The 108,536-nt window shown below is 41.4% G+C and overlaps 5 protein-coding genes across 7 annotated transcripts; 2 read left to right on the top strand and 3 right to left on the bottom strand.

Moving 5' to 3' along the window:
* Window positions 1-1,035: 1,035 nt before the first annotated feature.
* On the bottom strand, window positions 1,036-6,023 carry acot8 (acyl-CoA thioesterase 8; the record flags this gene model as incomplete). Its single annotated transcript, XM_083971465.1, has 6 exons — window positions 1,036-1,390; window positions 1,748-1,939; window positions 3,683-3,840; window positions 4,855-5,080; window positions 5,236-5,372; window positions 5,824-6,023. 6 exons carry the CDS (start codon window positions 6,021-6,023, stop codon window positions 1,272-1,274), a joined length of 1,032 nt encoding a protein of 343 aa, XP_083827591.1. The 3' UTR covers window positions 1,036-1,271.
* An 8,366-nt stretch (window positions 6,024-14,389) lies between these two features.
* phactr3b (phosphatase and actin regulator 3b) lies at window positions 14,390-63,119 on the top strand (the record flags this gene model as incomplete). Its single annotated transcript, XM_083971657.1, has 13 exons — window positions 14,390-14,498; window positions 33,002-33,160; window positions 33,300-33,374; window positions 33,518-33,658; window positions 35,088-35,324; window positions 35,410-35,617; window positions 36,758-36,948; window positions 38,900-39,053; window positions 59,367-59,422; window positions 60,847-60,908; window positions 61,112-61,252; window positions 62,464-62,540; window positions 62,978-63,119. The coding sequence occupies 13 exons, from the start codon at window positions 14,390-14,392 to the stop codon at window positions 62,991-62,993; spliced, it is 1,626 nt and encodes a 541-aa protein (XP_083827783.1). The 3' UTR covers window positions 62,994-63,119.
* Window positions 63,120-68,301: 5,182 nt separating this feature from the next.
* Window positions 68,302-70,738, bottom strand: ppp1r3db (protein phosphatase 1, regulatory subunit 3Db). Its single transcript, XM_083971481.1, has 2 exons — window positions 70,413-70,738; window positions 68,302-70,245 (listed from the first exon to the last, which is right to left on the bottom strand). The coding sequence occupies exon 2, from the start codon at window positions 70,239-70,241 to the stop codon at window positions 69,309-69,311; it is 933 nt and encodes a 310-aa protein (XP_083827607.1). The 5' UTR covers window positions 70,242-70,245; window positions 70,413-70,738; the 3' UTR covers window positions 68,302-69,308.
* A 2,373-nt stretch (window positions 70,739-73,111) lies between these two features.
* On the top strand, window positions 73,112-87,248 carry LOC310986402 (solute carrier family 41 member 1-like). Of its 3 annotated transcripts, XM_083972284.1 has the most exons (11): window positions 73,112-73,322; window positions 75,389-77,032; window positions 78,368-78,475; window positions 78,740-78,811; window positions 79,662-79,806; window positions 79,934-80,080; window positions 80,863-81,007; window positions 81,104-81,183; window positions 83,371-83,505; window positions 84,911-85,059; window positions 85,185-87,248. In XM_083972284.1, the coding sequence occupies exons 2-11, from the start codon at window positions 76,838-76,840 to the stop codon at window positions 85,362-85,364; spliced, it is 1,356 nt and encodes a 451-aa protein (XP_083828410.1). In that variant the 5' UTR covers window positions 73,112-73,322; window positions 75,389-76,837; the 3' UTR covers window positions 85,365-87,248. The 3 variants fall into 3 exon arrangements, with proteins under 3 accessions (XP_083828410.1, XP_083828409.1, XP_083828411.1); XM_083972283.1 differs by lacking the exon at window positions 75,389-77,032 and having other exon boundaries at window positions 73,113-73,322; XM_083972285.1 differs by lacking the exon at window positions 75,389-77,032 and having other exon boundaries at window positions 73,136-73,253.
* A 144-nt stretch (window positions 87,249-87,392) lies between these two features.
* On the bottom strand, window positions 87,393-107,483 carry LOC310986404 (carbohydrate sulfotransferase 11-like). The gene is made up of 3 exons (XM_083972287.1): window positions 107,172-107,483; window positions 95,751-95,833; window positions 87,393-88,916 (listed from the first exon to the last, which is right to left on the bottom strand). Exons 1-3 carry the CDS (start codon window positions 107,263-107,265, stop codon window positions 88,071-88,073), a joined length of 1,023 nt encoding a protein of 340 aa, XP_083828413.1. The 5' UTR covers window positions 107,266-107,483; the 3' UTR covers window positions 87,393-88,070.
* Window positions 107,484-108,536: the final 1,053 nt, after the last annotated feature.

Below are 108,536 nucleotides of genomic sequence, written 5' to 3' on the forward strand. Positions count from 1 at the left end.
TCTTACCCATTTTTCAGGTCGATCTCTAATAATTTACCATAACCGCTAAAAAATCTTTGAATGTCTTTCTCTCGTACATGATAGCTAAGCTTGCCGACATATACCCGCGGCATCGCCGATTTAATGTCACAGTTTAGCTCTACAAGTTACAATGCACTTGGTGATGGGACCATAGACTGTAAAAGGATGGGACAGACAGACAGGCCTGGGAGACGCTCAGGCTGCTCCGTTTCCGGCCCGGGAACCTTCAGAATAAAAGTGTCATGTCCAAAACAAAAAAATATAATTTTGAACACGGAAAATGCACAGTTGTATGTAAATGTAATCTTCTTTACCTATGTATTGTCCTCGCACAGTTATATAATCTTCAGATCAAGCCATTCAACCATAAAGTATGCATGATGTATTCAGCAAATCTGTCATGTTTTTTTTTTTTTTTTTAAACCCACAGACCATAGACATTAGTTGCAGGTGGAACTGTCTGTCTATCTTTGTCATGTCATGCTCCACAGTAATGTCACTTTGTATCTTCAGGATCAGGCTGTACATTTCCCTGATTCCCCTGCTCTTTAATGATTGCACTTCACAATTCCTTTCCTGCTTGTTCAGAATAACGCTACTTCTGTCACTCCCCAATGATAAAATCAGACCATCCCTTCTGTTCCTACTTTCCTGTTACCCCATTCAAAGGCTTTACACTTTTTAAGAAAATCCACATGGCAGCTGTTGGTAGATCATTGTGATAGAATAGCACACAAATAACATAAGGCTCTGTTTTCAGTGTAAGGCTGTTTTTCCTCAACTTACTACTGTGGCCTTAGTAGTGGTAGACTTTATTATTAGACTCCAGGTCCATTTTAAAATAAAGAAAGAAACAATCAAACACAAATAATATCGAATCGACTTGAACATTACAAGCTGATTACTGATATAATGTCAGTGTTGTTTGAGTGATGCCTGAAAAAACAACTCCCATGCTTTGTATTTCTTCTTTTTTTAATTTATAACTGGAGCATGAAAGATTATCCAACTTAGTAGAATCCATTTTCTTTTTTGCCTCATCTAACAAATGACACACATGCATCCATTACCATAGAATTCTTGATTATTGGAGATTAAATTAAATTTAGCATCTTCTTATAAATAAAAAGACAGAAAATAATAAAGTTATGTCTATATATACAAATGTATTATGAATTAATTTACACATAATTAAGACAGGTTAAAAAAATGTTATAGGGAATGTGGGGATAGGAATGTAAGGAAAGTGCTTATAGTTTGCTGGGCACAGCCACAGGTGACACTCGCAGGACTCCCTCCTGGGAGCATGAGGCAGCCAGCACCCCATCTCTCCTCCACAGGCGCCCTTGAACCAGTCCCCGACTGCTCCCTAAGGGACACAATACAAACCTTGTTAGACAAATGCAGGATGGACTGAATGAGCCACAACAGACCACAAATTCTATATATTGAAAAATATTCAGATTTTGGTCATTTTGAAGCAAGTCAAGCAGCCTTCAGTATTTTTTTTTCTTCTTAATTAACTGAATCAAACAATACTGGACCTTTCAGCATGATACATACTGAATATTTGAGAATACAAAAGCAATCTGATAACAGTATAACCAGTTAAATAGCAGATAGTAGTTATTTTAGAATATAACAATATTTACGACCCCCATTATTTTTATGATGTGCACACACAACAAATGAAATCCAGCAGACTGCAAATGAACCACATACTGACCTGCCCATGGGCTCTCGCACTCATACAACATCCACTCGTCAGTGCGGAAAGTGGAGTGAAACCACATGGCGTGGTCCAGAGAGGCGGAGAACTTGGCTTTGTAGTTGGGATAAGGCAACAGCGCAGTGCCCAGCAATGCAAAGTCTGAGACGTATGCAGCGACACAGCAATGCAGCTTCATGTTGCCTTCACCTGCACAGACACACAGACAATATGCATCAACAAACTTGGCTTAAAACGTATTATGTATCTCATGTTTTGCAAACAGTTTGGGTTGCTGATCTCCATATACACTGTGCCTCATCACAGACAACAAGACTCCTCGTTGCATGGTAAAAGTAGGGCAGTCATCCTTAACAAATACAGGGGGGAACAGCAGTGTATATAATTTATTTAGCTCTACTTCAAAAACTAATGGTTATCTCTGCTCTCTGAATACATTTACAGCACTCGCACAACTCATCACACATCATTTTGACTTAAGCTGTACCTCTTGTTCACAAATACCTTGGGAAAAATGGTTTCAAACACTACAGATGGAGTGAGCCCCAAAAGGTAAGTTACACTCTTATTTCATTCTAACTTTTAAAAGGTGGCATCTATGTATCTGTAACCACATTTGCATTTTTTAATTAGAAAATGTGTAATTTATCTTCTTTGTATCCATTTTAATTGCCTCTTGTGTGTCCCTGTCAATGCATAAATTATATGTGTGTGAATTGCATGTGCAGGTCTCTTGCAAAATGAGACAACCGGTTTAAAACAAGGATTTACTACTGATGAAAGATATTTTTGATGTGTCAATAAAACTGTTTTTAACCAAATGCTCACAACCTCTCAGTTTACACAGACCGAGAACTTATAATAATTAATAATTACACCCTTATGCAGTGTAGTCTCACCTGCCTCCGTATACTATAGTGTAGCCTTTCTCAAAGTGGGTGCCGCAGCACACTGGGGTGCCGTCTGACTGCGTCTGGGGTGCCGTGAAAAAAATACCTCTTCTGACATTTCATAGAATACATTCTTTTTACATATATGCAAAGGGGCCATGTCCACCGGACACCCTTTTAGCGCTCTGGGTGTCTACTTTCCATTCAGATCCTTTGGAGCTCGGCGCTCACACTTCTCAGCGCCCTCGCCGGAAAAAAAAGCTCTCTGCGCTTCCTTTTTTTTGTCGCAGCGCTCAGAGTTGAAATATGTTCACCTTTTGGAACAGTGCCGAGCTTGTCAAGCCGCTCGGAAGTGAGACGGCTAGTTTTGTAACCTGGTAACGGCAGCGTTCTGAGAGAGAGAGAGAGAGAGAGAGAGAGAGAGAGAGAGAGAGAGAGAGAGAGAGAGAGAGAGAGAGAGAGAGACAGAGAGACAGAGAGAGAGAGAGAGAGAGACCACTCCAAAAGCTCGTTTGGTGGACACGGCCGTTGGTCACGGGCGCTCAGAGCAGTCACACCCCCCCCTCTCTCCAGTGGATCTGTGTCCGCTCTGTTCCAACTGCGTTTGGTGCGTTTGATGTATAAAAACACTCTGCAGTGCACACGGTGGAAATTCTCTGATTGTTCACAACGGAGTCAGAACGGAGCGGAGACGCCGGTGGATATTCATTTGAGCGCGTGCCTGCGCGCTGCGCGCATGTAGACCTTTCTCTCTTCCTCTCACATTGTGGATTATTGTGCATGTGTGTGCATATGTAGGCTACAGAGGCACCTATGCACCCTGCATTTACAGTTTGTATTATGCTCTGTTAAATAATACTGTCCCATCTACATAAACAGGACTACATTTAGGCTATGCAGTGTCATTTTGAATTATATTTTACACAGGGGTGCCGTGAGATTTTATGCACTTTTGAAAGGTGCCGTGACTGAAAAAATATTGAGAAACGCTGCTATAGTGTATATGTGCAAAGCGTGGGGTGAATAAGTATGAGCATTTTACCAATATATCCTCGCGCTCGCACCCAGAACAGCTTCTTTGGCTCTGCACCAGCAAGTCTGTAGAAGTGTGGTGGGTGGACTGGCTTTATCTCAATGGGGACCTCATTAGCCAGCAGTTTATTAAGGCCTTGCTTTGACTTCTCTGCCAGGTCTGGTTTACTGTAAAAAAACAAAAGAGACATACGGATCATCTGCAGGGTAATTAATGAACTTGTATAGCAAATGCAGTTATATAATAGAGCATGACTCAGCATGTTTAGTAGGACTGCTCCAGATTGCCTGGTTTTAGATTCCAATGAGCGGCAAACAGAAGAGCATAGATTACAAAGTATGTATGTTATGTTTTTTTTGTCCTCTGTTTTTCCAAGCATTGCATTTGATTAGTGTTCATTTTCAAAACCATTGTAGGGCCCGGTCCACAGAAATCTGTGGATGTAGCCTACTCTGATTTCATATCTCGATTACAATTGGAGTCAGTTTTTACATCATCTATTAAAAATGCAACAGTCGCAGTCTCAGTACTGACTTGGAAAAAGATCCAGTCAAAATCATAATATTTCAATTATCATCCTCTAATGTACTTTGAGCTGCTTCCTGCACCAAATATTAAGTTCCCTATTGATGTTCCTCTGATAGTAATACAATACAATACAAGGGGTTTTAAAAAAATGCACTCAAATTAAAGTCATAAAATTGCACTAGGGCACAGAAAGGTTTTACAACACTCTTGTGATCTCATTCAAAGATTTCTGCTCTTTGAATGATTAATGAAGAAAATGATGCAGTTTTTATACTTCACCACACTTTCACATCTGCTTCTTTAAAGAGAACAAACAGAATGCTGGCACTCATGGATAAATAGTCTTCTCCATATTTAGCTCCACACCAGAAATATTAGCATCTTGGAGTTGTGCATGCTGCTACAGTCGACTGCATCTGCATATTTCCATTCATTTCACCGCTTATATGTACATCTCCTCAGGCCTGTGGATTATTCACAGTAAATGAGACTCAGATGTTGGAAGGAAACACTATGAGTTTATTATAATGTAATTGTCAAGCACCACTCATAAAATCCCCTTCACTTCTATTTAACAAAAGTCAGTTTAGATTGTGTGAGTGTATGTTTTTTGCCTATATTTTTCCACAGTTAACTTGCATTTGTTACTCTACCTGAGATAAAGATGAATAAGCTCCTCCGCAGTGAGGAGGTCTTCAGGCGGAGGGACCACCGGCATGGTGAACTGGTGCTGCAGGGGGCTCGGCTGCAGCATGTGGAAGGATGCTTGGCATATCAGTATAGGCTGTCCATGCTGGATGGCCCTCACAGAGCGCACTGTGAAACTGCGGCCATCTCTTATGCGGTCCACTTGGTAGAGCACTGGAACCTTAGGATCCCCTGAAAAACAACACAAAACACATGTGTGGAAAAACAGTACATGGGAGTTTCTGTGGGCTGATTCCTGCATTATCCACTTAATTATGATGTTGATCGCTTTGAAACAGTTGTGGTCCATTGTTCAGTTCATTCTGTAGAAAGGTGGTTCACCTTACCTGCTCTTACGAAGTAGCAATGAAGAGAATGGGCGTAGAGATTATCGCTGACAGATTTGGCTGCGGCCACAAGGGCCTGACCGACTATTTGGCCCCCAAACAACCGTTGAGTTCGAGGCACCCAGTGATGTGTTCCTCTGAGAAAAATAAAAATAAAACAGCTGAAATATACAGTTACCAGTTTATTATAACCATAGACTAAAACACACAGCAGAACTGAACACTCTTGCAATTAGCCTTCTTATGGAAATAAAATGTTAGGTTGTGTTGACACTGTGCTACAGAGGTTTATTGGACTGTGGTTTGTGATGCTGTAGTGTAGCCTATCACTGTGTTGCATCATACAGAGAGATGTTTTAACATCTCTTATTTTAATGCAACACTGCAGCAGGATGAAACATGGTGAACTGCATTGGGGAAATGAATACTCTCTATTTAGGAATAACCTCCGACAAGAGACATCCGCATTTATGTTTATCAGTCGTATATTACAACTTAATCAACGCCCTGACAGGGAGGCGACACTCCCAATGAATACAACATTTATTTATTTTGGCTCAAGTAAAGCGACAAAGTTCAGACAGCTACCTGTACAGGTCTACGTCGAGCTTCTCTAAGTTTAAAACACTAGTGGCGAGGATGCTTTTGAGGTCCTGGTTAAACTGAGCCTCCGGTTTCTCCGAGCTTTCACCGTCAGCTGATTTCGGTAGCTCTGAGCCTCCTGGCGGGTCACAGTTTTGGGTTGAGCCGGTGGCGCCACAGTCACCGTTCACTTGCTCGTCCGCCATGTTTGTTTGGCAACATCTTCTTCTCCTGGACGTCGCGGCGGCAGACTGGACGCAGCAGGAGCGTGTTGCCGCCCTCCACAGGTCAGATGTGGACCTTCACTTTAATGGAGACAGTCTGTGAAAACTGCTTTGCTAAGTATGGATTTCAGTGAATTAAATCGCGCCTCATCTCTGTCACTTGTGTTTGTAAGATGTTGATTTATTTATTTGTTATAGTGGCTGCAGTGGATCTGTGGTGACACAGTCTCTCGACGGCTGTGCCTTTTATCTTGCACCATATCTAAGGCAGATGATCATTCTGTGTTTAAACTATCATAATAGCTAAATGTCTCTCTCTCAGTTCCCCAGTCAGATCAGACTATATGAAATGACATAAGACATTGTCAGGAGCCTATAACCTGTAGCCTTTCAGGTGGCATTTCAGAATAGCTATAGGTTCGAACAATGCTTTTCCCGTGTCACTATTAGCCTATGCCTATGATTATGATCTGTATTTCAACTAGGCCTATTGATAGGGTGCCAACATCAGCAAACAGCCTAAAATAGCCTACCACTTTATTAAAAATATCATTTAACATCACATTAAATCAAGCAGGACTTATATATTTCCCAGAGGGGTGTCATTTCCTCTCCCACCTACTCATTTCTTAATCCAGTTCAATATCCTGCCTCACACCCTAGGGCCAGGCTCATACAGCTTTTTTAAACTAAGCTTTATGTCATGTCTTTCTCACATAGGCCTTACTCCCAAAACTGATTCTGTGTTTGCTAAAGCTTTCCAGTTCCACAACTAACATTGATACAGAGTAGCCTAAGTAGTGGATTGTGCAACAGTGTATGGGACATATAATAGCCTATACAGCTATTTCTCTGAGCATTTGCATTGGAATAACTATGTGTTATTATGATGGTAAATGTCCATGTCCCAGTTTTGTATTTATTATTAGTAGCCTAGGCTATCTCCTCTAATATCAGATCATAAATATGCTGAAATGCTGGACAATCTAAATGGCCCCTTGGACTTGCATCTCTTTCTTTTTGAATGTATTTATGTATTTACCTTTATCTAACCAGGATAATGACTCACTGAGATTAAAAACTCTTTGACAAGAGTGTCCTGAGCAAGAAAACAGCAGCACAATGACATGACGATTGCAGCCATTTACGTTCACACTAAAAACATAATAATAATATAATAAATAAATAATATAATAAAATAAAAAAATACAGAGAAACGCAATTAATGTAAAAACATCTACAAGCATCCACACAGCCATCTACATCCCCATTTACAATTCCACCATTGACCAGCTACATCAATTCCAGGTCCTTTTGCAAGTCATTCTAGGCAGTAGGAGCAGCATATTTTTTCCCCAGCTCAATCTGACCTTGGGAACCGATAACGTTTGACAAGTCTTGTGATCAGAGATTATACTTAGCCTACTGGAGTTTTTCCACAAGAAGTATATTTGTAAATATAAGGGACAGAAGAAGAAGAAGCAGGCCCAAGAAACATTTATAAATGAAAACATAGCCTACCATTGATTTAGTCTTGTTGTGAACAAATCAGGCCAACTAACACAAGCATGTAATTAACAATGGTGGGTAAATGCTTTGTAATTTGTAATAAACCACAAAGCACCATAGTAAACAGTATCAAGGGCATAAACTACATTCTCCATAATTGAGCACAGACATAACAGGTAGCAGCCACAATTTAATCCTGAAATACTGAAAACCCCAGTTTTAGTTGTATACCGGCTATTGACCTTGAGAAGTGGTGATTTCAGGGAGGTCCAGTGGTTTTGACTTTGTATTTGAACCATATCATCTGCATAAAAACGGAAATTGGCATTGGAAATGTTTTGGGTGATGTGATTTATATTGAATACTGTTAATGAATTGCTGAAGTTCCTACAAAAAAAATGGTATAACGTTCATTTTTCAAGGATAAATGGACGTTTTATATATGTATATTCAATGGTTTGACCAGTTTTCTGCCACTCTGTGTCGGTGTTAAAAAAAAATGTCAGTGGGGTTAGGCACAATCTCTAGACTATACCAAGTTAAGATGTTAAAATAGCTTTATAATTTTTTACAGATGGGATTCATCAGAGGTAAGTATGTTTTAGTCTTGTACAGAACTATTAAGCCTTTTGACTGAAGCAACTTCTGTAGAAAGTGGTTCCAGTTTTAGTTTCATGTAACTTAAGCTTTGCATAATTCAGTATACAAGTACGCTCACCCAGCCACGGATTTGATACAGAAAGAACAGTGGACAGCCATATGTAGCTTAATGTGGGACAACAGAGTTGTGCAGAGATTTTCTCTGATGTAACACACCAGGGGTAGTGTACAAAAGAAAGTAACAATCTATTGCCTGATATTTTTTTGGTAAAACTCTCAGTTTATTCACATACTCATATTTCAATAGTTACATTAAAACTATGAGAAGGTCAGTCGTCGAAATAAAACAAGAATAACACCTTAATTCCTTGTCGTCATTCAACTTGTTTTTTGCTTTCAAAGGGTTAAGAAAGCCTTCTTCTTGTCATTTCAGAGACACAATATAGTGAAGAAAAAACGTATAGGCATTGAATCCACATTAAAATAACCAGCAAACATGGCACAGTCACAGAAAATGTTTGGCTTTAAAATGAATCAAGCACTCCATTGATCTGTATAGGTCCAAAAAAACAGAAAAGAAAAAAAAAGTGTCCCAGGAGAAAGTCCCAGCCACAGATCAAGCTTTTAATCTATTTAGCATGGACTCACAGGATCCAATCTACCATTTACCCAGTCTTTCAAATCTAGAGCTTTATCTGTTTTCCAATACCGCAGAATAATTCTGGAGGCTGTAATAGGACCCACTATAATAATTGAAAATGCACATTTTGATACAGCACATTTGGAGTTATACATAATGGAATATTATTATATCTTTTTTTGATTTAGCTGATTTTCATTTGGCTTCAATGGGGACGATGACATCATCTCACTGTCCAATCTACCCTATCTTCCTGTTGCTTTCCATTATTAGGCCCATTTAGCATTTAAAATTACAGATAATATAGGTTCAGGTAGTAGCCTATTATAATTAATTCCTGCTCTTTAGGAAAACACAGTTTGCTTATTTAATCCTTGTTGTATCCAAAGCAGAGAGGGAAAAATCAAATACGTTTCCAGCTTATTCAGTATGCCCCAGCTCAATGAATGATAATGAAGGTAGACAACATTACGCCAGGCTTCAGACCTTGCTCCTCCACTGCATCACTGAATAGAATGCAAAAACCACCTGCATGTCTATAAATCATTAATGGCTTAGCCTCCAGATACATCTCCCACATTTTGTAAGATGTAAAACCTCTGCCTGCTAAGTCATGTGGAAGTAGTCTGCAGTTAGTTGCTGAGTCATTGCATGGAAACTGCTGAACTCGGGATGAATCAAACCTCACACAAACAGGAAAACATTTTTTGAATTGGGGCCCAATTCCTTATTACTACCTCTGTATTCAAAGACCAATAAATGTAACTATTTGAATGTGTGTCTATAAAATGTTGAAGTTAAAACTTACCTCACTCCACAGCAGCGCTTCAATTTCAATATCAACAAAACTTACTAACTTAAAAATCTAGTTTATGCTCACACTAACACAAATAGTACTTATAGCTTAACACGCAAACTCTTCCAAAAAATATGTCCAGTTAGTCCAATTTAAAATAGAAAAGATGAGTTTGCCTTAAACAAGTATGGTGATAAAATGGGTCTCTTTCCTTTTCAGTCCTAACAGTGAATCCTGTTGCTGCCAAGTGGGTTCACAGAGATACTAGCGTGCTGGTCTCACTGAATTTGTTAACAGCCGCCCCTCAAAGTGGAAATCTTCCACATAAGGTATAAGAGACCTGTGCGTGATGATGTCCGGGGGCTAAACAAAGGTATCTGGTGGCAGGGCTGTGTCAGCACCACAGAGGACACTGGTTGGACACTGTTCAGGAAATGAGTAATCGATAACAGACTGTCGAACATGGAGGATTCAGATGCCAGGACTGTGGTCACCCATAGGATGTCAGCGTCAACTGTGAAGGTAAATGTGCACATCTGCCTTTTGCTTTTCTTTGCATCTGGTTTAAACACATCCCCCTGGTCTGGTCACCTGGCAGCCACTGACCGTCCCTGCTACCCAGTGCATGATAGTGCTGTATTAAAGCTGGAATTTGTATTTTCTGTGCATTGTGTGTGATTGTTTATTGCTCTGTAGAGGTAACTAAAAGTGTGTGCACTTTAGTTTTTGTTCAACTCAGTGTCTGAATTCAGAAACTCCTCTTTCTGTCATTTCCCTCCGGTCTCTCTCCTTTTCTCGTCTCCGTATATTTATGAAAAGATTTTTTTTTTTTTTTTTTACAGTGAAAATTCTTTCTGCTGCTGCTACCCGGTGCAGATACACACCCTGTTGTGTTTTTGTATGTCTTTGGCTGAACTAACTCTAAAATTCACTTTATTCTGTCTGAACACACTGCAAGTGTCAAGATAGTTTCCTCTGTGTTGTTCCATATTTTTGTATACAATAACAGCATTATACGGTATTTACTTTTTATTACTGTTTTACTGTGGGCCTTCAGGGCAAAGCACACACAAGAGAGGAAACACAAACATTCAAGGAAATACCAAAAAAATAAAAAAAAAAATACAAAGACACTCAGATGTTTTGTACATTTTTGGATAGGGAGAACTCTTCAATGTTTGTGCTTTGTCCTGTGCTACTGTAGACCACAATTTTTAGTTTATGTGACAAATGTCAGCCATGTCTTTTCTTATCACAGACGTGGTTAGATGGTTTGAGAGAAAGGGCCTGAAGGTGTAGGCTACATTACTGGATAATATATTATAGGCTACATAGCAGGTATTGAATACCTGTCTTTATGTGTCATTCTCTCTTTAGCATGACGTCACAGGATCAGATGCCAAAACCACCATCACACACATTCTTCTGCACGACTCTCCTTCTGTGAGTGTGAGTGGTTTTAGAGGTCTGCTGCATCACTCACTCTCCATGCAATACCTTATTTATATGTCTCTCCTGATCGTGGTAGTCAGTCAAAGGCCTGTAGACGGTAAGCTTGTATAAACTGTGTAATTCCTAAAGACTCCATCTGACACGTTTGCCCAGTGTCCTTCTGACCCGATGTTTGTCAGTGGTTGAGAACGACCCTGTCTCTCCGTTCTCTCCGCTCCCCACAGTGTCAAAGCACACACCTTCTGGCAGACTAAGCCTGAGTGACAAGAGCTGCTACCAATGTGCTTCAGTGAGTCAGACACTAATACTCTGACTTAATGGACAGAATCAATCAAGGATCAATGCTTCGCAGACAAACACTGGACGAAGACCTCTAATCATGCTGCTTTCTCTGATCTCACAAGTTTGCAGGAGGAAGACACCTCGCTCTGTTTACTGGATAGATCCCCCCCAAATCACTACTATTTATAAAGTATGGAAACAACAACTATGTTTTCTTTTCCTTTAATCAAACTCTTCAGGGGAGAAGTAATCTGTCAATGGAGTGAGATGTTTAAACACATTTTATACAATACAATTTACTATAGGCTGCGCTCAGTGCTGGCTCTTTTTTAGCTTCTTGGTAGCAGCACTTTTGATCAGATTTTTGAGCTTTATTGAAATTAAACATTAGTTTACATATACATTAACAGATGAAATGTGTGTGAAATATGTCTCTGCTTGTCAGAAATGAAGTGATGGATAAACAGTGAATTGCTCAGCTACCCTTTTACTCTGTGTTGTGATGAGAATGACGCACATGGGGGCTAATTTAATTTATATAGCTGCCATTTTATCATCTTAACAGGACATGTGTTGGTCAGTCACACAGCTGATCACTCTCACACAGTAAAAAAGGAAGCTATTTAAAGCACAGAGGCTTGTGAGCTATAGCGCAATGTGCTGTTATTTGAACATTTCAACAACCCACTCATAACTCTTCTCATTAACATTCCCATAAATTACAGTGCACACGTGTTCATATGGTGGACATAGGGACATTAATGCACAACATCTGTCACTGCGCCGTGCTCCGCATTTCTCTCCCAGGGCAGCTCTTTAGTGTGTCTCAAAGCTGCCACTGGTATTTATCTACCATCTCTAAGAGAGAGCACTCCTGAGCCAATAATCCTGCACACACATGGATATCAAATTATGGCAATTATGTGGAATGACACCATAAACACTCAACATCAGTAAAGATGATTATATTTTGATCAAAAACTCTACTTTATCTAAATAGTTTAATAAATGTGTTATTCATCCATACATCCATCATGGCTCCATATAGCATCATGTAAGTTTTATGCTGACCGGGCCAACCCTCCATGTGGACTAACACGAATATTGCTTTTACCTGACATTAGGTTTGATACCCTCATTCTCTGTTTTTGTTTTTTTGTTTTTTAACCTCAGGGCCTCACCAACATACTGAATTCATTTCAATCTTTATACATTTGCAAATTAACAATTAGATCCAGTTACAGCTGTATCTTTGATGGGGATTTCCTACAATTAAATTTGTCTTGGAGGTGTTTCAACTCTCATTCACGTATTATCAATTTGTGCTTCCCTTGACTTTAACTTGAACACAACTATAAACCTGAACAATTGATCCTAAGACCTCATCCCATCACAGACACCATAGCACTACAGGAAATACTATGACAACACAGTGTCAATCACTGTTTCAAAGGGGAGAGCCCCAAACCCAAACCACTGACCAAACTCTTATTTTCTTAAACAACTGGCTTCATATAACACCATCAGACCTTCCGATGGTAAGGCTGCAGTTTTGAAGACTCCTTGTGCAGGCTGGTTGATTATTTCTGACTTTGTCAGATGAGCAGACAGATCAGTGAACAGATAGTAGCCACATCTACTTGTAGGCCTAAATCCTTTATTCAATAGATGTAGATGACTCAGCCCAGTGGGAAAATGCCATTACAGTAACAGTGAGTCCCCATTTTCTCAAAAGGAACATGAATCCAATGCTGCCTTCAGGGGCTGTAGGATATATCATACTAATAGTTGCAGTATACACCGAAACGGTTCAAACTGACTAAATAGGGTAGTGCTACAACTATGATTATCGTCATTATGGATTAATCTGCTGATTATTTATTTATCACTCTATTTGTGGATTGGTTTGTATTACTGTATGTGAGTTAACCCCATTCACAATTACCCAGAGCTCAAAACAAAACCTTCAACTGTATTTTGTCAGTCTGAACATCATGCAATTTTCCGTTTACTGCAATTTCATAAAAGGTTAAAGGTGTACAGAAATGGCCGTTTGTCCTGTTTGTCGCGCCGAGTTGTCACGAGCTGCAACACGAGTTTACCCGAGTAAGGAAAACGAATTTGATTGGTCGTTATCGAGCAGGCGGGATATTCAAAGCTTGGGGCGAGCCCGAGCTCCGTGTGTGTGTGCGTGTCTCAGACGTTTGAATGACGGATGATGGATCCAATATCAGTGGCTGGTGAATCGTGTACAGGCTGACGTATAATCCGTGCGCCTGCATTATCCAATGCGAAAAAAAAAACACACTTTACTCAAAAATAGAATTTTGTACAAAGTTTGGCCTACATCGTCTGATAGATGAGTTATTACACTAATTTTATGACCCAGAGTGGGCTTAAATTCAATTTTCTTTTCTGTACACCTTTAAGTATAGTTAGAAAACTGAAAATATGAAACACCCAGAGGGAATTTCTTTAGAATTGACACAAACATTCACCTGGCCTTAAAGATAAACTGATTTGAATTTGGTGGCCAGAGGTCAAAGATCACAGTCAGTGTCACCTCACGTTATGCCCAACCTGCCTCAAGATTTATTAAACAGGAATAAAAATTAATGTCAGAATGACATAGGCTAATATTATGCAGCATGACAAACAGATTTTAAGTAGCTACAGCGTGACTTGAAAGAGTGAGGAGGTAGGCTTAATTCTATAGGTTTAAAAAAAAAAAAAAAGGTATAACAGTGTAACATGAGGAAATCAAGTCAAAAGTAGCTCTGTATTACATGCGTTATGAATCTGAAGCACTTCTGCAGAATTTTGGTGTTTGAAAACCAGAGATGCCAAGTCGATTCTAGAGCTTTGAAATTGGGGTTTTACGAGCTGCACTTGAAGGCGGCATGATGCTGCGCGCGTAATGGATTTCCCCAGCACTGCTGCTTATCGGGGACCAGGAGCTGCAGCTGCAGCAGTCCAGCCACATTAACTCTGCTCCACCACTTGATGCTGGTGACCTTGTCTGACGGTGGTTACGCCTTTCAGTCCTGCATTTGTGCTTCTCTGTTCACCATGGCATCATCGGACGGGCTGGACGAGGACTGCGTGTTGCAGCGCGGAAGATCTCAGAGTGACCCGAGCAGCATCACCGAGGTCCGCCTGGGTGAAGCGCACAGAGCAGGTAAGAGGAGAAGAGAGGAGAGGAGAGGAGAGGTGGGGGCCTTAACGCATGTTGGACATCTGTCATCTGCTCAGTGTTGTGCTTTTGACAGGTGTCCGCGGGAGAGACACATCCCGGTTTGGGGGCTCGCCTGCAGCCCATCACGCCGATAACAGACGCGGTCATCCCATTGCATTTGTATGCAACAAACGTAGGTTGTGTTGTAAACGTGCGTCATTTACTACCTCCTATATATACCCACTTCTGTGCTGTGTGGTGCTGTGCAGTGCTTTAGGCCCGGCATGTTAAATTGGTCTAATGATAATGTAATTTACAATGACAAAAAATGAATCAGAGACATATAGGCAATAATCATGCAACATATGAGATGTTGTCCAACTGGTGTCATACCACTTTTACAACACATTCATTTGATCTCAAAAGCAACATACACTAATTTGCTTGTTTTTTTTACCCATATGCTCAAGAGCCCATCAACCTGTCCCCCAGCCCATTTTATTCCCCTTCTGTGATTGACACACAAACATGGTTGTTGCAGTTGATGCCATTAATATGCACAGCAAAATGAATGCGTAGCCTAAGTGTTTTTTTTATAGCCTAATGCATGTCTTTTTACATTTGTGATTTTTTTTTTTTTTTTGCAGTGTAGAACTTGCCATCACACATGAACTGCAGTATGTCGAGCTGGAGCTGATGAGAGTGCTGGTTGTGTATTTGGCTGTTTCCATGGTGATCCAAATGGCAGAAGGCAGCACTTGGCTCTCCAACTGTGAGCCGACATGGTGTTTGTCTGCTGCGCTCACTGGTTGTTTTCTGTTTTGTTTCTTATTCTTTTTCTTTTTTTTCCCCCTTACACTCGGTGATCTACAGCAGCCGGCCATTCAAAGTGAAATGTCACTTAGTCTGTGAATCGTGTTTATTTGCGAGATGGGACACGCATTTCCACTGGGAACTGCCGGGGGGCTGGCGTTCACTGCTGCTTGAGAGCTACCAGGTAGCAGCAGTCACACAGGATGGGCTTTTGAACAGCAGATCAATATGAAAACATGATACATCAGTCAGTTTAAGTTGCAGGTCCTTGACGTTGCTGTTTGACATCCATCATCACCCACATACTGTAGATTCAACTGGTTACACAGCAGTGGCAGCAGGGAAGTCATGAACTGAGCAGCTGTTGTATCTACACAAATAAGGGGTTCAGTTACTGAATCACAGTCTGATATGTTTGAGGGTTGCGGTATAATGTGAGACAGCACATACATACTGTAGCCTACACATTCGTTTTCACTTGTGTGTGTGTGTGTGTGTGTGTTACAGTCTGAACGTCAGACCTTTTCACAGGGCCGGCTATCTTTAGATACGAGGGGCCACAGCAACACTGCGAAGGATCTTCAAGTTCTCTTGCCAACGGCAGACTATATCGTTGCGTTACTGCCCTCAGTTTCTAGTTCTTGTCACGTTGTCCTGGTGGTTGTTATGGTTACGTAATAGCTTTTTGGTGTACGTGCAACTCTTGAGACCACGCTGGCAGGATGCAGTTCATTAGCATCTTGAACTTAATGTCGTATTCAACAAAATCTAAAAGTCTTGCAGCAGATTTCACCAAAGCTGACGTTTCCTGTGCAGCGTCATGCAGATAGATAGGGCCTGCATGGGCAATGCAGCAGTGAAAACCCGCCTGCTTTCCCCCACCTCTCCATCCTCTCTGCTCGGTGCTAACCCTTTCCTAGCCTTGGCACCCCTACTGCGGCTTTGATCCAGGCACTTGAGGAAACCATCTCCATTAAAGGGGAGAAAAGTAGGAGTGACAGATCTCTGATGGTAGCGTTATCATGGGACCCAGCTGGGCAGTGTCATACTGAATCAGCTGCACTGTACACTTGACCTGATAAACTGTACAAACGATTTCTTCTCCCATTCTGATGTTTTGATAATGATGCAGGGAGAAAAATTAAGGATTTTCTTTATGGAACGTGGTCACGGCCAAAACAGAAATCACTTGTCAAATCATCTGACAAGTGCCAAGATTTAGCTCTCACTTAATGCTTGCAAATCAGATTCTCATGCTGCTCATTTGGATGCCATAAAAAGCAACACAGGGCACAGAGGACTCTGATTTAACCTGAATACATGTTTCACAGAACTTATCGCACGACAGCCTAGTCATCAGTGCGGTGCTCTATACCGCCTGACAGAAGACGGGGAGAACAAAACGCTGTGCTGTGGATTAAAATCTCTCTACACTGGGGTTTTTTGCAGTTGGTTTTTCATTCTGAGCCGGTGATGAAGCCACCTTGTTGAGCAGCATATACAGATTACATCACCAGCTCTGATCAAGAAGATACAGAGCAAGAAGTGCAGCCAGAATATTGTTGCCTAAAGGTGGAATTCATGCTGCAGTGAAATTTTGGCATAAGCAGTAGCTGGAAAACCGGATATTTGTTACTTTCATGAGGAGAAATACTGAGTGTACAATGTGACAGTGAATGTCTGCGGACAGAACAGGAGCCTTAGTTTTTTCTGTTAAGCAGAAAGTACGAGCTGAAGTTTGAAAATTTGAGTAAAGTGGGTGCATCCATGTTACTTTACGCACCTACCAATTAATGGGCTCTGCTTCTCATCTACTCAGCTGTAATCATGGTAGTGTTTTGTAATCCGTCCAAGTAGGCTACAGTCTTGGATGTGCTCTAAAACGGCTGTAATCAATATTTTTTAGATCAACAATGAATTACAACTTGTAACATAAATGTCTCTTTCCGTCAGGTCTACAGAGCATTATAGAAGATTTAAACACTCACTCACTGTTATGAGTGAAATTGTCCACTAATGCAATTAGTAAACAGAGCTAGCCATTGAGCTGTTAGCATCTAAAAGTTATCAAAAGAGACTAAAGGATAATTTTATGACATTATAGTAGGGTTATATACTTTTATGATTGACATCTGTAGTATTTGAGCCCCTTAGACTTTAGACTTTTATTTATTGTTATAGTTGTTGTAGTTTGGCATGCAGAAATGAGACAGTGAACATGAAGACACCTGTATCTGCTTTAACAAGAATTATGAAATATGCATGATAAGTATAGTGACACCTCCAGGGCTGAAAACTGCAGTTTCTTGAATGGCCACGTGAGGCTGGCTGAGTCAGTCCTCATAGACTTCAATATTAAATGTCAAACTTTACAGCAGAACTACAGGGCAGCCGGGATAAAAAAATCTTTAGCTATAGCTCATTTCCAGGGCATTCATTTTCATTACCACCCATTTAGATTTATTAAGGATTAAAGTTATGACAGTCACTGCCAAGATGGTGACAGTGGAGCAGCCCACTCTGAGCTTCAAAACTTTTCTTCAGTATGGGTGATGTCACGGAGGCTGTTGTCATCTTTTTTTGTAGTCTGTGGTGCATGCCCATTTTGCAATCAATATGGTATCTTATATGTGCAGAGATTGTCGAGTTTTGAAATGAAGAAAGGTAGCCAGAAACATGAATGGATGCTATTCCTGTCTAAATAAGCAACTGCTTGTAAGTTAGCAAATCGATTAGTGGTGTGTTGTTTAACAACTCATTATTAGTGGCCAAATGGAACTAAATAATTCAACTAGGGCAATTTAAGTTTATTACAAGCAGTTTTGCATTATAACATTACGTACATTCAGCAGATTAACTGTGAGGATCTGGTAGTTACACAGGTTAGTCAAGCTTATGGAGGAGGGGGAGTAGTATCATTAATATCATGAAACATCCTGGTTCAACCTTGACCTACTGGAGTGATACTGTTGTGTGAATGAGAGAGTACAGCAGCATTACAAGTGCACTCAAATTCACTTGTCCTAATAAAGTGCTTCAGAGGGACTGGCTTGTTTACAAGCTGAATGGTCATCTCACTGCTCATGTTTTTGTCCATGATCAATAGAGGTGGTATCCATAACAATACAAGCAACACTTACGTGAAATGAAATATTCAAAAACGAATAGCGTGTTTTTATGTCCTTCACAATTAAACACACATACTAATAAGAGACAAGAAGTGAAGCTGACTGATTATGCAGTGTTATGGTCTCAGCATCAAACTGCAGCCGTCTTTTCGTAATGAACACTTACAGAAATGATGGAGGGGCCTTGTCAGTCCCTGGCGTTACAGGAGTCTCTTCTTTTGCTCCCCTCATCTCCCTATTTGAGCTGGTGCTGTTGTGCTAATCTGACATGCTGCTCTAACATCAAAGGCTTCTCCCTGGACTCCTCCAACTCCCCCCCTCCTCCCCTCCTCCCACGCCTCCCCGCCCCACCCCACCCACACTTCTCAGCTACTGACGAGCGCCTCAGTTTAGTCCTCACATTCAGTCAGAGGACGTGGGGTGGGGGGCGCTGATGAGGAGATTAGGATTTCTTTTATCTGAATCAGGGCATCTCATGTTTTATTAATCAAGAAGCCTATACATAAACCAGTGTGTCTCATTCCAAATTCAGAGCTGTTATTGAACGGAGAGAATAGCGAACCTGGCACCTGGCAGCTTCACTCCTACATGCACGTTCATGTAAGTGAGGAGGAACATGTGGTGAATCTCCTCACAGCCACGACTCGAGTCATTTCACAGCGACTGCAGTTAGAGGTGAGATGGGATAAAAGTGACAAAAACCTGCTAAGCGCTGTCACTATCATTGGTTTCTTGAGATTTACCCTGGGATATTACTCAAAAAATACAGAACATCTATGGCCCCCAGGTCTCTGAACTCATATTAAAAGAGAAAGGTGCTTAGGCATAAGTTTGTCACTTCCTTTACTGTCCCTGTGAGATGTATCACCTCCTTTTTCACAACAAGAGTATGAACAAATAGGTTAACTGAGCTCTTTTTCCCTAAACAATAAGGAAATAAGATGTAACCTCTGTAACAAGACTGTAACCAGAGTTTACTGTCTTGCTAGGAACTGTCTAATATCCTTTCTATGCCAAAATTAGCAGGTGTATTGGGGGTTTTAAATGTAGGTAAACCCACTAAAATAACCCCTTTTAACACTGCCAGGCCTAGTTTGCCTTTCTGTTCAGAGAGGACACACACACACACACACACACACACACACACACACAGCACCCAGAGCAATGTCACACGCACTTGCAGAGAACACAGAAAGATAGAGTGAACGGCTGGCTGCTGTGCAAATTAGTAACATGGATATGACATGTCTCATCTCAAGGTTGGTGCTCCAGTAAAGTGTCAGAGAAGCCTATATATGGGAGACAATTTGGTTGGTGATTGTGTGTTTTTGAAACTTACTTGGAGGCTGCAGCTCACTTTTTTTGCATAGGATTTGAGAACAATATGCATTAGGAACACAGAAATCCACGGATGTTGTTAATGAAAGTGATGCACCTCATGCCTGCTCCTTTCCTATATAGACTTGAAGGCCATGTATTCATAGACAGGAGGTTTGCAGTTGAACCATCTTAAAATACCAAGCAGGGATGACTCTAGAGAAATGCTGAAGGGCATCTTAGACACCTGCATCTAAATGCTACAAAGTGGGGTCAAGAGCAGTTGAACGGTGAAACAGTGGGTGAAATTGCCACAAGAGGGCTCTACTTGGCAGATGGCTATATTTTGCATAAATGAGGTAAGCAGTCACTGTCAGGACGAGTCCAAGCACTGCAGTCACCTGACATCTCCCAAAGAATAGGGACAAATGGTTTGTCCAAGGTCGTGCTGCATATAGAGTGGACAGACACTCACTCAGGATTACGCAGCACCATACTGCAAGGTTTAAGAGGACGAAGAGAATTAGACTTGAAGTAAGATGCACTAAGTATTCACTGCATCTTCACTCCTCCTATTGTGAGCTAGAGTGAAATCATTGAGGCAGTTTTTGAAGTCTTTTGAAATTCAATCAGAGATGGTTAGAACAAAAAAAAAACTCCACATCGACTAAACCGCCAAACTTCGTGTCCCACTGTGGTTTATTTTTAGAGCTGATGCAACTCCTTATCGTTTTTTTTCTTTCTCATGCCTGTTTCTGAAGTGGAACATCTGAAAGCAATGATGAAGGATTTAGTATGGACAGCGTTGGCATGATTAATGTGGAGCACTGCAGAAGTGTTTGGACTTTAATCTAGGACAATAAACGAAAATGTGATTTTGCTGAGACGCTTAATAGGTTGTTCCCTCCGTGAGTTTTATCCTACCCCTGAGTCTTTGGTGCAGCATTGATTCTTTTTTTTACGAGCCGGCCAAGACTCCATTGTACAGTGGCTAATTCAGAAGTACCTTTTGTGCCAACTCATCACTCATGCCCTTACAGTACGCACTATGCGGAGACGTCCCCGGGTCCCTCTGACTACAGGGCCCCGAGGAGCAGCACAGCAGGCACGACGAAGCATGACGTCATCCTCACTTGTGCTGGAAGGACATAAACACACCATGTAGACTCACAGTGTAGATACAAGGCCCCCCAACCAAACAAAACAGCATCACATGGCAATCACATCACATTTATTCATTTAAACAGGGAACAACATCAAGTTTGAATATCTACTTATCTTTTGTGATGTCACCTGAGTCATCAGTTAGGGCTGAAGGCTGCAAGTTGATTAGTGGGAAGGAGAGCTTTTATATTTGAACTTTACCTAAAACAGCAAAATTTAATGTTTGTGATGTTCAGCCTAAGGATTAGAGTCAGCATAAATAAACCATTAGCAGGGAATATGTGTGTATCTGTAAAAGATTACCTCATGACCTCTGTGTCTGAGTAACCCTGCCACTGTATCTATGCAAAGATGCTTTGATTATGAATGGTATTCTCAGAGCTGACCTTCATCCTTAAACCTGCATTATTTTGATGCTTTCTGACCAGTTTTGGGCTCTAACATCAGGCTTTTGTCAGAAATGGTAATGGGTGCTGTGATATGAATGTGTGCGTGTTGTTTTACTTTCATTTACAAGAGTGAACTGGTGTGAAGAAGCTAAAGAGGAAAACTTTCTGCAGAGACTGCAGCTCCCTTTGCCACAAACCTTTGTAAACTTATCACTACAGCCTGCGACAGCAGCCTCACCCACTCAGCATCGCTACTTGCAGCAGAGGGAGGACGGAGATGACCGTTCATGACCTTTATCTGTGTCCTTCACTCAAGAAAACTGTATACATCAATATTTGTTTATGTATCAACAACACCAATTTTCCATATATCTTGGAGGCCTAGTACCATGGTTTTCAGTGTTTTTTTTTTTCTTTTTAACTTTGATGCTTGAAAACCCTAACCCTGCTGAATGACCTTCTAATATAAACAATGGGATCGTACAGGAACACAACAGTATAGACAGTACACACAATTTTTGTTATTCACAGTGAGAGATCTCACTGTTTCTTTTCAAGATCAAAAATCTGAGAAACAGTAAAAATGTTCAGATGATGCCAGCCAGCTACTAGGCTGCTGCCAAAGCTTCTTCAAAATGATACCGTTTTTTATATATTTTTATTTATTTATTTTATTTAGCTTTTGAGTGATTTGTCCATCTGCCTGAAGCAAGAGCGCATTGTCTGGTATCACAGGATGTAATTACCATCAAAGCAGTAACATGCATTTATGTGCAAATTGTGTTTCAAGGCAGGTTTTCCCCTTTAAGAGTGCAGAGAAAATGTGAATACAGATATTTTTGTCTCAATGCACAGACTTGATTGAAAAGCAGCAGGATTGGTGAAGCTGTACTACCCCCACCCCTGATACACACAAACAAACACACACACGTACACTGTCTCCCCTCCCCCAATAACTCAACAATCTGGGAGCTCTTAACAACACAGAGAAGGACTTAAAAAATTGATGCTTCTCTGTGTTGAAGTTCTCATCAGTACAGATGAAATTAAAAAACAAAGAGGTGCCCAAAAAGATGAATAGCTTGTGTGTACTGATCTGCGTGCAACATACTGTTTTCCATCCCAACAGCTTTGCCTTTACGCTCCAGTGTGCTGTCTTTGTCCATCATATGTACTTGAGCAAGTACACAAATGGATGTAGTTCTGCATGTGCATGTGTACCTTTTTCTGTTTTGCATCCTCACAGGGTTTAATATACTGGGATTGTAGTCTCATATTTGAGTGCATGGTGCATGCATGCTCCTGAGGGTGGCTCTAATGTGCTTTATTCAAGAAAGGAAGAGCGTTTACTACGTGTGCAGCAGAGGCTGAGATCTACCCGGCGACTGGGTCAGGCGGTGTTGGGGCGGGGGAAGCGACTTGACTTAAGCTGTCAGCCATTTACACATAATGTATCTTTTATGAATGTTTCATGTGCTGACCTAATTCCTTTCAGAGCCAAGTAAAAGCAATATGTTGCACATGAGAACACAGCACAGCATCCAGCTGATCCTTTTGACATCCTCATCCCGCAACAAGGGGGACAGGAGGGGTCGGGCAAGTGGACACAGCTAGCTGTGATATGATCACTTGGATGCCCTGGAAAGGCAGGAACAGAGGCTCTAGACCACCCCAGCACAGTTATTTTTCAGCTGTTTGTTTTTTGCAAAATCTACTCTGCATCCCACAGAGATGGCAAGTGGAAGCAGCCCAGTGAGGGCTTTGTTACAAAAAAGAGATACTTTGCTCTCGGTGGCACATGTAATTAAAAACAACTGCTAAAGCCCAGAGTAGGAATGGAGAGACTAATCACTCCGACTGATGTGAATCTCTTAGCAGTGTATGGGAGGGGGCGGTTGGGGCGGTTGAGGGGGGGTGGCAAGCAGCTGCAAAAATCAGTCTGCTGAAACTGGGTGCTGGATTTGAATATGTGCATTTCAATCCAGAATTAAACCCTAACAAGTAAAAATTACAGCATCTAATCACCACCGAGCTGCTGTTCCGACGTGACCCCAGCTAAACCCTTGGTACATGAGGAATTTAAAAATAGGAAAGTTAGAGGGAACACAAGCCTGTGTTGTTATTAAGAGCTGGGGCATGCTGGAAAAATTATACCATTCATGTGCACATACAACCTATGTTTATCTGACTAAGACCTCCAGCTGCCGTGTGAATTATGAGTCTTATCGACCAGGGATAAAGGTGGAAGCTTCATGGGGAGGATATAGGGGTTGGCAATATTGATCTGTTGGATAATTGTTCCATCGCTTCGGTCCAGTCAAACCCAAACCTTTACTTGTTAAATCATAAAACTTTCTGTGAGGATGTCAAACTGACTGGAGGTCATCCATTCTGTAGGTGAGCTAGCATTACTAAGCGGTACTAGTTGACGACATGCCTAGAGTGTCAGATATTGTTGGGAGTCCCGGTGACTTTACGATAACGAGCTATGATGTTGTTAATCTGCAACCAATCAGTGCTCTTCTCGGGAGAACACAAGTTTTTTTCCCCCATCAAACCTTTTGTTCCCCAGCTCAGTGGAGGAGATTGTTGTAATTGCAATGGTGGGTTTCCGAGTGACGTTCCCTGTTTCATTTAACACTGTTAAAAAACAAAATAATGACTATGGCCGAAGATATTTGACATTGAAGATTTGTCGGGTGAGAAGGTGAAAGGTGGTTTGTAATATTTTGTAAAGATAGGAGGGAGTGACGCGTGGAAAAAAAAGCATAAACTTGTTGGCTGTCTTTTTCATGTACGTCAGAGCTCCAACTGCATCTTTGAACGGCACTTCAGAGTGTTTTTGTGTTGTTCCTTCCTTTCAGTCTGAATGTAAACTTAAAGATAACTCCATCAATCAAACAAAATCAATAAAGTATCCTCCTTCTCAGTCTGACCAAAGGAACCGAGCCTCCTCCCAACCTTGAAGCATCCTCTTCAGAGGAATCCCTGAGACTACTTTGTTTGCAGCTCACACACTCTAACGCAGGCAAGGCTGTGTCTTCCCCCACTGCTACAGTCCCCTATTTGTCACTGTGACACTGCATTGGCTCGCAGGCAGTGCAGGCTATGACTGTACCTGATGAATGATTCAGCAGATTTAAAGGGGAACAGTACAGGAGCGGAGCAGCGGCAGGATTTATGAACATAAAATATGTGTTTTATTTTCAATGTTCAACATGTTGATCCCACTGACACATGCTGTATTTGATGATGCATCATGTGCCAAATGTGACATAGTACAGAGTACTTGTTAAACTCATACATCACAATATGTCTCACAGTAAAAGAAAATGAATTAAATATTTATCATTAGTAATAGTGTTTTGTCAATCTTAACATTGCATCATTTCATTAATAACTGACCTCTGATTCAGTTACTATGTGACTAATCTGTGAAACACAGACCTTTTCCCATCGCTGGCAGTGCGATTGCTTTGCTGTTGGGGTTTGCAATCAATCGTAAAGTGCTTTGGTGCAAATTATCCCACAAATGGACACTCCATAACTGCAGGTTTGAGCAGTTATACTGCTGATGTACAGCATGTTTCTCCATTTCCTTGTTCTCCCCTGAGACTGCACAGCACTCACATACTCTCCCCCCACTTACAAACACACACTCACGCACATCATACACACATAGGCACATGCATGCGCATATTCGCTTCCACCACCCATTACGAACTGTGTTTCACCAGTATCAAACCTGCAATGACCTCGTATTTCAGAGATTTTATACATTTTGGGTTCTTCAAAGGCAGAGCTGTTCAGGAAGCAGTAATAATCTCAATAATTCACTTGAAGCCTGTGTGACTGATAAAATCTGAATTTATTAAAGCCAGACCTAGAAAATAATGAAATGGCTAGTTAGTTAGTTTTTAGTTTAGTTTAGTTTTTCCTATTTTGATAATTATTCATTCATTAATGGGTTTTTTTTTATGCCTTCAAACGGTGTGCATATCTCCTCATTCTTAAACTTTATTACTGTAATAATATCACTATAAATGAAAAGTCAGCTAACACCAAACTAACATTTGCCAGATGGGTTACATTTATGCAAAATCTCTTATTAGGCATGTTTCATGTTGATATATTAACAAACAGTCATTTTGATTGTTTTCTACCCTGCATGCATGCCCTCATGGATGATGTTGCTTGGAAACTCATCCAGCCTGGATTTTATTCAGCTTTAACTGCCACTGATGGTGTCCAGCTATGTTGACTCACCTGTTGTGTGTGTGTGTGTTTTGGTTGATACTGTAGCTGTCTGCAATTTCTCATGTGTCAGGCCCAGTGCTACAGACTGGGATAAAGGTTTTATAGTCACCCTGAGATGAGCCGTCAACACACACAACACAAACAGCAGGAGAAGCACAGGTGTAACATGAAGGACTCAGTCCCATGGAGTGCCTCAGTAATCATGCCTGTGAGCCAACATGCACAAAACCTCACTGAGGAACTCATACATTAATGTGAATTTAAAGAGACCCCGAGGAGTTTGCTTTTGGTTATAAAAGAGTCTCATATTAAAGCAGAAGTAAGCGATCCGGTCGTTTTGGCTAATGCTGCGTTCCAGGCAGGCTTTTGAAACCGTAAATTACAGCTTCAAGTCACAACTCACGACTTTGTAGCGTTCCAGGCAACCCACTCGTGTTTCTCCGACCTGTTTTACCTGTGAAAGTCACTATAACTGCCACTCGTAACTTCCGACCCGTGAACTCGTACCAGATCGAACTGGTACGACTTCACAGGTCGGAAAAACACGAGTTACGAGTTTCCTTGAACGCACCATAACAGTCCTCGTCCCTACGTCACCACATTCACGGCGTCCCTTGGCTGCACACACAGCCCTGCATGCCGTTCTCTCTCCTCATTGGATAAAAACTGTAGGATACGATAAATGTTTTCTCCTCGGCTCAGAGCAGAGCAGAGTGACTGACAGACCCGTGTTTCAGACCAAACACTCTATGTAAGTGATTGCTGTCGGAAGATATAACTATTTAAGACTTATATTAACACAAATATATCACTTACTTCTGCTTTAATGTGGATGAATCTACGTTACCCACACTTGTTAATGGGCCCATCGTCGGCTCGCCCAGCATTTCCTACTTTCAGTTTCCCAGACGCTGCCCGGTGGATCATGGATCATGGATCATGGATCACCGTTTATGGTCAGAACTACGACGGTATCTGATCGTCTTCGAACCTCCGACTTTAATTCTTGATTAATGAAAACATTATTGGCAAATGCTTTCGCTTTCGTCCGTCTTGCGCCGGTCCAAGAATTTCACCGTGCCTGTGGAGGCTCATGGGAAATGTAGTGTGAAAACACTTTGCTTCCAAAACTCCTCGTAGTCCCTTTAATTACATTATTTATTTATTTATTTTTCTGTAAATTTGCTGTTAACATTAAAAGTAAAAAACTATGGCAATCTGGCTTCAAAACTGCCCTTGATAAATACTTCCCATATGACCATTCAATAGGAATACAGTACAACAGTCGCTTGAGATTCCTTCATCTTCAAGGTTGGGGGCATGTTTCACTTTTTTATTAACTGGTCAAAATTTGTGTGCACTACCTTTTGGCACACCATCCATGCTCGGCCATATAAATGAAGACTTGTAAATATTGAATGAGATTCATGTTCTTTGAGTAGCCCACGCTACCAGTTATAGGCTATTCTTTGTTTACTGCTTATGTATCCCTGAGGAGAAATCTTGCCACTGACTTTTATCATCTCTGATGTAACTCAGCCCTTCTTGCTTTTAATGTATGAGCAGCCCTCTAGAAAATCGATCTGAAAGAAACCACAGAGTTTGTTTACACACCAAGTGATTTATTCATAATTAATTTCACCTAAGGACTGTATAAGTAGATACAAAGAAAACAGGTTTAGTAAGGGCAGCTAAAAAGCGTGTTTTTAATAAAAAAACATAAAACAGAAACAACAACGTTGTACCTGTAATGAAAAATGTAAGGCATATTTAAAGCAGTAGGCTATTTCTTTATTATTGCTTTGGGATTTGTGGTACAGTGTATGTGCTGGTATTTACTGAACAGGCACTTTACAGTAACAAGAGTGCATATATTTCTTCTTTTATCACCGGCTGTATTTTTCTGAGTAGCAGCCTGTTATTTTTTATTTTTATGCTTTCTGATGCTTTTAGCCTTGTTACAAGGATGACAATGTTGTCTGTTGTTCAGTTCACCACCTCCAGACTGAAACATCTCAACACTTTTGGATAATCATTTTACAACAATAATGTAAAGATTTTTGACTTTTAGTGAAATATGCGGTCAGCTATTGGATGGATTCCAATGACATTTTGTTCACACATTCATGTTTCCTTATAGCCTAGAGGTTTTACAGCTCCGGCGATCCTCTTACGTTTCACCCAGCAGGCCATCAGGGCAACATGTTAACAAATCTGATACTTTATTTTAGGATCCTTCACCTACTGATAGATATTCCCTCATCAGTGTCGTAGTTTGTGTTCTATGCTATTGAACAGATATTAGCATACTAACATCTGTTGAACTAGGATGCATGGTTACTGTGACAAACATTATCAATGTGAGCTTAGCATTTAGCACTAAGCCAGCGCCATAGAGTCCCACAGATCTGTTAGTGTAGCTGTGTCGTCTTATCTTGTTACACTGGGAAGCTACAAACTCATAAACCGAAGAAGTTACTCAAACATAACTCTAACCTGTACCTCATTGACGCAGCAGTGCAATGTCTGTACATCATGCAGTCTAATACAATAGCATTATAGCCTACTGCCATTATGACATGAAGGTTATGTTATGCTGTTGAGCTGAATTTATTAGGCTATTACTGTTGGCTACTGATAATCAAAATTATATTGATAAAACTGTTTGAGACCGGTTTCCTCAAATGTGAGGATTTGCATTGTCATCCTTGTCTCATCATGTGCTTTATGTTTGATGTGTTTTTACACTTATCTTTTCTCATGTGATATGTTTTTATGTGTTTTATGTTTTATATTTATCGTAGCCTACATTGTGTAGAATTATTTCAATGACAATAAAGGCAATTGCAATCTCAATCATGTGACAGTAAATTGAATAAGTTAGTTTTTGGACCATTGGTAAAAACAAACAAACAAACAAACAAAAAACAGTGACAGACATTTTCACATTTAGCCTAATTAGGCTACTCAAATTTAAAAGAATGATGGGCATAGTGCAAATTATTAGGCTATTTCTAACTGTTGATTGAATTACACTGAGATGTATTTTTAAATATTTTTTCTACCCTATAAATAAGGGCCAGCCCCTATTTCTTTATGGCTTTGTGACATAGCCTATTGCAGGGCTTTTAAGTCTAAATGCATGAGCAATTAAACAAAGTCAAATTGAATTTAGCAATCAGCATTGACCCAAATATAGAAACAATAAAGCAGTTCATTATTTTTGATTGACAGAAATGTTCGTGTGCGTGTGTGAAGGCTACTGTAGCTACTATGTTTTGCAGCAGAAGATGTGCCAGTGTATTTGCCCTCCTCCTCCTCCCATGCGGAGGGGCGGGGTTCACATGGCACATCAATATTAGCAGCTAGCTGCAGATGTAACCCGCTCCTTTACTGACACTTCAGTTCCTGCTCACTAAAGACTCTCTTCTGGCGCTGTTCAGCCACAGTTTCTGACCCCTGCTGCTTGGACGAGCTATCGTTACATAGCGGGGTTTCTTTTCCCCTAAACTCACCGCGGCTGCGAAGTCCTCTGGTTGTTGTGTTGTGAGAGCTGAGTCGGCTCAGTAGCAACATAATGATGTGAGTAACTTAGCTTACGGAGCTCTGGAGTCGGACTGGATATAGCTGTGTGTCCTATGACATGTAAGTACCTCCCGGAAACATCCGCTCGATGCTATCACGATATTATCCATGTAATGAGCTTGGACTTGTATTTAGCATCACATACGAAGTGGTAGCTACTATTTCCACCATAATAGTCCTACTGTATAGTGCCGTGGCGTTCAGGAGGGACTTAGTTGGGAAAGGAATTGAATAATATTTCTTTTTTTAAGGGTTAGGGTGTTGTTTTTACTGTATATTGTTAGATGAAATACTTTTGTGTTTTTTTTGTGCAGCGTTAAACACGTGGCAGTAAGTTATTAGTGAATCGAGTGAGGAGGATGCTGTGACATCTCCTGGTGGTTTGTGTCAATTCCTCTCAGCTGGCTCATTATTTGCAGCATCAGCCTTTTGCTTTTAAAGCCACACTCCTACTTCACTGTGTAGTATCTGACTTGGACTTTATTTATTTTTTCCTGCTTGAAAAAAAAGGAGAAGATGATTCTTCTCCTGTATTGGCAGAAAAGGAGATGTTAATGTTCACCCAATCCCCCTAACACTTAACCACTTTGATAAATATTTCAACATAACTTGCAAATTGCACCCTGACTCTTTTACATTATGCATCGTTAAACGCCGGGCCGTGATTGGCTGCTGCTCTCCGTCTCTCTGTGTGGCAACAGCCTTCCCCATCATCATCATCCACCCAGCAACTCCCTATTCCTCATGCCGTGGTGATTCTCTGCCTCCGAGGGGCCTTTTCCGCAGCATCCCAGCGCGGTAACCATGGCAACGGGAGCCTGACCCTGGGCGTGCTGTTACTGTTACTACGGGCTTGACCTGAATTCCTCGCCGCATCCCATGGCAGGCACACACACACACACACACACACACACACACACACACACACACACACACACACACACACACACACACACACACACACGACTTGGGCGACTGACCTGCTTCTCTTTGTTAGTGGTCAAGCAGCTGAGGGTGTCGGTTGAGGCTGTGGCACTGAAACGCTGGACGGATCAATAAACTCAGCTGTGGTTGGACTTGTGTTGTAAGAGGAGTCTGTCTGTACACTTGTAGTGTTATCAGTTTCATGTCTAGTGAGGACAAAGGGACATCCGAAGACACCACTTTAGGCTTTTGGGAAGGATGATGGGTATTTTTTCACTATTGTCAACAGACAGATGCCTTGTAGGCTATACCTACAGTATGCTGAACATGCACTTGAGCGATAAGATGACATCACTGGCTGGTCCCTGCACCATATTAATAATAAAGATGGAGAATGTTGTTATGACATCAGTTGGATTTGACCTTGTTTCTAATGTCACATTGTGAACACGTTGCACTTTTGCTTCGAGTTTCTGCCGTCAGAGTTGGCCTCCCCTCCACATCAAATCCATCCTCACCTGTGGAATATCTCAACATTAATCACACATCTCCCTTTGTCTTCCTACAATGTGACTGTGGCCAGTAATGCAAGTGTGTGTGTGTGTATGTGTGTGTGTGTGTAATTCATTTCTTTTGGGATAAATGAGCAGATGTTGTGGATTTAGATGCTGCTGGAATTGATTTAGGAGATAAAAGCGTTCGTGTAGCGATTCCTGCACAGCCCACAGCTCAGATGTAGGCTCCCTGAGGTGTCAGCTTGTTGGCGGAGCCAGACTGTGTAGGGGTGCCTATTTCTGTCCTTTCTCCAAGGGGCCTCTCCCTTTCCCTCCCTCTCCCTCTCTCTCTCTCTCTTCCTCTCTCTCTCTCTCTCTCTCTGCCACTCAATGCAGCATAACAGAAGTCAGCTCAGTCGGCCTCTGTAGATCTCTGCCTGTCTGTCTATCACTGGGATCTCTCCTCTACAGCTTAGCTTAGACTTAGGAGCTCCTCAAGCAGTCAGAGAAGCAGCAAAGAAGAATAGCCATTGATTTCAAGCCTTTATCTTTGGAGAGAAATCAAGATCTCCAACATTAAATTGTTTAGTTGATCAACATGATGTTATCCCTTTCAAGAAATGTCAATTATGTCATGCCTCCAGCTTTTTTAGTGTGTATTATTTTCTTTTTGCATTGCTTTGTCTTGCACATGAGTGCACTTTATACTTTTTTGGTTTGGTAACACAAGTAGTTTGATTAAAGCCAGAGTACAATAAATCCTAATTAACAAGAACATAAAGTAATGGGAAGCTGAAGATCGCTGCTTGAGCTATTTCATGTCCTGTGTTGCTGTTGTTGTGCAAATTTGTCCACCAGAGCACTCTTGTACCACTGCTGCCAACAGCCTGCTCCCCGTTAAGTCATTGAATGCATCACAGCTCAGCTGTCTTTTAAATGGCCTGTTCTGTCTCACTGACTATTTAACCCCAACAAATACAATGATTTTGAAAGAGAACAGGAGCAGACCTGTTGCAACCACAGAATCTATGACGTGTTTTCTTTTTAAAGCTGCTGTAACATTTTTTTTTTATGAAAATGTAGCCGATAATGTGAAAACAATGCAGTGATGTGAAAAGGGGTTTGTCTGCTGCTCTCTCTGGGTCCACTGAGCTTCATGCTGAGTTGCTGACCTCCAGCCTGTTCAGCTGTCCGGCCCACAGCTGTACTGCTCTGGTTTTCAGAGAAAAAGCTCCTATAAACCCAGCGTACACTACCTGCTGACCCCAGACAGACACAGTTAGCAGCTAGCTGGTGAACAGAGTGGAGCATTTTGCAGCCAAAGAGTCCAAGAGCTTGAGAAGACAGTGAGTACTTCACTTAGATTCAAGTAGAGATGAATCTAAATGAGTGACAGTGCTGCTCCGAATCTACCACAAATGTAAATAAGCAATATATTGACATATTCACACCTTTGAATGTTTATTGTTTATTGCTGCTTACATCGCTAAAGAATTAGTTATTGCAGGTTTAACATCATTTTTTATTTCAAATTTTTTTGTGGCAAATTATGGATCAAAAAAATGAATTAGTTATAATAAGATAATACTCAGATTGACTGTTATAAATCTTAATTGTTAATCGTAGATAGTGCAGATAGCCTAATAAGCATTATGTTATTTGTTTGTCTGAATCATGATAAAAACAAACACAAATATTTCATATATATTTTAAATCTATCATCAGTATTATTAGAGAACACAAAAAAATGGACTGCTTGTAAACAGGTCTATAAAAACCTTGGAATCAATCGAATGTCTATAAAAACAATGAGAGACCAGAAGGAACTCTTGACAAGCAGCCGTTTGTCAGTAGCAGTGTCCACGATTTGCAGGATGCTGTCGCTGCTGCGTGCAGTTAAACCGTGCAGTGCATTCCTGTGTACTTCACTGTCCGCAACTGTGCAGCTTAAAATATTATGAAGTCTGCAGGGAATACAGCCTGCAGATGTCTGCGCTGACCTCAGAACAGGCAGTTGTGCTCAGGCTGAATTTATTTATCCTCTGAGTGTCTTTCAAGGCATTTAAAAAAAAAAAAAAAAAGCATTCATTGTCTGCATGTTTTTTTGGGTCCGGGGAGGTTCTAGCCGCCCCGAAACCATGTGAGTCACTCGCAAACAATGTGATTCTCTGTCTTTTCCCCCCCACCACCACTCGCTGCTCCTCAGAATTAGACCGGAATCAATAAGGCATTTACAGCCAGTGACCCACATTTGGTAGCTACTCTCACATGATGATGGGATGTCAGTTAGTATTCGTGCAATTGCGTTAGAAGTAACGTGAAAGATGTCTCAAGTCCTCACTTCATTAAAGCGCTGATTGATGTCACTGCCGCCTGTTTCACGGTTGATTTGCAGTTTTAATGCAGCTGTGTTTGTTGTGTGTGTGTTGATGCAGATGGGATGGACCAGCAGAGGGTGCTGCACTCAGGTTGCTTGGTCTCAGGGGTTCGTACGCCTCCCGTCCGCCGCAACAGCAAGCTGGCGAGTCTGGGGCGCATCTTCAAGCCCTGGAAATGGAGGAAAAAGAAAAACGAGAAGCTGAAGCCCTCAGCGAGTGAGTATTACGTAAGACCCTTGGATCGGTCGGGGGGGGGGAAGTAGCAGCGTGGAGAGCGACGTATTCACAAAAAACCACATGTTTTCATTTCTAGTGCAGTCACTGAACTGGTTTCATAAATGTTTGTGTTGTTCAGCGGTGGAGAAGAAGGCAGCTGTACGACAGAAAAGAGATGACCTCGTCAAGAGGAACCCCGGGGAGACGGAGACAGGTGCAAAATGAGACATGAACACACACACACACACACACACAGACGTGCATATGACTCCAGGCTGATAACAGTTCATTTGTTTAGCCACATGATGCCCGACTCATCCCTGTGCTTTCGCTTTCTCTCTCTTTCTGCATTTGCAGAGTCAGATCTTGCCTGTGGGGGCAACAGTGAAGATCCAGAGACCCCCACTCAATCTGATGCTGAGGACAGAGACGAGGAGCCTGTGGCGCCTCTGGCCAGCACCAATGAAGACCTGGGAAGTGACTTAGAAGCATCAACAGGTAGAGTGCAAATACAGTGGCCTGTAATCATTCAAAAAGAAAAAAATCAATAAGTATGCATAGCACAGCACTTTGTGACAATATTTGGTTTGAAGAGTTAAAGCTGCATTAAGCAATCACACCTGCTGAGAGTACAGAAAAATAAAAGTAAAATTAATGGATCAAATGTGTAATGTGGAACATATTGTTCAAGTAGTTGCCTCAAGAGAAACGGCATGTGACTCTGCAGTTCCTGTTAAGCTTTACTGAGCATTTTAGCATCTTTCTGCTCTTTTGGTTTTATGGCCCTAACTTTATTGTTTTGATTTAATCTTCCCCCCTCTCGTTGTGTTATTCACAGCAGCAGAAGCAGCAGCTGCGTTTAGTCAAAAAAAAAAAAAACTCTTAAAATCCACTGTACAATGTCCAGCATGAAGACAGCAGACAGACACAGACTCATAACATTTAGCCGAGGAACATTGTGGAGCGTTTAACAGCAAAAAAAGAGCAGATATTTCTCTCAGGAGTGGATATTGGAGTTTTACATTCTACAGGTGGCCAGAGGCACAACTCCAAAGACTAGATTAGTATCTGCAGGACTATACATGGGCAAATGTTTGATAGATTTATGAGGCGATAATACTTGTATGTCAGTGTTTTGTTTACAGCTCGCTGCAGCGCCCTCAAGGGGCCAAACAATGAATGAATTATCTGAAAGTCATTGAGAGCCTGAACCAAATATATCTCACTGTTCACTATATGAGGGGTTTGCATTTTATATACTGAGCTAGGCAGTGGCGTGATATCAGCCTCTTACACAAATGATGATATCTGTGAATTTGTCTGCTGATACATTAGACAAAAGTTCATTTAGGTTTAGGTTTATTTAGAAGTAGTGTCACTGTTAGAGTCCCAATTTATCCAGCGGGGACTTTTTAGTGTCTTGTATGAGATGTAAAATGTCTTACAAATTTAAGTAATCAATTTCTAGAATATATTTTCTTTTTAAAGCAGTTGAACATGTTGCTTTTAATCATGCTTTACATTTTCAGGATCATGAACTGAATTTTAAATGGATCATTGTTGGGTGACTGCCTCCACATTTTGGGACATTTTTGTCAGGCAGAAAAAAAGACATATGAACTTATTGTCTGAGCTTATCTACAAAAAAAAAAATCTTTCTTGTGTATGTACTTTATGTATGTGTGTAAGGAGCAAATTGATCTAGAAAAAATAGATTTAAAAATGTGTAATTAGATAATAAAAACCAGCAAGTTATTACATCTACATTTACTAAATTTGATTGTTTTACATTTGAGTGAGACATGGAAATCTCTCCTGGTGCAGTTGTGTCACACTCCCCATGACTCTGATTGTCCACTAAGTGGAGACAGAGACTAGCTGAACAAACCAAACCTTTGCTGTTACCATCACTGATGCTTCATTTCAGTGCATGATGTGACTGAAGACACAAAGACGGTGGGAGACCCCGGTCACAGTGACGATGGAGAAGACGAGAGCACCTCACTGAGCAACCCCGGCGAGGAGCAGCCGATAGGGAAGGCGGAGGCCGCCGAAGGGAAACAACAGGAGGCCACGGCGGCTAACCCTCCTCAGAGACGAGCCAGCACCCCGCCCCCACCCAACCTGCCAGTCAAACTGCTCACCAGACTGGGCAGCCTCGACGGTGAGTTCACCAGGGAAAGAAGACTGGTGACGCAAAGCTCCCCGTCCGCACCCTAATGTCTCACACTGATGATTTCTCACCTCAGGTGCCCCCCCAGTACCGGTGAAGAAGTCCCCAGCCACCTTACCCAGAAATTTCACACTTCCCAAAGACCCTCACGGCTCCCTGTTGAGAGGCAGGATCTCCACACCTACTGGGTCCCCCCACCTTGGAGCGCTGCACCCACAGCTGCCCCCTAGCTGTATCATTGAGGAACTGCACCGTGCCCTGGCCACCAAACACAGACAGGACAGGTCAGTGTTTGGATGTTAGGCATTTCTAATGCAAATACTTTCCCTTATATACCTTAAATGCTATAACAATATTCTATTAATCTTTGCAAAATAAACAAAATTTAAAAAATCCAATGACACCTCAATCAATTAGCTGGTTGAGTTGGTGAAAGACCCATAAAAAACAGACTGCTAAAAAGAGCTGCTTATATCGATTATGTTCATTATACAGTACACTACCAGTCAAACGTTTGGACACATCTTCTCATTCAATATTTTTTCGTTTTTTTTTATTACTTTCTACATTGTAGCTTGATACTAAAGACATCAAAACTATGAAGGAACACATGGAATTATGTAGGAAACAAAAAAATGTTAAACAAAGCAGAAAATGTTGCACACTCACTCTTGACTTTCTCTCATCAGCTTCATAAGGTTGTCAGTGGAAAAGTTCCAGTAGTCTTTAAGGAATGGGTGACAGATAACACTTTTGTTTATATGAACACTTTTGTGTTTACTACATAATTCCATATCTGTGTTCCTTCATAGTTTTGACGTCTTCAGTATGAATAGAAAATAATGAAAATGTGTGGGGTGTGTCCAAACTTTTGACTGGTAGTGTAATTCAAGTAATTCTGCTAAGGTTTTAATTGGTTATTCTTTCTATGAAATAGTAAAATATAGAGAGATGCAACCGTTTTTGTTTTATTCATCTGTGAAATGTATTGAGTTGATCTAGTGCATTCAGGAAGTATTCAGTCACCTTCATTTGTTTCATATGACATTATGTTGCATCTACACTCAGTAAGCCATAATGACCAACTCTGTGAGATCTTTTTTCAGCCCAAACAGTCATGTGTATCGGATATGCAAGAATATGGTGGTTGTTATGAACTTTATTTAAGTTACAGGATAGATGCTGCTTGAATTAACATAACGATGTATCAAACAGAAAAATGTGTGGGTTGTGTTAAAAAAAAGACTCTTTTCATAAAGGATATTCTTCTTAACTGGATTGACATTAATCAGTGACTCAAGTCAGCAAACACATCCCTGGATTTAATTATCCATTGAGCTATTTAACCACTTTGTGGAAGTAATCCAGTCCTCACACAAGAAGGTGTCACTGACAGGTTTCTATGTTGTGATGTGTGATCTCAGTTTCCAGTCGAAAGAGACGCGCTCATCTCCAAAACGGCGTCTGGACGGCCGTCTGTCCCGCACGTCCAGCACGGAGAGGGAGCCCGCCGGGGAGTCTGAGAGCAAGAAGGAGTCTGATGAGAACAAGGAGAACTGGCGTCTGGACAAATACTTGAATGACCAGGACAGCTGGAACGAGTCTGTGATCTCTGGTAAGTCCCCCTCAGACGTGCCGAAAAATTTGCTTTTTTCCTATTATCCGCCTCTTAATGTACAAAGCCAACAAAATCAGGGCATCCTGTCAGTGGATAATGAAGCGGCATAATCTCTGCTGATATTTGTTTACAGTGAGAGCATGACAGGGAGATTTACAGCACTGACGAATAGCAGACTTACTGGTGTTAAATTTCAGTGGCTCGTCAACATCTGCTCTGGTGGCCTAATTCTCGGCCATTCATGTGGGTCATGGGTGCATGGCCACGTGCCCTCGACATGTCTGTGACTCCAGGGTCAAATAAAAAGGATAAAACGTGGGGCTAGATGGACGCGACAGATGAGCACGCCACCAGCACGAGGGTGACGTGATGCAAATGTGTGCTGACAACAGAAAAATGCCTGTGTGGAACACATTCTGGTATTAAGTATATCATATGACCAAAATATAAAACAACCACGTTAATTGGGCTAATTTACTAATGCGGTTTTAGTACCTTCTCACTCTAAATGCTCTAAATCTGGTGTGATTTGTGAGCTGAGCCCACAACACAAATCACCTGATACCTTGCGTGATGTGTAACTAGACCTTGTTTTTTACCCCCGGAGTCTGACTGTGCTCATTAAATCAATCAGGACCGTGTGATGTCACATTCCACATATTAAGAGTTGGTGTCCAGGAAATGCATTAGTGCACGAGTGAAGGAAGAGTGGGAAAGGCATATTGTTGGATAGTGTAATCAAGGTTTTAAAAGTATGTATGTGCTGTGGGGTTATGTCAGAACTATGAGAGACAAGTTAAATTGACATCTTTTTAATAAAACAATTTCATTTTTTTTGATTATCATTCTGGACAAAGTATTATGTCATACAGTATTTAGTATGTTATAATAAAGTCCTGTGACTTGGCCGTCCACGTTGTAGATGAACTGCAACTGTGAAGCATGTAAAGTTGTCCATGGGAGAAATGAATGTAACTTTAACCTGGGAGGCTACATGCATTTCATAACTCTATAAATGAGCTGCATGGTTTCACAGCAGTGGGGAAGACACAACTGTTGCTTCACTGTTGTTTTCTGATTGACACACAGGAAGCCACTGACACTGAAACACACGTGGAAGAGACTGCAGACTGTCGAGTCAGATAATATATCTTTTTGACTAATGAACTAAACTGCCTGTCACCATGAAGCATGGCGGTGACAGTAGCTATCAGCAGCTCTTGAACCCCTGTGAAGGTTGAGGGGAACTTTTTGCAGAAAAAAAAAAAAAAAAAAAAATCTGGATTAAACTTTGGTGCAGTGTGGGTGAAGATTTGCAATATTTCCAAGAACTGTAACCAAACACACAAAGCCAAAGCTACACAAGAATGGCTTGGAAACCAAAACAATGTTAATGCCCCACAGAAAGCAGGGAGTCACAGTCCAGACTTCAATCCAGCCCAGAATTTGTGGCTGGACTTGAACGTGGACTTGATCCACTGTTATTCAGGGTTGTGCAACAAATACAAAATACAGGGTCCAAGGAAGGTAACACTTCTATCTGTCTTTTTATCTGTCGATAATGATATATTTGAGTGTTATTTATGTAAGTATAGGTTACATCTAATAGCTCAATAGTGTGTGTGTGTGTGTGTGTGTGTGTGTGTGTGTGTTATTATGCTTTTCTTGCTTGTATTATCTGCTTTTGCTGCCTACTGTTTTAATACCTGGATTTCCCCCTGGGGATTAATAAAGTATTGTTATTGTTATTGGTATTATTGTTAATTAATAGGGTGTTAGTTTGTTTAATACAGCTGCTGCTCAGGTCTTATGAGAAAGCACAAAAGCACACTGTGTGGTGATTAGCACCAGTTCAGCGGCTTCAGCTGGAAAACTATGCGTGGCATCTCTGAAGCCACTGTGTCATTATTATTATTATTGACCTTAATTTTGTGCTCCACACCCACAGGGACTCTCCCACGCAGGATGAGGAAGGAGCTGCTGACCGTCAAGCTCCGGAACCGGCCCAGCAAACAGGAGCTGGAGGACCGCAACATCTTCCCCGTCCGCAGCGACCAGGAGCGGCAGGAAATCCGCCAGCAGATTGAGATGAAGCTGGCCAAGTGAGTGGCTCTGTGTGGACCCAGATCAGCCTGCCATCAGCTCCCACCCACATCCCCCCCATCAGACCCCCTCCCTCACCTCCTCATGTATGTCTGTTTCATCACTCACTGCTTCTCTGTTTTCATTCCGCCATCTTCTAACACTAACACTCTGTCCTTAAACACACCACAAGGCCAGACCAGCTATTCTAGACCAGCTATCCTGTACCTCATTACTACATTTTTGGCAGCAGTACAGGCTTTTTAGATATAGTCTAGGTCAGTGGCAACTAGTGGCCCGTAGGCAAAAACTGGCCAGCCAGCAATAATATCTGTCCCGCCAGATTATTTTGATAATCAGATTTTTTTTTTATCTCTCAACATTGGATTGACAATCCCACATTTAGCCATAATGTCCGAATAGAGATTGTAACCCCTTCCACATGAAGACGTTTATTACACTTTTATCCATGAATGACAGACACAAGCTGTCAAGCATCAGGCCGCCTGCTGCACTGTAGTCAGTGCACAGCGCCTGGAGCTAAAATAGACCTCCATCATGGCAGCAACAGTTGCCCACAGCAAGTTTGCCTCCAAAATAAAAGCATCAAGATCTTTCTTTCAAGTCAGAGACAGGTAAATTAAAATTGCATTTTTATCAATCAATTTCCTTAAATTATCCTTTGAATATGATCTGGCCTGCTACTTAATAGATTAGGGAAACATCTTTGCTTTGGCTCCTGGTCAAGTTTAGTTTTTTGTCACTACAGAAGCAAAACCTGGCTCATGTTAAGAATGAAATGACTTTTAGAAGTTGTGCACAGTCACTGCATCCAGCTGTTGTTTGAATGAAATAATATTTTTGAATATTTCATTCAGAATCAGAATCAGCTGATTCTGAATGAAATATTGCAGCTCTGGATTTGGTGTAGAGCAGTGTGGATCTTTTGTCTCACTGTGAGAGAGTATTTACATAAACACTGTCAAATACAAATTTCCGCTGCACCAAAATAATACTCCATTATTTTGTCAATATGATAGTTACATAGTCTATTCCAATAAATTTGCGAATACCGTCTCTCCACTCAGCGCTCCTCGATGAAAAAAAATCAGTGTTAATCCGTGTGTGGCCTCGCTGTCGATGGCTTTCTCGTTGAGCCTGTAATCCTTTCTCTGAAAGCCCAGTTCTGGAGCATCACAAACTTTTCTAGGACGATTCCTGTGTTCCTAGACTCTCTCAGGTGCTGGATTGAGCCTCCAGACATAATGACGCTTCACACGTGAAAAAAGCAGAAGGCCATTTTTGCTTACGGCAAACTCCCTGGTAGAGGTAGAACACGTGACTTGTGCTGCACAGCTGTCTCCTCAAACAGTAGATCTAAATTTCTGGTGAAATGCACAATACAGAGATCTACCTGGAGCTGACATGCTTTATAAGCATTGTGTGGACTCCTGTGGAAAACAGCTTGAATGTAATGCCCACGTGTAACCCACAGACATTGAAATGATCCAATTATGTGGCAAAAGGCAGTTGAGTATTGTCTATTTTGTTGGCATTATGTTGTTTTGTGTCCAGCGACTGTCAGGCTTTTATGTTTGTGATCTGTGTTGTTATTAACCATCATTAGCTACAGCTAAAGCCAGTTCTGTGTGATTAATCCGACTTTTATGAACTTGTTCACCCTTAGTTGAGGAGATAGTCAGTGCATTGCACACAGCCAGTGTGTTGTATGTGTGTGTCATTAACTGGTTTTTTATCTTTGGTGTGAATCGTCACAACAAATCACTCTTGAGTTGTCGTTCCTCTCCTTTTCCTGGATCCTCGGTTGTGGCTTTTCTGGGTCAAGCTAGCAGGTCTGATTTTTGGAGTGTGGAACATGATTTTTCCGAAAGGCAGTGGATGAATGCAACACAGAACATAATCGTATTTGTTGTGTTATGTAAAAAGCAATAGGCTGTTGTTATGGTAACTTTAATAGGATTAACAGTCAAATCATGTTGGGTTTTTTTTTAAGGAATAATAGTGTAGCAGGGTATGGTGCTGCTGGGCTTATGCAATGCTCAGTGGGAGAGGGAGGGTTCAGTCACTCACTCTCTGGAAATGTTGTAAGACCAAATGTATTGTGTGGATGTATAGGGACCTGACTGTGAGGCATGGTGGCAGCTTTAATCTCTAAAAGTGTTGCGCATCAGGTGTGTGTGCTGGACAGTACAACCTGCAGCTCTCTTGGCAGTGGGTGTCCGTTTGACTCACACAGACTTGAAGCTGCTTTTGTTACTGTTAGCACTTTTCCCTCCACGGACTATTAACACATTTTTTTTTTTTTATACCTTTGTTAAAACAAGCAGCAGTGATAACAGCCTGTTGGCGACAGATTCACACTTTGCTGTGTGCTGCTGAATGCCACCGACCGCCTTAATTTGAGGTTGACCCACTTTCGGCTGCCGATTTTTGGTTTGAAACAGATGCCGTTCTTCACTGCAGGAGATAAACAAACCGCAAACTTCTAATTAGCATTTTCAAACATGTACATGCTTAAACGATTTTACAGCTCCAAATAGCTGAAAGTGTCGTTTTAGCTTTTTAAAAAACACATTGGATGAACAGAAGTCGGCAACAGAAATCGCATGTGCATCTAAGCACCATCTGTTTATATGTCAGCTTGAATCATACAGACATTTTGAACACATTATTACTGTGTTATGAAGTATCATGCTGCTAGTTATACACGTGAGTGCAGGATAACATGTTCGGCAGATGAAATAAATAACAGATTGCGCCAACGTAAAGCCTCGGTCGAACACAGCACACAGTGTTCATGTCAGATTCATGACACATGACAACATGTTGGTGACATTTCCCACTGTGTGTTTGCTGTACATACTGCATGATGGCTGCTATTCATCTCACACAACTGATAAAATATTTGATCAGTTCTTTATTGCATTAACAGTGGGTCTAATTAGGCTGTGTAATGCAGTGGAAGTAAAATACTCTGTTTCTCTCAGTGTGATATATTGAATTATGAATTTCTGATACACTTCAGTCTTGGCAGCATTTGAAGTTTTTTAGCTGGTTGAGATGGACCCAGTGTTTTCACTTATGTCACCCTAATTAGTGTTAAGCCTATTGACCTCCTCTTCACCCACCTGCTGAGTTGGTTGCACTTGCACAGTGTAGGGCAACAAACCCTAATCAGCGCTCAGCTCACGTAATTCCTAATGGCAGGCAGCTGTTTCCAGTGAACCCGCAGTACACAACCTGTCCTACGGCAGATGGTGGACTGACAGTTAGCAGGTAGCTGCTGACTGATATCAAACATTTCTGACACACAGAGATATAAGGAGAGGGATGTCATATTAGTCAGATGGCAATGTAGTTGTTGTTGTTTAAGTTGGCTGAAAACAATCAGCAGCAGCTTTAGTATCACTTGTATCACTGTGCAGTGCAGTATATGGCCGAACAAAGTGCACAAAGAAAACAAAGCTGCACAACATGAGGATGCATGTGAGGATTTTCTGAGACAAAAGATGGATGAAATAACATAATATCCTCTTTTGTGCTCTTGTTCTATGGTTTTAATTGTTTTTGTCCAGCTTGAAGTATGTATTGTTTGTTGACTATTTACAAAAAAAGTTTTTAATATTCTTAAAGGAATAGTTCAACATTTTGGCAAATTGGCCCATTGCCATAATCCCTATAGTTTTAGGAGTAGGTTTGTTACCTTTAATTGTCGGTGTAAGCTATTTTTAGAACGGCGGAGCAGAGCCGCAAGCTGCTCAGAGCCATGGCGGCTCATGGGATTTCTTGGTTTCCCTCATCAAACTCATCAAATACACAATCCAACAACTCCAAAACGCTCTCCTGGACAAGTTGTGACCTGCACATTCACCACGCTATGAGATAATAACAGAACGTTACGAGACAGAGTTGTTTTAGAGGTAAATTCATGCAAAACAACTGATGCGCGTTCCCGTCAGGGGCAGTTTTTCGGCAAGCAGTCTCTGCATTTCCCTCGAAAACAGCTCCGTCTCGTAAAGTTCCATTATTTCTCATAGCGTGGTGAATGTGCAGGTCACAACTTGTCCACAAGAGCATTTTGGAGTTGTTGGATTGTGTATTTGATGAGATTAATGAGGGAAACCAAGAAACCCCATTAGCCTCCGTAGCGTAGCTCTGAGCAGCTTGCGGCTCTGCTCTGCCGTTCTAAAAATAGCTTGCACTGACAATTAAAGGTAACAAACCTACTGCTGTGACTATAGGGATTATGGCAATGGGCCAAATTGCCAAAATGTTGAACTATCCCTTTAATAATAAGACTCGGAGGAAGAATCATCCATAATAAAATTAGCTTACTCAGGAAATCAAATTCAGTCAAATTTATTATGTTTGACACAGTGTTGATCGTCTCAGGGGTCCAGTCTTCTCCGCTGAGAAGCAGATGAACTCACTACATGTCGTCACTAAGCAGAGTCGCAAAGAGCTGTTTACAGTAGAGTCTGCCTGTGAACCAAACGTGCCCACTGAAAACGAGCTTTGTAGTGGTTGTCCATGTGATTCCTCCACAGAGCGTGGCACAGCGAGTGCTGTGGAGCTGTCACATTTGTCTGTGAAGTCGGAGTCACTGAATTGTAAGAAGTCAAACAAGCTCAAGTCAGTCTGCCCCTCATCACCCTGGAGCAACCCAAGAAAATGACACAACATCACAAATGATTTCCTTCATTCAAACATTGTTTTTATTTCATGTATTTATTGACTATTATTTAGTACCATCAAGTGCCAGCGCCGCACTCTACTGAAAACTATTTTCACTCGTCTCGACAACTTCAATGAAATCTCAAACAGGGACTTCTGAGCTCTACGTCATGTGTTTTCAATGGTAACATGTTGTAAGTGGCTCAGTCACGGCTGCATGATGTGTAAAATGTCTGATAATTATAAGTTAAGTTATTACAATGTTCAGACAAAGGCTGTTTTATGGTTAATGCACAGCACTTAAATAACATTTTTCTATTGGCAACTCAAAGCACTTAACAATACATTCATACATCATATCCATACACAAATGGAAGAGGGGGGGTAGTTGACCATCTGACGAGCAGACGTTTAAAAATTGTTAAAATGTAATTTAGATGACATTTACAGTGAATCAAATGAAAATTAAATCCATTAAACTACAGTCTATCTATTGTTTTATTTATACCTACATAATTACATAATTTCTTTTGAAGCATAAAGGTCAGCAATGAACTCAGTGAACTCCAGGGAGCTTGGGATCCCTTTGTGTTCTGGGTGTGGTTTCATTACATACCCAGTGCTATCACAGGTCACAGCAGCAGCTAATTAGAAAGATGAACAATTGGAGCCGAGAGAGAGAGAGAGAGAGAGAGAGATGTTGTTTTGCTCCTGTCCGACCTCACAGAGAGGGAAACAGGGCAGCGAGTGCTTGATGAAGCCTAATTAATTGGCAGCTAAGCCTTTTGCCCCCTGCTTTGTAACTAAACTGTGAGGGATGAGTAAGGCAGGGTAATATCAGACAAACCAAGTAACACTGCCCATCAGCTTCTCTGAGCCTGGCATCACGCTCCTCCATGTGCCTCTGTCTTCCTGCACCCTCGCCCCAGGCATTTCACAGATGCGTGTCAATCTGGATAGTTGGAAGTGGCTTTTGCGTGTCTCTGACCTATGTGACGTTATTGTAAACCGCGTTTGTTCCAACCACACCTCGATGCATGTGAGCCTCTCCGTGCACACGTGGGGGAAATTCCAACAAGTGAGTGCAAAATAGCAATAATGCTTCACAGACTTAATCATGGAATACGCTGGGAGTGTGATGGTTGACGGTGTGCGGAGGGCATTGTGTTGAGGCGCACAGCTGCTGCACATCCACAACACTGCTTATGTAAAGCAGACTCCTGATTACTATTGCATAATAAAAACAGGAACTGATCAATTATGTATCAGAAGTGTGGCAGTGGGAGGCCGGGCTGTGGACCGTATGTACACTGTGTTGGTTGAGGACAGAGGTCAGAGCAGCAGGTCTGCTCCGAGCCAAGCTCCCTGCTGCTCATATAGTTCACTCAATGTGTTACATTACTGCAGTGATTAGGTTTCAAACTAGAGCATTCTGCATTATGGCCAACCTAATCAATCACCACCACTCAAAGAATGCTGTTATTTAACGAGAAACTATTTGATAATGTGACACATGATTGTCATTATATTTCTTATTGTCATCTAATCACAGGATAAGACCAAAACCAATAAGAATTGATTATACTAACAACTGTTTGTGGATAAACACATCAGTGGGCTAAATCATTGCACCGGGGACATGTGTTCATTCATTACCGCGAACATACCGGTAGACATTGTAGTTTTTTGAGTCAAACACTCACTGCAGTATCAAATGTACACAAAAATGCAATATACAATAATACAATAATATTTCCTTCTCCATTTGAAGATTTATGTCTTTTGTCATTTGGCACAATTAACCTTCAACAGACAGAAAAAGGAATCAGAGATTATTGAGAGATGGAGTAATGCACTCTCTTGTTTGGCCTTGTTTAATTTGTTAATGATAAATCACACTGAACAACACAAGTCTTGTCTTTTTATCTAATCATTTACAAATGAGTGGATATCTGACAGTTTGGGGAAGAAAAAGTGACAGAATATTATTTTGAAGTTGGAAGATTGAAATGAATTTGAACAAATTTCCCATCAGAGACAATATAAGTATATTGAATTGTATTGAACTGAATTGAATACAGACTTATGCATTTAAAGTAGTGGGTTTAAGAAGAGGACACTTTTTATTTTGGTGAGAAAATCTGTTTGAACCATCACAGTGTGGTACAATTCTATAAACAGGGTGACAGAAATGCAGCCGCATTTAACCACTGGGAAAGTTTTCTCTTTTTTTACACGAGAGGGAAGTTTTATATTTGTAGAGGAATTTTTATCACCCTTCGACGGAAACGTATAGCAGTAGTAAACCAGCCAGTTCAAGTGATACTCCCTGTCCCAGGGCTTGTCACAGCTAAATTCAAACAAGAGACGTGACACTGTGGTATGCCGTTTTTTTCTTGTGATCTGTTATTTAGATTTGGCTGTTTTATTTTTAACTCGCCTCTATTTTTTTGCTACTATAAGGAATGCAGCGCTACTAATCTAAGTTTTGTTGTATCCACATTTGCAATGTCAATATATTGTATTAAATCTATCACCTCTGGAAGTTTGGTAGCAGCAGCAACTGGTGCTGAAAATGGGGCTAACAAAATACTGCTTTAAAGCTGCATTAAAGATTGTGTTATTAAGACAGGCTCATCAGTATGAACTAGATATTATAAAGTGCAGTTCCACAGCAGGATAAGGATTAGCTTTTAGATGGACTCACGAGACAGAGTTGTTTTCGAGGCAAATGCAGAGACTGCTTGCTGAAAACTGCCCTCGACGGGAACACGCATCAGTTGTTTTGCATGAATTTGCCTAGAAAACAACTCTGTCTCGTAACGTTCCATTATTATCTCATAGCGTGGTGAATGTGCAGGTCACAACTTGTCCAGGAGAGCGTTTTGGAGTTGTTGGATTGTGTATTTGATGAGTTTGATGAGGGAATCTAAGAAATCCCATTAGCCTCCGTAGCGTAGCTCTGAGCAGCCCGTGGCTCTGCTCCGCCGTTCTAAAAATAGCTTGCACCGACAATTAAAGGTAACGAACCTGCTATTACTATAGGGATTATGGCAATGGGCCAATTTGTCAAAATGTTGAACTATCCCTTTAAGTTTTCAGACAGTCCCGGCAGTTTATGACTCTGGTTGAGCTTCTCTAGCCAGACGCTGCGTCTGTGAGCTGCCAGAGTTCTCACAGGTGCTGCAGCGGCCAGCTCCGACTGCAGGACTGGCCGCTCAACAAGAGCTGCCCACATCGACTGAGTCAGAGCTGTGGACAGCTGAGTATGCCATTGTTTTGGGTGACGCCACCATGTGCTCGTCTGCCAGCGTCTCCGTCCTGCTGAGCACACGGTCTGACCGAGGGCGTGATGTTCCCCTCCTGGCAGCTCGGGAGCCCCCGGCAGCAACAGAAGCCGAAGGGAAAGGACCCTCTCTCCCATATACCCGCCCTCTAAACATCCATCTCATCCCAGTGTTTGTGTACGAGCTGAGTGAATCATACTGAATCTGTCATATTGAATGAGTCGTGCTGCATCGGAACAGAGCGATGTTTGTGGAGGAGGCTAGCATGCTGTGTCCTGTCTGAAGCGCTCATACCAGTGTTGTGAGGGGCCTTGAGTAGCGCAGCTGTCCGTACAAAATCAGGAACAGAGCAGCCTTCATCACAGACACAGGACAATCAGTCTCTCTCACCTTGGACTCCCGGGGACAGCAGCAGCAGCGGTGCTGAGGCATTCATCTGAGTTTCCCTGTGCAGAGTCAACATTAGCTGAAAATCAATGGAAACATTATGCCAGTATTTTACAGTGAGCAGCTTTTAAAGCCACTCTGTGGTTTTAATGTGATTCGATGAATGTGATGGAAAAAATGTTGGTTGGCGCGACATGATGGGACACATTTGGTTTAGTCTGTGTTTTATTTTCAGTCTGATTCATTTAAGTAGTTGAAACTACCTCTGTCAGGATTCACTTAAACCTATGCACTGATTTTTGGGGTGTTTTAAAATAAAGTATTGGGACATTATTGGGACATTTCTACTGCGACCAACTTATTTTGTGCTTTCATGTGCGACTGCCATCCCAGCCGTGACTCAACATGTTTATGATAAAAGCTGAGAGCCCTCCACAATATAGACATCTCAGTCTGTGATTATAAATCCGCAAACTCTATTATGTCTTTCATCGTAATCAGAATATATGTATAATTTAATAAAAATCAGAAACTCACATCCAGGACTAAGGTCACATGGAGTGATATAAACAGACCTACCATTTATCCTTCTATTCAGTGTTGTCTTGGAATCTAGAAATAAAATTGTGAAAGTATTGTTATTGTATTGTATTGCAAAGTGCCAGTGTACAGAGCCTAACTGAACGCAGTGAATTATCTGCAATATAAACACAAATGAAACAGACTAGTGAGTATAAGGTGTTTTTTTCTTCAGAGGAAAACGGATTTTGGTTTGGTTTGCAACAGTTGTTCAGTTTGTCCTCCATGTATTTGGACAGATTTGAAGATATAACAAGAACACATCAGAAAATACCAATCTTGAATGTGTTTTTGATCATTACATGAGTAGTTTAGCTTCAACACTGCAAACGTCGTTGCAAATGAATATTCAGAATAAGAATAAAGATGGATTCTCTCTCTACCTTTATAAAAGACCCCACCCAACCCACCCACAAGAAAACATCATAAATCTCTTTCCATTTCTGTTGTGATGTAACACACATGGCATGTGGCATCGATTTGCGATAGTGGAGCGCAGAGCAGCACTCTGCAGCAGAATGCAGAGCAGTGGGCTGGCCTGGGATAGCAGAAGGGAATCCTCTGTTTCTAAATTTAGCTCTCTTTGCGAAACACTGCAGCATGAGCAGCAGCAGCAGCAGCAGTCATAATCAATTGCCTATCTACGTCACAGCACCAGCTCGCCCTCCCCTCCGCCCGTGTGCCTCGCTATGGTGGAGAGAGACTGCATTTTCTCTCCCCCCCCGATTCCCCACTGTTTGAACTGTGTCCCCTCTCCCCTGCGGGAGCTGGGCACAAGTTTACTGCAACGATCTACATCTCCGTCCCTTTTGCAGGCATCATCAGCTCGTGCCCTCAGCTGAGGACATCATTATGTAAAAATAACACTTCCTTTGTAACACACTGCTGACATTTTGCTGCATCCTGCCAGATCATCTGAAGTTGTGAAAGGGTGGTCCATCTGATAAGTTAAATAAAAAGAGAGATAGAGGAGCTCGAGCTGGCAGGAGTCATTTAAAAGGAGCATGAGCATCTGCATTTTGTCTGAACATGAATGCAAATGACATCGGATTTTACACAGGGATGAAACGATGCAAGGCTCATGTATAGAACATAATGGCAAAAACCACTGACTTGGACACCATGAGGCTGCTGTTGATAGTAAGGACATCAGCATCCAAGCTAGAGGAGGAAGAACCTGTAAATATGAATATAGAATGAATATAGAAGTTTCAGAGTTATCCGTGGCTTCTCTGAGTTACAGGGGGTTTCGGTGTAGCAGTGCGTCCATATAACGGTTGCAAATGGATACCAACTGTCTTCGTAACAAAAAGACACACCAAAAAACATCCAAATACCTCCATGCTGCTCGTATGTAATGTCCGTCTTGTATTGAAGCCCCAAAATGCGAAATTGTCCCGAAAAAAATTAAATAAGTCTATATTTCAAGCTTGTTTGTAGCGGAAGCTTCTTGAAGCTCCTCTTCCCGGTTCGTCAAATTTGGATGAACCAGGGTCTGTCCTCTTCCCAGTTTCGTCCAAATTTGACGAACCGGGAAGAGGAGCTTCGAGAAGCTTCCGCTACAAAACAAGCTTGAAATATAGACCTTTTTTTTTTCGGGACAATTTCGCAGCATGGAGGTATTTGGATGTTTTTTGGTGTGTCTTTTTGTTACGAAGACAGTTGGTATCCATTTGCAACCGTTATATGGACGCACTGCTACGCCGAGACCCCCTGTAACTCAGAGAAGCCACGGATAACTCTGAAACTTCTCCCAGCCCTTAGTCGACATGAGGGTGAGTAGATAATGTGTGAAATTTCAATTTTGGGTGAACTATCCCTTTAATACACATATTTAACTGGAGTTGCTGTTTCCATTTATGAAAAGGATTAAAGCAGATTAGCCTGTCTGACCTTTGAAATGCAATCAGATGTATAACATGAGGATAAGCTGTTCACAGTAAATGGCTGATGCAACAGGATTGTGAAAATCACGTTTGTAAACTTATATAATCACGAGTTCAAGTTCCTCTCCAGACATGTTTGAATAAAGACACTCTGATTGATTGATGTTTATTTGCCATAGTTTCCTCCTTTTGCCTTAAATGCAAAAACCATCTTCAGAATTCAAACCTCTACTTTACGCTCATTTACCCAGCTTCTACTACCAGGTCTGCATTAGTGAAACAGTATACAGTGAGGTCTAAAGGTGCCTTGGCCTCAGAGAAAGGAAGACATTGATGCAGTGATGATGATGATGGTGATGATGATAGATGCCTGCCCAGTGTCCGCCTCAACCTGCTGAGCCATGAATGAACTAATAACTGGATATTTGTGTCACATGGACCAACTTCTGCTGACACCACAGCTCACTGTGTGAAGCAGGACGGAGCAGCTGCTGCCCAGCGCTGCTTTAAATAACCGAGTATTACACTCAGGCCACTGAGTGTAGCAGCTGACTGCAACATGGCAATATTAGCATTGAGAAAATCCAATGCTTGGACGTATAGTTCAGACTGTTGTTGGGGTTTTCTCCATCTAGAGTCGCTCTGAACTGCATAAACAAATAGATTCGGTGGGAAATGATCTTGCTGTGCTGAGACAGATTTTCCATTTTCAGCCAATCAGATCTTTGTGAAGTCCAGACAGTAACCCAAAGGCTGAAACTAAAGGAAGTTGAAGTTCATCGGCTTAAAAGAACTGTCTCCTTAAGTATCATCAGAGCATCATCTTTATTCTTCCCTTCATTCACTTTCCATTAAAACGATATCACTATGAACTGTATTCAACACAGTCGCAGTTTCCAGGCAACCGAGGCTGTCAGCCTTGGAGTTTGATAATCCCTTTCACCCGAGATGAAATATTAATGCATTCTCTGCTCGGGCTCCCCCCTCTCCTTACCTATTTTTTTTTCTTGGGTTCCCCTCCTGCTGGTAAGAAAACTGCGAGGCAAGTGACTGCTTTCTCAAAAGCCAGAAATGCCTGAGTGCTCAGTTTTCAAAATAGTGAGGAGCGTCATACGTTATACAACAAAAACCTGGCCTACTTACAGCACAGAATTGATATTAAGTAAAGAGGACACACAGTGTAATTGATGCGGAAACCAGGCCCAGTGATGCCAGGGGTCTCAGACCAGCACTCAACGCTGCGCCACCTATGGTCAAGAAAGACAACTTCATTTCAGTGCGTTCTTGCACGTTGTGTGTGCTTGACCTGCAAAAGATATGGGTCTTGTTAACTGGAGCGTGTTTCCTGCTCATCAGGTCAGAACTGTTCCTGTTGTGTCTTCACTTCGGAGAGAGATGGCAGCTGGGTAATCCACAGCCACCATGACGGAACAAACATAATTGAAATTTGCTTGGGAAAAATATAATAACAAGTTCTTATTCTTTATTATTATTCATAATGATCAATATGTTTTGACATTTAAAATGGTATATTACAAAAATGGTATATACAGGATATTCTTTTAAATATATTTCAAAATATGTTTTCTTTTTTCTTATTTGTTTTGTCATGGTGACAGTAATGAGCTTCTGTACTTAAATTGAAATAAAGACAAAATATGCAATAAATGACAGGTTAGGTTTATTTCTGTCCTTGTTGCTGAACATTTGAACCATTCACTTACTGAAATAAATTTTGTGTGTTTTTTCAGCCTTTTTAAGGTCACTGTAGGATCACTCACAGTCAAGTGAAAGTTGGATTTCATAAAAACCTAAAAAGTCAAAGTGGGAAACCTCAGACACACAAATAGGAAACAGCAGCTTTTACAAGAGGAAAAACTGCAGCCGTAGCAAACATTGTCTGAAGGTGATGCAAGTGTTGAAAATGCTGCAGTCATTTCTTCCCTAGCCCGGAGGCAATGATACCAATTTCTCTTCATCTGCGACTCCTAACTGCAGCTTTTATTTCTTACCTATTCCTTAGTTTGACGGATGAAGAGCTGATTATTGACCCAACAGCTCGCCTCATAGGGAATCTGCAGTCTGCTAAATGTGAATTAGTGTTTTTGCGAGTGAGTCCCAGGTGATTTACTATTTGGTGAAACAGTTGAGAGTGACTTGCTTTGTGTGCAGTTTAGCAAAATGTCAGCGTCTCTGAAACCCTCTGACCCTCGCACCTCCGCCGTTGTCCATTACCCTACTCTAGTAGGTGTAAATCTGTCAGCTGAGGATATAAATAAGAAAGTCTGTAGTTTTTGTCTTTGTGGTTTTGCATTTTGAGGAGTGCTCCTCTCAGGATTTTTATTTGTGCCTTTATAGTGAGCAGCATCAGAGCCGGGCATCAATCCAATTACAGGACTGGAGTTGGCAGATATGGTAAAGCAGTTGGAGAGACGTAAGCAGCAAGATGAAACAGCCTGTACATATATGGCATGAAGCGGAATCCTCAAATTACATGTTGCCACCACTATAGACCATCCCTGTCCCACATGTAGTAATTAACATTATACAATGGTTTTTTTTCCTACAGCTCTGACTGCGTGTACCCTCTAATTGAAATGTCAGAAGTCTCAAAGCCTCTGCACCCACACAGACGTTTTTCTCTCCTTTCGAACTCCATGAAAAACGGGTAGCTCACCAATGATCAGAGGCGTGACTGGTGACATATGCGGCTAATTTTGTTTGCTCGTCGCCCACTGCTACTTTTCACAGCCTCTAAATAAACAGATACAGTGAGTAGGGGACATATTTGTCGTCCCTGTCTGGCCATTGTCCATCTCCAGCATTGATCCCGGCACCCCAATTGACTGTAACTGTGTTCATTATGCAAACAGAATCAGAAATTGATTTGGAAATAGGTTACATCTGCTATGTTGGCTAATGGATTGTTTTAGAAATTCAATGTTAGCTCAGGCTTTTCAGAACAGTTAGTGGATAAGGATAAGATTCTTCACTTAGACTCAGATTATTAGCCTATAGCTTCTTGCACAGGTTTAAAGGCAATGTCGGTTTATTTGTACTTGATGGATTACTGTTGAATTTTGTATAGGCATATACAGGCGGCATAAGACATAGGTGATACCCCGAGTGCTCTTGTAACATATTGGCTTTTAGTGAGTTGCTAGGCTACATTTTCATATTCATATTCCCACTGAGGGAAAATCTATTTTTAATCTTCTTAAAACCTCCTCCTCCAATGGAACTACAGCGAACCAATGACAGGATCATGACAATAGATTCAGACAGCCATGGATTCATGAGTGTTTCAAACTCAACCTTGTCAGTCCAGAGATAAAGCGTTTGCATTAGCACAAACACTCACACTGTGTCCATCACTGACAGTAGAATACAAACAATGTAAGAAACCTGAAATACACCCAGGAATCCCTGGGATTTTTCATCCAGCGGCCGAAGAAATGTGCTGTGTTGTGTTTTGTGCTAGTTCGCACATGTTAGCATACTGAAATGCTAAACTTATGCTGCATTTCAACTACATGGTACGAGCTCGACTCGACTATACTCAGCTTTGGTACCAGGTACTATTCTAGAGGTCGTTTCATTTTAAAGGGATAGTTCACCCAAAATTTCAATTTCACTCATTATCTACTCACCCTCATGTCCACTAAGGGCTGGGAGAAGTTTCAGAGTTATCCGTGGCTTCTCTGAGTTACAGAGGGTCTCGGCTTAGCAGTGCATGTCCATATAACGGTTGCAAATGGATACCAACTGTCTTCTTAACAAAAAGACACACCAAAAAACATCCAAATACCTCCATGCTGCTCGTATGTAATGTCGGTCTTGTATTGAAGCCCCGAAATGTGAAATTGTCCCGAAAAAAATTAAATAAGTCTATATTTCAAGCTTGTTTTGTAGCGGAAGCTTCTCGAAGCTCCTCTTCCCAGTTCGTCAAATTTGGACGAACTGAGGACAGACCCTGGTTCGTCCAAATTTGACGAACCGGGAAGAGGAGCTTCCGCTACAAACAAGCCGAACATTACAGACGGACATTACATACAAGCAGCATGGAGGTATTTGGATGTTTTTTGGTGTGTCAATCATCTCAGGAGACCAACTGCTTGTCCTGGCCGGGCAGCTGGTGCCATAGGTGTGCTCTTTGAGCAAATTTCCAAAAAGGCTTTATGTGGGTGAACTGACCACATATTGGGGATCTAAACAGTTACTTTCCTGCATGAAAAAATAAGAAAACTTAATAAAGTGACATATTAACAGCCCAACAGCAGGAATTAAAACAGTCTTTTTGATTGATGACAATTCTCGACCAATCAGTGGTCTGCAGTGTTTGCACGTCACCTTTTAGCACCTCTCTACTATTTTGGAACCTTGGCCGAGGTGGTACAAGGAAAGGAGTACCAGGTACCAGATTCCAGGTACTTTTATCGGACAGAAACGCAAAAAGGGGCGAGTAGAGTCGAGTTGAGCTAGTACCATGTAGTGGAAATGCAGCATAGGGTAGCGCCTAACACTGTAAACATTAGGTTGGCTAAACATCTGTTACTGTGTGAATGCGTTAACATGCAAGCATGCGCATTTACCTCAAAGTTTTGATTATTTTTTTTGGACTATCAAACTCTGCACATAATGGATGTGTGTCCTTGACGGACTGAGCCACGTGAAGTTTAAATCCTGTAGAGTAACCTATTATGTTTTCTTCAGTGCAAACGATTATGGCTTATGTACAGTAAGTCTGTTTGGGTTTGAGGTTGGACCATGCTATTTGAAGTTGCCTCCTCCACACTGTGCTCCCAGCGGGTCGTTCAAGAGCCAGACATGAACCCCCGCTTGATCTGTGGACCCGTGCTAAAGGGCAAAGCCTTGGGGACAAACAGCCAGCTAGATATGCAATTGATTTTTGGTTTCATGTCTGAGTCTTTGAATGTGTCTATCATCAAAAGCACAGCAAGCCTTTGAACAGAGGGAGTCTTACAGAGGCACTTGAGTGATTTACTGAATGCTTTTTGTTGTTTCTTTACATTTATTGTATAAGGGGCTGCAATAGAGTGTCAGGAGATGCTGAAAATATCCAAGCAGCGTTATCCTCAAGACGGTCTTTCGTATTCCTGTGACCTAGTAACGGTGGGAGACATCCAGGTCAACACTTAAACACAACCGCGTTACATAAACGCCGAGCTTCTGTCAGCTCAGAGGGTTCCTTTAATTATTCCTGGCAACTAACCACCAACCGGCCTCCCTACACACCCCGTCCCCCGGGCCGTCCTGGGCTCACTCTAGAGACTCCACATCTAACCGTGGCGCTCCTGTCCCCGGGCTCTGCCACCGAGGGGAAGGAGCGAGGCATTAGGACACACCTCAGTGGGCAGTGTAGCTGGCTGCTGCCCCGGCCCGTGGTGCCTGACTCATCCCATTCTCCTCCACTTTTCACGGGCTGACATTCCCATCAGCCCTTGCTCTTACAGGCAGCTCATTGCTTTGACATGCTGGTGAGTTTCTCCAACAAACAGGGGAACTTTTACCTCTGACCAAACAAGAGTGGGTGAGCACTTGTGAAGCGCAACCCGCTGCAGGAGGCTGCCTGTGACTAAAGGCCCCATTAGGATTGTTTGGCAAAACATACACAGGCTGACTCACCCCTGCTTGTACGGAATTTGGATCTCGTCCTTTGTCCATAATCAGCACCTACATTTTCTAATGGAAAATACATCAGATCTTTTTTAAATGTGGCCACGGCAGATTTGATTCACTTTGTCAACTCAGGCTAATGCTATCGACCTATGGACCATGTTTTCTGCTTGCGGACCACACATCCTGCCACAGCTCTGCTCCATTTAGCACATTGACCATCGGCTTCCAATATTGACATGTCCGAGGTCCTGTTTTGTAAGCCCACAGCTGAAGCCCTTACAGAACAGGGAGCTTTTTTTAAACCCACTCTCTAGGTGCCATCCACTTGCTCATCATTTTTAGAACTGTAGATGAAAACTTGCAGCTCATGAATGCTTCTCCACTACTTTGTTTTTGTCTGAGCTCAACTGATCTGTAGTAGTGTAGGATTATTTAGTTATGCCTTTGAGAAACATCCACCATGAGATCCTGATCTGAGTTCTTAAAATTATCACCGATGCTTAATATTTACCCTAAACTTCCAGCGGCACAGTGTGCACTTGAGCTGCAGCAACCTGAAAATAGGAGCGATACAACTCAATTCATCCTGACAGACTTTTTGGTCCCATGATGTTCAGTACACACAGATTAAATAAACAGCTGCAGGAGGTTGATTAAATATGCATCTGACGCATTGAAATACCATCTGTGGACTCACTTCATCTGGCACTTTATTTTTCACCAGCCACTTGATCGCGGTTTTGGTCCGAAATTATTAAACATGATCAGCTCCAGTTATTGATAGTATATGGCATGACATAAAGACGGAGATTGATTCCTGAAGTTGATTTGATTATGATGATTGTTCTCTCGTGAATGATCTCTGGCTCACTGAGAACACACAGGAACAACAGGCTCTCCATCATGTCTCACACTGAATTAACATTAATTAGCAGCAGTAAACACTCTGTGCTGCCAGTGAATCTTGTCATTTAAATCGGTTGAAAACAACAGTGGGCACCTGAATGTTTTGTTCGCTACTTTGTGCTAATAGGAAAGCAAGGTGTGCTAAAATCCTTAAATACACGTGTCCTAACTTATGTTTGCACACTATGAAGACGAGCAGCTTTGCTACAATAGCAGTCTGAGACTGAGAGTTTAGAAATACAGAAATATGCCGGGATCAGTGCTGATCCTACATACTGATCCTTTGGATCACTTTTTTCATGCAGCATCATGACACAGTTTTGTTTCCTTTGTGCATGACCCTAAGTCGGCACATGCAGCCACCAGTTTTACAGGAACTCTGTTATCAACAGCTGGGGTTAATAATATAGCAAGAAAAGTATAGCAAAGTGCCGAGAGGCAGTGAACAAGGGAACTACAAGCTAGTAAACATGTAAACACTACAGGATTTAACATGTTTAAAAAAAGAAAATATTTAATTAGACTTATAAGATTTACTAGTGTGTTTGCCGAGAAACCAAATCTGACATAGTAGCCTACAATATAAACCTTGTGAAACTTTGGCAAATCAAAAGCCTATCATAAGGTTTTGGACAGACCACTGTCCAAATTCTTGTGTTAAGAGGGTTGATGTGTGAGAAAATGGTCGACCTAGATGAAAGTCGTTGGAGTAGGTTTTTCTTTTTTTGGGTTTAAAAGATGACTTATTTTCTAAGCATTTGCAAAATCATCCCAAGCACAGACGCCTATATTATCCCCATCACATTTATTCTAGGTACACCTGTGAATAGCAGTTGTCAGGACAGTCAGTACTATAGGGATCATTTTGATACAGTTCAAAGATGATGTGAGCTTGCACCGCTGTGAACCAGGACTAAATCTCTGTCTGTCTACCTCGTTATTTGGTGAATGGAGGGGTTGTCCTGCTCTGAAAAAGACACTGTGTTCCCAGTAAACATAATGTCCCCTTATTGAGTCAGCACTTTAAGCCCCCCCGAGCTGGTCAGAACAACATCTGATCTAATTTTCTGTTCTCAGTTTTTCTGTAGAACCGTCGTTGCCGCCATCACCGCCGCTGGTGTGAATCATAGTTTCAATCCTCCAGCAGTTGTGAATATATTTTAGCTGATTATTGAAGTAGATTTTAGAATGAGCCTTTTTCCCTTCATCTCATGCGAGTCGTGACTGATTGTTGTTACTTAACCCGGTTTTTCATGGAACAGGTTTCCTGTGCAGCACATGATTATAGCATTTATTTTTTTTGTTCACTGGAAGATAACTGAGGAAATATTCTTTCTAGCTACAGACTGTGTGCATTTCTCTGTGGATTGAGCACTTTGATTCTTTCCAAGAAATGCTTTACAATCAAAAAAGACATAGCAATCTACATTTACTGTATACAACATGGGGACTTTAAATATTGTAATAATGTCCCTTCCTATATTATCCTTGCTCAGATTTTCCTGCTGGTCCAGGGAAATAAACTCTCAGTCTTCGTCAGTAGTGGCCCATGAAAATCAGTGAACTAAAGAGCAGGGAAGAGTTTTTATATTTTACTTTTTTTTTTTTTAAATGAAACTGGCTTGAAAAGAAAAATCAAAAGGTTAAACTTAAAATTCCCATGAGGCAATTCAAGAATTTTCCTCTTGGATGCTATTAGTGTCTTGGCAGCTGCGTGGCAAATGTAGTGGCCCGTGAGTGCGTCGGGGGTGGAGCAGAGATTCATCCTGGAAGGAAAGTCATGTGTGGAATCTTGTAATTCAGGTGATGTGGAAATCTGAGAGCTGGCCTGAGTTCAATCTGGTTTCACTAAAACATATTGTTAAACATATAGGATGAATAAAATGAATATGATATGTAAATTCAGACGCTGTGCCCCTGTTTGCTTTCATGTCATCTCTGTCATCCTATATACCACCATCTGGTTACATGTTGCGAATTATTGTTTTTTGTTAGTGCTCAAATGATAAACTACACAGAGTGATCAATATGTCATCATCGGTTTAGATTAGAAATTATCATTTCAGTCATTTAGCAAATAAAATTATTAAAGTGTTTTTTTTTTTTATCTGAGATTTATTGTAGGCTAAGGCTATGAAATATTGTAGATGAATTAAATAGAGCAGTCACTGAATATTTAGACTTTCCCTCCTGCTCATTGTCATCTGATGTCTGTCTCCCATGTGATGTTCAATGAGTTGTTGTTTTCATCATCTTACTGTACCATATCACACCCTGAACACACATTGAGTGATCTGAAGGAGGAAAAAAGCCTCTTTGGAAGCTCAAAAATACACTGTTGCTCATCAGGCAACTCCCTCTGCTGCTGCAGGTTGGTGTGTGTGCGTGTGCGCGCGCGTGTGTGTGTGTGCGCCTGCCTAGGGAATCTCCTCCTCAGTCCCACCCCGTCACATTAGTCCTGTGCATGTGGTAAAAAAGGAGGCAGGCGGTGCTGCACCACTCAGTCCGCTCAGCGCAGCTCACAGCGCAGCATCCTCCCTCCGCTCCGCCGGGACAACAACCAACGCGCCTCTTTCCCAAACTGCCGGAACATTTAAGCTGCTCGTTGTCAGAGGAAAGTCTCTGTTTTTTTCGCTCTTTTCTTATTAAACTGGCTCTGACGCGTGCTTTTAAACGCACAGCCTGACGGTTTTCCCGATGTGGAGCCTTAAATGTTGTAAAACCAAAACAAGTCGCTTTTTGGACTCGAGGTGGGACGCGGTGTTTGCGTTTTGGATGTGCGGATCTTGGCGCTCTGCACACCGGCTCAAGCACCCGAAGTGCTGCTAGTAGTGGGAGTGAAAAGACTGACAGACTTTATACTGAGGAGAGAAATCCCAGCAGCAGCGGAAGCAGCGGCAGCGGCAGAAGGAGGGAAGATGGTCCAGAACGTAATTCTGGTGTTTTTCCGCAGGAGGCTGAGCCAGAGGCCGGCGGTGGAGGAGCTGGAGAGTCGGAACATCCTGAAGCGTAAGTATTATCACCCATCGACTTTAACCGCGAGTCACGAGAGTGTGGCTTCATTTTCATTTTGTACCACTGAGCTAACAGTTTAAAAATCTTCTCTTTCCATTTAATATAAAACATAAACAAAAACTATTCTGAGTTTAATGGTTAGTGGAAGATTTCAAAATAAGATTCTTTAAAATAGTTTTTTGTCATTATTATTATTGTTTTTATTTATTTATTTACTTAGGTTATCAACTTCTCCAAGGTGGGGATTTCCTACTTTTCTATTTTTTATATAATTGTTATGATTATGGGTTTTAATCTGTCCAGACAAAACAAGTCCATTGCAGACAATATCTTGTGAATTTTCCACTTTACTAATTTGAGAAGTGAACCAATGCACTCAGTGGAGCACCAAACCCAAACAGTTCTTCACATGTCTGCCATTATAGTCTGATTTGTTTGCACCAAGATCTAAATATTGTATTCTGAAATAATATATTTACAAAAGTGCATTCTTGGATCCACCTCTTGAACTGGGTCAGCTCTAAACAGTTACAGGATCTTCTTTGGCTCATGCCTCCAAGTTTTTCTTTTTGTGTAATCCTGCTGATAAACAAAAAGCACTTCCTCAGGGAGAAGGCGTCAGACTGTAGCACTTGGAACTGTGAAACTATAGTCCCTCTGTCTGTCAAAGTTGAGCACAATTCAAAAACAGCCGTGTGAGGAATGAAATCCCACATTAGCACTGTCTGGGGCCACCTGTGATCACAGAGCAGCTGTGTGTCTCATCAGTGGCTTCGACGAGTGTGAGCGAAACACGACCTTCTGCCATCAGGACTCTCACCCCTGAACCCCGGCCCCTCCTCTGATCAACTTCAATCCCTTTGAAAAACGTTTTTAAAATAATAATTTTTGAATGGCGTGCTCCTGGAAGCTGCATTCACCCCAAAGAGTGCGACAGGTGCCAGCCTGGTTTTTAAGCTGCCAAACTAGTTCAACAGATTAAATATTTTTTTGGAATGGAAAATAGAGAGAGATTAAAAATAAACTAAGTGACATCTAGTGATCTCTCTGCTCTATCTAATGAAGAAAAATCCTATTAGTCCTCTAATCTGCCTGCCTCTCACTCCTAACTCACATTTGTTGCTGATGTGGATTTGGAGTCGACCCTGTGAGTCCTGATCTCAGCACTGTCACACACTGGCTCACTCATGAGTATTGATTTGTGAGGAGGATTGGACATATTAGCTCTGTTAATCACAGACTTCATCAGCTGTCCAGGCTCATGAAAGAGGCAGTGACAGTGTACTTGCCTGATATTGAGTGCAGTGACTGCAGCTGATCAAAGTTGTCCATCATCGTTGACGTCAAATGATTTTGACCTGATTTCTTTCTTCTTTTTTTTTCGGGTAATAACATTTTTTCTTTGCTTGTGTCAACAGAGAGAAATGACCAGACAGAGCAGGAGGAGAGGAGGGAAATCAAACAGCGGCTGAATAGAAAGGTAGGTGGCGGCTGCCCTGGTCTGAGCCATTTCCTAAAAACTCCCATCAATTTAATCCCACATTTCATCCACACACGAGACTGTCAGGACCTTAATACCAAACCACACTGCTGCTGTTTTTCACATTTAGTTTCTATCACCAATCTCTTTAAATGCGCTCATGAAAGATACGGGTTATGATGCAGTTATGTTATATTTTCCAGTTGAACCAGCGGCCGACAGTGGACGAGCTGCGGGACAGGAAGATCCTGATTCGTTTCAGTGACTATGTGGAAGTGGCCAAAGCTCAGGACTATGACCGGCGAGCCGACAAGCCCTGGACCAGACTCTCAGCTGCTGACAAGGTAGATCACACATCTCTAGTGTTTTTAGGCTAGATCAGCAATACATGCTTCTTAAAGCCCTAAACTGATCCAGTTTTCATTTTGTGACATCTACAGTATTGTTAAATAGACCTGTGTAGGTTTCTCTCTATAACAGTCTTCAGCGCTTTGTATCCATTCGCACCACACACTGAGAGTAGGATTGCTGTGACAGTGGATTGTGCTGCAGGAGGCTGCTCAGTCAGCGTCTTTAGATCTGCACTCACTGATGCTGCCACAGTCGCGATAGGAAGCTCATCAGCTCAGAATAGGCAGGCGTTGATTTAAGGAAAAACTTACATGGATTCATCATGTGCAGTTGTTCCAACCATCTATTTTCAACTGCTGAGATCCAGGTCGCATTAATTAAAAGGTCCAATATTTAATACCCTCTGTTTTAGTTGAAGTGTTGCTCCATACAAAGATATGTATGGTTTTATGATGAAAAAAAAAACCCTCTACTGTTACATCTCCTCTCTCAGGCATCTTTCTGCAGCTCTAATAACAACAGATCGGTAAGCCAATCAGAAGAGAGAAGGTTCTGGGCCTTTCTTCGGATTGGCTGACTGTTTTGTGAGCTATCTAATAAAAATATAGCAGATTTCAGTTCACTACTACACTACGAAAAACCAAACCCAGCAAGATGTGAGGGTGGGTAGGATGGTCGGCGGGGCTTTTTTGTGACATCGTAAAGTTACAGGACTCCTAACGCCTTACTTCAGGCTCAGTTTCTGAATACAGGCTGTGTGGACTGAGAAGTTTCATACTTTCACAGTATTGATTTACAACCCAGAACTGCTGTATAATTAAAAAAAAAAACACTTATGGGACAATTAGGGACCTTTAATTAATTGTATTATAAAAATTGAAATGTAATAAATAACAGTATGTCATATCTTCTATCATACTTTGTCCAGAATAATCAAATTAATTTGTATTTGATGTATTAATAGGACATCAGTATTATCAGGACACATTTAACTCGTCTCACATGATCAACATTTGGAACATAACCTCCTCACTGTCACATAACTTCTCACCAACATAAATCCCACTTGAGTTCAGATAATCCACACAGTGACAACAGATGTTTCTGTATTTTCATAACATCCTCGTTTGAGGTTCACCACCTGAGCATCAGTGTGTGTGGGGTTGCACCTGGGCTCAAGCTTGATGTCGCTTTTTGTTCACAGGCAGCGATACGGAAGGAGCTGAATGAATTCAAAAGTAACGAGATGGAAGTCCATTCTTCGAGCAAGCATCTGACAAGGTAAATGTGAGCCAGTGTTGTTCTGCGTTCTTTGTGTCAGCTTTATTCTTAGAAGGTGATGTCGGAGGGGGGGCCGGTGTGACATTGTGCAAGGACTCAAAGGTGGATTATCCAACAGTCCCACATCGATGGCTGCAGAACAGAGCGGGGCTTAAATTTAGCTGCAATCAGGCCCCTTGAGATGAAAAAGTTGCCCCCTTTTGCACCACCTCTCCACTATAATGAATGGCTGCACATATTTAGCTTATATTTTTGCTTATGTCAAGACTGTGCGTATCTTAAATTAGCCAAGTTTTTGCTTGCGTAAGACCCCATTTTTGAGAAGCAGCTATTGGCTGCTGTTAAGAGCACCCACCAGCGGGCTAATAATAGGACTCCTGATTGATGAAACCCTGCATTGGCTCTGGTTCACTTTCCCCTTCTTTTCCCCTCTGCAGGTTCCACCGGCCTTAGCAAGGTTTCTTCTGTGAAGAGTTGCTCATACCTGGTTCTGTCAGTGAAGACCTTGCACGGAGTCTTCCAGCGCCCTGGCCCACAGTCAGTGGGTGTCCTGATATTTGGGTCCAGCAAACCTTGGAGGCTATGTCTCTAGAAATGGAGCTGCCGGTGGGGGGACAGCGGGCGGGAGGGGGGCGGGTGGGGGTACGCATGCAGCAAGCTCCACTTCTTGCTCAGATTAACATCTCCTTAACCCTCACTTCACACTTGTCAGAGGAGCAGGAAGAATCAAGTTCATGTATTCGCCACAGACAAGCAGAGACTTCTTTTTGTAAACTGACTTTCTTTTTTTTTTTTTTTTTTTTTTTGAAAGATCTTCTTTTTGATGCCACAGGGGGGAAATGTGCATGTGACCGAGTCGACCAGTCCCACTCCAGTATCAGTAGTCACATCCCCGAGCTGTGTCTGAGTCTCACTGATTCAGTTGATGATGATTTCATATCGACAGTGTAAATGTTCTTAAGAAAAAAAAACCTTGTCTGTGTACAAGACGAATATCCCTTTGTAAGCACTATTTATTGTATGCACAATACAGGTTTTCAATTTGTAACAAACCCTCTTTTTGTCTTGTGTGATTGTAGTGTGCGTTTTCAAACATCTACCACGATGGAAACGTGATCCCGAAGTGTCAGAATTACGTCGACTCGCATCTTGAACGAGATGTAATCCCATCAGATTTATCTCAAACAAACAATATTTTTTGTGCTTCACTAAGCAGATAATAAAACTGCAGTTACAGTACGTCCACTTTGTTGCAACGGATCAAGCAGCCATCAGTGCAGCCGCTGACCTGTTTCTCCTCATCACACCGTGTGTTATTCTCTGGCAAATGAGGACAGGCATCAGTTGCAGAGCATTAAGCAGGTTAGTTAGGTTAAAGACCCTCATAAAAACAAGTTCACCTCACAGTATTTGTCCAATTTGGAGCGAGTTGTGGGTCTAATCACTGTTTGCAGAGGAACAATAATGAGAGAAACAAGGCTTTGTGTGTGGCTTACTGTGAGCCTGTTATTCCCGGACAAAGACATTAAAATAATGTAGGTGCATGTGAGGCCGTTGTAAAGCTTCTTTTGGAAAGGTGGAAGCCTCTTACCTGATATTAGATTTGACAAAAAAAATTGAAATTAACTAACAATAGCTTGGCAACATCTCTGTCAGGCACGTTAGGATTGGCTTTCGCTGACATCAACATGGCTGTTACATGACTCACAGCCTCTGTCCTGGCCCTGGTGGATGAACAGATGGCAGCTCCAGTTTAAACTCTTACTGTACTCCGGGACCACTCGCTGTCTGGAGTAATGAAACCAGCAGCTACTGGCCCGAGAGCTACGGAGGATTGGTGGACAGTGCCGCGTCGAGGTCCAAGTCCTGCCCCCGGTAACCTGTGGAGGTGCGTGGGAGGAACAAGGGATGCTCTCATAGTCGGGCGTGAGGGGGATTTCCTGACTTCCGGTTGTCCCTTGCATGGGTGAAGGCCAAAGATAAAAGTCACACACGGTCAACATATGTTCTGCTGTTTTCAGCCAAATGTAACCGTGACGTCTTTCTGGTTCCTGAATAGCCTAAGGATTATAAATCATGTCATAGTTTGGACCATTTCCTTATATATTCTGGAAAACAGTTGGCCAGAAATTAGCTGTATGGGATAAGAATAGTACACAGTGTCACTGTTAGTCAACAACACTGAGCACGGAAGTTGTTATTTTCAATCATGATGAACAAACCCTTGCTTCAGCTACTAAATATTCACATTGAGGAATCAGTCACATGCTTGATGAATGAACCATGAACAAATACTACAAGTTACTTTTCTTTTATTCAAAAACACAACAGGCCATAATGGTGTTTTCAGTGATGTAACTCCGTCACTGGGACTCATAATGATGCATCAGTTTTCTTCATTTCAATCTCAGCCAGTCCCCGAAGCAAACGTCACTATTCAGCCTCATCTTTGCTTCTAATATGGTGCATTCTTATATAACTACCGGCAACAAACACGAGATGACAGCTCCCAAATAAAGGCACAGCTCTTGCGAGGCTTCATGGATGTGCGCCGCAAAACAACTAAGCATGACAGCTAAATGACAGCTAAGACCATGAGTGAAGAGCATCTGAACAAATGAGCGAGGCGATGGAGCCGAGGCGAGCCCTGAGGCATGCGGGAAGGGATATTTGGTTTTGTTTCTATCTAGTGCAACTGTAACAGGTTCCCATGATTTCATTTCAAGTGCAGAGGAGGTGCGAAGCAGCATTAAAGATTGTTTTGCTGCACAGCCATGGCTGGGCTGTGTAACTGTATACTGACATACTGTACTTGTGCTTTTATCCACCTCATAATTAGTACTACAGTGAATCAAATCATCTGTGAATCCAGTAAATTATAAGTGACATACAGATGCCAAATAAAGAGGGTTGCCAGGTTATGAATCTCCCTTAGAGAGTTCTGAACATAATATACTTTTCTTTAGGGAGTGCAGCTGCAGAAGGTTGAATCTTATTCCCATAAAACCCATATTTTTATAGGCAGATGAAGTTTTGTACTATACAATGTTCTCAGTGGTGGAATGCAACTAAGTACATGTGATCGCATATGTACATACTTGTGTCTGTCTTGATTATGTCATACTTTTCAGATTAAGAGTTCACATGCAGCTTGTGAGGAGTGAGGATAAGACATGATGCAATGATTTTCTCTTAAACCAAACAGTACTGTACCTACAAGTACCTATAATTGGCTACAGCATTATCATCCACATTAATAAAACATTATCAAGTAGGCTAATTTAAATGATCAATAATTAACAATATCACAGACGGGACATTCACTGCATCAGAACTTTTGCTTTTGACACTTAGACTTGTGGTTAAGTATTTTCAAATTGCTATGTCAATGTTAATTATAGGAACTGAATACTGACAAAGACACACTGACAAATTACTGTCAAAAATGTCAAAAAAAAGTGCTGTATTTTAAATGGAACATGTAGGTCTTAGCTTTGAGCAATGATGCCATCTGGTGTCCCACTACAGGAATTGAATCTGACTGCTTCAACACTATCAGCATGGCTGAAGTGAGAGGTCACTGGACAAAAGAGTTGGAAACATTTTAGCCACTAGAAATCAATGATATATTACATCAGTACTCAAAAGATTTCAATACAATCATTGTTTCTGATAATTGACAGTACTGAACTATATTTATGCAACCTTGAGAATTCTGAGAAATTCAGGAAACAATGTCAAATTGTGAAGGTAGAGGTCCAGTCATATGGAACAGCTTTTCTGCCTCACTCTGCAGTCACTCCTCATTTCAGACTTTCAAGAAACATCTTAAACAGCTTCTCTTGAAGGAGTACAGTACTATATAATGGGGTGTGATAACAGTGTGTAAAAGCAGTACAAATGTGTTATTCTAATTCTTTATGTTTTCCTCTTTTGTTCTCTGTTTGGTAATCACATTAACTTTTCTCTTTCAGATATTTTACATATATTTATGGATGGATGCCAAATGTATACAGCCGGTTTTTAGTTTCAATGGGTGAGCCCTTGCAGGGTTTCTTCATCCCATCTGTGCACATTTTTTTTGGTTGATGTTGTAGTGCTGCAAATGCACAAATAAATAAACCAAAAAACTAAATGAACACATGCAATGTTAAAACAAACATCAAAGACAACTGCAAGGAGCACAGACAAAAAATCAAGTGCTTGGAGGAGACTCTAAAAAGTCACGAACACATCTGGAACACTCCTGTTCTTTACTCCTTCCAAGACTTTTGAAGTTACCTGTCTATGCACCTGCAGTTTCAGAAGAAGTATTCAGATCCTAAATTAAGTAAAAAAAAAAAAAAAAAAAATCAATGCTACAGGGTAAGAACACTGAAGTATACATCTTGCATTCAAAGATTTACTTAAGTAAAACTTCCCAAATGTGATAAAATAGGTGGATTTAAAACATCATAAGTACAAGTCTATAACTCTGCATTATTATTGAACCTTGAAGTTTATTTTCACGATGATAATATTGTGTTTCTTGAAAGAGTGAAAATAAGAGAGCTTAGTCAGATCAATTCAAACTTCTTAACAAGAACTTTTTAAAAATGGGTGTGACGACCTTAAAGAACAACAGTTACAACAATTAAATAAACTGTACCTTTCGTGACAAATTCTATTATTATAGGTTGTCTCTAACTGGTGTGTGATCTATAAAAAGCTTGACATGCTAAGTTAGTTTTTGGGTGGTCAGATGGCTGCTATCATGTTTAAAGTATGCCAGGCAGTTGCATTGACAGATGCAAATGGAAGAATGCCCTTCTATGAGCCAAACATCCCAGCCTGCCAGAAAGTCCACTGGAATCTGGGCTCTTGTATCAGTGGAAACTTTTTGGTGAAAGGTCAGTCACCACGATGGATCTAAAGCACTCGACCACAGTGCAACAGATGAGCTAACAGTGCCCCTCATAATCCCCCTAACACCAAACAAGCTCCAGAAGAATGAGGTCAAGCCCTACTGGTCATAACAAAAAAGTAAACAAGCTGCTCATGTTTCAAACAGATCATTAAGGGTCTTTTCCATTTGCAAGAAATCAACAAAGAATATGGATTTGTTAGCTTGTGCAACTCTGTGATGCATCAACAGTGCTTTCTCCGAGTCAGACTGTCGATCAATAAAGTGGGTCACCAGACTTGCTAAAGTGCAAAGTGAGCAAATTCTTATATAGGTCTGTACAGAGGTGGCAGGGATTTAATCGGAATAAAAGGAGGACAGGAACCCTCCATGACCTCAAACAGGCTGGAATATTTTCAAAGGGTTACTCCATCAATGTTACGAAGTTCACTTCACTTGTCACAAGGCAGATATAGAAAATGTGTGTTTTAACCTTTTAGAAACAGCAGCAGCCAAAGATTTTGCAATTGAGGAGTTTGGTTTAAAGAGCTATAAATTATGTCTGTTCTCCTTGGATGAATAGATAACAGTTGGTGTTATGTCTAATGGTAATTTTATTGTTTAGAATAAAGATGATTATATAAGTTGATATAGGGCAAAGAAAGACAGCTGGTTAATTTTACCACTCACTTTTGGAGTACAGTACACCATTGATTTAGTGTTGTCGTTCAACAAAAGAACTCACAGAACAACTCTAACCCTAAACACATGAGTGGTCAGAGTCAAACAGGCTTTAGAGATGTCCTGGTTTTTTAGTTACTAGTATCAGACAAGCTCAAAAACACAGCATGTGTTTCAAACTGCACGACCCCCAGTTTAACTGTGAGTTCTCCCTATTTCCTTCATCATCTGATCAGAGGTTGGAGGAAATATTCTGATCTTTACCATATAGCAACCACAGCGGCTCTCAGCGCAGCCCTTGGGAATTGTTTTGGCTTCACAGTTCTGCTGCAAGTTTGCATGACTTTATCTTTATCACAATCATTTTGAACAGTCCTGAGCCTGAGAAACAAAACAGAGTGATTTAAACTTGCAGAAAATTTGCACATGCAGAAGTGAGTACCTACTGTCATTAAAACTGTGGATTGCTGGGAAAGAAAAACAGCAAAGACTTAATTTGAGGTATGATTGCATGATCCAGATTTTGATTCAAAAGTGCTACTTCCAGTGTGTAGGTTGCTGTTTCCTGTAGTGAAGGGGATTTTAAAAATGGAAACAGGCAAGGGGAAGTGGAAAGGGAGGAGAGTGCCGCCTGGAATAGGCGCTAATGCCCACATCGCCTACGTCTGTGAGTCAGACTTCTTCAAGAGCAACTTAACAGGAGGCCGAAACAGCACAGTCTGCACTGCCTTCATCTAAGTTTCTAGCTTATTTCACCTCTACTATCTGTGGTAGAGTATGGGAGGGTGTAGCCATAACTGTGCTTTGATGCAACTGTAACCACACCCAAAAGTGACGAGATCAATAAGGACTCATTAAATAACTATACTGTGAGCATTGTGATACCTCATAAGTCTATCAGCAAATAAGTATACATTGGTGTACCTTTACACATTATATGAAAATCATAAATTTTGAGCTATGTAAGCACCATTTTAGTTTTGTAAGAGGTTGAGGTGGACTTCTTACTCAATACATAGATGTATCATTGATAGCAATATTTAATATCTTAAGAGTAAAGATCATGCTAACTCAAATTACTAGAGAAAATACTAACATACCATTACAGCTTAAAATATTGCAAGAGAAATATTGGTAATACTTATTTGTATTTTGAGTGTCACCCATATCTGTGTGCAGGTGTTAGAGCTCCCCCATGTGGACACTCAGGTGAAGTGCAGCATGCTGTCCTCACACTCCCTTGGCACAGTCACCTTGTAGCTGTGGCATGACAGTTTGTAATTTTGTCCATTGTTGTTATCCCAGTAGTCGGATCCTTTTACTTGGTAGCAGATGGCAAATTCCAAAATCGCTCCTGGCTCCAAAATGAACGGCGGGACTGGCAGACGAAATCTGAAAGTATCTGTCTCTGGAGAGTTGCAGTCCCCACAGTTCCCAGTTGAAACCCAAACCGCCGTTGTATCCGTGTGTGTTCTCCAGTTAGTGAACGAGTAGTGCACTGTGACCTCTTTCTCATAAGCTAAATTAAGTACTTGTATAGTGCCTGTTATTCCCTGCTCTGAACACAGGACCTGCTGCAGACACACACTCTGAGCACAGAGACGATTCAGGTAGTCGGACTCAGCTCCCATATTTTCTGGAAAACAAGGTTTGAAGTAAGGCAGGGACAACTCCAATGACCTCCTGAAAGCCAGTTCAGAGCTCATTAACAGTCTGAACATAACATGTTGGGGAATCAGGGGGTGCTCTTTAACTTTGAAGACCTTTACTTCCTCCAACTCCAATCCCAGTGAGTCCACAAAGCGTACCTGCAGGCTCCTAAGTTCTTTCTTCCTGTCTGCACATGAAGGAAGAGACTGAGCTCGTCTGCGCATGATGGTCTTGACGGGGGGGTCGCTTGGCACGTTGGGCTTTGAAATAGGTTCCTTTACGGTGGGAGATCTTGGACCTGGAGGTCGGATCCGAACAGGAGCTTTGGCAGATTGAGGCTTGGGATCGTAAAGATCCCGAAGACGGATGGTGGTGGTTTTAGTTGGAGTTATGGTACTGGAGCCATTAATGAACTGAAGCTGGACCCCTCTCTTTTCACCAGAGCCCCTCCGCTGCCAGTTATCAGAAGCCATGTTTGCCATGTACATTCACCTTGAAAAACAAAGCAGCCAGTTGTTTACCCAAATCATTTGGTTTTTCATACAGCACATGCAAATATCTGCACTGAATTTCCACATAAAGCATCAATCACAAAACTATTGGTCAGATGCTTACATTCTAAATACAAATGTTCAAAACAAGTTCAAGGAGGACCAAACCTGTTCAGCAGACGTCTTCTCCTGCTGGGCTACTGTCTTCTTCACTGTGTGCAAACTGCTATGAACCCAACTGCAACCAGATGACTGATATGAGGAAACAGCCTCTGCAAGCCTTTGCCAGTAACCCACCACTGGAAGCCAGGCATAACATCTTGAGCAGAAAAAATAAAGAAGCAAGCTGCCAACAGGAGCCGATCTGGAAAGACGACTCCCACCAGGATCTGCCTACAAGACCATCAGTGACTGCACTGACAACTGCATACAGTATGGAAAACGAACTGTAATCTATGGCTCACCCCTGCAGCTCAGCCCTAGAGCCCTTGACATATAACATGAGACCATAACCGGGGATGGGTGCAGTAGAGCGAATATTTATAGCAGGTAGCGGTGGGCTGTGCCTCTGTTCTTTTCTTGTTTCTTTATAGTTACTGGTCTAAAATATCCTACTGGTTACAGGGTTAAAGTGCATGGAAATGGCTGTGAGGTCTTTACTGTTTGATTTACAGGCTGTGTCCACACCTCTTTTATATACAGTCTATGGTCCACACATATCTGTATGTATAGGCTACATTTCTCATAAGTGGGATCAATTACAATCCTATCTTGTACCAAAATTAATGTATTATAAAGCTATCTTGAGGAAGTTACAGAAAACAACTTTCAATTATGAATGTGTCATTATGGTTGTTTAAAAAAAAAAAGTTTTGTATTGTTTAGCATTAAACTGTGATGTATTTTGTCTCCTTTGGGACATTAAGCTCAACTAAATACATAACACCCGCCTACCAGTCCCAGGTAGGGGTATTATGCAAATTCGAATCCTAGTTACATCACTGGAAGACAACTGAGGGAACAGCTCGTAAAACCATGTGGATTTCAACCTAGGGAGCCTGCACATTACAGATTTTTTGTCAATTTACACATTTTGGGGGGACAGAAGGCAAGACAAACACCTAAATATATGTTAAAGAGCCTTCAAAAAGTGATATTTCCATAATATGTCCCCTCTAACGAGCAGGACTAATAAACATTTTTTTATATTGGCATCCAACACCTGGACTTGTTTAATCAAAAATGCAACCATTTCAGTCACATTCTACATTTGTCAAAGAATCATGCACATCCAAATACAACTGTTACAATACCATTAGCTTCTAGGTTTGGCCTTGATTGTCCTATTTAAAGGAAGCCAATTCACTGCCATTAGCTGCTACATTTGGCCAAGAATCATACATGATCTATTAAAATGAAACCCTCTATTAACATTAGCTTCTAGTTTTGGCCAAGAAAGATACTTGAACTGCTGAAATAAAACTATTTTAGTAACATTAGCGGCTAATGAATAAAAGCTACTTTTATCAAAACCACATTAGCCCATTCAGACAAAAAAAGTCATGGGAAAACAAATATCAGCCCTTTGCAAAATATCATATCCTACAATATTTATACTCTTCACCCAGCAAACACACACGAATAACACCCCTATGGGCATTTACCTGCGTCCCCCCTGCCCTGCAACGGTGAAATACCGCCCCTGCAGCGGCGCGCAGTTTTTCAAAGGGGAAAGGGCAGTCGAGCATGGGTCAGGAAGTGTGTTGTGTGTGAGTATTAGCATACCATACATAGCCAAAGATACTCTATTTATAAACTGTCTTTGACATAGCGTACCGCACTAATGTTAGGGATGTAAAGTATAAATGTATTTCTTTTTGTTATAATGTTTTAGTTTAAGTATTAGTTGAGTAATAGTACATGTGTTTTTTATTTACATGAAACGCTAATGTTGTGAGTTTATGGTAAAACAGGACACAGTCACTTCCTATCTATATTTTAGTATCTTTCACTTACACACTTACACAAAATAATCCAAGCTCGCTCTTTTCAGACCTTTCAACCACGTTTAACAACCATGCTCAACAAATGTAGCAGGCACCTGTGTCACTGAGGAGGAGAAGCTCCACATTTCCTCCAGAGTCATGCAGGGGGAGATCTGCTGGCTGGGCTGGGCCTGATGATGGCCGACATGCTGCTGGATCAGGTCAGTGACATGAATAGTGGATTGTGTTTCTCTGCTGAATCACAGTAGCTAAAATCCAAGTGTTTGAGGAACAAAGAGAAACAGAATGAGCAGAAGCTTCAACAGAGATGAAAAGCAACTGATGTTCTAGTGATCAAACACATTTCATCAAGCAAAACATTTCTGCTTTATTATTACAGCCCAGCAGTAAAGGATCAAATTCACTGACTTTCTGCACAAGACTGACTTATTTGACACTCGGTACAGACTTGATGATGATGGACAGAAAGGAGGAATGGAGAGATATGTGTGGAGGAAAAGAAATAGAGAGCCATGCTGTAAACCAACTGGACATCATGGTGCATGTCTTCTTCTATATATACACATTTAAATTAGAGATAGTATGTTTTCTGTCTCTAATTTAAATCCTAATGCTTGAGGCTGACTGTACCTGCAGTAATAATATCCTGGAGCAGAACAGCCACCGGAACTAAAATTGCCTTGAATTACACAAATTACTCCTCAGCTCTCATCAGTAATTATCCATATAACAGAAACAACTGCATTTGTCACCGGGCCCTCAAGCAAAACCATGTGATACAGTCACAGAGTTTTGCTCGAGGGCAGGTTGACATGTTGAAAGACAAACAGTGTTGGGCTCTTCCAGTTGGCAGCAGTTTGGTTGTATGATCATCACACAGTCTTGGCAGGCAGGCAGAGCAGACCTGAATCTCCTAGCGACATTTGGTGTCCTGATGAAGATGGAGGAGAAGGAGAAGCTCCACATTTCCTGCAGAGAGTCATCCAGGGTGATCTGCTTCCAGGTGCTTCCTTCCTACCTTCTGGCTGGGCTGGGGTTGATGACGGCTGGCGTGCTGCTGGATCAGGTGCAGGTCAGTGACAGAACAGATGATTATAGCTCAGAATATGGCAAACAGGTCCAAAGTAATCTGCACCAAAATCCAGTACAAAGGCAAAAACATGGGCATGGTTGAGCCACTTGATCCCATTAAGCTCAGTTTGTTTGTTTGTTAACAGGAATATGATCAGATTTTTCTTCAGTTCAGTTATTTCACATCTGTCCAAAAGTCTCATCAAAAGTATTTCTTTGACTCTTAGGCTGTGAAGTCACTCACACTACTCCCTACGCGCTATATAGGGAATTCTATATAGAGGACTATAAGCTTACTGCTCTGCGGTGCAGTTAATTACGTTATTACTGTCATATAATTAAAACGTTGCAGCTCAATGCCAACTGCGATTATGACTGCGATGCGTGACTGCAATGCATTATGGTATATACCTACTGTATTGCCTGCTTAGCGACCATCGGTTGTACACTACTTTTCACACTGCATTGTGGGATACTCTGAATTCACGATATAGGGTATATTGATTTTCACTTAACATCCAGACAGCACTACAAGCACTATAGTGGACTATATATTCCACTATAGTGAGTAGTGAGTGATTTTGGACACAGCCCTAGTGTTTCTCCATGTGTCTGAGCTGCAGGGCCTGAACTGTGGTGATGTGGGTTTGAAGGTCAGAGTGACCCAGTAGTTCTGTAAAGTGACCTTGCCCCATGGGAACAAATAAACAGTTTATGGCTGCACCTGAATCCAAGTGTAGTGTGCAGCTACATATAAATTGGGAAACAAGGCTGTGTGCCAATTGTAAAAATATGAAGACACATTGGCAGAATATGTCATAGTGAGTTAAGGTACATTATGAATATACGTAGGTTTTTCACAATGCAAACATTTTATCTTGTTAACCAACGATTGAACAATACACCCTGTTTTTCAGTTTTATCGGAAATCCTTTTTTTAAAATATACATTTGTAGTAATTTTAATATATGCCTTTTCAGTGATTCTGAATTAACCACCTAAAGTCAGCTGCTGTAACCAAACAAGGTAAATAGACATAGTAAACAACAATAATCCTTTACACATGAGAGCTGGATATGTTAGTCAGCCTTTAAGCCAATGCTTTTGAAGGGGTGGAGGCATATTGAAATTAGGCTGACATTTATTAATGACTTTAATTATTTCAGAATTGATTGTGTCATATAGTATGTCTATATTCTACTGTGTATCTAATAGTTTATTATTATTATTGTTAATTTAGGGTCAATTATTGAACTTTGATACTGCTCTTTCAAAGTATTGAGAAACTTAGAAAGTAAAAAAAAAAGCAACAGATGTAGTGATGCAGAAAAAAGTGTTGTTGTCAAACAGTATGGCCTGGCCTGACATCAGACTCTGCTTATAGACATGTCATCATCACCTTTACTTTTTATGTCAGTTTCTTAAAAAATATGACAGAGGTTGATCTTTGAGAGGAGAAACCAAAACTCTTTTCATGCCACCGCAGCTATTTGACCTCCTAATTTATGTGTGCAGGCACCATAAACCTTCAGTCACGCCTCATTCTTCAGAAGCTGTCGTTTAATAACCCAAAATTACAGCCAGTAGTCAGAGGGGGGAGCTGCAGAGAACAGAGCGCCCGTTCTAAGCCATGTCTCAAGGACACTTTGCAGCTGAGTCACTGTCCGTGTGTGTGTGTGTGTGTGTGTGTCTGTGTGTGTGTGTGTTCCTGTGTTTGTGTGAGGACATGGTTTAAGTAAGTGTTATGTATAAGCTTTTTGTTCCTCCATGCAGTGTGACCAGAGGAGTAAACAGCAAACTTTGCCAGAACCTGACTCATTTCTATCATTCTGTATCAAACGGGAGTTAAGTCATCTCCGTAACCTATAAACAATTATGTAGAGGATATAGCTTATACTGTATAGCTGTGCCAGGTTAGTGTTTATGAAATACAGAATAGCAAATGATGTAAAGAAAGCAGAAAACAAGTGATGTCACGAAAAAGTCCAGGGAATATCAGTTGGTGGCAGCCTGTCGCCCCCCCCCCCTCCCACCCCATCAAGTAGGATAAAACTGTGTCCTTTACAGGCAGCAGCAGCACCACGTGTTGGTGACAGGTACAGAACCTGCTGCTGCTCTGAGTGCGTCACCCACTCATAGTGAGGACATCGAGGAGCGGGGGGGGAGGAGGAGGAGCTATCAAAAGAGGGGGAGAGCACAACCGCAGTATCCTCTGAACTGATCTGAGAAGAAAAACAGACAGAAGACTGAGGAAAAGAGGAGTCCTGACACTGTCTGCTCACCTTGCTCACACTCAGACGTCTGCAGCATCATACCTCTCACACACCCACACACCCACCCACACACACACACACACACTCTGTCCGTCTTGTCCCTCCCTCCAACGCAGAGCGCCGTCACGTCTCATCTGTCCGTCTGGAACCAGAGGGAAGCCCCCCCCGGCAGCGACACCACATCTTGCTGTACCTCTTCAGTTCAAGCCTCCGGCATCACACAGTCCACAATCTAATCAGTGCCCACCCCCCCACCACCACCACCACCACCACCACCACCATCGCACAGCTCACAAGCCTGGACGGACATCCTGGTGTTCCACTTATCAAGATGGGGAAGGGGTTCCAGACCGATCAAGCAGCTCACACGGAGCACCAGCAAGGCGGCGAGGAGCTGGAGAAGGACGTGTGGAGGGAGACGGAGGAGAAGGAGCAGCAGCACAGGAGGGCTGAGAAGAAGCTGCTGGCCTTCTGGATGTCTCTGTCCCACCGGACCTGGACCTTCTTCAGGCCCCGCGACAGACCCAGCTTCCAGCGCTCTGCCTCAGCAGCCCGCCTGCTGAAGAGTGAGGCATGAGGAGAGAGAGTGTGTGTAGCTGTAGTGAGTAGTAGTGTATGTGTGTGTGTGTGTGTGTGTGTGTCTGTATGTATGTGTGTGTGTGTGTGTGTGGAGGTCTGTCAGTAGCAGACTGTCAGAAGAGGCCTCACAGACCTGCTGTCAAGTGGACCCGTGTGTGTGTGTGAGCATGTGTGTGTGTGTGTGTGTATGATCCATTCAAGTAGGTGAAAGCAGCTTCCTCCAACTAGTCCACCATTTGCAAACGTACTCTGTGTTGCTGCCCTGCCAGAGTAGGGGTGACAGGTGAAGGGCAAAGCAAGCTGGTTGAGTTTGTTTTTGTGTTTTTCTTCTTTTTTGGGGGGAAAAAAAGGAAAAAAAAAAACTAAACAAAAACTCAGAAGAGCGATTTAAGAACCATCAGCTGTGACTTTTGAAAGAGGCCAGAACTTGGGAACACACGCAAAGAAGGAAAGGAAATATTCTTCTCTGCCTCGCCGGTCTTCCCCTCAGTCGAGATGGATCATTACATCCTCCTCGGATCAACTTGACTAAACAAACACAAAAAGGTCAATAGGAGTCAGATTTTGTGACACAGGAGCTGTCCGTCCATCCGTCCGTCCGTCCGTCACCAGCACATCGCAAGGAAGGCTTTCCAGGCGGGGATGGGTTAACAGCAGATCAGCCATGGTGGTGACCCATCTGGCTCTGGAGCTGCGGTTCCAGGGGAAGAAGCTGAGGGGCTTCACGTGCAAACTGACCCGTTCGGCCCACGGCTTCCTGTCAGAGGGCGCGTGGGGCATCGCAGCCCAGGTCCTGCTGCCTTACCTAGTGGCCGGCCTGGGCATGGTGGCAGCCGGGATACTCATGGATGTAGTGCAAGTATGAAAAAGTGTGTGTGTGTGTGTGTGTGATAGCATGTTTCTATACTTATACGATAATGAGTCTGCTAGAAGCTAGACAGGTTCATATGATTGTTTATGGTTTTTCTCCACTGTTTTCTGTGGTTTCATTTCATCCTGTGCCTTTGAGGTAGAGAGGCGGTGACTTATTGGAAGGCAGACGAGTGAGACAAGGGATGAAATGTGACGTTTGCGTCATTAAGCTGTCATCTGTGGATCATCCTTGCAAACAAAAAGCACTCAAGGAAATAAAGAACATCAGTGCTGAGAGCAAGAGGAAAAGAAAAATCACAAAAAAATCTGTCTCTTCAGGCTCCCGGGCATAATATTTATTGAGAGCATTCAATAAACAGTTGCCAGTTCCTCTAACAGCATTGAAGCTCTTTTGTAAATCTACAGGTACACATAAATGATGGGGAGTGAGGCAAACAGCAGTGTCAGACGCTGAGACAGAGTCACCTAATAGCTCTCACCCGGTTTAACCTCTTGTAAATATTACACCAGCAGCATGACACGTCTGAATTATGCAGCAGGTCAGCCAGCTGCTGGTTTGAAGCAATAAAGAGTCAGCAGATCAGGTTTCAATTACAACTTATCAAATCCGTCCACACTCACAGGCGAAGGGGTTGTGTTGAGAGGTTGGGAGGGGAATGATTAGGCATTGGGAGCATGCTGAAATATCCAACAGGCTCTCACTGCTGTGTCTATATTAGTATACATCTGGCTTGATACGGGGGGTAAAAAACACTATATAGATTTACTTTAGTGATGTCACTTGTCAACATCAGCACATTTGGGCTGAGGACTGTGAGTTTGAAACTGAAAAAGAAATCAATGCCGTGTGGAGTCAGTTTGTTAGCCTACTGCTATTCAGATCTGTTTGAGGCATTTGTTGCTGGTAGCTTTGCCTAGTGGGAAATTTGGTACCAAGTTTATAAGAGTATATAAGTACAGGCATGTGGATAAAAAAGTAAGATAAAAGAACAGCAATAGTTCTGGCTGTGCTGCATCGATTCTGATAACTGCAATGCTGAAACAGTGGATAACGTGTATAAAACCAAATTAAATCAATACAAATAAGGAGCAAAGTTTTGAAAAGGTATTCTTAGAAGTTTTTTATGAGGGGTTTCATAGATTGCAATCCAATGGACTTTTTTAGAAGGACTGCAGACAACAGTATGATCAAAAAAACTGTCAAAAAGTCAAAGTCAAAACAGAATATCTTTCTGTGTGTTAGTGTAACAGTGGGCTGTGTGGAGAAAGAGGCTCATTGGGAACAGAGCGTGCACTAATAGACCAATGTGGTGTTTTTCAGCACTGGGAGGTGTTCACAGAGATCTCAGAGGTGTTTATCCTGGTGCCAGCCCTGGTGGGGCTGAAGGGGAATCTGGAGATGACATTGGCATCCAGACTGTCAACAGCAGTGAGTGGAAACACACTCACACACATATAGAACACAAACACTCATAGGAAGTAGTGGAAACAACTTGAATTTTGTGTTTTTTAATGGTTATCTGTGCACACTAGAGACAAATCAGATACCTAGTAGGGTCATTCTGACATCACTTACACCAGTAATTAGCCAGGACCTTGAAAACTTTATGTTGAGGGTTGAGAATTAAATTTCCACCGTAACACTTGGAAAAAAAAAAGGTGATGTGTTATGTAATCCCATCTGTGTTCACAGGCCAACACAGGGCAGATGGATGAGGCTCAGCAGCAGTGGAAGATGGTGCTCTGTAATCTGGCTCTCATTCAGGTGACACACTCATTCATCCTATTAATAACATACTGTGCACACTTAACTCTTCTGGCACTAAAGTTTAACTTGAGGAGTTTCGATGCCTTGATCCTCCTCCTGAGTCAAAGCATTTTTCTAATGCATTACACAGACAAGATGACAGAGATAGTTTCCAAATGGTCGTCATGATAAGACACTAAAGCATGAAGTCCAGGAATTGGACGGATTCTTCCACTGCCTGATAATACATAGCATGCATCAGTTTTACATGCACCTGGCTACATTCTGTGAGTCACTGCAAAGACATTTCACCAGTATCCTGTTATACGTTTTTTGTCAGGGCTTTTTTTTTTGGGCAGCCTTTTTCTACTTCTGTTCCATTTATTGTCTGGGCTGCAGAATAAATTGTGTTGCTCACTCAAACATATGGCTAACCACACACAGCACACTCAGATATAACAAATACAGCAATATGCAGACATGTACCTGGATAGGAACAGAATATTCGAATTACCAGGCAGCAGACTGGCTTGGAAAAGCATCTTACACCCATTTATAACTCCTTAACATTTATATTTCACTTGCACATGGTACGTACTGTATCAGGCTATAGGTTGAATGTTGTTCTGTAGAATGGTCTACAGGTATGTTATCATCTAACCTTTGCTGATTTCTAAACAGTAGAAGAAAGTTAATTGATGAGAATTTAAGATTAAGAATTGGCAGGGCATTAGAGTATTTTTTAATTTGCTGTGCTTTGGGCTTTCTGGACCACTGTAAATATCCCAATATAGAGATAAATACTGTAGAATAGAGAAATCTATAGAGAGCTGTATAAATTCACCTATGTGCTGTTCTCCATGCACAGGTCCAGGCCACAGTTGTGGGCTTCCTGGCAGCAGTCGCAGCAGTGAGTCTGGGGAGTCTGACCAGGGGCAGAGTGGATGTTATCGAGGCTGCTATCCTCTGTGCCAGCAGCGTCACCACTGCTTTTATTGCTGCACTGTCTCTAGGTCAGACAAAGACAAATTGCTGCAGAGGAAGTGAACAGCTGACAATACAGAGTAGATGCACAGAATACAACATGTGTGGCAGCAGCAGAGTTTGTGAAACACCGTCATGCTTCGTATGCTCCGTCAGGTCTGGTGATGGTGGCAGTGATCATTGGCTCTAGAAAAGTGGGCATCAACCCGGATAACGTGGCCACGCCCATCGCCGCCAGCCTCGGGGATCTCACCACTCTGTCTGTGCTCGCTGGGGTCAGCAGCCTCTTCTTCTGTTACAAAGGTCAGAGGTCAGGTCACATCACATCAGTCATTTTTACTACATTGTTTGTTTGCCCCTGTGGTTTTATTTTTTTTGGTCAATTCCTGTGATATAAAAGGATCTTTGAAAAATCTCTGAACAAATTATTGTTAATCCAGAAAAGATTTCTAAGAACGATCTCTCGGTCTAGTAGACTAGAACCATCTGCACCCCTTTTTATGAAATATTCAATATTGCCCATTCGCAAACTTAATGTCTTCCATTCATGTTTGTTTGTGCATAAGTTTATCAACGGTAAACAAAATCTTCCTGACGCTTTTCAACATTTTTTTTACTTTTTCATCTGACCTTCATTCATATTCAACTAGGCATAGTGGCAATCTTCATTTACCCTTCTGTCGAACATCTGGGCATCAATTTAATATCACATTTAGAGGTCCAAAACTCTGAAATGGTTTAGATGTGTGCCAACATCATCTTTCACATCCTTTAGAAAGTTACTGAAAAAACACCTTATGTCATAACCTTCAGTGTTATTTTCCTGTTAATTTTAATTATGCATCCATCTTCTTTTCTTTTGTTGTTTATGTTTTATAATTTTTCGTTGCACTGTACATTTTATTGTTTATCTTGAATTTTTCTATGTTGTATTTCTAATTGGTTATCTTGAGTTTCATGTAATTCTTAGATGATGGGAGTGGAACTTTGTACAAGCCTTCCAGGCTTCGTTCCCTCCTTGCACTGTTTTTTTTAACTTGTTTGTTTGTTCACTGATTTATTCTGTGTTCTCTATCGCCCTGCAGACATGTGGTATCTGCCTCCCGTGGTGTGCTGCCTCCTGTTGCTCCTCCTCCCAGTGTGGGTCATAGTTGCCTGTGGCTCTGCACCAGTCAGAGAGGTCCTGAGGTCAGGCTGGCAGCCGGTCATTTTGGCCATGTCCATCAGCAGGTAAGCCGATAGGTGTTAGTTGGCAAATGCCCACAGCATTTCACACATGGGTCAGTGCAGCTGAGACTCACGCACTCTGTTTCGTCTTCCTCCCAGTATTGGTGGACTGATTCTGGACAGGACAGTGAGTAATCCAGACTTCGAAGGCATGGCAGTGTTCACTCCAGTCATCAATGGTGAGCATAAAATGAATTCCCTGCAAATGTAATCTCACCCATCAAACTTTAACATCAGCTCCCATTAATAAAAACAAAAAGTTATAAAGCATCTATTATCTGTTTATACACACATTCACAGGAGGTTTGTATCAGTGGATTTGAATTTTTAATCAATTTCATTTTCTTTTATATTTGGCACTTATGGTAGTAAATACGAGTTAGGTGCTCGTAAGAATCAAAATTTTAGGATCTTTATGATCATTATTTACATTATGCAACTTTATAGAGTAAGAGTGTGCATGTTATATTCTGTGTTCAGTCCTTGTAGTAGCTTTTAAGATATATGGATATTTCACAGGAGAACTGAACACATCAACATGCAGGTGGCACCAGAGGACAAGTGAGGGATCGCCTCAGTCAGAACATCTGTGTGAGGGATGTCGTAGCTGGTTACTCTACAAATGACAGGCTTTATTTTTTAGCTGACCTGGCTGATTAGACCTCTAGTTTAGTGTAACTTAAGAGAGTCTGTGGGGACGTGTCACCGAACTCTAGGGGTGCATTTCACTTCCTTTAATTGCGTCCACCATTTTGTCAGTTACGTCTTTTACCTCTTACTGAAAAAGATGGAAATGAGGAGAGAAGAAACAAGGAGATAGATTTAGAGAGATGTAATATCATTTCATCTGACTCATTTCAGCACAGCAGAGTATTTATACATCATGCTTCTTCCACTGCGGATGGTTTCATGTGTCCTCGCCCATGGCCCCTGAGAGATCCCTCCTTGCTCTTCCATCCCTCTCCTCATGGCAGAAATAAGAGCTTTGGGACGTCTTTTCAAGATGGAGGACAATTCCCAAGTCAAAGGAACAATAAAATCATGGAAATGGGAACATAAATATACTATGCACTAATAAGAATAATAAGCAGACACAACAAATTTAGGGAAAAGTTAGCGAAATGTCACTCAAGCGAAAATTAAAAAGGCTGCATTTACCTTAAATTCAAACTATGGTATTACTATTTTTGCTTATGTAAAGCATCTAAACCCTTCTTCCACCACTGCATATGATTAAACTGTATGTGAATCTTCTTAGATTTTATTCTCATTATTGAGGACTTAAGATATGAGATTGATTGATAACCTTGACTAATATAGCTGCCATTGTGGATATTATGCCTTTAAATGAAGATGAAAAAAATGAGTGGCCTTTATTCTACAAAGACTGAGCAAGTCTAAGCAAAGACATAATGCTGACATGGTAGAGCATGAAAGCATGAAATAGAAAATAAATAGACACATATAGAATGATATTTAAGTTTCTCAATTAACTTAATTACTATCAAAAAGAAATGTCATGTGGGAATTGTTGAAGCATGCAGTTGCCCTGCAGCTGTAACTGTCACTTTGACAATGAAGTACTAAAGGCTAAGATCAAATTTCTAAAGGTCTTTGGATATGCTGTGTTAATCAGTGATGAGGCATTAAAGCACTGCTGTAGTTGAGCAGCCTCTCCTCCCTGTCAAAGGAACCTCAGAGAGGCCAGATCTTCGCTGACTGAAGTTTGTCGCTCACAAAGCGGCATACTAAGTAGAGAGCATTAACAATGGTCTTTACATAAACCACAAGCCTGATCAGAATGCCAACTATGCATTCGCTGGCTCCTGTTTCCGCAGCATCCCTGCCAACCTCAGTGCTACCAAAGACTCCTGCATGTATTGCCATCCCAGGACAGGAAGTGCATTTGCATTCCAATTCAGCGCGCTCCCCTCCTGCCCTGTTGACCAGAAACACTCCTCCTGTTTTGCCCAAATGATCCATGTGCTTTAAAGCTCTGCAAGCCAAGAGGTTCTGTTCTGCTCCTAATGAAATCAGCCCGAGGGCAGAGTAATACTATGATGAATATGGGACAGCAACCAGACTGACTTTTCCAGACATTTAGAGAATAAGGCCCAAGGGACCCTGTGAGTTAGGAATAACTGCTGAAGAGATTTCAAGCAAAATTGCTGTTTGGATGGTGAACCGTTTTTCCATGTTGTATTCAGCAGTGTCTGCTCGGCCTTTTGTATGGAAAAGAGAACAATGGCAACTGATGATAGTGGGACAGTTTGTCCAGTATTATTGTACAACAAGAGTTGTACATGGCAAATACATCGTGTATTTAGTTGAATCTCGTTTTTACTTTTACTTCTCTGTCCATGCAGGAGTCGGGGGAAACCTGGTGGCCATCCAGGCCAGCAGGATGTCCACCTACCTGCACTACTGGAGTGTCCCTGGAGCTCTTCCCTTTAAAATGAGTGGGAGCTGTCCTGGACCCTGTGCTACCTTCTGCTCCTCAGGTCAGCTGTTGTAACAAATAACTAGAGGTGTGATGTGAAATGTGAATGTGACTGACTCTGTCTCAGTTTGTGTACTATACCCACATTTGTTGTTTTGAAGTATGTTCGCATTGACAACTACAAAGAACTAATATAATGGTGAACTCAAAAAAGTTGAGTGTAAATTGATGGACACTTGTTTGCCTGTAACAGTGATTATGAAGTGGCCAGAACAGTTTCTACTGTGGGGTTGTTTGATTTTAAAGCACCTGCTTGATTTTAAAGCACCTGCTTGACATTTTGAGAAATACTTACTGACTCCTTTTGTTAAGAGTTAGATGAAAAAATCAATACATCTGTGCCGTAAATTTTAAGCTACAGCTAGCAACCGGTTAGCTGAACCTTAAGAACACCAGTGCTAAGACTTTAGAGCAGTCACTCTGCAATTATGAAAAGCTTTGAAAAATAGGTAAAAAACAAAACAAAACAAACAAAAAAAACTGTTTCAAATGTGGCTCAAATTTGATTGGTTTGATGACCAGCTTAGCATTGACAGCTGTTTACTTGAAGAAACATGAGTTCAGCATCAACCTTTTTCTATTAATGTACTTCAATAGCTGTCTTTAGAGGTTGTAAACAATGCCAATGTTAACTCTTGCTACTTTTGATGTTGACATGCTAACCAACTTGCCCTGGCATGCCCCCAATCTGCCCTGAACACTAATGTTGCCAAGAAATCACACTCAGTGGTAGAAAAACAAACAGCTGCCGTGCCCACAGACTTGCTACAAGGGGACGCCCTTTAGTCCCTCTCCAATGTTCAGTTGCTCTTATTGATTTTATTTCATGATGGGATGAGTTATACAGAAATTAAGCCAAACTGTTTCATAACATGAACATTGAGACTGTTGTGGTATAGAAATGAATCTTCTCCACAACCTATCAACCACTATCTTTTACTGAGAATCTTTCTGACTTTATTACCAGAGTAAAACAAGGAGACCTGAATTCTTTCTGCAACCATCAAATCCTCCATAAAGCTTAGGGAATTTTCTTCTCTTCTTCTGGACATGTCCTGCAGTTGAATTTTCTCCGTTGCCAACAGAGCTTTGTTATGTTTTCCCTGCTTGTAAAACAAAATTGTTCATTCTCTCTGCAATCCTTTCCATGCTTTGTAGGTTATCTATTTCCATTTTTAAATTGATCTTTCTGTTCATTACTTTACTCATGTATAGACTTTTGTATTTCCTTGTACTTGGTATCTTTTTATGTTAAACTGTAGGCTATACAATCACTTGTAAACATTCATGAACGAAATGCTACACATTACATCATTTAACAGACACCAGCAAAAAGCTCTACTTCCAAGAAACAAACCTTTAGAAGTTTACAGTAGTATGCACATCTCTGTTCTGTGTTTATTTAGATGTGAACTCCAAATCAGCCAGAGTCCTGGCCATCCTAGTGGTCCCGGGTCACCTCCTCTTCCTGTACACCATCCACCTCCTGCAGGGAGGCCATACTGCCATGACGCCTACCTTCATCATCTGCTACCTGTCTGCAGCCCTTCTTCAGGTTAAAAAACCCCAATAAGGCTTTATTCAAATTGCTTTGTTAGAGTATTTAATTTCCTTTACATGTAAGCTTAGTAGGCTATATTCTCATTTGACTCCTTGTATCGAACAACTGTCATTATCCAGGTGGTGATTTTGCTTTACGTTTGCAAACTGATGGTGTGCTGGCTGTGGCAAAGGGGACTGGATCCAGACAATTTCTCCATCCCATACCTCACCGCTCTGGGTGACCTGCTGGGCACTGGCTTCTTGGCTCTGAGCTTCAGACTCATACTGATGTTCAGTTCAACTAGGACAGGGGTCTGACACAGGTGTGTTCCTGCACACCCTGAATGTGTTCCCTGTATGCAAGTGGCTGAAGCACACTGCAAAGCCCATTGTGCTTCCTTCAAGAGGGAGGGAGAGAGAAAAAAAAAAGGCATACCGTCTAGGAGGCAAGTACTGTATGGTGCACTTGTGCTTCAATACAGTTGCACTATGGGACATTTTGAGCACAGATATAATATTTTTTGCAAGCACATAAATTCAATTTTGTAGACAAAATATCATGCAACGGATTAATTGAATTGGAACAAACACAAATCTAGTCTGTGCTCAGTAGATGTACTGTATGTGTCTCCTACCAAAATGCACAGTATTAGCCTTTCACTGTCTCATACCTCCAATTGGCACATAATAAACCAGCATTAAATTGATCTGTCACATCACTTTAGGCCTACAGACAAAAATACCATCTAATTCACAGTAGTTTATAAATTACATGCAGTTTGCACAACTGATTGGACTGAATAAATAGTCAAATTCATGTGAAATACTCTTCTGAACACACACAAGCCTGTCGCAGAACTCAAACAAGTCATTTTTGTGCTATGCCATTCTAGCTATTGTGTCGCAACAAAATAAAGTAGGCTATGCTATTAAGTTGTAATAGCAGGCTAACTAAAGCTGCATAAATATCACTCTTAATACCTGTCATATTGAGGTACAACATTTTGCTGCTTGGTTCAAAGGCGCTGATTATAATGCTGTAGCTATCTTAGCTACAATCAAGTTAGCTGCCTATAGCTTACTCGGCCAATGTCAGCCATGGTAGCAACCTACCAAAACAGCTGAGGGATGACTTAATTAAGAGTGGTTGATAAAACTAGCTGTGTAACCAAGACTGTTCTTGTGTGAGTGACCCTATTATAGTGATTACCTATTTTCCTAGACTAGGAAAATAGTGGGATACAAGTTACTAGGGAGTACTTCACAGTGAATTGGGCTCGCAGTGAGGAATTCAAGAATGAAATTAGTCAAAAGAACTCTGAGAGATCACTGTGCATTTGCAACAAATACATTTATTGAGCACAGAATAGATTTTTGTTTGCACACGTTTTAATTTATCCACAACATAACTTTTAAGTGCTCAGATGATCCCTTCATGTTTAGGATTGAGGCACAGATAGCCTATAGCTATCACACTGATAAGGGACTGCAAACAGAAAAGTGGATGAAAAAGTCGGTCAGCAGGTGTACACTGTTCCCTGGAGTGTCTGTCGCCTTGATATCAACATCACCAAGCTTGACACTGTAGTAGCATCTAAAAATGGGATAGTGGGAATACTGTCGAACCACCGTATTGTTAACTGTTGACATATTCTGCACAGCCATTGTCAGCTATTAAATGTTAGATGGCAAACGATTGTATTAAAACAATAACAATATACTGTATATCCAAGTGTTAATGTATATTAGCGTAATTCAGATGCTGCACTGTCTGGAGGAATGTTCTATTGTGTTTATTTTAAGTAGATTTGTGCCTTTAAACCATGATAAGCCTTCAGTTCTCTGAGTTTGGTGTTGCAAAATTTCTACTGGATATTTTATTTTTTTGTGCAGCACAGTGCCACTGAATATACCCTGTTGTATCTCTGTTACTATGTTTTCTAGATATGAACAATACAGATATTCCTTTGTGCTATTTTTGTGTACAAATGATTTAGTTCTCTGTTTGGGGCCTTTTCAATTGATATGCACCTTTAAGAAAGATGTCTGTCTGAAAATAGCATCCAAAGATGGAAATAATCTTATTTTCAAAGTGACAGCAAGCTTAACTGGACTTTGTAGAGCTATCACATTTGTAAAAACATCTGAATGACCTTTCTGCAGCTATGATTTGTCATTTAAATAAAATGTACATGTAAGTCATGACTTTCTAACAGGATTTCTGTGCAATAATGTATCAAGAATGAGGATGAGTTCCTTCAAAACACAACAAAACATCTAAACACTACTGACTGATATTGAAAGCAATAAACAAATTCTTGTTGAAATGCTTTTATTTGAAAATTGTGAGAGAACTATATATCTATTTTGGTTTTTATGACTTTGTAGAGTCAGAGATAACAATAAATAAAGACAGTATCACAGTTACACAAAAATCTCTTCCTACAGTACAAAATGAAATAAAATAAACACAGTCACAGTTACAAAAGTTGTTGTTGTCTGCTTGAGTCAAAATAAGGCCCTCCACTAAAGGCACATCATGTTTGGAGACATTCACTGTCCAAATGCGATTCTAATACTTTCATAATGGTACTGCACTTTGTAGAGATTACTTCCGTGCAAATGACACATTTTGAAACAGCAGACAAAGTGAAATAAAAACCAATGTTGAATGGCATTTCACACATTCACTCTTTACAGTAAAATATTGTTTGCCTTCATGAGGCAGAAAGGTTCATCTTGTGATAGAAGGTCCTCTGCTATTTTTATTCTCTGTTTCCACAGATGTTCTTCAGCTTGACGATCTATTTGTAAAAATAATCTCTCGTCATACATTTACTTTGCTTTTCTGGTGCTTCTTTCTTTCTTTCTTTCTTTCTTTCTTTCTTTCTTTCTTTCTTTTTAAACAGTATTTGCAACGTCTGTAATAAGGCCTGCATTGAAGAAAGCATCTTGAAAAAACAAATGTACTTTTCCAGGCTCAATAAGTTCAAGTGGAGTCCATGGATGAGTGACATCCCAGCCTCATCTAAACTTGAGGTAGGCTGGTATGGAATAGTTGAAGAGCAGGAAGTCCATACGATAGAGGTTGTAGAGTTTCTTCTGGTAAAAAGGGCTGATGTTATGGAAGAACTGGGCTGCCATGTCTCCTGTAGTCCTGGTGCTCTTGGACGAGGCAGGGAAGCTGACCTGGTCCTCCACCCCGGCCAGCTGCAGCACGTAGCGGGAGTCCTGCTCCAGCGTCTCGTATTTCCCCACCACGTCATAGTGGATGAGGCAGGGGTGGCACAGCGAGTGCACCCGTTCCCAGTGCTCATTGAAGGGCTCCTCTCTCTGGGTGGCTGGGTCCACGAGGTAATACACAAACTCCTCGAAGGAGACGTCATTTCCTCTCTCCAGAGCCTCCGGCTGCGGGTCCGGCCTGTGCCGCCGCACAATCTTTGTGCCGTATCGTTTATGAAAAGCCGTGTTGTAGCTCCGTGTGAATTTGTTGCGGTAGGCGGACACCAGCCGCTCGAAGGGCTCGCGCACGAAGATGAACTTCAGGTAGGAGCGGAGACGCTGGTTGATCTGGGAGGTGGAGTACTCGGACAGGGTGCGCAGGTTTCCTGGGATGTGGGCCTCGTTGGCGGGGATGGCCAGCGGATCTGTGTTGGAGCCGGCTGCACCCGTCAGAACCATGAGCACCCGCTTCCAGTTGGTGCACGCCACTTTGGGCACGTAGCAGTACAGCAAGCCATGCTGGTCATCCACGATGACGTGCTTCAGGTCTTCGGGGATGAGGACTCTGCGTTTGCGGGTGTAGGAGTGGCAGGCTTCCTCCAACAGCTCTCGTCGGCCCTGATGGATCGCCTGTACTGCTGATTCAATCTGCAGTGAGACAGAAAAAAAAGACAATTCTGGGTTAGTTGTGCCCAGTATTGACTTTGTTATAGTAGTATTGTCTCGTATGAGTTGACTACAGAAATGATCACTACATGAAAATGAGATGCGGCAACCTAGCTAGTCGAAGACGATGATTGTACACCCTTAATTTGTTTCTGCCCCTAAAAAGGGAATTGTTGGTTCTGTATCAATTTTATAGAAGATGCAAACCAGACCTGCTTTATATGAAACGTGTTCATGCACAAATCCATAAAATCCAGTCTGCGGAAACCAAAGATCCACTACTGTAATTTGTGAGAGTGGGTAACTATAGTCGGATGCTTCGCCTCCGGAGGTCTTAAACTCAGTCCATCTCCTGCCATCTGCATACAGCCTTAATAAAATCATGGGTCAGTCAGTTCAGCTTGGCCTCCTTATGGCACAAACGCCTTATTTACTTCTTTCACTCCATCAGGCTGGCTCTCCACAGCAGTGGTCGGAGCCCTGAGACTCTCAGTTTGAATCTGTGCCTTGACTCTATGTGTGGCTCTCTGTGTTTACTGGCAGACACTGGGCAATGAAGGAAACACCAGACTGGTCAAGGAGTGTAAGGCCAACACACCCACCACTCTCAGCAGTTGTGTGTGTGTGTTTACAACATCGTCTTTCCACCTCTGACTTTAATCTCTTCATCTGGGCTGTAAGCATGATTTCCTGCAGTTTTCTTAAAATAGACCAAGATGCACCACAAGACAAACACCAGTCGGGTTTACACTCTTTCAATTTGTAAATGAGAAGTTATTAGCTCTTCAAGTCACTTCATAGAGCCATATGCTGCCTCTCTTGTCTCAAAAATGTTCACTTCACTCTGATGGCTCTCATCCAACAGTGTTTCCAGCAGCAGCAGCAGCAGTAGCTTTATTGAACCCATTGTCCATCCTGTGCTTAACAGTGGACAGTAGAGATGTGTCGTTAGCCAGTCACTGGTGAACATGTTCAGCAGCTAGAACCAGATGTTTCCCTCAGGAGTTTAAGCCTAACTAAACAGAGTGAACACATTAAAGCAGTACTAAAGAACTTTCAGTTTTGGTTGAGTTTGGCGGCGCCTGTGGACCAAAGTGGTAGTGTTTTGCCTGAAGGAAGACTCCATTTCCCATGAACACTAGCATGAAGCCCTGTAAATATCCTGCATTAAAATTAACAGAAGACATCAAAACTAAGTTTCTGTTTCCAGTGGATCATTTCAAAGTGAAAACACAAACATAATCCATTGCTAAAGTGCTGTTTTGCCTGTTCCCTCCTTGTTGTGACTCGCAAAAGTGAAAGTGAAAGTAAAGTGAGAGCCGGGTTCCTACCATGCTCCTCAAAGCTGCTTAGTGCCAGAGAAAGAGATACAGACCCCCTCAGACCACGACAGAGGTGTCATTCAACTTGTTGTAAGTCGATGTATCATCACAAAAGTTATGAAAATATTTTATGAAGGTTGAAAAGTTACTTAGTGCTGCTTTAAACTGATCAGGTGGCCAAAAACACAACCACAAATTAATGCTTATATTGTTTTCTACCAACTGGATGCAAACCAGCTGTTTTAAATATAGTAAAGTAGGGATGCACGATAACTCTTTTTTTCCACTGATACGATAACTCTCTGCTTCTCATAACCAATGCCGATAAAATTTTTAATAGTCTTTATACACACTCGAGGTTAAAGAAGGCTAAGATGAAGTGAGTAAAGATGAATTTAACATTATAGCGCTGCCTCTGGATTAACCAAATAATATAACCAACATACCGTCATCACAACAAAAACGAGAACAGTTATGACTCTTCAAAAATCAACATTTATTATTATTTATTATTTCATTTATTTCAAATCAACTTAAGGGGCAAACAGACTGAAAATGAGCAAAATCAAGGCAATGTTGGCTAATTCTAACTGGCTTTAGTAACTGGCAAAAAATGTCATTATCGGAATTTTAATAATCTTGCCAATGACTAAGGGCCAATATCGGGCCGATAATTATCTGTACCGATAGTTATCATCCATCCCTATTTACAAATATAAATAAAAAATACGTAATAATATCAATCTCTAATTGATCCCATTCTCTGCCCGTTTCCATGTAGTGCTAAGCAGCTTCCTCCAGTTTGTGAAGCACTCAAGTGGAAGGGAACTAAGAAAATATCACAAGCAATTAAAAGTAAATGATGTCTGCTGGAGCTGGTTTGTTTTCTGGCGTGTACACCTTCCATCTCCTCACAAGGAGATTTAACTGGAAACAGCTGTTACTGAGCCACTTCAGCATTACTCTGCCTCCAGCTCACATGGATGAATATTAGAGAAGTTGTATGGATTTATAGAGGGATGAAGTGACTGTTCAGAGCCCCGCCCCGGGTGTTTATCTGAGAAAATCCCCTTTAATTGGCAAAATCCGCTCCGAGAAGCTGTAATAAACTTAACCACAACAGTCATTTTATGCGAACAGGCTGCTCTTTAGTGACTGATTCGCGTTTTCAGTATCAAATGTGATTTGGTTCCAGCGCAGAGGAGGCTGAAAAGTACCATTTTTCAATCCAAGTATCTGAGCACCCAGTGGTGCAGTGACGCTATTGTTGTGAATCAAAATAAGAGATGCAGATGTACATAAACCCAGTGTAATTATAGAATCCGGGTGGAGAGCACACGGAACAGAGCTGACAACACTGAAAATCAAACATCAGACAGTATGTTAGTATAAGCTCCCAACACATCTCATACTCACCAACCTTCCCTAGAAAGTTCAGCACTCTTCAAGATAAATACACTAAATAGCCTAAATAAATAATCCCATCATTTACTGAGTTTCCCTGCAGGTCAGAATAATGTTAAGCTCCACGGAAGACAGCCACCTTCTCCGCTACACCACAAACTAAGCTGATATCAGTTATATATATTTTATTCCATCCCTATCCAATATCTACTGATTGTAAGAGATAAAATTGATATCCTATCTATGGTGTTAAACACTCCCACTTCCTGTCACACTGTAACTGAATCTGTTGGCCTGTTAGTTTACACCCCTAAGCAGTCGATCATCTCTTTGTATCCCAGCCAAACTTTTTTCTTTTCTTTTTTTTTTAAATGAACAACATAGTATAAGCTTTTTCCTCCAGAGCCTGTGAAACTGTGCAAGCCTTATGGCTGTGCAATAGATGTAGATATATTTCAGTGTGGACCAAAGCATTAGTTGTACAGTCAGTCGGAGCGGGAGAGTCTTTCCCCAAGATAACTTTATGAAGGCTGGAGAAGAACACATGGATTCAATTGCAATGGATTTGAGATGCTCAAGGCTGCATGCATTCATTCTTCTTCCATACTTTCCCCTTACTCCTACACAGATTCAAGCACACTGGTTTGAATATATCATATACACACACACAAACGTTCTGGGGGCCAGTGGCTCAATAAAAAACAGGACTCGAGGCCAGATTTACTGAGCTTTCTGTGCCTGAAAACTGATGTGACAATGCGCCTCAAACACACATGTTGCATTTATCAAGCGAGAGCAGCAGCAGCAGACGGGAGCCGCAGTGTGAATGACATTTGTGTGTCTCTTTCTCCTCGTTGCGTTTGCAAAGCGTTGCATGAATAACAAGAAGAGACACGTTAACAGAGAAAGACAACCAAGTGTTTTGCTGGATTTACTGACAGCACACTGTTACTGTCAGTCCTGCAGGGAAAACTCTCTGCCTCTGAAACAAGCACATAACCATAGAGCCAGGAGACAGGATTTACAGGAGCCACAGGGAAAATTACAGTGGGAAAGAGCTGTGCATTAAATACAGGCTTCTATAAAGCTAAACCCAAACTGAAGATGTTGAGCTATGATTGATTAATTCAAAGTGTGATTATTGTTGTGGTTTGTGTTCAACAAATGTGAATTTGAACTTTAAAGATGTAAGAATGTGTCTCCACTTCCACCTGATCTGTCTATGTATACGGTGGGAGTCAATGTTCAACAAATGTTACCTGATCTTTATCTAAGTCACAAGTGTAGACAAACACTCTGTGCTTAATGCACAAATAATTAGTATTTTTAAAAGAAATGTTAACCAGCAACAATGAATCCTTTCAACCTTCAGCCGTTACTCTGGTTTTCCGTTTCAGCTCCGTGAGCAGATCAGATATCAGACATCAACACTGTGTTGTGCTTGTGTCAATATCAGCTGGGCGCCCACCTCCATAGAGAGGAACCACAGACACTACTTTTTCCAACTGTGGACTGACGAATATCTGAACTCTTGTGGGATCGCTTCTTCTCTCATAAGGCCCGGTTTACGTCATTTACAAGTCAAAGTAGTGTTGACCCATATCTCCGATCTGAATTTCCTGACTGGACACTGTGAATGTTTGAATAAGGACAAGTACAATACAACGATTGTGTGTTTTTTTAGTTTGCTATGTTCATATCTGTAACTTGGATGAAGATCTGACCATATTTCAAGACAAAGTTACGGTATACAATAACGCAGAGGATTCCAAATTGTTCACAATGTTATCGCTTGTTATCCAATATAAATCCCACCTCTGAACTGTCCCAGTGAGCTCTTCTTTACGGGCAGTATCAGAGCAATGACCTACTGCACACACACAGATCTCACTCTGTGAAGCAACCATGCTCACAAGCCAACATAATAAAGCTGTTGATGTTTTAGCATTGCATCCTCTAGGGGACCTAAATAAATATGCATAGAAAGGTTTGTTGTAAAAGTAACTCACTCAAAGTGAAAATGGACACGCAAATGAAATTGTCAGGCCATCACCAGGTCCCAGGGGCTCATCCTGTAGGGAAACCTTCCACTTCAAAACGCACAGACAGTTCACAAATAATGACGATACACTTTTTTTTATTTTTCACCAACAAAAACAGAGTCTATAAAAACTGCTTAGACAATGATGTCATCCCCCGTTTAGAAAGGAGGATGACTGCTTTCACTAGTTATGAGTTACCAGGCTGACAGAAGCAGCAATAATGCAGGTATTCATTACTTTAATTGTGTATTTATTTGCTCCAGAGGGCCACTTCAGCCTCAGGCAACCACAGCCACTGTGCACTGGACACTCATAAAAACTGTCTCCAACCAGACTGAGCTGCTGAACATGAGAACACGCACACTCCTCCCAGAGAAGACCACATTAAAGGCCCTGGGCCGTCCTGCTGTAAAGTCAGGACATACTGTACAACAAAACTGAAACTGTAACTGATCATGTGTTGTGTAATTTGTTCATCAGCTGACAGTGAAGAAATTATTTGCACTGTAAAAATGTTATGGCCTCCAACAGGGATGTTATTGATCATTATCATTTATTTTTCTATTCTATTATCTGTGGTGTTTAAACCGATAAATCGTGTTGCAGGCGCGTTGTCTACCAAGAAAAATAGGAAACAATGACACAATTGACCATGAGTGCAGCACAGGGAGTAACTAATAATGTAAAACTCATGAAAAATATGGTACATATGACTACGACGTACACAAAGCTATGTTGCCTTGAGGGAGGGCTGTGTTATTGTAGGTTTCATGGCTGTATACTGAAATCTGGGCAAGGATCAGCTGCCCTGTTTCATCTTAAAACATCAACAACTATCAACACGACACACAACATGTGAAATTTGATCTGAAAAACTGGATTTGTCAGACATCATACGTGTCTGTTCACCGTTTATCCCCAAAAAAGACAGAAAGGAACAGGTTTCAGTTTGGGACGTGTGCAGATGGTGACATTTATGGGCTGGGCACCACATCCACATCACCACACTGCATATTAGAGCAGCGACGACTATGACGACAAGAACTCAGCTGCTGCTCAGCACAACTTTCATTTTATCTTTTCATTATTGCCAATTTAAGCTCAATCTCATGGTTTTGACAACTCACATTAAATATATGTGTTTCCAAGCAACATTGTCATTAACAGCTTATTCATAGTTTAATTTGAAGAGTTACTTTTGGTGCCTTTGTGATTAAACCTCTGCGCCGGCTGGTGTCTTGGGGAAACACCAACCATTTCTCGAAGCTAACTTTATGTAGCCTTTGTAAGCATCTTCGTTACTACTAGCTGCCATTTCTCACTGGATTTCTGCTTGCTATGTTAGCTTGCTAGCTTTAGGTAAGAGCAGGCATGTTTTAGAAAATGCTAGCAGGATGCAGCACATAATATTCGTCTTTTCACAGTGGTTTGACTAATTTCCACTTAGGTGTTTAACTGCTAAGAGCTGAAAATATCCATATTTAGGCAATCATGAGACCTTTGGAGGCATTTTCCCGCATGTGCATACTGGATTGTTTGTAAACAGGAAGCTTGAGAAATAGTCTTAAGTTTAAACTTTATTAACCATTAACCCTACTCCTTTTTCCCAGAGTCAGCTTAGTTTATTTTTTAAATTTTATTTCCTCTTCTCCATCTCAGTGGCAAGACCTTCATAATCCAATCTCATGGCACTTGACTTTTCTTGCAATATCTTTTCTAATGAAATCTTCAAATCAGACCCCTACGGAATTCATTTCCATTTCATCAAATATCTGGCCAAGTCTGCTTGTTGTTAATGCTATCTGTTGGTTATTATTTTGGCCTGTCCTTGCAATGCCCTGATGTACCCGGCTACAGTGCCAGGAGTAAGGATCATAATGTCCTCCTATCAATCCAATCCAATCGAGTTTCTAGTCACAAAATATGTTGGTATTTTTGCCCAAATATGTAAGCCTGCGTACTTACAAATAAGTCTAGGCTCATCCTTAATTAAGAGAGGCATTACACATTGTAGTAAAGTCAGGGAGCTGTGGTAAAAGAGGACTGACCTGGTCACCATCACCATAAAGTGTCTGTAGAGGGCTTCTCCTTGGCTTCTGCCCACTGCTTCTTTCACCGTCCGGCTCTGAGGCTGAGGAAAAACAAACATTTTAAGTATTAGATATATTGTGTTAGATTAACAAGAATAAAGTGGCTTCACTGACCACTGGAGAAAACTGAGAATTATTGATATCTTTCTTTGGAGTATTGAATTGTACGTTTGAAAAAATGGCTGTTAAATGCAGGCACCTGTCAAGAGTGAGCTCAAGCTCAAATATCAGTCATGATGAATAATAAATAAATCAAATGCCTAAAACAAAACAAATCCATCATAGAAAGAAGATAAACAATATACACTGTGATATGCATTTACTATTATATTGTAGTATTGTGTTCACGTTTTAGATGGATCTTACTTTGAACCATGCCTAATCAAAGACTGCACTGTGCCACTTGACTTAACACTAGAAAAAAAATAGATTTGTTCAAATTTTGGAGATTAAACAGCAATGACACCAGGAATAAAAAATGTTGCATGTGAAGAATAACGCAAATTTTATTGGTTTGTTATTGCCACAACTTTATCTGCTCCAGGGCGCTTGTAATGACAGATAAAAAAAAGATTTTGGCAGGTCAGAACGTACAATTTTCTATATTTAAAAAGTTACTTTTGTCAGTCTGTGGGTCGAAGAGAAGCCTAGAAATTGTCTGGGTATGTTGAGAAGGACTGCTGGGAAGCGTGTGCTATTGTTTTCAGGAATAAGTTTTCACTCAAGTATCGGATTGCACAGATGCACAGGGTCACGGCACAGTTTCACTGTCTGGACCTTGAGTTTGAGCCACAGGGGTGATCTTAGAGGTCACCAGATTCTGCTGTGCTTTGTAACTGTCAACAATGAAGTGTTGGCTTAAAGAGACTAAAATTAACTTCAGCTTGAATAGTTTGAGACAAAATATGACCCCTGCAACTGTGTTATTATAGAAAGAGTTAAGGAGATGTTTTTTTATTTTCAAATTTGTTTAATATGCACAAAAACAAAGTGTAAGATCAACAATTTGCAGATTTAAAGGAGGTAACTTGAGGCACTATTTCTTAAGGAGCAGTGGTCAAATGTTACAGTACTGTGTATGTAAAGCATGGATGATCTGTTGCCAATTTGTTTAACTGTTGCATGTCATTGCCATACCAAACATCTGGTCCAAGAACTTCCACATCTGGCAGAGTCTGGCAGACATCCTCCTGTTCTGACTGACAGCCAGACAATTGTGTGTATGTGCCAGGATTTGCCCAGGTGTGGAAGTAACCTCTTAAAATATGGGTCAGATTCTGGTCATTGAACCAGCAACATAACATGCCTAGGGCCTAAGTATGTGCATGATTTATTTTGCTATCTAGGATTTCTACATTAGTAAAAACCTATGTATGAGTATGGCCCCATATAAAAATACACAAAACAGTTAAATACATGACCTAATATTCTACGAGCCAGCAACCAATTAGCCAAGCTTGTGGATGGAGCCTACAGATCAGGAGCAGGGAAAACCAGTGCGCTTGGCTCTGTCTCAAAGTAAAGAAATCTGCCTGCCTACACTGACATCTTTTAAGCTCGCTGACTAACATGTTGGACCTTGTTAGACCCTTAGAAGTTAAGCTGCTGCATGTGCCCTTCCTTCATAGTGAGCAGACAAGGACATCTTAATTACATTACTAGACAAAGAAATTAAGGTTTCTTCTTTCACCACCTCTCAGATTCTTGCTTATTGTACTGAGGCTGATGACACTGCCAACTTGATTGTGCTAGGAAGATAAACTAAATAACCTCCGTGGTCATTAATCATTCTAAACACAATTGAGCTTCTCTGCAGTCACTGAGATTGCCTGGGTGTTTTCTTATCTGCATTTCTCTTCATTAAAGCAACATTTTTCAAAATGATGAAGTAATGAAGCGATAACCCAATCAAAATAAGACACTTCAGGAAATTGCCTGAATCTCCTCCAAGTCTATTACTGCCTCATAAATCAAATGCAAGACATTATTCCTGATATCTGAACTTCTCTTGTTCTGTTCATTCTGTATAACTGGACAGTGGCAGCACACCGTGACTCAATAACACTTCACAGAATCAAGCCGTTCTCTGCAGCTGAGTTCATAGATCATCACCTGGTTGTTGACAGACAGAAAAGGCTCTCATGAGAATTTGGGTTTACAATAAAAATCATTAGCTTGAGGCAAAAAAAAAAAAAGTTAGAAGCACACATGTTCCTGTTCGTAACACACAGGTGTCTTCACTGAGATAAAAAGATAAGTAGGCCTACTGAATCAAAGAGCAGTCATTCAGCAGTGTTCAAAATCCCATTAACTTCAGCATGTTTGCAAACTTAAATAAGCCAAATCTTCTTTTATACTGTCATTCAAGTCCAAGGTTGCACATGCCTACAACAGCATCTACAGATACAAAGGATTTAATGCTAATTAACGTTGGCATTAAAGCCTTTAAATCAAGCATGGAATTAATTTAGCATTAATTCCAGAGCCAAATTACTGTATGTCATGAGAATGATGCAGTCTCACAAGTAAGAAATAACCAACCAACAGGCCGGCAGCACATTGGTATAATATTCCAAGACAAGAAGACAAGAAGAAGACTTACATAAGTGACCATGTTTCTATGCGTGCACCTTTTTCTTTACTGTGACCAGGTCAGTCATGGGTGCCAGCCAAGCAGCTTACGAGCTGTAAACCCAGTGACACACTCCTGCTGAGGACAACCACCAAGACATGTACAGTGGTGACCAATGATAAACTGAGATTGTGTTAACCAGTATAGATCACTTAATGCCTTTCAGAATATTTGCATGCTGCTTTTATTCTAGGTTTTGTATTCACTTACTGAATTCAGACCTGACCTGAACTGAATTTTTTTTTCTTTTTTGGTGCCTTTATATGGTTTAATTGAAGGAACATATTGAAGCATGAAGGGACTAAGTACATATTTGTGATTGCACTAAACAATGCTAACTGAACTGCTGTGGCTTTTAAGCTGCTGCTAATGCTATCAGGCCAGGCTAGTATAGCTACTAGCAAGTCAGCGATTTTCTCTACAACTGCTCTTTACCTGCCGTTTGTTCACAGTTTCATTTAACATAAAGTTACTGAAGAGGGAAGAGAAGAGCTAGTGAGCTAGATGAAACTTGCTAGTTTGGCATTGTCGTTAATTTGAGAGTAGGAATCACAGTGTAAAGAGGGACATTACCATCAAATTCTGTCTCATTAGAGTTAACACTATTCACCTTTTGTGGAAGTTTTTACTTCAACAGTTCATGACAAACTTAAAAGTTACAAAAGCTTCTTCCACTTTGAACTCTCTGGTTCTCCATCCTGTCAAAAGGTCAACAAGTTGAACTCAACGGGAAAACTTAGCTAAGGCCTGGTTACATGGAGGTAATCCACCAATTGCTGCTATAATTACCCTACTGTTTTACATACTGGTGGACTCTGTCTTAATGTTAATAATTCACAGTGTGCGGCTAATGAGCTAAAACATGGATTTAGGCTACTGCACAAAAATGGGTCTTATGTCATGGACAAGTGGATTTTGGTTATAATTAATTTTAATGAACATAATTCACGTGGAAGTTGGCAAGGTGTTGCTTGTATTATTATAACACAGGAAATGATTATTTGAGATAATCTTCTTGTTTAGCACATTCACCTGTGCGAAGAAGCCAAACAATGTCTTATTACTGGAATGAGCTGAGTCAGAGATGCTGCTAGATGCGGCTGCCAAAGAGAGGTTTTCTCCTCCTCCTTGAGTTACCAAGGTGATGCGAGAGACAGTACACCGACTTATTTGACCTGTTTTCTAAACACATTACCACTTCCTTATGGAAACTACCAGCAAGTCAAGGAAATATTTCCTACAGGACCACTCCCAGAACCAACTCCCTTCCCTTGAATGAAACGCCAGTCAGCAAAGGTAACGTCTGAAATCATTTAGGAACTGACAAACAGCAGGCAGCAGACTGAGTGTTTCAGCAACAAGCTGAGATCACACGCTGAAAGACTGCATTGTGTGTCATCACTCCTTTGCTAATGTGGCAAGGCAGCAAGTGAGGAAATTTACAATCTCCATTTTTACGAGGCATTTAACCAATATCGGATAATAGTATATAAATTATTAAATCTAGTCTTTAAAATGTGTTCAAGCTGAACAGCTGGATATCAGGGGAAGGGGGAAATTGGATAGTGTACACTGTGAAGACAACAAAAAAGCTAAGAAGAAATGTAGTGTCCCCAGAAAGTTGAAGAAACTGCAACAAAGACATACACACAGCCTCTACAGCTATATGGACTCAAACCATGTGCTATTCTAAGCAAACACAGTCTCAGCTGTTAGCTCAAATTCCTCCAGTGAAAAGATTCACCAACCCCACCTAAGGACTGTTCAAAGGAAGGAGTAGTCCTGTTGATTTAACCCTGTCTAGACCCAAAACTCTGCAGCATTCCTCCGTGCTCTTACAGAACCGAAGGCCTTAGGAAATGCAAAATATAGAAAGGCTGATGTGTGTTCCTCCCTTACAGGCCATAAACGGAGCTCTGTGTTTAGGTCCCACTGGGAAAACTAGGGCCCCCTCCCCGCCTCCTTGGCCTCTCCTGCCAAAGAGCAGCTTTACTGAGAGACACACTGTACAAGGGGAAGCCTAATCCTTTTAGGCCACAAATGTGTGTCTAAAGGGTGTTAGTGCAAAAGCAGAGCCATATGGGTGGTGTAGTGTCAGTTTATTGAGTCTTTAGAAGAATGTATATGCAGATGTGCAATGAGTCTTTCTGATCCTCTTCATAGAACTAGAGCTACAAGAGACTGATGTGCATTTTGGGGGGATGACACACTAGTTGGCTCTCCATTTGGTATCCAGATGCATCCCTCCAGAGCACCTGCACCTCAATGCTCAATTGTTTTTGCAAATCATTGTTGCAAAGGATGAAAAACACAAGTCAAATTATTTTGCACATCGACACAGCATGCAGCTGTTGGTGAGCAGATGTACAAAGTTGTGTCATCTGCTCGTCTGGATGCTCTCCAGTGTTCAAATCATTAACTGGAGAGCTGATTGCCCGACACCCTGCTGCAGCGCTTTAAATCTGCACTCCGTCACGTGCCTAATCATGTGTTTCAAGCAGGGAGTACTGGTCAGTTTTTTGGAACGCCCTATGTTTTCTCAAGGAAAAGCAGAATTTTGCATAATCTGGAAAAAAAACAAAACAAGAAGAAACACAAGCAAGGGCAAGAGTCTACCACCAGGCTGGCAGCTCTGTGAGGCTGTAAGCACAGCACACAGTGCCTTAACTAAATGCTACCAGCAGCAAACACACTCATAATAACAAGGTTAACATTAACACAAAAAGAAAACAGAACAGGTCCATTATTACATGGATTATTCTAAGATAGTTGCAATGCTTTTTGCTAGAATCAGCCATAACCTTTTTGTTATGCATTGATACCAAGTAGTGTTGGTTTTGTAGCCATTGAGAGGTAAGACTCAGTAGTAGTTCAGTTTACAGACTAAGTGTGATATATCTGTCAGAAATTGCCAATGTTACGATTCAAAATTACAACTAGGGAGATTATCTTTACTGTTGTTTGATCAGAAAGTTCAGGACAAACTGAAATTCTGTGGCCACATGAAAAAGCATCCTCAAGAGGATCGTTTCAAAAATCTTATTGCTTCGAGCCAAAAATGTCACATGGGTCTCCAAAACAATTAGGAGACACTGTGGATAGGATAAAAATACTTAACTGAGCAACATAAACAGTAAAAATCCCGCAAGTCAAATCACTTGAGGATATCTGTTCTGAGGACAGATGGTCTTAATGAAACTGATAAAAAAAAGAAAAGAATCCTCAAGTATTTGCTTAATCATCAGCCCCCTCTGAAGCTCTGTGTCATGAATATATACGGCTGCATGGAACAGGAGGCCGCCTCTGGCCTGTCATCAGATAGCCTGAGACGGCTGAGGATCTGACAGGCCTGTTGGCAGAGGGATGTGGAGGCAGAACCGATTTCAACTGGCAACTGTGGCAGGTATCGTATTATTAGGTCACACACTGTTCCTTTGTGGGTGTTTTGTTCTGTCTCTTTCTCTCTTTTTTTTCCCTTTATAACTTGGATGAAATCACATCAACAAGTCTTCATGAAGAGACAGGCATTGGTCTGATCAGATGAGTCTCTTTTCACGCCCCCCCTCACGACTTCCACTGCTATGTCCGAGAGATGCCCTGGAGCAAAATGGGGTTTGTGCACGACAGGTGTCACAATGAAGATGGAAGGAGGAACAGTTCATTTTTATTACCCTCATGTCCTCCTGTCAAGTCCAGACACAGCAGGTATGAGGTGGGGATACCTCTGCTGTAGAGGGATAATCACATCTACCCCGAGGCCCAGATGGTCCAAACAGGTTCTGCTTGTAATTCAATACCAAGAACTGGCTACCTGGTAACCATCTGCTCACATCTGTGACTGTTACTGACAACATAATTCATACTGCTGTTTTTTATACAGTATATATATATAAGACGGGATGTATAGGAGAAGATCCGGACAATGCTGAAACACATAACACACCACATTCCAGACTGTGCTGCACCACAGTCTTCCACCTCTTCACTGCTTGTGTCTCTGTAAACTTTATGATGAAACCACAGCTGCCCTTGTCGTAAAGACACCACACATCGCAAAAAAAACACTTTATCTTACTGAGTCACTTCTTTGGAGACAGAGTCAAAAATTCCTGTCATTCTAAAAACAAAAATCTGCCAGAGTCGAGACAAGTTGACATTTTTGAAACCCAGGCTTCTTGTAATAATTCAGATGAAGGCATCTGTTTTTTTTTTTTTTGTAAAAAAAAAAAACACTATTTCCATTTTCTGGGTCTATGACAGAGCAGCACACACAACATGTACTAGAAACCCACCGTTTCTATGTAATTATCCTAAATTTAAAATAGCGCTGTGTATCCTGCACGCAGAACAGAAGACTACAATTGAAAAACAAGACAGTTCAACACTGTGTGGCTCTAACATGGCAGCGTATTCCTTTGTTATATTATGTGCCTGCCTCTCTTGCAGCTTTACATAGTCTTTGAACAAACAATATGACCTTTACCCCAGATGGAGCAGGAGAAGGATGGTGTATCTGAAACCAATTAAAAAACCCTTTAAAGCTGATAGGCAGGTTTTAATGCCTGAAACCTGAGATGCCTTCTATGTACACTCAAGCTATGTGACATAAAAACACAGAGCATGCCTCCTAAATCAAAATATATTTAGTCTTGGTTTTTATATATGCATTTATTTGCACATGATTGCAGCGTACATATCCTGCGTCTCTTCGTGGAGCACGCCCTCGTAAATTAACCCCTGACGTCTGCAAGATGCAATTACGCACATCAACAGTGCCTCGGCATTAATGAGGGCGTTTGAAGTGAAGTCAGGAGAAAATAAACCGCAACACCGAGCGGCTGCTGTGCGTGTTTTAAAAAGAAACCTACAGAGGTTGCTGCCGCTGTCATTTTTGTTGATCTTACCGTTACAACAACCGCCCCGTGTTGTTAACATGTTTGTTGTGGTTGCGTTGTGCAAAATCAGCAGTTCCCATATTAAACATCCATCATTGGCCAGGGATGATTTAGGTTTCTAGTTTAATCCTCCAGGTGCACATGACGACGACAGTAAAGTCTATGAACAACACAGCTCGCAGCACTGCTACTTATCTCGTGCTGCGGTCGAAAAGACAAAAACAATCTCCTGTCTTAACCACCACGGAAAGATGTGAAAGAGAATTCATATGGACTAAAGGGCTGGGAGAATCTGACAGCACTTAAACTAGGATTTCTTCTTTCACCAACTTTATTCATAACACATTATTTCATATGGAAGAAAGTAAGGTTTTACTGGCCAATCATGCAGGGATTTCCTTTTAAAGCTACAACGCTACATCTAAAAGTTACAGCCACAGGGGATTGTGGATTTCTCTTCTCCTTTTGTAAAGCAAGTTTCAGTGTTTCCTGTGGTAAAAGCAGATTAGAGCATTTAGAGAATACGACCAACTCATATCATGGCTGCTGCTTAATCCCAGGTCATGACACCCTGTTAGGAATCTTCCACCACACAAGAAAAAAAAAAGCAAGTCAAACACAAAACTCAAAAAGTCCCTTGACAGCTTTTGAAATTACAAAATATGAAAAAAAAATAAAATTATATATATATATATATATATATATATATATATATAGTATATAGTATATCTCTATCAGTCACCTTGATCAGTAGATTTTCTTCAATACATACTTCACTAAAACAGATACAGGAAATTTCCTGCGCATGACTTTACATAATACAACCTGCTCTTGGAGCTTTTAATGGCACTAAATCAAAATGAAGGTATTTTCTGCCAGAGGAGGTGGGAGCACGGAGGGCAGTACACCATGACTGGTCAAGTGAAGCTCACCGATTGGTCAAACAGATACACTCTCACAACTCAACTACACACAACAACAACAACAACAACAACATAGCAGTGTGTTCTGCTTTTTAGAGTGAAGAATAATGGAAAGTGCATTTTGGACATATGTGTAAAAATGATAACTACACTTCCGTCGCCTTTTCAATGAAGTACGTCTGATCCCTCAGAGTTTGTATAAGCAGATCATCATTGACCACCTCTGGGGGCCGGTTTCACAAGACTGGTTTGTAGTGTTAGGACAGTCTCAGTTCATAGATAGTGAGACTGTTTCACAAATAAAGACTGACCAATCTCATCTCATCAAAACACAATAGACACACCTTACCATCCCACATCGCATGGTAATTAGTGGCACACATGTGCAGAGCAGTAAAAAACAGAGAAACAATTTCATAATTTGTGCCTCGCAACACTCTAAGGGAGAAAGTGATGAGACCATATATTTTCTTTCGATCTTTTCACTTTTTGCTGAATTTCTCCCGAAAACACCCATGTGACCGGTCAATTCTTCCAAAGGACATGTGCTTTCTGCCTGAGTCAACAGAGCTGAGTGAGTGATTACTCCGTTGGCCTTTTAAAACCCTGGATTCATTGTACCACAGTCCGGTTTAAGTCAGTTTAGTAACTACACTGCTTTGTTTCCAGATACATGTAAGTGTAAACGTCCACCTATGGACACAGTCATAGTCAAGGTCTGCAAGCTCTGGAAAGGTTTGGGTTATGAGAAACTCCAGGTACTGAGTCATTAAGCTCCTGTAGTGGAAATGCTGCTCCCGGCTGCAGCTTGTTGTGTTGTCACAACAAACAGTTTGACTTTTAATAGCGGCAACACAAACTTGACTAACATTAAAGCAGATATCAGCTTCACGGCCGTTTCGGCTAATGCTGCGTTCAAGGCAGGCTTTTGAAACCGTAAGTTACAGCTTCAAGTCACAACTACGACTTGGTAGCGTTCCAGGTAACCCGTAGCTCGTGTTTTTACCATCCTGTTGTCTGTGAAAGTTCCCTATAACGGCCACTCGTAACTTCCGACCCGTGAACTCGTACCAGATCGAACTGGTATGACTTCACAGGAAGGAAAAACACAAAGTACGAGTTTCTTTGAACGCACCATGAGTTAGCAGCCCCCGCCCTTGTCAGGCATCAATTGGTCCTCGTGCTACGTCACCACATTCACGCGCATCCCTTGGCTGCACACACAGCCCTTCATGCCGTTCTCTCTCCTCATTGGATAACACTTGTATCCCACAAGGAAAATTTTCTCCTCGGGTTACAGCAGAGCAGAGTGACGGAGAGACTCGTGTTTAGGCTGAAATACTTCATGTAAGTGATTGCTGACGGAAAATAGGACTATTTAGGACTTATATTAACAAAAACATTCCACTGATATCTGCTTTAATGATGCCTCTGATTGGGAGTCTGTTCAAGTTTCCATTTCAGACATTACGCTAGTGAGCCAGCATGTACAACAACAAGGCTGTCAGTCACGTTGACAATGACATGCCTGGATGTCATCTCCAATGCAAGTGTCAACAAATATGACACTTCTTTTTCCCATTTAGTTCCATGTCATAGAAAGAATGAATCCTGGAGAAGGTGATGTGTGAAAGGACTTTTTTAGGACAGGAGGGGAAAAGCACAACCAGCTACTGTAAATGAGACATCACCACCAGATACTCAACAGTGGACAACCATTCAGGGGACTCAAGGTTTTCTCTTTAACCATGAATGCTTCCAATAACCACTTTTTTTCTTAAGTAGTGTAGCAGCATGTTTCTGCAAATACCTCTTAGTATGATGGTATGGAATCATCCAGATGGTCCCAATAACTCTGGACCGTCTAGATGTGTGTGTGACAGCAGCATCACACACATCCAGAACTGAGCGACCTCTCTCAGAAATCCTCCTAACAGCATGGGCTATATGTGCTTTTTTAGCCTGTGATATAGCCTGGGCATGTCTGAATGAGGCCATTGTATGTGGCAGAGAGAGGGCCCTGGAAGAGGTGGAAACAGATCTCAGTGAGGGCCAACCCCGCTACCAGCCAGCTGCAACTTCTCCCAGCCTTCCTCCACGTAGCAGAGGAAACGCTCTGCTAATCAGTTTGGTAATGAAACTGTTCCTCAAACAAGATGGGAAACTTTTGACCCAGGGCTGGTGTAGAGAGAGAGGGATGAACATGATGGTCCAGAGGGAAAAGACTGTGAAAATATCAATAGAGATAGACGCAAATCCCTTAATCATCTTTTTCCCCCTTATCCATGCACTTAGTGATAACTGTGATGGGTTATCATCACTGTGCCCTACAATACTGACAGTATAGCCTACCACATGAATGCAAAGTCGATGTAACATTAACAGTCCTTAACACTATGTGACCAGCTGATGTGATACAATGTGAACTCCTGAGATGCAATAGGCTACTTTACTGTAATTTCCCAGCTTGGGATCAATAAAGTATATCTTTGTAATGGTGTAATACCTATAGATCAACAGATTCAAACATATTTAGGAAAAATAGCATCTTTTATGGGACTAGATTGTGGAATTTAAATTTTGCTTTTACAATCTACAAGCCCTCTTGCTGTGCCCAGTGTTCTTTTGTGTGTTTCCACCTACATGTTAGTAATTCTAATTTACTTGAATTTATATTGTTGTTCATGTAAGAAATTATTTTAGGTTACATCTACTGACAGAAATGAAGTGATAATTAATGCAATAATAATGTGTAACTTATTTATGTAGTTTTGGTGGAGATTTGTTATATTTATAAGATATTCATCGTTTCTTTTAGACTAATTCCAGGAGAAATTGGTCTGAGTGCAAATCAGTGCATATGTTGGTCCAACCAGAGGGAGGGTTGGAGGCAAGTTACAATGAAATTAACATAAGAGGTTGTGCTCACCTGGCTTCAGATTGCTGTTAAAGTAGAATATAACCATGATGAAACAGCCCAAAAACAAGGCGAAAAGCATCCGAATGACTTTGGGTTTCCTCATCCTGAGTCTCTGGAAGCGAGCGAGGAGCCGACCCGACTCCTGCCACGGTTCATGCGAAGAGGAGGCGGTTTTTGTTCTGACAGGCGTTGTCTTACTTTATCACCGATAAGAGCATCGATCCGGCTCGTTGACCTTTGCTGCTGATTATTATACTGTACATCATTGCATGTCTAGCCTGGAGGTCTTCGCAGCGGAGACCGGGAGTGAAGGCAAAAGACGGAGCGGTACAGTGCCGCTGTTGTCGGCTGGTGGAGAGAAAGTGGATCAGGTCGCTGCAGTCCGAGCACAGGCCGCCGCTCTGTTTGTGTAAAGGGGGGATTTATGCACCCGAGCGACGTTTGGTCGACTCTTTAACCCCTTTCTCCCCAAACACTGGTCGGCAGCGCCTCTACACGCTGTGGTCCAGCTGGAGGACGTGTTTGTCATTTCCGGAAAGACTTTTCAAAATAAAATAAAAAAGAATTTAAAAAAAAAATTAAAAATAAAATAAAATCCCACACTGGCTGAAAGGATTACAACCATAGACTCCTTGTACCAAATGTAGAAACTGAGTCTCATAACAATAAAACCCAATCCAAATCCAAACAACACTCATGAATCAGTAGCCTAACTATATTCATTAAATTACATAGGCTACATTAAAAACAAAATTAAAAATACATCAGAAACTTTAACAAAATTCTACCCTAATACTGACATGAATTGCTTTTATAGGAATTAGCCATACTGTGGTGTTGGTAGCCTACTTTCATTTCACAGGAAATTCTCCACTGCATGGATGGCCATGAACACATTGGCACGCATGGATATAAGGGGGATGAATTGCTCAGTCAATCCAATGCTTTTATTTTGAAGCCAAAGTGAGTACATATCCGTTGATGCTCCACGTGTCTGTAGATGTGTTGACACAGCTTTAGTTTTCCAGCCAACAGCCATGTTTGCCCAAAATCTGACAAATTGATGGAGTGATCTGTTGTATCATCTGCATTTGATTTCTCCTCCTTATCTTCTTTACATCACCCCATTAGTCAGTGTTAAATCAGTGTGCCATGAGACTGGCTCTTATTTATTTATTTATTTTATTTTTATTTTATTTTTTTGGAGGGTGACAAGGCTATTTAATGATTTATTTCTTATCTTCATGATGGATTGGATGGAAACTGCTATGGTGAAACTGTCAACTGAATAACAAATAAGAGTAAAGACAAAGTTCAGGTCACATGGGCACCATGACAGAGTGTTATCCATTCCTGATCCAAACAGCCCAGGAA

Source organism: Trachurus trachurus (assembly GCF_905171665.1).
Source record: "Trachurus trachurus genome assembly, chromosome: 5".
Classification (NCBI taxonomy): Eukaryota; Metazoa; Chordata; class Actinopteri; order Carangiformes; family Carangidae; genus Trachurus; species Trachurus trachurus.

Excerpts from the sequence above, each read along its gene's own strand:
- LOC310986402 (XM_083972283.1), top strand. The coding sequence starts at position 73,116 with ATGATCATCACACAGTCTTGGCAGGCAGGCAGAGCAGACCTGAATCTC. Across the intron at positions 78,476-78,739 it reads CATCCAGACTGTCAACAGCA|GCCAACACAGGGCAGATGGA; the intron begins GTGAGTGGAAAC and ends CTGTGTTCACAG. Across the intron at positions 81,184-83,370 it reads GTTCACTCCAGTCATCAATG|GAGTCGGGGGAAACCTGGTG; the intron begins GTGAGCATAAAA and ends CTGTCCATGCAG.
- LOC310986404 (XM_083972287.1), bottom strand. The coding sequence starts at position 107,265 with ATGAGGAAACCCAAAGTCATTCGGATGCTTTTCGCCTTGTTTTTGGGC. Across the intron at positions 95,834-107,171 it reads TAACAGCAATCTGAAGCCAG|CCTCAGAGCCGGACGGTGAA; the intron begins GTGAGCACAACC and ends GTTTTTCCTCAG. Across the intron at positions 88,917-95,750 it reads TTTATGGTGATGGTGACCAG|ATTGAATCAGCAGTACAGGC; the intron begins GTCAGTCCTCTT and ends GTCTCACTGCAG.
- ppp1r3db (XM_083971481.1), bottom strand. The coding sequence starts at position 70,241 with ATGTACATGGCAAACATGGCTTCTGATAACTGGCAGCGGAGGGGCTCT.